Below are 144,179 nucleotides of genomic sequence, written 5' to 3' on the forward strand. Positions count from 1 at the left end.
CTTTCACAGCATATTCAGAGGTTTTATGGATATTAACGTTGCGGCAGCTGGTTATTATGAGCTGTAATACATACCATGAGCTTCTTGTTTTGATGTGAACTAAACTGTAAGAATACCTGAGAAATATCTCGTGGGGAAAGAACTCTTGATTTCTTCTAGGTTTCTATGGTGGAGAATGCAGTTTCACACTTTTGAAGCAAAAGCTGCTGTCGGCAGACTGTTGAAAATGCCTTCTCCACTTAGCCTTTACAACGTTTCTTCTGTTAAGAAAAGTGTTATTAATCGGCAATTGTATTCAAAAGCTATTGCAACTTAAGTAGTAGTTGAAGTGTCACCACAGAGCGTCTGCCAAAGGGACAGAAATCACTTTTTCTTCAGTAAACGGTTCATTGCACTCAAGAGGACTAGGTGAGGTACGATTTGAATCGTCTGCAGGCAGGAATAACAGCAAGTGAGATGGCTTTCACTTGTAACGTTACACAGCAACCAACCATCTACAATCCAGGGGTCTGATCAATTAAGGGCGTTTCAAAGCAAACTCAAAACCCCCGCGGCCGACGGCGCATGCTGAGGCGGCCGCGGGTGCCGCTCCGTCCCGGGGCCAGCGGCAGAGGCACGGAGCCCTCTGCTGCTCGGAGCCGGCGCGGCACGCCAAGCGGCCGCCTCAAGGGCCCCGGCGCCGCCCGGGCGGCTACGCGGGGGCAAACGCGCAGGGCCCGGGCCCGGGGTGGGCGGCCCGGCCCGGGCTAGCCCTGTCGGCAGGCGAGGGGGCAGCGGCCGGCGCCCCGCGCCCTGGCAGGGCGGGGAGGAAGGCGGGAGGGCGGAAGGCGGGCGGCCGCCGAGCTGCCTGAGGAGACACGCGACCGCCAACAGCCGCCGCGCGACCGGGCGCTTCGCGCCGCGCTCTCGGGCGCCGAGCGCCTCCGCCCCGCCTACCCCGGCCCTGGCGTTTGGCCCTCGCCGTACCCCGTAGTGACGCCGCCGCCGCGTCCCTCGCCGGGCGCCGTCGGGGCGGTATTTCCGGCGCGGCGCCGAGGCAAGATGGTGAGACAGCGGCTCGCTGCGCGGGCCTGGCCCGCGGCGCCGGCAGCGCGGCCGGGCGCGGGAGAGGGGCCTCTGCCGGGGCTTCTGCCGGTGGCAGGGCGCGGAGTGGGGCAGCCCTGGCCTTCTCAGGCAGTCCGCCGCATCCCGCCGCCATCGCCCGGTGTTCTGCGGAGTCACCGCCGGCACCGGGCCTCTAGGCCGCCTCCAGCGGGGCCAGTGCGGCTGGTTACGCTGAGGCCGGGCAGGGTCGGGAGCCGGGGCTGGCCCCCGCGGAGGCTGTCGCCTCATTGTTCGCTGCCGTAAGAGCGAAGTGGCTCTGTAGTCGTGGGTCCGCAGGGCATCGCCCCGCAGTGGACAGGCGCCCTGCGCGGAGCGGCAGCAGGTCTCTGCAGACAGCGGTGCTGCTTTGCTGTGCTTGCGGGAGGAGGGACAGGTGAACTAGCCGATAGGAGAGGGAAGGAGGATTTTTTTGATAGGCGTTGCGTAGTGGTGCTCGTTAATGTGTGCTAGCAAGGAATGAGCTAAACTACGATGCAGCAAGACAGTGCAACTCTGTGCGAGTTAAAAACACACCAATGAGCATGTTCTTCCCTCCCTCATAAGTCCACGCTTCTCTTTATTTGCTGACTTTTGACAATTAATGGGAGTATATTAGTACTTTGCCTAAATACAAAGAAGTGCCATAATTTCTCCTACGGAACTGTCCAAAGGTGTCAGGATTCACAGTAGTGTATTTATATTTGGCTGTCGTTTTGTTTTTTTCTTAGGGTCAAAGTCAGAGTGGTGGTCATGGTCCTGGTGGTGGCAAGAAGGATGACAAGGTAACTAGAAACAAATGCTTTTGCTTATAGGATGAACTACAGGTGTGCCACTACAGAAGCAGGCTGTAACAGGCTTTATTACAGGGTTTTTTTGTTCTTGTACTCAGAACTGCATAAAACTACGTTCTTGGTAGCTTTGATGAAATGTCTTTTCTGGATGCGCATTGGAGAAAACAGGTTACTGCTCAGAAATAGAAAAGGGGGCTTAACTGTAAAGGAAAACTGAAATTATTTTACAGTAGTAATTTATTTTTAAAAATAATAGAACTATAAATCTGGGTTAGGAAAGACTAGTTGCCTTCAAGCTGTCACTGAAGTAACTGGTTTGGGTTTGAAAATGACATCATACTGTCATCTGCATGAGGTCTGCACTTCATGTTGTGGACCGTTGGAGGACTTTACAGTTTCCTTTGGAGATGGAAGTGTAATGTACATGGCAAGATATGTCTAAGCTGGCAAACTAAATGTGCGTTACCTATTGATTAAAATACAACAGAAATGTTCAGATTCAATATTTTCCTCATCCTTTTATGTATGAGTTTTGTTTGTGATTTACTTCAGGCTTTAGCCTTCTGTATTCTATATTCACTGAAAGTTGGCAGAAATCGAAATTTAAAAGAGGGATGTAAAATATACAGAAGACATTTCTGAACTTTCTTAAAAAATAAAATAATATTTGTTCAGGGCTTCTTTCTGTGTATCATAAAGGAGACAATTTTGTTACGTAGCCATTCACCTTAAGCTGAGCACGCTCTCGGTCTGTGTGCCTAGCATCCATATGGATTTTTTCATTGTTAATATCCTGATTTTTTTTTTCATGGAATTCTTTTTTATGAATAAGGATAAGAAGAAAAAATATGAACCTCCAGTTCCAACCAGAGTGGGTAAAAAGAAGAAGAAAACAAAGGGACCAGATGCTGCCAGCAAACTCCCCCTGGGTAAGCATTCTGCCTGCCCCAGCAGGGCTGTGGACTGTCCACTCTTTGAGCAGTGCAGAGCTGTCCTCTCCCCTAGATCTGGCTGCATGTGGGTTGCAAGTGATTAAACAGAAGGCCAAATATAATTTTATTTCTAATTAATGTAAAAACACAAAATAAGATTATTGTTAGGCAAGATGCAGCCCATGAATTCCCAGGTAAGAGAGGAGAGAATTTGAAATGAGGGTAAATGTAGGGGAAATACTATTTTTAAAAATGTTTTTTACCTGGAATTACAGTGAGACAAGTAAAAAAGTGATTGCTGCTCATATCAAAGTTACTGACAGACAATAAAGCAGAATTTGTGGTAATAAATTAGTGAATAGCTACTACCATGTCAAACTTAGTCTAAAATACTGCGATTCTGCTTTGATTACAGTGACTCCTCACACACAGTGCAGACTCAAATTGTTGAAATTGGAGAGAATTAAAGATTACCTCTTAATGGAGGAAGAATTTATCAGAAATCAAGAACAGATGAAACCTTTGGAAGAAAAACAAGAGGTGAGGTTTGAGTGAAGTGTTACTTCTAATACTACAGTAAGTGCTCTAATCTAAACTACTTCATACAAAAGCAATGGAAATAAAGTGCCATGGATCTGTAAGTCAATACAAACATAATGTGCATATTACAATTCTTCATTAAATCTCAATTATTGACCAGAAGACAGGATTTTCTTCTGGTGGTTTAATGATTTTAGTCCAAGCATGGGTTACTACAGGTGAGGCCACAGTGTTTTTATGGTTCTTAGTGGTGTGTCAAAGTGCAACTCCCAGATATCCATCAGTAGAGAAAGAGAAAATATTCTAGCTATCCACATCCATGTAGTAGTGTCCATAGGATAGGACTAAAATAATAGTGGATTTTGTTACTGGCCTATGCTTTTATGCCTTTTGGGGCAATAAAACAACAGTAGCAAAGACTGGTTCTGGTATGTTTGGTGTGAACTGTTGAGCCAGTGTTGTATAAGAATGTTTTTGCCTGTGTTCTTGAGTTGTTTCTTGGATTCTTCTTGACAACAGGAAGAAAGATCAAAAGTGGATGATTTGAGAGGAACACCGATGTCTGTGGGTACCTTGGAGGAGATCATTGATGACAACCATGCTATTGTGTCCACATCAGTAGGATCGGAACACTATGTCAGTATTTTGTCTTTTGTGGACAAGGATCTGCTAGAGCCAGGCTGCTCTGTTTTGCTAAATCATAAGGTGAGTTGTTATCATAAAATGAAGCGCAAGTTCCTGTACTGGTTTTAACTGGCCTTTTTTTCTGAGAATCACAGGATTGTAGGGTCTGAGAGCTAATGCTGTTTATTTCATGCACCTAAATAGATGGGCATTGGGTTTAAGGCTTGAGCTTGTGTAATGCTGCTTGCTTTCTTCGACAACTCTTAATGTTTGAATTAGGTTCATGCTGTGATAGGAGTCCTGATGGATGACACAGACCCTTTAGTTACTGTGATGAAAGTGGAGAAAGCTCCTCAAGAAACATATGCTGACATTGGTGGCCTTGACAACCAGATTCAAGAAATCAAGGTATTCAGTTGTACTAATTGACACTGTTAAGTAAGCTAGCAACGTAGCTGTTGTGCTGGGAGCTCAAAAGTGCGACAGCAGGAGCAACTGCTGTCCATGTTGTGTTCTTTGGTATCTTGCTATAGTGCATTTCTTCACTTGATTTTGCTAAGCGGACTCACGGACTGGAATCTCTGAAGCAGGTAGCATACCCATTCACAAACTGTACGCACAGAAACCGTGCACGTTCACCGTGGAACCAGCAGCGCCCTGAGCGCATAAAATCTCTGCAATAACTTAATATTTTGCAACATGTAAAGTTACTGATTATTATGAGAGTTAAATTGTAAAAAGCGCAGAGGTTGTTTTGCGTGTCTGATGCCATGCAGTCTAAGGATTTAGTGGCTAGGGTTTTTTGGCTTGTTTTCTGTTTGCATTTGGTTGGTTGGTTTGGGATTTTTTTCCCCTACCAGCAGAGTTCTGTCTGAACCCTGGTAAAACTCAACCCTTTTGCTTTGGGTAGATGTCCAAAATCACAAATGCTCTTAAAATACTGATCTGTAGTATCTGGTAACTCGTGGTGGAAGGCATCCTTTCATACAGGGTCCCCCCACCCCGAGGTCCTCCATGAGTGAGTGGGAATCAGGAGCTTCCAGGGTTCTAAATTCAGGATGATGCATTTAGGTTCTATCCAGGGGGGGGACACTCACAGTTTCTCTTCCGCGTGTCAAGTAGAAATAACGGGAAGACCTGTTCAGAGAGTTAGTTGTCTGCCTTAGGCCTGGAGGCAACAGAAACATACTTTTCAAAGTCTGTCTTGAAATTGGTTAAGTTCTTTTTGCCTTTGTTATTTTTATTAATGTTGTTCTTGAGACCCCCACAAAAGTTCTGTGGGGAGTGCTCACCCTTTACAAAAACTCAGGTTTGTTTTTCTTGTGCTACAGGAGTCTGTGGAGCTTCCTCTCACCCATCCTGAATACTATGAAGAGATGGGTATAAAGCCACCCAAGGGAGTCATTCTGTATGGCCCCCCTGGCACAGGTATCTTACAGTACAGTAACAACTGTGCTGAGCTAACACAAGTCAAGTAAATCATGTTTGCTTAGTATTAAAGCATTGCCAAGTCTGTCACAGATTTTATATGACATATTTTTATATGACTGTTTTGTTAAAGCACTTTTCCTCCCCTCCACGCCCCTGCAAACTAATTTACAGTATTTCTTTCCAACTAAAAACAGGTAAAACTTTACTAGCCAAAGCAGTGGCAAACCAGACTTCAGCAACCTTCCTTCGAGTGGTTGGTTCAGAACTTATACAGAAATACTTGGGTGATGGTCCAAAGCTCGTGCGCGAACTGTTCCGTGTGGCTGAAGAGCATGCTCCGTCGATTGTCTTCATTGATGAAATCGATGCCATTGGCACAAAGAGGTACAGCATTCGAGCTCCCACCTTACACCCGAGTATTACCAGGGACAGTAAAAGATTTACTAGAAACACTTCTTTTGCAACCATATTGATACTAAGTTTCTTAGCTCTGCTACCATTCTCATAATAATACTCGCTTTGATGTAAGCATTTTTAACAAGTAAAACTTCAGATGACTTCTTTGAAACTAAAATATGTCACAACCTCTTCATACCAAATAGATGTGACCAGACTTAACCTCTGTTCTCTTGCTACATGGTAGCATCTCTGTGGTAGACTCTCTTAAACAGAAAGAGACTCTCTTTAAGTTCATATGGTATCCTCTAAGTGCAAATCCAAATATACAGTAATTGGCTTTAGTGATTCAACAGTAAAGCAGTGTACTTAATACAGAATACATCCATTTATCATTTGCCTCTCCAGATAGGTGGCTAAATACTTATTTGTGTTCTTAGAATATCATATGGTAGGTTACAGAGTGGCATGTCATGGAGAAGCATTGCTTGTGCCACACTAAGCGATTGTTCAGCCTGTGTCCAAGCTGTATTACTTTGAAAATTCCATAGGCTGGTTGGAACTGTCCAGTACAAATAGTCTTTCAAGTAGTCAAATGTTTTTTCAATAAATAAAAAGGTGCTCATACATATTACTAGACAGCTACTAGCTCCAGTATAAGGCAGCTTCTGCCCCATATATTCCAGCATATGTAGAAAGGATTGGGCTATGCTGAAGTGCCTAACGCACAGAATTCTTCATAAATATTACGTTGCTTCAAACCATTCCTAAATCTGGGTGAGCTGTTTTGGGTGCAGGTTATCTATTCTGATATTAGCAAAATGAAATAGCTGAGCTACAAAGTGGAGGAATACAGCCACTGGTATCTGTGTTTCAGGAAGAGCGGAGCTAAACCAGGATCCACATTAGTAAGACTAAAGGGCGAGCAGTTACAACTGCGTGCGCAAGGAAAAACACTGAAAGGGAAAAATGAGGGATAAGCTGTATTTTAAGAATTAGGGTTTTTTCCTTTGTTATGTTAATTTGGGGGGGGGGCATATTTCTAAATACATAACAAACATGGGAAAAAGACAGATTTCCTTCACATGGTTGCTGTTACTTTCCCCAGCTATGTGAATAGTTCAGTGTCTCTTTACTTACCTAGATGTCATAATATGATTCTGAAAACCTGCTCTGTGTTTTCTACGGGTGAACATTAAATTAAGCATCATAACAGGTTTGGTTTTTTTGAAAAAATGCCACTGCACGCTGTTTTGTTTATACATTTGTGGCAGTTATGTGAAGTATGTTCTTAAATTTGCATAGTGCCTTTTCTGACTATACTGTTTTCTTCAAGGTATGACTCAAATTCAGGTGGTGAGAGAGAGATCCAGCGTACAATGCTGGAGCTGCTGAACCAGCTGGATGGGTTTGACTCGAGGGGGGATGTTAAAGTTATCATGGCTACGAACAGAATAGAAACACTGGACCCAGCTTTAATTAGGCCAGGTAAGAGACTTCCTGCTGCATGTGCTTAAGTCACTTTTCTTGTAAAAGGACTTGTCAAACAGGGGCTGCTGAAAAGAATGCAAGTTACTGGTTTGTCTTTGTTCACCATCTCATCTACGTTTATGTATCTGTTAAAATCGGAACCGGTTCACAAGTTTCCAAATGGAAGAAGAACCTTTGGAAGAGAAATACATTAATTTCTCTTACATATACATAGACAACTTGAATATTCTTCCTTTGTATTAAGATGGAACAGCTATTTTAAGCTAAGACAAGCTGTAGTGCAGCAGCAGCATTTCATTAACATCTTCAGCAGCTGGGGAAGGCAGGGCAGTACCACTTGTGCTTCACAGATGAGACTTTAAGCCTTAACAAGGAGAGCCTGGGTTTGGGTGCAAGGAAGCCAGTCTTCTTCCTTACCAACCTGGCACACTGCTGTCGTCTGGGGGATGAGGGAGGGAGGGAGAAATAATATCTTCTGTTGAGGCAAGGCACAAGCAGTATTTTCACATTGCCACTAAAAAGGTACCGAGACATAATATGTGTCTGTGAGGTCTGTGAGAGTAGAAGGTAGAAAGCAACATAGAGATCAAAGGAATAAGCTGAGCCTCCTGTTAGTGTCCTCAAGTAAATCCTAAGTATTGAAGAGGTTGTAAAGATATTTCTTCTAAATAGGGGTAAGAGAGAGCGCAAAGATAATTTAAGATTAAATTGTCAGAGAACTACTCTGAACAGTCACTAGACTGCATGGACCCAAGGAGTTTAGGAAAAAACACTCCACACATGAAGTTGCTGAGGTGTGGGTTTTTTTCAGAAAAATCTGGTTTTGTCACCACCTTAGCCTCGCTCCCTCGAAATCCAAAACAGTGCTGTTAGAGCACAGTGGAGATAATACTATACCAGTAGTAAGACAATCTAAGATGACCTGAAACTGGTTGGAAGGAAAATTCCTACACCTATCGGGTGCCTGAGCAACCAGGGCAGTTCTAGCAGCTTGGCAGACTGATTCACCATTGTGTCTGGCAGTCTGGAATATCGTATGTGGTGCCATCAACCCTTTTTAGAAAAGATACTGTAAAACTGAAGAAAACCAGGAATGATCTGGAGATGGGAAATACCTTTAAAAAGACTGCTTACTGAAGTTGGAACAATGAGTACCAGAACATCCAAAGTCCCTACTGACATAAAGGAAACATCTGCTAGGGACTTGCAACAGAAGTACTTATGCAAAACCTTCCTTCTTCAGTTCAGTTGGGGGGTTTGGGTTTGTTGTTCAGGAGGTTGGTTATATAGGTAAGAAGAGTTCTTCAAGTTGTCACAGTGATTTATTTCATGTGTGTCTATGCAGCAGAAAATTAAATTTCAGAGCTAAATAATCTCAGAGTAGAATAAAATTTCTTACAAAAACATAAGTATTTGATTAATGCTTTTCTGTGCTATGACAGATTGGGGTTTTTTATATTTATATGTGACTCAAGGGAGGTTTTTCATGTTTCCCAGGTGAGGTGTCTCTTTACCTGCAGTGACACAGACTTTTTCAGCAGCATGGTATCTTTCAGCACCAGTAGCTTCTTGTTCATTGCAAAGTCTGATCCCACTTTCTACTCTGAGACATGACTGATTGTGGTGTGAAGAAACAGTTACTGAGCCTAACCTTGAAATGTTCTTCCTGCTGTTTCCAGTAGCTGCATGCAAAAAACCTAAGCCTGAACTTTTCTTTTACACAGGACGTATTGATAGGAAAATAGAATTCCCTCTACCTGATGAAAAGACCAAGAAACGAATCTTTCAGATTCACACAAGTAGGATGACGTTGGCAGATGATGTGACTTTGGATGAGCTGATTATGGCAAAAGACGATCTCAGTGGTGCAGATATTAAGGTCAGTGCATGTCACCGGTTTATACTTCAAAACACAAATCTCATTTGTACTGCATCCAAATATGTTGTCTGTTGCAACTGTTCTCTAATTACCTGTGGTTTCATCACTGAGGGACAGATGGATGGCTTTAAAATACCTTTTATGAGTGCCACATACACAGCTTCACAAACGGGAGATTTATCAAAATCCTAATTGTGAGGTAGCTTGTGGTGGTAACAGCATGTACCTGTGTTACCTGAACGTAACATTTTAAAAGCAGCAAAGTGGAAATTAGAAGGGGAATGCAGAAACTTGCACAAACATGCAAAACACCTTAAACATTACTTAAGACAGCGCAGGGTAAGAAGCATTTTTAGAGACTGTGTTGCAAGCAGATAAAAATGCAGCTGTAGATTAGGAAGCTTCAGACATATGCAGTTGGCTTTTCTAATGGCAATGGAGCCCTTGCTAGAGTTACCACACTAATGAGCTGAACCAAACACAACACTACTTTACCACCTCACTGCAGAAGGGTGACACAGTCAGTCTGCTGTTACAAGAGCTGGGCAATACTGTTGTTGTGAAGCTGCCTCTGTCACGGAAGTGTTACTCTGCAGGAGGACGTACTCATCTAGCTTTATCCAGATTGGTTTACATGCTTCAGTGCTACTGAACAGTATCAAACTTGAGAATGTAGATTTTGTTAACTACCTCTGCAGAAGAGTCAATTGGAACAGTACAAGGATGCTGCTGTCTTCTGAGGTGTGGCTTCAAGGGGTTGCACAGAGACAGCACCTTACTCTTGCTTTCTCCATTGCAGGCGATTTGTACAGAAGCTGGATTGATGGCTTTGAGGGAACGGCGAATGAAAGTAACTAATGAGGACTTCAAAAAGTCTAAAGAGAATGTTCTCTATAAAAAGCAGGAGGGAACCCCCGAGGGACTGTATCTTTAAGTCATCTGTCTCTTTGGGGACTATCTAGAACTCTTTCTGACAGTCCTGTGTAAAACCACAAGTGTAGCTGATTTTCGTTCTTGAAAGGGTTAAATCCTGGTGGGTTGTGGTTTTTCAGTCAGTGTAACACTTCATTTCCCAATAAAACATTTATTTGAATTGAACTGTTTCTGCTGCTTCCCTGGAGCTGTCTCTTGCTTTAGTCAGGCTTACTTTCAAGAAAGTGCCTGTGCCCTAGGAGTGCTGGTCGGGGTGAGCCAAAGCACCCCTGTGCCGGGAGCAGGGCGTGAGCACCCCGCCCCCCGCCCCATCCCTCCTAGGCTTGGCATTCTTACAACTACTGTGTGACTGCTGCTGTTTTAATTACTCTCCTGTAGCTTTTTAGGGGCTAAGTAACTAGGACAAGAGTCACTTTTGAGAACACTGAGGTTACTAAGTCATGTATACATAAAAATTAATGAAAAACACTTTAAAAGTACATATCTCTCTCTAGCACTTGTGCTTACAGGAAGGCAAGGTAGACACACATTGGTATTCTTAAAGATCTGAACACATTTGGGTAAGGTACTTGTAACATCGAAGAGTTTATAATTAGTTTTTCCCAAGAGGGTTAGAGCTCATTATAGAACCATCCTTTCTTCACTGTGACTTAGAGAATGTCTAGAGAAGCCCAGCAGGGTTCCAGAGCCCCACGCTGCCAGGGCAAGATGTACAGGGGTAGCGTTCAGGCACTGGCCAGCCCAGGTGCAGGAGCTGCATAGTTTGTTGGGCTGCAGATGGGCAGAGAGAACTTCAAACTGCAAGCCCGATGTTTGGTGTCCTGCAGCCTAATCTTAAATGGAATTCCTCCCCTCTAAACAGACCTATTGGCTGCAGCTCCATCCCTGTAGGAGTTAGATTTCTATTTTGCTAAGTTGTAGGGATGCACATACTGCTTATTCAGTATTCTGTGTCATGTTCTTTTGTGAAGTGCTTGCTAAGTAATTCATTTCCAAATGTTGTACATGTGATTTTTAAGGTTTTATATAAAAAGTTCCATATACAAACCACAGTTAAGCAACATGCAGTCTTTGTTCTGGAAACTTTCTGTGGGAGCAAATGCTGGCCCACAACAGACATTTGAGAGTAACACACAGAGCAATCCCTTTGACAACTGCCAGTGCTGTAACAACAATGGTAGCAGTAAGGCCAAGAGATTTTGTTTTTCTATGTAAAAATTATGTGGTTCATTGTTAAAAACAAATGCTACAGCTGAATGGAGTCTTTTATTTAATCTCGATGACAGGAACCCTAAAATAGAGTTGTTTTTCAGCTGGAGATAAAAAAAAAAACAGCGAAGTTTTATTACCCATTCTTATAAACCTTACAAGATCTGTCTCCTTAGAAAGGTCACAAAAAGCCAGCGATCTTTTAGCACTTTCTAATCATGGCAGTTGATCTCATCATCGCTTGAGGGACTGAACAGCTTTATGACATGGGTGGTGAGCAAGGCTCTTTTATTTGGGACATGGCTGTTAATGCTGGCTACAAGCAATAACCACAACAAGGTCGGTTCAACTGACTGAAGGAAAACTACAATGTATTAAGCTCAACCACGAACTGTGTTCTGGCCACAACAGTAACTGAAAAAGAAATATATTTGAAAATAAAATTCTTACCTTTTGCAGCAGAATTTAACTTCTGCTACTTTCTCCAACATTCCTGAACTTGATTCAAAGATCAAGACAAAAGTAATAAAGATCAGGAGAAAGTGAACAGTGAGTATATTCCCCATAAGAACAGAAAAAGCTACCGGAGTCTGAATTAAAAAGCAGGACTTGCTCCAGTAAGTGAGCAGCCTCTGACCACCCCAAGCGAAGGAAGCAGCACGAGTGCTGCACTGGGAGAAGCTGCGCAAAGGGAAGGGCCCAGGGGAGAGATGCATGGAAGAGAAAAGTGACTGAAAGAAGAGTCATTGCTGCTATCACTGGAGGTTTTCAAGATGCTAGATAATCTCACCTAGGCTCCCTGTCCCACGAAAGGTTGGACCAGATAATCTTTCAAGGTCCATCCCAACCCGGGCTGCTCTGTGATTCTATGACTGAAGAAAAACACAAGCAGGAACACAATCAAGCTTCCTCCCTCTCCATGTCCCTTTCAGGTCTTTAGAAGAAGCAACATTCTGCTTTGATGGGAGAGCAAACACACACACAATTTGTGGTGTTGCTGTTCTGACCTCCGATTCAGGAGCTCTGTCATTTCTGAAAGAAGCATGGATTTTAAAGATATGTATTTTTGTTACAAAGACTAATCAATTACTTTTATAGCAAACCAGCATCACTTGCAACCACAGCAATATTACACAGCTCTTAAGTAGTGCTGTAACACCATTTAAAATTCTGCATATTCACTGTTATATTTAAAATAATTTTAGAAACGAGTAAATGAAGCGCAGCCTAAACTAAAATGTATTCGATCTTGTATTATGGTGCTACAGGCAAAACCAAGCCATAGGTTGTATGGCTTCGTCCAGCCATCATTTTCCATGTAACCAGATCTCACCACCTGGATGATCCTGATTGCTTTAGTGCTGTTAGTGAGTTTTCTCCTGAAAAACCTCTGGAACAGTTTTGGGTATTCAGTGGCTGCAGGTACCCTCTTTTCAGATGAAGATCCAGTTTCTGAGTACTTGGGTCTCAAGAGTAGGGATGCTGAACAGTCTTTTACATATTTCAGCATATTGTGTCTTACAAAATAAATATATTCTTTAAATTGTTACCATATTTCATATTACTTCTCTAGGAGCTTGCCTAAAGACTCTTGGAATAGAAGCTACTAATTAAACAATCATGTTTTAACTATGCTGCCTTCTTTGGTAAGACTTAAATATAGACCAGGCCTCTACTTCTCTTACAGTGATTGCCTGTATTTGGGTCAAAAGCGAGTAATCAATTACAAAAACTTGTTTAAAAGCGAGCTGCTTAGAGATGCATTATGGATACATTTTCATTTTTAATACACTCACAGTTCTATTAAATTAAGAAATAAAAAAAATAAAGTTCCTTTTGAATTTTCAAATATTCATGTATATTTTTCATAAATATTTGTACTAAAATGGTCACCTGTCAAAACATACAAATACAAGTCCAAAATAGATGCCTGCTCAAGCAAAGATTCAGCCTTTTCTCACAGTGTATGTACAGATGTAAGGGCTGTTTGACTTGGTAGTTATATATACACACACATGCATACCAAGCTGAAGGAAATTACTGAAGTCTGCCAACTGGAGGACAGTGGAGCATCCATTTGGCAGATGTTTATTTCCTGTGCTGCTCACCAAACCGTAGTTGGCATGTGCTGAATCTCTAGTGAACTCTAGGGAATGTAATTTCAAACAATAGAATAAGAAATGTGGGCAACATTCAACAGGAGGCTATTTATAAGAGGGTATCCTGTGGGAGCCAGCAATACTTCAGAGAAATGGATGCATTTTTGTGGGCAAAATGCAGCACTTGATTCCAGAATACTTGCAGCTAGAACTCCATTTTGATAGCAACTTATATAAAAGCTTAAAAAAACAAAAAACCCCAACCCTTAAAAAAAAACCTACATAGTACCCAAGTCCCAACAGAGTTCCTGTTTGAAGAGACAGGTCTAACTGTTAGTTCTGGATCTAGCTTCTGTATTTGCTCCACCCGTCTGGAGTCTTTTAAACCTCCAATAGTAGATCCAGCTCTTCCATGGGTACCCGCACTCTCAATTCTTTTTCAGTTATTAGATCAAGCGTCTCTTGCAGATCATCAGGGAAGTACTCTACTGCATCCATATAGAGTACCTAGAAAGACAATGAGAACATTTTCTGTGCCATCCTTCTATTACAGCAAGAAACATAGTATAAAGAAGTACGTAGATATGTAAACAACTCTGTAGCAAGAACATAAGAAACATCATATATTTCTTTAAAATAATGGAAACAGAATTAGTACTTCTACAGTGACAGCAATGCAGATGTTTAACCAAGTCTTTTCCAACTCCTACTAAATTATTTGATTCAAAAAAGATAAAACACCGGTCAAGAGGCACTGGAGCATTTGCAGCGTATACAGACAGTACCTGAGGAGCTGCAGGTGCTCCTGAATAATTTTTTATACTATTAACTAAATACATTTTTATTTGCCTATATTTCTGCTACTACCATACTCATGATAAAACATGGTCTGAAAGACACGATCGCTTCTAGATCATAGAGAGGTATTGTCTCCTTGCCTCATGCAATGTAACACCTTTCTGTTCTGAAACACAAACAGCACCGACCACTATGTTTGTTTCCATTCCAGATGCATCTCTTATTTGCAGAAAATCTTACAGTACTTTCCTTCAGAAATCTCTTTCATTTGCATATAACTCATTACCACAACAACTAAAGTCTAACCTTTTTTTTTTAAATACAGAACTTCAAAAATTAGAGTACTATGACAAGTTTGTAATTTTTCTGTGCTTACCTTTGCCCAAGGACAATTTTGAAGGGCTTTATAAAACAATCCTTTACTTTTTTCTTTTTTTCCTAGTGAAGCCTGTGTGAGAAAAAAAATGTTCATACTTCAATGCAGTAATAGCTGAAACAGTAACACACCTCTGAGACAAAGAAATTACTGCTGAAAAGCTCAGTGGTGTTCTGCTGAGGAATCCTTATTACTATATATTGTGGTAGCTATGCAATTTGACAGGTTACACTGGTGACACTGGTTACACTCTTCAATGTAATCGAAGAGATGTCTTTAAGGAGTTTCAGAGTTTTATTTGTAAGACAAGTAATAGAAAAAAGACTAACAGAAAGAGCCTCTGCCAAGTATTTCAGTTAAAGTCAGTGCCTTTGCCTATATTTGACAATACTGCAATGGGCAAGAGCACAAATCATTAACGAGAACTTACCCTCAATATGCTACACATACACTACACAAGAGCATGTTTGGTACAGCAAAGATGATGATAACACATTGGGTTTGTGCACTGCAGAGATCATGCACATACACTTTCTTACTCAGCAGAAGCTTGTTACAGCTGAATCTCCTTACGTACAAAACTGGATATATCAAATTAGCATCTATCTAAGGAGGAGTTAAAACTTCTTCCTCAAAGTACCCGTTCAGCTGCATGATACAAGTAGAGAGCTCACAGCTACTGTGAAGTTTAAAAAGAGACAGGTAGCAGAGGTCAGAGTGCTGAACAGTCTCCGTAGCTTCAGTCATCCCAGTTACAGGTAGAAATAATTACGAATTCTTGTGAAGAAATCTTTTGAATTGGGGTACTTTAAAACACACTTAAACAGGGGATTTTATGGCAAATCCAAAAGAAAAAAGCAGTAATTCCAAAATACATTAAATGTTTTGAGATCTTTGGAGAAGAAATCTTCAATCATGAGTTTACGTTTTCCCTTGCTCTGACTACATCAGCACTGCTGCTGAAATCAGCAGGTTCCCTTATCAATTCTTAAATCTAGAAATTCTTTTGCATATTATTAATACATTGGTTGTAGAAACTTGTGCTGTTCTGATGTCATCATCTCTTTACTGAACAGCAATGCATTTCACCTACTGGAAACAAGTGCTGTCAGAGCTGTGCATTAAGATGCATAGGCATCTTTTGGAGCTCTGCAAAGAGTTGTCAGTAGCATTCTGCCTCCAAGTTTTTCACAGAATTACAGAGGTTGGAAGGGACCTCTGGAGACCATCTGCTCCAACCCTCTGGTCAAAGCAGGGTCAGCAAAAGCAGGCTGGTCAGAACCATGTCCAACTGGGTTTTGAATATCTGCACGGATGGAGACTCCATAACCCCTGGCCAACCTGTTCCAGTGTTTCACCACCCTCACAGTAAAAAAGCTTTTTCTTATGTTTAAACTGAATTTTATATATTTCAATTTGTGGTCACTGCCTCCTTTCCTGTCACTAGGCAGCACTGAGAAGACTGGCTCTGTCTTCACACCCTCACATGAGGTATTTATATACACTGACAGTATCTTCCAGGAGCCTTCACTTCTCCAGGCTGAACAATCACCAGTTTCCTAGCCTCCCCCCGTACACCACCTGCTCCAACCCCTTATTCATTTCCATGGCTCTTGGCTATTCAAAGGAACCTGGACAGGCCAACGGCTGAATATCGTGCATCAGCCACTCCTCTTGATTTTGTATCATCTGCAAGCTTGCGGACAGTACGCTCTCTCATCCTCCAGATCATTAATGAAGATGTTAAAGGACACTGGTCCCAGTATCAATCCCTGGGGTACAGCACCAGTGGCTGGCCTGCAGCAGAGTCAGCACTGCTGATCACCCCTGAGCCTGGCAGTTCAGGCAGATTGCAGTCCACCTCGCCGTCCACTTACCTAATCCATGCTTCATCAGCTTGTCTATGAAGATGTTACGGGAGGCAGTGGAGGAGGTTTGCTAAGGTTGGGATAAAACAACATCCACTGCTGTCCCCTCATCCACTGAGCTAGTCATCTCATCATGGAAGGCTATCAGATTGGTCAAACATGATTTCATAAAAAATAAATAGGAATTTAAGAGAAACAGTTCATTTCAAAATCTATATAAAAAAGTTTTGTGTTTTTAAACAGTGAGAAGCTTTTGCCCAAAATACCAGACACTGAATATCTAGACACACCCAAAGAGAAAACAGAGAGATCTACAGAACTTTGGGTAACACTGGGCAATCACAACTACTTCTTCTATGACTGTATCTGAAAATTTTAATGTTTCTAATTGATTTTGTTTCTCGGAACAGTTTTAACCAAAGCTATTACTGTAAAAGTATTATTTTCCTCCATCTTCTTAGCATCTAATATTCCTTCTTGTTCTTGTGAAAAATATTATCTCCCATGAACTAATCATTAGTGATAAAATACACACTGGGCGATTTTACTTTAGCTTACTGGAGTCTCATTAGTAGTTTGTAAAGAGTAACAGTGATTCAATTGTACCTTCCTATACACGAAGTTGTATAAAATATTTACAAGCATGTATTTGTGTAGAAATGGTCACAGTAACAGAAAGATCTTCTCAAACACAAAACAAGAGTCTCTCCTTCCCCTGCCTCCTCTGTATTTCACAGCCTGCTAACTGCTGTTCCCCTCTGACAACTTACTACACCAGAGGACATGAACAAGTAATACTGTGGGATGAAATTTCCCTTACATGAGTTCCAAGCATTTCTTTTGTGTTTTCATCTTCCATATTGTACTTTGGAGAAGCAAGAAAAGAACCAAGATAACAAAACTGCCTATGTGAAGTTGATTTTATTTACGTATTTCCATGGTGAACTATGGAAGAAACAAACATTGTTGCTTTTCGGTGTTATGCTGCAATGCCAGTTAACGTAACCTTTATATGCTGCTTTTAAGACTCAGAAAGATTCTGAAAATTCAATGCAAGTTATAAAAGCTATATCTATGTTTTCCCTACCATGCATTTATTTTTCATGTGGACTGCACCTTGCTTGTTCTAATGTTAATCAATCAAAATATCTTGGTCTGGGAAAGTTTTTATAGTATGGAGAAAATAGAGATAAAGTATTTGAGGGGCCCACATAAAACAGTCTTCTTGCCATCTTCTTTATTCCTGCATAAGTCAAAGCCATACAGATGTTCATGCATTATTTTTTCTAATTCAGATCTGGAAGTTGTTCCAGAGATGAAGTTAGAAAAGCTAAAGACCGATGGGAATTGAACCAGGTAGGGGATGTTGAAGAGAACAAAAAGGGCTTCTGTAAGTACATAGGTAACAAAATGAAGGGTAGGGAAAATGTGGGCCCACTGCTGAATGAGACAGGAGACCTGGTTACACAGGACATGGAAAAGGCTGATGTAGGGAAGGCCTTCTTTGCCTCAGTCTTTAGTAGCAAGCCTGGCCTTCAGGAATTCCGGGTCCCAGAGACCAGGGGGAAAGTGTGGAGCAAGGAAGATGTACCCTTAGTTGAAGAGGATCAGGTTAGGGAACACTTAAGCAAACTGGACATGCGTAAGTCCACGGGCCCTGATGGGGTGCACCCACAGGTGCTGAGGAAGCTGGGAAATGTCACTCTTGGCAATCTTTGATTGATCACAGCAACTGGGAGAAGTGCCCAAAGACTGAAGAAAGTCAAACGTCACTCCTATCTTCAAGAAGGAAGACCCAGGGAACTACAGGCCACTCAGCCTCACCTTGATCCCTAGGAAGGTGATGAAGCAGTTAATCCTGGAAACCATTTCCAGGCACATGAACAAAAAGAAAATAATCAGAAGTAGTCAGCATGAATTCACTGAAAGTCACATTTGACCAACTTGATAAACTGCTGTGATGAAATGACTGGCCTGATGGATGAGGGGAGAGCAGTGGACATTGTCTGGACTTCAGTAAGGCCTTTGACACTCTCCCCTAAGATCCTCCTAGACAAGCAGTTGATATAAGAACTGAATGTGCAGACAGTGAGGTGGATTGAAAACTGGTTCAACATCTGGGCCCAGAGGGTAGTGAGCAGTGGAACAAAGTCTAGTTGGAGGCCAGTAACTAGCAGTGTGTTCCTGGGGTCAATACTGGGTCCAATCCCATTTAACATCTTTGTTAATGATCTGGCTGATGGAGCAGAGTATATCCTCAACAAGCTTGCAGATGACACAAAACTGAGAGGAGTGGTTGATATACCTGAGGGTCATGCTGCCATCCAGAGGGACCACAACAGCCTGGAGAAAGCAGCTGACAGGAACCTCATCCAGTTCAACAAGGAGAAGTGCGAGGTCCTGCACCTGGGGAGGAACAACCCCATGCACCAATATATGCTGGGGGCCACCCAGCTGAAAAGCAGCTTGGGAGAAAAGGACCTGGGGGTCCTGGGGGACACCAAGTTGAACAGGAGCCAGCAATGTGCTCTTCCAGCAAAGAAGGGCTGACGGTATCCTGGGCTGCATTAGGCAAAATATTGCCAGCAGGTCCAGGGAAGTGATCCTTCCCCTCTGCCCAGCACTGGTGAGGCCACACATGTAGTGCTGTGCCCAGTTGTTGGGTTCCCAGTAAAAGACAGACATGCACGTACTGGAGAGAGTCTAATGAAGGGCCACTAAGATGACTAAGGGACTAGGGCATCTCTCCCATGAGGAGAGGCTGAGAGTGCAGGGACTGTTTAGCCTTGAGAAGGCAAGGCTCGGGGGGGATCTTATCGATGTGTATAAACACCTGAAGGGATGATGTAAAGAAGAGGGAATCAGGATCTTTCCAGTGGTGCCCAGTGACAGGACCAGAGGCAACGGACACAAACTGAAACACAGGAGGCTCCATCTGAACATCAGGAAATGCTTTTTTACTGTGAGGATGACTGAGCACTGGCACAGGTTGCCCAGAGAGGTTGTGGAGTCTTCATCCTTGGAGATACTCAAAAACTATCCAGACACTGTCATGAACAACTAGCTGTAGATGGCCCTGCTTGAACAGTGGAGTTGGACAAGATGATCTCCAGAGTCCAATCTCAACCATTCTGTGATTCTGTGAAGTTATACAAAATCAGGATCTAGATTTGACTGAAATATCAAAGTCCTTATAATTTCCTTACAGAAGCCTAAAGTAAGTCTAAAACATAAATACAAGTCATCTTTGCTGATGTTGCTTATATAAAAATAATAAAATACTAAGTCCCTAAAATTTCATTCCTCTTTTCTTAGATTTTGTTACCCTGCCCACTTCCCTTTATATTGTGAGTAAGACTGGGCGGAATCCATCTCCTGACGTCTTATGACACATTTTTTATCTGCAACAATAACTTGCCTGCATCTGTATTAAAACTACACTGCCAGAAGCTAATACTCCTTCTAATCCATGTGAACTACATTTCCCTTAATATTCCCAGCAATAAGGAACATTACAATTCAAATATATAACCTTACAATCATATAGGTATGGCAGCATTTACCGTTCCTTTTTTTATACAGTACTGTAGCTGTGCTCATGAGAAATTCCAAATATAGTAAAAAAAACCCCAACCAAACCAAAACAAACAACAACAACACAACACTGATACTCTTCTTTTACTTACCATAAAGTTCAAATACATTCTCCACAGCAGTGGACAATGGGTACCATTTTCACTCTGAACTGCATGTTCAAATAGAGCTACAATTCTATTTGTTAACCCACTTTCAGGAATAGTAGAGTGTATTTCACCAACATCTGCCCTGAAACACAGAGGAAAAAAGAAATCACAATCCCTTAAATCCAAGCTAAAGGACCACATCCAGGTAAGAGAGGGTAAAGATCAACATACTGCCTCTGTTCACATAACACTGTATATAGCTAGGTTTTTGCATTTCACGCTACAGACTCTGAATGTTATAAACCAGATTTTTAGCATTTGCTAATCTAATCAACACATTTCTAAATGGGAAAATCAGTTAAAAAAAAGATAAATGAGGTATTTTTCTGAAAATTCTTTTAGCATGTTGAAAAATTAACCATGTCCAACCAGAGGAGATAATTTCTCTTTGAGTACAATAATCCACTATCATATGATCTTAAAACACTTATCTTAGTCTTCATTCAAGATAATTTATCATTCCAAGCTTGGCATAGCAGCTCAAACCAAACTCAAGTCTCAGTTAGCAAGCCTTCTGTTTCAAATTTACCCCTGTCACCTTTGTAAGACCACACACTGGTCTTGGATCAAGGCCTAGATTACAGCTCTGGATCTCAACCATGATTACAATAATAATTTTCTTTTTCACCCAGAGATTTAAATGCCCTAAATTCCAGGCATAACACAAAAGCAGGTACATATTTTTTACTGAAGCACTGATTTCTATCTACAGCTGATACAGACTGGCTTATTTTTGATGCTTAATCTTGAAGAAACAGCCTGGAGCACTCATGGCAACATCACTTCTGTCTGTGTGCACTCTCTTAGCCTGCCACCCTTAACACTTGTTCCTAACTTGCCTCTTTTTTCAAGGCTCTTTGAGGTCATGTTTCCTCTCATCTTAACCTTTGCCATGAGGGAAAATGATGTAATCTACTCTGCGCCGAGTCAGACATCTAAGCATTGTACCTCACAGTGACTGATTTACTGTTCGTGTTCATTTCTTTTATTTAATTCCATGCACTTAAACAGCTGAAATACAAAACAGAATAGGAAATAGTCACATACAGTACAGATGTTTTCTTAGTTTGTCACAACATCATAAAACATTAGTTTTATGCATGACTGACAGGCCATTTATCTCTCTGTTACAGTAGTTCAGCTCTGCTCTTGCAACACCCAACTTGTCCCTATACAAATATAACCTATAGGAAAGGCTATGCTAGCAGAGTACAATCAGGAAAGGAATGAAGTGTCACAGAGAAAAATCATCATTCTGGAATTTTAACATCAGTTTCCAGTTAACAACAATGAAAACCTATCATAGTGTCTGTAATTAACAGTAAATCAAATTACAATCCTCCTTCATATTTGGTCACTGTAGAATTCTTATTACAATTTAGGATGACATACACTGACACTCAGGAACATCACTATCATGCATGCATGCTTGTTGCCAGACTGTGGCAATCAAAGCAGCGGGCGCGCCGTCATTTTAAAGTATACTGATAATTCTGTAATTTCATCAAGCATGAATGTTGTAAACTTACAGCTAAGTAAAGCTTCCAGATAACATTTTCCTAGAAATCTCTGTTACTATTTGCAGACACAAAGAACCAAGCTGCCAATGTTATTAGAGATACATAGGTAGCAGTGGATAGGTAGCTCCAAGCAACAGGTAGACAACAGGTTAGAGACTAAGCTTTAAAAATTAACACACACTTCTGTTCCCTACATCTCCTACCCTTTCCTCCTTCCCTGGGAGCAAAAAATATGAGCCCAGTCAACACTGCAAATTCAGGAAATTTTCAGCCTCTTCTACCTAGCAACAGCCTCATATGAAAACTAAACTAACTGTCAAGCACTCGCTATGGAAACGGATCTGGCACAACTGTATTCTGTGATCCAGGAGTAAAGTAGGGCAGCGAGCTCAGTCAGAAAGAAGCTGCAGTGTAGCTCTGTATTATGCTCCTTACTGTTGCAGCATTAAAATGGGGCAGTTTTCTGAGCTCACAGTGTCTACCTCAGCCATTTAAGCAGGCTCTGTTATTTAAAAATTACGTAAAGAAATGTGTACCATCTTAGTGTCAGTAGTGAGTAGTCAAACACAAAGCAACACACTATCTGATCCAGCAGAAAGGATGTGAGACTATCACCTAGGTCTTTAACTCTTTTCAGGATTCTGCCACTGACTCACTGCTCAGTCTTGAACAAATAACCTTCCCCAGCTACAGCTTCTTCATCTGCAAAATGAGAACTCTGATAGCATCTTCTCTCTTAAGTGATTATAGAGATCAAAAAAAGCATAACCACAAGGAACTGCAAGATATTACCTCCGGACATTTTCAGTGAGTTTTTTTCTCATCTGCTCTGCTTGGATTGCAAACAGCCATGGCTCTAAAGAGTTAGTAGACCTTGTGACACCATCAAAAAACCTTCGTGCTTTACTAGCACTGTGAGACTTCCTTTGGATGTGGATATATGACCTCCAAAGAGACTGGTTGCTAGGATACCGTTTCAGAGCCTCCATTAGTGCTTCTCGCAGAGGATTCAAAGGATAAACACTAATTTTCATGTGGAATTTGAGTAAATTTGTATGCAGCAGTGTGACAGCTTCAAGAGCAGTGGGAAAATTTTGAACGCCGAAATTCTCTCCAGTATTTTCACATTTCTGTGGACCAGAAGCTTCAAGTTTTTCTGAAGTCTGTGCATATATTAATACTGCAGCATCAATCCCAACAGTCAAATACTGGAACAGTGCGTAACAACCAACCAAGTTAACCAGCTGATTAGCATCACTGACCTGATCCTGATCAGAAACTGGAGTTTTACTTAAATAATCTTGCAGCGCATGCTCATATGTTTTACGAGCTTTCAAGACATTCACAGACAACACTTGTCCACTATAGGGCACATATGGTCCACTTTCAGCCAATCTGGTCAATATATGAGCAGGACGTGACATGACAGCTCCTTCTATACTTTCTAGTAGTTCCACTTCCAGCTGAGCATAAAGCAGACTGAGGCTGCAGAGCTGGGGACTTTTCAATCCTCCAGTCTCTACCGTGCAAAGAGCTGTGTCAAATACCTTCCTGGCATCATCAATGTTACCAAGCAGCCATTCTAGGTAGGCATACAGTTTCCAGAGAGAAAGGTCATTTCGATTCTCAGGTGCTTTAAGGAGATTCTTGGCCAACTTTTTACTCTTCCTCCCTTGTGCTTTCAGCTTCCTTTTGTTTTTTGCTTGGAGACACTGAACTACCTGCAGGGGATAATAAACAGAACAAATTTTGAGAGGGGTGGGAGAAGAAAGGAAAAAAAAAAACCAACCAACCAAGCTCACAGCATTTTTTACTTTCATTACTGTGTTTGTTTTCATATTGTTCCATATTTCACCACCAGCCAGATATGTTGCTACTGTGTACTGCAAGTTGTCACAACCTCCTGTTGTCAGCTCCCTCCAACATAGCCAAATTACATAGACTTATCATTCTTACTCCTGCCACTGCCATTAAGTAATATCAAATTTCACTCTTAAAAGGCCAACTGCTCAAATAAAGAGCTGGTAATCTGTAATGGTTGAGGAAAGGAAAATAAATGATCCTGTCTGGCCAGATGCAGCTTATGACTAGTACAATTAAACCTCCAGGGAGCTTTTCACAGTGGGGAATGTGCTGACAGACAAATCTGGAGATTGGATGAGAAGATTACGGGAGATGATCTGGTCAGGTAAAAGACAGGGAACTTCTCCATAAGGAACCACAATACTGAACTTTCTGAAGCATTAGGGAGACAACCTGGACTCTCATCCTTCTGTGGGCATCTATTAGAGCAGTTTTACTTAAATAAAGCCATATTCAAGTGATAAGGTGTCACCTCCTACACTAAAAATGTAACTTGTACAGGAAGTAGTAAGTTTCTTGATAACGTGCTCTTATCGCGGTATTGAGAATTATGCACTTAGAATAGTTTGGTAAAAGTACTGTCTGACTCACTTTGCCTTGTTAAAAATCACCTGCATCCATTCCTGTCTAGCATACAATGTATCATGTAACATTTATCCAAAACTGCAACAAATATTTTGTTACATGTGTCACTGTGTAACATGTACTGAAGAAAAGGGTTGGGTTTTTTGGGTTTTTTTACTCCCAGTGCAATCTTACCTGGCATCTTCTGATTTGACTACTTAGTCCTACAAGAGTTAATTTTCATTAATATTTATTTTAATTCAATATAAACATGAATACACAAGAAAGCCACAATCACAAATGTGATTATATGCAGACTCCTCATTACCTTAGATATTTCATACTGTAACCAACAAATGGACAGGTTAGATTTTTCCTTTCCTGAAAACAGTAGGAATAGAACATGAAACACATTCTGTATGAACTCTTCTCCTTCTTTATAGTGGCCTATGTGATGTCTCTCTCGTAGCATCGTGTCCATATGACCAATACTGTTGAATCCAGAAAGTGGAAAATCAACAGAAGTCAGTGGCTTTTCATCAGAAAGCACACTGTCAAAGATGTTATTTTCATCCATGGCAATATAGAGGTTGGAAGGAAAGAGTTTACTTGTGCATGGAATTCCCAGAAATTGCAAAAATGAGTACAGTAGTTGATGTTGAAGATCTGGATTAGAAAGCTGGATTAAAGATGGTGCAAGATCATCAAATAATACCTGAAAAAAATCCAAATTAAACCAAACTCCATTAATTTATGCAATCAAATAAAATTAGCAAACCTGTCATTTACATAATTAAAGAACCTTTTCAAGTCAATAAAAATTTATAATTACTATTAAATAGTAACAGAATGTCATTTAAATTAAAACCAGGCAAGTTAAGCAATGTGTTCCTCCAGTCAGACTGTAGATTTGCTATCAAAAGATTTCTTTGCCCTTGACTATCAAAGACCTCCACAGAAAACTTACACAATGAATGTCTGAAAGATATTATTGGTTGGGCCATTTAACACATTTTTATTTGAAAATCAATGTCTGAGTTAACCTATGTCCCAAGAAGAAAAAAAAATCCAACTATCTGACCTGAAGGCAACAAAACCTTTTGTTTATTTAATGTATGTATCTTCTTAAACACAGATTTCCGTGACATTTCCACATGCAGATGAGAGAAATCACAGAACAGCAAAGACAAACTATTTACCTACAGCCCTTTCCAAAGTTACCATGAGCTTCCCATGGATTTCAGAAGTCTCAGCACGAAACTTCAGGTAAATTTTGAATTCCAAACAAAGAAGAGAATTTTTTCCAAATGAAGAAAAGGATTACTCCTCTAAAATACCCATGAATTCAAATGAAAGGATAACTTGTCTTATCGTCTCCCCTCTTTTTATTATATCACAGTGACCTGTCTTTCTGGATCTTCACAATCTTCTTCAGTTTCCTTTTTGGTTTTGTCTGGCCTCCAAGGTAACCACTGCCTTGCTTCACGAGAATACTCAATATCCAACCAAATATGCCACTTGGGGAGAGTTTTATCCTTTATTTCTTGATCTTCATCTATCTCTTCTTCATCATCATCATCATCTAAAACCAAATCAAAACACACACACACACAATTATTAAAGAAAAATTAATCCACCAAATCCAAAGGCCAGACTTGACATACAATTTTACTACTGTAAAAATGTAAACAAATACTGTGTTAATAAAGCAGACACAGGAGCTGAAAACTTCCACATCGCATTTCTGGGTTTTGACACTACATACAATTACCATATTTTTTCCTGTGACAGCAATATATTAATTCTGTGCTGAAACTGATGAGCACCTGTAGGCTAAGAGAAAGCTCATAGAGATTTTTCAAATACTTCTTTCTTTCTTCTTGTTGAGGAAGAAAGAAGTCCTCAAAATTTATGGTTACCTGCACTATTTTTTTTTGGTACAAAAATCAGGCCACTTCTACACCACCTCCAAATTCTTAATCCTGATCTTTGTCATTAACTAGGTGTAATACTCCCACTCCCAGTTCTTAAATTTCACGTAAAACAGACAGGTGGTGGCAAGATTTTTACTTGCTGTATTTTTTTTGTGACCTATAGCCTCTCCTTTAGTCTGCAACCCTATGAAAAAATGACAGCATTTCCACGATCTAACCAAAGTTTGAAAAAACTTGACAGTGTTAGAGGTTACACTGAATTAGACTCAAATACACTCAAATAGACTGCACCTGAACTTTTGGGCTTTACACACATCAGGAAAAGCACTGATATATGCTGGACCTGCCCAAGAGTGGCAGTGGTCATCTTCTCTATACTGAGTCTTCTCAATTTGTTGGCAAAATGTCTACAGCCATCAGCAGTGGAACTGCTGACCCCAGTTAAGGGGCAAGGAAATTCCATCTTAATCCAGGAACAAAGGAAGCACACAACCATTTTTCAGTTCCTTTGTTTACTAAAAGCAGAGCCAAACTTGCTTCATTAGAGCGGCTACAGCAGCAGGAGCAGCAAAAGCAGAGACAGATCATCTTTGATCAGACACATTCCAGCCCCCTGCTTCCCTCCAAGGTGTATCTGTTTGAGAAATAGTCCTTGACTTTAAGGGAAGAGCTGTAGACCAGAAGACAAGGTGGGACTAAGCAGCACGGAGGTATTTTCTGCATCCCTGCTCACCCAGAAGCACTCCAGCCAAGTGAAGATACAATTCCTTTGTTTTCTGCATCACAAAGAGAAAGGAAAGGTTTTCCTCCTATTTCCTCCTATTTGCTATAAGAACCTGAAATCTGATTCCAGAAATAGAGTCATTAAGCTAAGAATCCTTGAGACAACTATCATCTAATACTATAATTCCACCTGGTCTACCCATATAATGGAAGTGTCTTAAGGCAAGTAGCTTCCTTCCACTTTAGGTGGGCATGGGTCTCAACCAAGTACTCACACCTTTTCAGCACAGAGTGGAGGATATGCCATCCTCTCCCTTAATTTTCATCCCTAGGAAGAACAACAATATTCCATAAACAATACCGTGTATAGAACATTCAACACATGCTTTTCCCTGTTAAGTGTGATATACTTTATCTTAATCCTGGTAAATACTTTTAAAAGTTTATACACAAAAACATGAGAAGAAACAGTTCATATCATTCTAATCAAAATGTTTAGAAGAACATGTGGACGTACAACTACATACTGACAACAGCATACCTGGCTTAAGAGCAATCCAGCCACCCTTTTCTTGTTGGTGCATCCATGCTTTCCAGCCTCTTGCTCCTTTTTCTCCAATTCGTGGTTCTCCACTATCCCAAAAGGGTTCAAAGAATTCCACCTGTTGTTTTAGGCAGGGGGAACCAAACAAAACATGAAGAAAAATAATTTTTGCTGTTGTACAGACACTACCTGGGTCAAATTAGGTTTTCCAGACCCTATAATCACTTATCTGGGTGCAACTTCTGTATCTGAAGGCTTTGTTAGATGCTGCTTAAGCACCAGCAGGAACAACCAAGTACATTAGGCCTGTGGCAGAGCAGGACTATCACCAGCTCTTCTCATTAAGATTGTTTTTAAAAGGTATTGGGCTTTGAAGAAAGCAAAAGACTTTTGTGCCAAATGTCCTATACAGATCCTTCAAAGATAAGGATCCAGAGTCCCCAAGATGTGGCTTTCAGAAACCAAATCTCCCCTCATTCCTATCTTCCATGGGACCATGAAGAATTTGACTAATGGAATGATAATTGTCAAATCAAAATGTTACAGTTGGACATAAATATGACTGGATGGAGGACAAGAGGAAAAGATTAGTAAGGCCTTTCATCTCTCAAGTTTCAGGGTGGTCAACAACTTCAGGGCACTTTCCAGTGAATCGGAAGTCCAGGGTTCTAGTCCTGACTTCGTCACTGCCTGTATGCAACCCGTTATCTTTAGATTCACCAATGCCTCCTCTGCTTTGTTTATACTTAGCTCTAATGGCCATCTCTCTCCTATTATATGCTTCTGCTGTGTACCAAACCTTGGCTTGGACATTGTGACTGTTAACACAAATATTAACAATAAAGTCTACCCTAAGAAAAATCAAGCATCAATCTATCAGAAAATGCAGAGCTTACAGCAACTGCAAAATCTAATTCTGCTCTCATAGATTTATTCTTTGCTCCAAGTGAGAAAGTTAACTGTGAAAACAGTACAGAAACAAGTAATTCAAGATTGAGTCATAACGCTTCTGCAAGAGGGCAGAATGTGCGATCAGCTGTAAATCTGGCATTTTCCTGTTTTCAAGAACTGTACTTTCCAACCTAATCACTGTCCTTTTAAAATGAGGTTCCTTTCCATCCTGCTTTCTTAAGAGTTTTTAAACACTACAGATAATCTTGCAGTTTTTCAAGTGATTGGAAGTATAACTCGAGCTTTATCTGTGTAACTATATCAAATAGTCATATCCCATCCTTCATGATAATTATAATTAACTCTAAATGTTTGACTCTTAAAGAGAACACCACTATTATTTAAAGTGTAAGACTGCTCCATTGGTGGGTAACGGCATTAATCTAGAGAGCAGAAAATGGAGTCTCAGTACTGGTTGTTGGGGAAGGAGGTGAGGTAATAGAAGGAAATTCAATGTCTGTCCTCTGTGGTAGCTCAGCTACCTAGCTGGTGGCCCTTCCCACCACTCGTTAAAAAGGAAGCAGCTCCCAACAATTCAGTGGGATGATGCTACACTGGCAACAGTACCCTCTAAATATTAACTTACTGATTATTATTGGGTGCATACCTGAACAAATCAAGAAAAAAAGTGATGTAGTACTTTAAAAGAATAAGCTGAATGGAATCTCATGGGTCAAATAAAAGATACTTTAAAGTATGAAGGTGTTCTTAATGTAGACATCAAAGAATTACTGAAAACAACAGATAATGAAGAACCTAAGAAATGTTTGCAAGAACTGTCTAGAAGAGAAAGAGTAACAAAACAACAGCAGTTTGGGGGAAAAGAAGCAAGGGAAGTGCTAATTAGACACAGACATTGGTCAGCTGGCTCATTTTCTCCATCTTTAATTAGTAAAAAGACATGAAATGACTGGTTATCACACTTCTATATATACAGTAGAAGCAAGCATTTGGCATGTTGTTCCAGAGGACCCACAAGGATTTTTCCAATGCAAGCATCACCTTGAAGAACCACAAAATTGTGATTCAAAATATTTCCCTATGTCCTTAAAAATTAATCAACGTTTTTCTGTTACAGCATTCTCTGTAATGCACAAGGACATACACCCATTTAAATGAAAATTGCTACCTGTCCCCTTGTTGGCAGATCTTTTACACTGTCAGGTTTAAAGAAGGTGAAGTCCATCAGAGCCTGAAACAAAGACACTGCTTTCTCAGAATGGCCAGCCTGTCTCAGAAAGTGACACTGCTGAATAAATATAGCTGTAAAGTAAAAAAGATAAAATTTTAATATTTCAAATAAATTTTGTTGTAAAGGACTTTATTACAGCCCACAAATATACAAAAGACATACATGAAGTGCTGTAAAGCATAACTGTTTTGGAACAGTATCAAAATCCAAGACACAGGGACTAACTATCATAAATGCATGTCAAAATTCTTGTAGTTTTACTTTAAGACCTCCCACTTTAAGTGCACCAAAGAGATGACTTTCTGTTCATGTCATACATGCACTATCCTTGTTGATGGATAAAAGGGATATGCAATGGTCCCAACTTCAGTTTATTCAACAGCTGTCAGAGTGGGTCATAGCCCTCTTTGAAGATGCTGGGCATTATTACAATTCATATAGTAAGTGATTACAACAAAAATCCTTTTTGCCTCATTATTGCATGAGATAGTTACATTGGTAATATGTTGGTAATATACATACCATTTTCATTCCAACTGTCATTCCCATTTTATCTTCCCCTACATAAGAACTCAGTTAAGAGAAATCCAGTCTTTTGGTCAAAGTATTACTGCTTGAAAGTAGAGTCGAGCCCTATCCCTTGCTCTTCAACAAACTTTCTGTAATCACTGCTATATCCGTACTACACACTGAGCCTCCAATCTCAGCTTAAAAGGGGAAGCAAAGCCCCACTTTTTCTAGTCATGTATTTGCAACAAGAATCTTAAATGAAAGAGCTGGAGAAATAACAGGTATTATAAACACCTCTTTTACTAAGCAGTTAAGGATATTTCAGAGATATTCCATTGCTCCAAATTACACTCAAATCTCAACAAAACACTGGCTGTTCAAAAAACAAATTGCTTTAAATCATAATCTTCACTGGCTTGCAAAAAAACCCAAGACCCATAAATCAAATCATTATTTAGTTTTGAAAACATTCATGACAGTTTTGAAAAAAGTTCTTCAAAAACTATTGTTTCTTTACTAAATCCATTGGCTTTGGAGGGTTTTAAACAATCAAATATTTAAGTGTCTAGATAAACACATGTAACATCATAGGTTAATGTCAGTTGCTTCTAATGATCATCTTATTTTTTAATAGTAAGAAGTGGCAAATTATTTACTCCTTTTACCTGTATTCAGATTTACATCAGATGTGTGTACATAAAAAATCTGAATTCAGCTAGAATACACAAACTAGGCATTTCATCTGATTTTTCTGCAAAGTCAATGATTGTTTCTGGTAACAAAGACTCAGAGATTTCTGAAGATATTTAAACCACAAAAAGTTAGTATATAATAGAATCTTCCAAAGTATTTTAGCCAATTTAGACACTGTGTCCAACTGACACTGAAAGAGTTGTCCTTTCCTAGTTTCTCAGCTTCAAACAGATGAACTTGGATTAAAATAGTCTGAATGTAGAGAATATCTCATCAGGATTTGCTGCCAAACTGGAGCCAAAAATAAATTATAGCATAAGATTTTCTGCATGATAAAAAAGAAAAATACATTTGAAGAAAGGCAAAGATCAGCATTTTCTTTGTGATAAAAGCTGAAAACAGCATGAATACATACTTAATTCAGCCCATGACGCTGACACTTCTGCAGCTGAACTGACCTAAAAGATAAGGATGTTTCTCCCCAACCAATAGGTATAATTTGAGAAATAGGACTCCCTTCCCACAGCAAAATTTGAGAATGTTTACATTTATCCACTTTACATTAACAGTTCCTAGTAAATTTAAAATCTTAAAAATTGTTATCTCAAAAGTAAAAACTGATCTATAATTTTAGATTAATTTTTACCTGCTTTCTTAAATTTCATGTTTTAAAAAAACCCCACCTGTTTCCAAGCAGATAGTACTGCGTACTGAATTGAACACTAGATGGCACAGTCCACCGCTATTTAAAATTAGATCTTAGACTTTGTCATTAGCAAAGGCCAAAGGTTGAAGATACAAGCCTACCATACATCTACACTGCTCACCTTGTAATTCATTTGTGAAACTCTTTGCATATTTATCTTAACGAACAATTTGGTAACCTTCCTAATAAGTACACTGACAGTTCAAATTCATCCCAAGAGTTAGACAGTTAAGTCACTAAAAAAAAAAAAAAAAAAATCTCAGATGAAGAAGCCTCCCCACTGGAAATTTCTCCATTCCTATCATTTGAATTCCAAAGGGGAAAAAAAAAATCCAAACCCCAAACCCTAAACAGCGTTCATAAACAAATCACTATAGCCTTAATACAGAACAAGAAGACATTAAGAGTGGAACAGAAACACAAATAAAGTTGAGTTCATTTTCATTTTAACCTATTTATAGACATTGCCAGCAAACAAGTATTTTGAAAAATGTCAATCAATCTAATAAAGTTAACTAGTTCAAGGAACTCCATTAAAAAAAAAATCAATCAATTTTCTCATAGTAGTTGACAAACAGTATTTAATGAGACAAATACGTTCTGAGCAGGGAAATAAAATGAAAGAAAAACCTTCCTGTTTGAAGAAATAGATGCTGAATAAAACATTTATCCTGAGAATCATTCATTGTGGTTAGTGTAAAAGTGACTGAAGTGTTGGAAATCAGAGACAGTAGAAGCAATTAGAAGCTAACAGGCAGTACAATATCCAGCTGCCAGCACAGGATTTTTATATTACAGCACTTTTTCCAGTGCTTGATCCAAGACGAATCAACTGAAGACCATAAGAGATCTGAACACCTGAAACTACTTTGTAACCCAGCATCTCAATCTGTAAATCCAGACTAGACACTGCGTAACAGCTCAAATAGCAGTTACAAGACTTGGATAAAAAGAATGGACTGCTTTGTAAGTCTCCTGTAGATTTAAAAATAAATTTTTAAAGGAAAAACATATTCATGGTGACACTAATATATTCCCCTCCTCAGTGTATTCATAGATTAATAATCACAATGACCCCCCGAGGCAGAGAAACAAAACTGAAATGGGATAGGTTAAGTCATTTAGCTCCAAATAAATTTAAAACCCATGCCAGAACTGAGCATGAACTCATTTCTTACCTAGATCTAGTCCAGCATCCTAACCATCTGACTAATTTTCCTTCCAGCAGTAATTACACGTGGTAAATACATGCATACAATAAATACAAAAGGCACGATCACACGGTATTACAGTTCAGCATTCTCCATCTATGAACTGGGATGCTCATGAAAATTTCACATCGGACTTCCCATGTCCCTGCTTTCTGAACTAAAGTAATTAACTACGAAACTTTTGAACAAGAGATAGTTGTTTCTTCCACAAACCAACCTTTTTTTTTTTTTTTAAATAAACATTTTTGAAAGATAAAAGCACATCTCTCGGTTGCTGGCTGCAATTCTCCATCCTTGACATTTGTACTGTAAACCACTCAGAGCATTAGTCTTTACTGGATGTTATATCGCAAACTCTCTTGGGGAAGAAAAACATCTGCTATATCCGTATTTGGTTGGAATATCTGCTTTCATTCTCAGCTAAGAAATCAGGATGCCAGGCATTTTGAAGAGAATAAAAACTTCCCATAATACACAGGAAAGTCTATTCTTATAGAGAATGTAGTCAACTCCTATGAAGGCCATTCGGCCCATAACAGGAAACAGAAAGAACCTTACCTAGCATAGCTTCTTCTGTGCCAGGCAGTAGAGGATGTGATACCATGCTGCCATCTTGTACAGCTGCCAATGTAGTCAAACATTTTCCATAGAGACTATTGATTTTTGAAACAGAAAAGGTAGTGAACTGACTTTGACAGAACAGGAGATACTTCTTCCACAGCTCTGGATTATTAGGATGTAAGAAAATTAGCTTCTGCCACTCTTTGATTAAAGCTGGTGGTTCCCAGAATTCTGTGCAAAGCTTCAGCCTGGCGAGTTTCAGATCAACATTACCTGGATTGCTTTCAATTGCCCTCTCTAAAATGGCCAGTTTCTTTTCTAAGATTAACTTCAGTGATTTTCTTCTTATTTCCTGCTCTCCCTTACTGGCATATGGGCTAGGTCCTCTCATTAGTTCATCCTTAAAACAAGAAGAAAAATCATTATAACATTAGGAATAATCATCACTGGAATCACAAGAAGAATGCTGACATTTGTGAAGATGAATTAACAGCTCACTTTTCACCAATAGCAGATCTACAGTCCTAAATAAATGAAAGTACAACATAATGTTCATGTATTTATTACTTATAATAACCAACCAGGTCTGCCAGAACACATACCTGAAAAGAAACAAATTCCATCCAAGCATTAATATCTCTTGGGTTTTCTCTGACTTTCTTGTTATGTTCTTCTACTTTTGCCATTAGAATGGAGTTAATCTTTATCCCAGGCTCTTGAATAGTTTGTTGTGTATTTACAGGCTCATGGTCTGCAATCCTGCCCTCTTTTCCTTGTAGCCACACTGTAGTTGATGTATCATAAATCCCAAGAGGATTTACCTCCATTGTGTCAGAAGGATCATCAGTTTCCATTTGGAAAACTGGTATAAAAGCAGCTGGGTGAGATGGACAACTTTTATTGCAAACAGGAATCCCATCTGTGTTCAGCATCTTCACATTGTTCTTTGTGAAGTAGCGCTCAGGTCGCCTCTGTAATTGCTTCCTTTTTGATGCAGAACTGTCCCAAGTTATACACTGTTTCTTTGCATCTATGCCAAGACAGGACTCTCCTCTCCTTTTATATCTTACAAGAAAAAATACAATTAAACATATTCTAAAATATACTTTAGAAAAGATACTGCCTTTCTGAGAGAAAGCACAGAAGAAGTACTTTAAGTGAAGTTGACCCAAATAATGTATGCACAGACCTTCAAAAGCATAAGGACTTGGTAACTTTCTCCTTATTCAAGACTTATAATTTATATATTTTTTCAGTGTCATCACAACTTTTATTATCATACTAAGCTTCTCGAGTTCAACAATATCTGTCGTACCCAGCAGAAGAAAATTTTTTTTTACTCCTATCATTTTAAGTCATGTAGACAAACCTGGAGAAAGAACAAACCATTACTTAAGGCTATTTAGTTTAGATTATTTTAAACTGAAAAATCAGACACCAGTACTCCAGTCTGGTAATATCTTTCTGTATTCCTAAACATTTTATATGCCAAGGAGTGGGCAGGGGGGTGGAGAGGAAAGAGAGACCATGTTCATAAAGGCCACAATAATCCTACAGATTAAGGAAAATACCATCTTAAAATATTATCAAGAATGTCATTTTAGTGGCAGACAGTGATGTCCAATGCTAAAGTAACATTTTTCATCTCAACAGCTGGCTGACAAGCCAAAGGTGGCAGAAAATTGGAATGGATTGCAACCAGGCAATTTTACTGCAAAGGTATATATACACTACAAAAATAAAACCCATAAATCCTCCCTCTTCCATAAATAATTACATTTTATATATAGTAAACAATTTTCTTCCTTGAGAACATCAAGAAATAAGTGTATGTACATAATGCATGAGCCCAGCGTAGCCTCTTTTAGATGGGCTTCTCTGTTAATGTGAGGAAATGTTCTGAAGGGTCGTCATAGTACCAGTAACCCACTAAGAATGTTCAATATGCAATTTCATCTACACTCATTTGAAATGTAGCAATGCATAAGATAGATACCCTTTGGTACAATGTTTGGGTGATCTAACACAGAATTTGTTTGCTAAGAAAGTACCTATACAGGTTTTTTTGCAAGGATATCAAAATACTCGAGTAAACCTCTTGACAGATCCAGTATGAAATAATCAGTACCTTCATTTCCCTTTCAGACACAGAAACAGAACAACAGAGATCAAAAGGAGCACTCGCCCAAAGATGATCTGTAACAGAACCTGGGATTTCTGACCTCAAAATCATGCTTTTGAATTTGCCCCATGCTGCCACCTCCAGATGGCAGTTCCACAAGTTCACATGCCTGCCATCCAACATGCAGAGAATGTTTTTAGAAAAAAAAAAAAAATCATGCGCTTTATTCCCATTATTTCATGGTATCCTTTGCCTTTTAAAATATTTATGCCCAATCCAAAGTCAAATTTTGAAAGAAACTATTCAGTTATCTTATTTTCTCATCTTGGCATAAAATTTCACAGCCAGACTTAAGTTAATGAACCTTGACATAGTGACTCTGTGATAGTTTGAATACCAGTAGAAACCAACATACTTTACCTTGCTATGTCCCCTCGATATAGAGATTTGTAGGCCCAGTTTGCAGGGTCTGGTTTCTTGTCTATTCTGAAGGTTTCTGCTGTGAAATCCTGGATATCATCAAGCCAAACAAAGCGATTGCTGGTAAGATTTGACGTTTTCTTATCTAGACTGCAGAAAAGTAGAAGTATATTCTAAGCATTAGTGCACATGCTCAGCATTTACAAAACCCAGGAAACACTGCATTTCTGTATATATAATTTAATTTGCTCAGTCATGGTACATGACTTTGTTGCATACATCCATTATTGCAAAGTCAATCACACGCTCAGAAAAAAACAGTAAGAAATACACTAATAGCACTATCAAAACAAAATACAAACACTCACTCCTTGCACTTCTGAAAATTGAATTTATGATTATGAAAGGTAATAACCAGATGTAACCAATCAGTTGCTCAGGAAACTATAATCTAAAAGCCATATATATTACTACTTTTAAAATTTACTTTTGTCTTAGTAAGATGCTACAATTAAGAAAAAGGATAATATGTATGAGGGTTATGTTGATTAGATGTAATTATACCCATGCATTTGATAAAACAGTGTGCAAAGTGGTTTATGGATTACAGTTGTACAAATGAACTTCAGTGGAAATTCCCACCTGCCTCTGAATGTAGATAACTGAACTTTCAATCTGAATTCATGTTACAAATATGAAACTTTGTAGATGAGTTTTATAGTTTTGAGAAGCTTTCTAAAATTTCTCAAGACCTACTACATTTAGAGCAATTTTGCAGTTCAGGTTTCAAAAATAGTCTCCTTAAAACTCAGTATTCTCTCAGTATCAACAATTTATGGAAAGAAGTAAGAATAGACACCCTGAACGTACTTCATTTTGCCCTTTCATTTGGGCAAAGCACTGGCTGGTTGGCCCAGTCTAGCAAACAGCTGATGAACCAGGTGCAGCACGTAAGTCCATTCCATCCAGACCAGACACCTTTCCAGCAAAGACAAGAGTGACTGGGCAGAGCAGAATGGTCTTAAGCATCCCAGTGATTTTTAGTGTTTCCTCACAGTCAAGTACACCTTAGCCACCACAAGCCAACAGCAGAGTCTTCATAAGGGAGGAGGTGAGTGTGGCTAGAGGCATCAGACAATACCTCCAGTACCACTGCCATTCCTCCACATGGAAACAACGGTAAGATCCCGTGACATAGACACATGCCCACCAGTCCGTGCTCTCAGCTCCTGGTTAATCTGCCCTGGGAAAGTAGTAAATTGGGGGAAAGTCAAGGACTGCCTGGACTACACCCAGCCATAACAGCAACTCTTCAGTGTCACCAAATCCTCACTCTGTCCTCAGGAGCAGCTGCAGTGCTGTGAATTAGAGCCAGAGCTGCTGATGCTAAAGAAAAAACAGAAACTAGGGAATCTGAGAGAAGCAAAATGGCTGTTCAAAGCAGCAAACATGAAGAGAAATAGGGAAAGGTGACCTACACAACTAGTTAGACTGGGCCACTTTGAATGAAATGATCAAAACCCAACAGAGTGAGAAAAGCACAGCCAGGTATGTCAAACCTGAATACTCAGTGCATTCACAGAACCTCTTTTACTGCTCAAAGATCATGCTAGTCACTACACATCTATTTTCTTGTTCCACAGAAAATGACACCACCACTAGTTACACAGCACTTCAGAGCTCCTGGAATTAACAAAAAATATCTAGCAAAACAATTTCAATTGTTTAAATACCCATCTACATGCACCATGAGCAAGAAGTATGAAGCATACAGCATGGAGCAATAAATGGCTGGGCACAAAAGAAATGTTAAATCGTACAACAAACTTTGTCTTAATATGAAAAAAATGAAATGTTAACTCTGCGATGAGGAAGTTATATTACAAAGCAAACACAACCGTATATTAAGACTTTTGCACTAATTAAGAACGATGTTTAATGCAATCCTTCTCCAAACTCTCCCAAAAGAAGACCAAAGGAAACAAGATGCTTACAAAAAGTCAACATAAGCCTCTACATTTCTTTAAAAATAAATTTAATTACACCATACCATGCTTTGTTCTACACTACAGTATTTCACAGAATATTTTAGTCACAGTTTTTCAAATATGATTAAGCAAGTGGTTCTAATTCCATTTTCATTGCTTTGAGTGCAGGTTTAGTCATATACAGCTTAGAAAAAAATGACCCACCAGTGGTAACAATTTAATTCATAAAGTTGAAGGGACAAGTACAAGAACACAATGAATTTACACCTTGCACTGTATTAATAAATACATACTTTGCTCCTGCTTCCTTTTCATGATTTCTGACACTTCCTTTGGCCTTGTCATTGATGTCCTTAGTGTCCAGGTCCGATTCGCTGCTACTGGAATCACCTTTGGTTTTTTTTTTTGTCTTCTTATAGTGGTGATGCTTTTTCTTTTTCTTTTTCCTTTTCTTACTTGACTGTTTCAGACTCTCATCTGTATCACTTTCCTCTGACAACTCTGATCTTGAAGTAGTCCTGCTTGGAAAGAAGTATATAAATCTATATATAACTATATATCCAAGTAGCAAAACTGTAAAGAAATACCACCATAAGAAAGTTCAGAATTGTTTTACCCTTTACTTTTATTCTCCCTGCATGTTTTGGAGAACAGAATTAGCAGAAACACATTCAATGGAAGTGATACAAATCTGCATTAAATAACAACTATGCTTATTTCTTCAGCTGCTGGGATTACTGACAACCAGTCCTAAAGATTTAATTGTCAAAGGCATTTTGATGTGTGATCTGTATAAATATCCACCTATTATCATTGCCAAATTAAAGAAGATGACTGAGCTGATGAAATTTCCTAACTTTGCTAAGACAACTTAGGTCAAGCTAAAAGGATGAGAAATCTTTCAGGGTGACCTGCAAAAGAAAAAAGTCTGCACTTTTTTCCCTTGTTTCTTTATGATTTACATATGAAATATCAAAAAGATACTTCTAAAATCACTTCCAGATTAGAAAGTCAAATATCACCAATCAAGGAACAACTTTTGATGACTACTGAATTAATGTTATAATATAATGTAGTAACAAACACTGTCGTACTGACAGATCACACAAAGGACAGATAATTTTGGCAAAACACATGTATGTCATTGTACATACTACATACACTCCCATACTTAATAATCAACTGAAATAATGGAGGTCTTCTTTAACCCTTAATTAAAGCACGAGCTCTTTTTAAACATTTTTTTCTAGAATCTTTCAATAAAAGAAAGGAGTGACAAGTCTCAGTATTTCTAATATGCCAATAAAAGAAAATGCAGTGTTTCAGAAGCAAGGCACCTCAAAAAAAAAACCAAAACCTTACACAATTTATTTAAGGGCACTAAGAAAAAAGAAGCCAAGGGTGAACCATTAACAGGCCTTTTAAAGCAAATACACACACTCCCCAAAACCAAAAAAACAAACCAAAACCCCCACAAAACCACCAACTATGTTGGAATAATTAGTTTTTATTGAACTGAGAGCATACCCTAGTAACAGGCAAAAAGATCAAACATTTCTCTGTACTCTATTTTTTGACAAATTCTTTCTCAAAGATAAATTAAATATGGTGGGTACTGTGTCATTCTATCTGAATGGTAATTTGTAAATTCTTTAGTTTTATGACATTAAAGTCCTGAAAATATTTGAAGAAATATAAGCAGAATATATGACTGATAAACAGAACGATGATTGCATTTCAATCACACAATACATGTAAATGCAAGAATAAGTATACAAAAAGAAGTATTCAGCTGTGATTGTTACTACAAAGTCATTCTCTACCATGACCACCAACAGTCATTGTAAACACAGGCACTTGTATAAAATGATTTTTGAACTTGGCAACTGCAACTCAATTCCATTAATAATTAAGTGCTAGTTATATAGTGCAGATATGCCAAGTATAGCAGCTATTCTGGTGAAGGTATTAAAACTAGTTCTTCAGCAAATGTAGCTGCTTAAAGCTCATTTCTGTAAAAGAATATCATCACCCGCTTCAGTGATCAGCATGTTCTACACAGCCATGCAACCTGATACATGCAATATTTCATTAAATCACACCTTCAACTAGATTTTGAAAAGTAAAAAACTCAACTGTGAAATGGCTGATTGAACCGGTTTTCACAGAGAAATCACAAAGATGATGCTTAATCTTTACACTATTTCAAGGGTCACTTAGGACATTCAAAAGCTAATGAAGAATCATGATCACTCAAGTTTCCTTTTCATTCCAAAATAACAATGATTTAAATGCAGCTGTGAGAAAAAGAAAATGGGAATGTAATTGCGTAAGTATAATTTCTCATTATTTTAAGTTAAAGGACACAGAAGCATTATTCCCACTTTTATATATGACTCAGTTCAGGCCTTTTTAAATACTGAACAGTGGAATGAAAAGCAGCCCTAAAAGCTCCTGATTCTGGTCTCACATAACAAAATATAAGCAGGACAAAAGAAAGAGGCTATTTTAAAAGATATTGAAGTATATCCTACCTTATTAGCGGTGATTTTTCAGGGACAAGATTTGCAACTTCTGTAGTGTGCTGATGCAGCAACAGTGCATCTTCTGTAGAGAAGCTCGGGTTACTAAGCCAGTCCAATTCTGCAGGTAAAGAAAAGTGTGAGATCAATACAAATTAGCTTGCTGGGCTTTTTAAAGTTGGGGGTTAATCTAGTCAGCAGACAGCTAAATTCGCAGCAAATGTCACTAAATCATGTGTAATAATTGAGCATATCAGAAAGCAGTTCATGAAATTTCCATTTAGCAGAACACTAGGTTCTAATGAGGTAAAATATTTGGGAGCTGTAATTTGCCACTGACATCAATCTAAGCTTTAAAAAACCCACTGTATAATAATACTTAAAAGTTTATACTGAAAGCAGATAATGTTTCATATATTGCTATATACTTTAAAAAAACCAAATCTGTCCAATATTAATTTTCACCATGTAAAAATTCTAACTTTATATATTTATACATTGTATAAATGCTATATATGCATAATTGTGTAAGATCTTCTAATGTATCATCATGTGGTTTATATTATATATTAATTATAATTATTATATACAATCTAGAATATAGGTATTTACATATTTAAAGAGTAAAATTTAAAAAATTACAGAAGGCCATAATTAAATGAAAGGTATAGTTAATGAATGCAATACAACTTATGCAAACTCACAAAAATGTACTATACTCACTGTATAGAAAATATTTTTAACACTGTTTTATTGATAGGGACACCCATTACTGACAAGAATACGCAAGTGTTTTATACAAGGTCAAAACATGTCACTGGATTCTCAGTTCTCTAACCACCAAAATCCCATTAGACTTTTAAATAGTGTGAAAAAAGGCTAATTGATGCTAATTTTGATGTATTAGTCAGCATTAAGCATTCTGTATCTAGACCTCAGCCAGTCATCAGATAATATCAGATACTGACAGGATGCGAGGAGGAATTTTCTGCAATAGTTTTACTGATATTAAAACTTCTGTCACAATTTTCATAGGGAGTCATTTCTAGAATTCTTTTAAGTATGTGAAAGTTTCTAACATATTAAACAACAAATATTATTTCACATAAGCACAGAACTTAACAGCAGCCTCTCTGGTGCCAGACCACAGGAAACAACAACAAAAAGGAACAAATTTGGTCTCCCTGCCTGTTCTCCATGCTCTTTACAACCATTTCTGCCTCGATGTTCTTCCTGTCACACTTTTGTCTTTGTGCTTTTGACTACACTGACCTCTAATCCTTAAATAGCATGAACTCATTGTCTGACAAGCCATACATCTCTCCTCCTTCTAAAGTATTTCTTTCATAGCTCTTCACACCGAAATACTTTCTTCTGTCTCATGTCCCCGAACTGTTGTCCACAAAAGGATTTAAAACGGAGCAGGCTGCAAAACAGTTTGTTAAGTTAAATTCATCAAGGAGTACATACAATCAAGCAAAGCTCCAGTTTGCGTTTCCCAAGAGACTGCCCCTGCTACCAAAGGCCCCATGAGGAGGGCCACCCTCCCTGCCCGCTTGTCTTGAGCCTCCACCTCTGGGCAGAGAAGAATCCACAATTCATGGCACTGTCAGGACCAAAACACACTTCCCACCAGCGCCCCAACCAACACTCTGCAAAACACTGCACACACCACTTCCCAGCTCACTAAAATGTAGGATGGAGACTGAAACATAAAAATTCAGCTCTGTAACATACATGCATATTACCGCCTGACAATCAGAATCACCAAACCTAAGGCAAATACACTACCCTATTTTGTTACAAATCAAAAGGAAATTTTTCTTTCTCCCTTCCAGGAAAATACTTAAGATATATTAATGTAAAATTACAATAAAAATTGAAACCTTAAGACCATGATCTTTACTTTCCTATTTAAAATATGATAAAAATCTACTGTTTAATTTAAATTAATCCACCCTGGCACCAACGCCTTCGTTTTAAGTATGTGTCTATGATTCTAAAACTGTAAATCTACCACAAAGCATTCTTCCAAAACCTTTGGTGAGCTTAGAGGAGAAAGATTTATGCTGGATAATATCCAAGCAACATTTCACTTGCCTATCAAAATAATTATTCAGCCTGCTGGGAAATAAAGTGTTATGCAACAATAAATTAATTTCTTATTTCGATCCTGTAAGAGATGTGTTAAGAACCAACCTTAAATCATAATTACTTCTTAGAAGAATTGTATTTAGTATTTTCCATTAAATACCAAAATGTTCCTCACACATAATTCTGTAACCATTACATACTTAAAACACACAGGAGTTAAATAAATTCATACACCTAACTACTACATAATCAAATTGGAGTTAATAATTCAATATATGTCATGCACTATACCAAGGGCTGCTTTTTACCTGAGATTTGAGGTTTTATTAAATGTGATATTGATTTAAAAAAGTATCTTCCTTATATTCAATTATTTCAGTTCATTTTGGTAATGAAGACAGGGTGTAAAGGAACGCAGGACCAAACTCCAACCCTACAATGAGTTTCCACTGGTCACACTCTGGTATTGCTTAAACAGAGACAAATTCAGAGAAAGTACAATGGTCCAGAGCGCTCCAGAATTCAGTAAATGCAACTAAACTGTGCAAAAAGCCTTTTATTTATTTACAGAAATAAAGAAGATATTTAATTCCCTTTAAAAAAAAAATCCATCTTTGTTTTGATTTGCGTTGTATTGCCCAGATCCACCTAACAAAACAGAAAAATTTACTGGTTGGGAGAGTCTCTGGTGTAAAGATGTATCACATAACAGGACAAAACTATTAGCCAGACAGATCTCCTTAAAATTATTATATCTGTTTGGAAGATATATAAAACTTATCTAATTTGTCTTTGGCCAGATCTCCAATAACATATTTCAGCACTAAGATATTCTCTGTAGCCTTTGAGCTTCTCTTCTTTTTAATAAAATCTTGTTTCCCTTTGTAATGTGCAATAAATCATTTACAAGTATTATTTTTTGGTAAAAATAAATTTATAGTAAGGTAGTTCTGTATTGATTTGAATTAAGAATTATGGTTCAAAAATCACCTGAAATATATTAATACTAAAACTCATGACACTTAATAAAACACTGGGTTATGGGGGTTTTTTTTAAATAAGCTCAAAGTCAGAATGAAGTTAAATAATTTGCCTTCAGTCACACAGAGTTGTTGATGACAAAATTCAAAATTCAAGCCTTACATTAGGAAAAAAGTCTAAGATACTTAACTTTTCAGATCTTGATCTAAGGTCTTTTAAAATGCTGTACGCATCAAAACAGGCTTTTCATTGATTTCAAGAGCGTACTATCAGGTCCTCCACAGATTAATGCAGACAGTGCATTTTTTAATACTCTTCATCAGTGTAAACACTTTAGATACAGACCAGCCCAAGCTAGGAAAAAAAACGTTTGCATACAAGTATGATAAATTTTATAACCTCAAGCATTACGGCACTACAGTGCCAAGTAACTTCTAAATGGAGATACAGATCCTTAGCAGCACTAAGAGCTTCAGCCTTAAAAACTGGGAAAAAAAAAAAAAAAAATCTTTTAAAAATGGCATTATTGATCACATTGACAAAAAAAAAAAAAAAAGGAACACAGAAGAAAATAAACAAAGAAAGTAGTAAAGCTCCAGCTGTTTTAGAAGACAAAATAAAGCATGGGGCTGACCAACCATATAAATTTCCCCGAGGCACAAAACACACTTTAAAGAGGCTACACCTGAACTGGCAGAAGAGTGGAAAGCAGTTATCTTTATATTTCTCTGTTTAAAAGGCTGTTCCAAGACCAGTACCACATTCTTAAATAAAGAGTTGGAAAAATTTTCATTCCCCTCCTCTTCCCAGCAAATTAATCCTGCAGCTCACAAAAGGGTGAATGAAGCCTGGATTTCTGAGTTCTGTCCTCTACCCTTTACACTCCCCCCACTGCTGCCACAGCTTCAGGAATTATCTGGGTTCTCTAGACCCTTCCACGGAACTTTGCCACATCCCTTAATTATTGGCTGGGCAAGAGGTAGCCTGTGCTGTGTCAGATTGTGATCTCTGAAGATGTTTATTAGTTGGCTAATGTACAGACGTTCATTGCCAAGCCCATCCATCCTGGTAACAGTTCAATTCGTGTTACAGCCTCTCTTGAAGCAGTGGCACTTTATCTAGATTCACCTTTCCTAAACAAATGTAGATTTTCACAGACCTCCTTTACTTTTACCATTTCTCTCTCCCACCACAACAAATTTGACTGAAAGGGTTAAAACTCCTGAGGAAGAAGAGAGAGATATTGGGGAACTAGCCAGCACACAGATGTACAGCAAGCATGCATGAAATCCATTTCCATAGAAAATTTGCCTTAAGTATAGCAAAATAATGTCTATTATCACCATTAACTATTACAAATTAACTTCCAAGATGTCATTTTGACTTAACTTTACCTGAAAGTATTTTTTATTCCCTTACAGATGTGAAGTCACTCGCTAACTTGGTACAATATGATTACAACAGTGAGCACGACCAGAATAAGGTTTATTTTTCATATTTTAAATTACTGGTTTAGGGCCTCTAAGGAAAATGCACCTTGAGAAATGGAGTCATAAACATTAATCCCCTGACTGTACCTTGAGTTTGGTTCTACCTGAGCAGATGAGATCAAATTGCATTTTTAAAACATTGAAGAATCTCACTGCAAGAACCAACCCCTGTAGCACAGTCAGTGTGCCTCTGTGGATACACCAGGGAAATGTTTAGAATTCTCCAACTACAGTATATTCTCAACAATTTAATCAAACCGACCTAATACTCTGTAAAGAACTGAACAATTTTTTCCATTACACAACAGGCAAGTCCAAACCTCCTTGTAAATAATATCCAGAGAATCAGTTAGCTGGATACAAGTATTTCAAACATCAAAATGCATTCCAAAATTTAAAATTCTACCTTTACAATTGTTTGCTATTTTTTCTTGTCAGATGTCTGAAAAGTTTATCATTTTCACAGACCAGATTTACCTTCTTAAAGAACATAAAGAAGATATAAAAGACTTCTTTTGTGATAATATGCACGTACTTGTTAATGTTCTACTCTACCATCCACATTTATGAGCACAACAGTAGAAACAATCCAATGGCATTCTTTTTATACCTTCCCAAGCAAAAAAAAAAAATTAAAAATATACAGTGCATGTCTACAGAGACTTTAAGAGTTATGCAAAGCCTTTTGTTGCCTCTCAGAATCCTGAAAATCCGCTTTCAGCAAAAATCACTGCATCGGCTTACCTATAGAATAGTTCAGACTGCAAATAATGCTGTGCATAATGCTTACTACCTGTCAGTAGGGTTCATTATTACCACTGCTCTGTTCATGGCTACTGATAAATTTGTAATTTATCTTCTACCAAAACTAATTAAGCTTGACAACATAATCGTAAGAAACCATACACAAAATTACTTCGCACTCTAGAGGTTGCTGCAACTCAGCAATCTAGCAGGATAGGAAGAGTGTACAGCAATACTTCCGTTTCAGGCAGTACTTACATTTATAAATGATGGTTTGTAAGAGTATGAAACAAGAGGTGGTCAGATGAATGAAACATGTCTGGCATATTTACATTATTACCTCAAATTTTACAATAACACTATGAAGCAGTCCTAAATGACTGCAAAAGACACCTCAGTTTTGGGCATCATGTTAAATACAACATACACTGTGATCTCTGTATTATGACAGACTTTGGCTTCCTATCAGTCCTGAGGAGAGTCATCTATCAGAGAGATACCGAAGTTGCCTGTCAAGTTCTCAAGTTCTCACAAGCTGAACGTGTGAAATTTGATATAGGCCACCATAAACATGGTTGTGAGTTAATACTTAATTTTTATAACTTACACTGAAATGTGGTCATTAAAAACAAAAGTACAATATTGGCTAAAACATAAATCAAATTATGTTCCTTAAAATGTAGTCAATAATTCTCATACAAAAAACTTCCAGTAGACCAAAATGGAACTCATAAACAGTGCTAATAACTGAAATCTAGATCCAGAAGTCAGTCTTAAAATCTCTTCCTGTGTAGTTTGATCTTCTAGACAGGTGGTATGCAGTGACACAGACTGGGCAAACCTAAAAGCTAAATTCCCAGTTTTAAAATATAAGCAAGGTCTTACTACTAGAGAATTTTACTGTACCTCTACCTGTCAGAGCAGCTCCTCTCTTCCTAGAAGCTGTAATTTTGGGTCTTATTATGTCCACTACTCCCTGCACCAAGCGTCATTACCAGAAAGGCTCCTAAACGTAGCTAGAACATCTCTATACTGGCAGACTGAGTATCAACAGCTGCAATGCCAAGTAAAGCAGAACTGGTTAGAAGAAGCTAACCCCAGCCTATATTGCTAAAAGCTTCAAAATCTCACCATACTGACTGGACCAAACAGACAAGAAATTTAGCCCAGTTTCCCCTTGCTGTGGTGTCTAGAGGATGGGCAGACTCAAGGGTGGTGGAAGCTGGCAAGCAAAAAGCATAGTTCAAAACATTTCTCAGCAGAATTAATAAATGTTGTGCATACTTCAGAGTTTGGCAATACACCAGACAGGGTTCTTCACTTGTTTATTAAAAGTATAACTTACTGGACAGCAACTGTGGCAGTCAAAATGATAAAACTGAATCATAACCTTGCAAAAAATATCCTTTACAACTAAAATTTGGCTTAATAAGCAAGGAAATGAGAAAACACTTTTTAAGTTATCCAAGGCTAGTGGTAAAAAACCACCTCATTTTCTGCATAAAACTAACCTCCACCACACACACAGTTACCATACACATATTTTTCAAAGATGAGTATTTCTGCAGCCATGCCTCCAGCACCTACTAGCAGATAGCTGGAAGCAAACTGAACACACCTGACAACCCACCAATGAGAAGCCAGCACCATTTTTATGGGAATGTCCCTATTTCGGGTTATCTCCAAAGTTACCTCACGGAAAATAACTTTATTCGTAGTACGGTAACTTCATTCCAACCGGCAGCACAGCGCTGCGCAGAGGGCGCCGGGCCGCCCTACACGGACGCTCGTACCCTGCCCGGGAGGGAGGAGCGCGGGCTGAGGGGCGCACCCCTCCGCGCTCAGCGGCGGGCCGGCCCGGGCCGATGGGCCCCTCTGCCGCGCTCCCAGGCCTCCAGAGGCGCTGGACACCGGCCGCCGCCGGGGTCCCGGGCCCCTGCGGCAGCACCGCCCCCGCTGCAGCTCCATGGCGGGGGCGGAGCGAGCCCCGTCCGCAGCGCGGGCACGCACGGGCGGGCCGGGCTAGTCCGTCGGAGGGCGGGCTGCCCGGCGGCCGGAGCAGGCCCGAGGGGGTACGCGCAAGGGCCGGCACGGTGCACAAGGCTCCGTGTGGAGGCGTGTGGAAGCGGAAGGGCTCCCCAAGGGCCGGGGCGCAGAGAGCTGTTGGGGGAAAGAGAGTTCTCCCGGGACTTTACCTTTTCTGGAGCCCTCGCTGCTGCCGGCTGGGGGCTCCCCGGGCTGGGCGGCACCGGCAAAGGCCGGGAACAGGGCCATGTCTCAGCTTACCGCCACTACTATCAGCCCGAACTGCCCCGCGGAGCGGCGGGGCAAGATGGCGCCGCTGCGCCGAGCATACTGGGATATGTAGTTCGTCCGCCCGACCCCCCAAAATGGCGGCGACGCCCGGTAGCTATTGAGGGAAGAAAGGCTCTGTGCTGGGGCTGCCGCGGGCGTCCTGCTTTCTCCAGGTATCCGCATATCTTGCATCGTCTTCCGCCGTTACAGAGGGGACTGGAGGAGGGAGTTGCTGGGAAAGAAGAGAGGATGGCGTTTCCAGCGCCAGCCTTTCCTTCCCCACCACCCTGTCTTCCCTCATGGGGTTCACTGGGAGTAAACACTCAGGCAGCGTCTCCTCGAGACTGGAATGCTTAGCTCTGTAAACGAGAATGTTGTAAGAAGCTATGCTTCCTTTCTGTTAGTACCCACTGTATGTTTGAAGGCCCATCTAGCCAGACAGCCTGTCTCAAATATGGGTAGTGAGGGCTTAGGGAAGAAATAACCTACAATCAGTTAGTCCCTTATAAGCCTCCTGACCAGGGCGTCACCCATTATGGTTAATAGCATCCATGAGTCTGCCCTCCATAAAGGAACTGGAAAAATAATTTTTTATGCTTTTGCACTTTGCACCTTCTTGGGCAGGATGTTCTACTTTTTAATTATGTATTGTCTGAAACAGTATTTCCTTTTTGTCTCAACCCCAGTGCCTGATTCTTGCATTGTGAGGAAGAAGCATCCTTGTTCACTTTCTCTGCAAAATTTTATATGCTGTTAAAATACTTAAGTATTCTCCTTTCTGGACTGAAAAGTCTGCCTTTTTTCTTCATATATTAAAGCCACTCCATAATGTTCTCCTTGTTGAATGTCTTTAGTTTTTCTAACTCCCACACTAATACTACTGTACAACCAGAATTTCATGTAGGCATTAAGCTATAGGTGTACATTGGGTTTAGGGACTGTATGGAATTAAAATGACTGGGTTTTTTTCTGCTCCTTTGCCAATACCTTCTGATCATTCTGTTTGGCTTTTGGCCTCTCCTGAGCTACAATGTCTCTTAAGAGCCCGTTCCTGAGTGGCAATAACAATAGGTAACTATTGTGTATAAATGTTAGGATTAGCTTCCCTATACACACCACTTTGTGCTTACCGAGCTGATTTTTTAGGTCATTTTATAATTTATTTCTGAAATACTTCAACGACCTTTCGCAGTCAGCTTTCCAGTTGATTATCTTGAATGCTTTTGCACCATCTGCAGTCTTTGTCAGTTCTAGTTCACTGACATTTGCAGCCTTTTTGTAGATGTTGAACAGTCAGATCGCAAGGAATCCCGCTGGTGACTTCTTCCTTTAGAAGACTATAAAACTATTTCTTAATCCTTGTTTCCCACCTTTAATTTATTATTAATCTATAAAATGCTAATCATTTTTATCAACAGGGAAAAAGAATATAAGTACAGAGAGAAGAGGATTCAGAACAAAATAGTGGTCGTGGACACCGATAGTCTGGAAGTCATCAAATGAGTGGGGCCTGATTGCCAGCTTGGAAAGAATGGGCTTTAAAATGTATGCTCACATACTGATGTGGAGCAATGTCCAAGTCTGTTAACATCTATCAAGTTTTGTAGTAAAACATTAGAATGTGGAAAATGCAGTACGTGATATATAGAAATATATATCTGCCCAGAACTGATACAGAAGACAGGGAAAAAAAATCTAAAAGAAACACATTACCAATTTGTGACCAAATTCTGAAGACACAGTTTAAAAATAATTACCTTGTCACACACTTTTTAGCCTTTTTCCTGAGAAGAGAAAACCTATGTAATTATGCTACCTGAACAAGCATTTGTCTTTCTATCTGCCTGGCATAATTTCTCCAGGTAGTTTCAGAACTCGTGACCAATTTCAACCAAATTTAACAGGAGGTTACAGGTTATTACATCACTGCAAATTACATGGAAACAGGTGGCAATGCAGAGCAGGATTTTCAGTGGGAGGAAAACTCCAGTGTGCATGCAGTTCATATTGGGAGTCTAACCTACTGGGAAAGTTGAGTCAGAACTCTCCTGCTCATGGAAATATTTGTTGTAATCTTATTTGGATAGTTACTGAAATCTGTAAATGTGTTTATTCTGCGTACCTCAGCACTGGGAAAACTACCACATATCTGCAGAAAATTAATTATTTCCCTATTCTTTTACAAACCAGACTCAAAGCCCTTTCAGGACGCTCTAGATGCAGAATAAACTAAACAGATTTCATAACAAAGGCATTCAGTTTATTTGCTGAATGTCATTATTCACATTGTCTCTCAGCTGCTCATAGTGATGGTAGCTAACAACTTCTCAGCAAAGAGAATACAGAAAATGTGCTTTTTGCGAGTAAAGCAAATGACAAAAGAGAGAGTTTATAAGAATCTTAAATACAGATTTATGCCCTGTGTCCCTGGATTAGCCCCAATTACAAAGAGAGGGATAAATTAACAAAGGGTATTAGTATTGTTGCCATACAGATATTACTGTGACGTAAAAAAACCCCGTACCATATTTAACACTACCGCATAAATGCAGGCAATATTTCCTGTTACCACAAGTGGAAGTTAGACTTGTGTGAACGTTGCTTTTAGATTATTGCATTTATTTGTACAAGTAGTTTCTATTTATCATTAGTAGAAATTGGTTATGTAGTAAAGTTCTACGTTGACATTTCCTTGACTGAGTGAGCAGTGCCCACTCTGATGAAACGTAGTTTCTGCAACGTATTTAGCCCCATGTCTAACAAGTTTTATTTTGCAGCTTTTGTCTTAAAATTCTGCAAAATGTATTTTAATAATGTTATATGAATACCCTACTAAGCCTTTACAGGCAAAAAATACTTCCATAATTGTTTGCCTCAACTCAGTTGAGCCAAGCCTTTTCTTAGGATTTAGTGAAGAACCTGACCAAAACACCTTGATGTCTGAAGTTACCTGAAACACTCAGCATTGTTTCTTCAGTTCTATCTAATAACAGCAAACCATCAAGCCTTTTACAATACGAGCAAAAACACAGCAGCTATATACAACAAGAGTTCCTTGTTAATAAGAAGGAACTAACTAACTAGAGGAACTAACAAGTTCCTTACTTAAGAACACTCTGGTCTGCTTTTTACATAGTATGTACCTATTTAACATACTAAAGTCTGGTACAGTTAATATTTTTTATTTGTAATCCATTTTAAGGATTTTTATTCTTTGATAAGGATTTTTCTTCTTTGGAAACCTTACGGTGAGTAATGTACTGAACTGCCTAAGCAGATGTGAGAGTGATAGTTTTCAGTAATTTGAGACTTGAGTTCTTTTGATATTTTGACAAAAATTATAGCATTATATTTATGGACAAAAAAACCCCTCTCATCAGGTCCATAACATTTTCCTTATTACAATAAAATTGTAGTAGGTATTTGTGAATCTGACTTTTGGGTGCCATATGAAGCAGTAATTCGGGGCCCCTCTCCAGGGCCTGAAAGGCCACAGCAGGCCAGTTTGGTTCTTGGCCTCACTCAATTCGCATTTTGCTTTGTCATGCCCTCCACACCCTAACTTCACAGGCTGCAATATCATGCCTCTCATCTTTCGTATTTTCTGCTGCTTCTCCACACTTTCTACTTCCTCTATAGTAAATCCTATAGTTAGTTGTTCCTTCCACTCTGATGATTGAGGAGCTCCTGCTAGGAGTAGGTTCATTTCTCTCAAGATATCAAGAAGCCATCCTCTTTACAAAGGAGAGTTTGTTCTCATATGCAAAAACTTGCAGAACAAGCCTTATAGTACAGCACTATAAACGGTGTAATTTAAAGCATACACAGTGGGTACTTTGAATAAAAGCATCAGAAATAAAGGCTACCATTTTGAGTAAGGGCTACATTGTACTCATTTAAAGAAATAAGCATCCCTAAAATACTGTAAAATTTTGTAAGACTGTAAGAGCAGAGGTTGCATTAGGGAGGACACGAAACGAATTCTGACCACAGAGCTAGAGGGACAATTGGATGTATTTACGTGCGCCTTCTTCGGCTCCCGCAGGCTTCCACCTCTGTGCTCCACCAGCCTTTTCAAACCTCATTGATGTACCGAGTGCCGCCACCATCATGTGATGATGCCCTTGTATCATGATAAGAACACTTATGCGCCTTATTCTAATAAGCAAATATGTGGTTTTAATGTGACATATTTAGCATGTTCCAACAGTGAGAGGAATGGGGCAAATGTTAAAAGGAGAGTGCTACAGCTGTATCTCCCTGCAGCAAGACCTACGGAGCACAGCGGGGTTTCCAATAACACAGGTTCCTGTTCTGATGGTGTGCCAGGTTTTTAACCTTCCTCTACATTTTCCCAGCCCTGTCTCAGGTTTCTTTCACTAAGAAATCCTTTTGTCTATGCCAGTGCTGCCCAGATGTACTGAGATCTACTGAGTAATTTTACCAAGGGCTAATTTTTTAGAGACCTGCTCGGCAGGTGGAAACGCAAGAGCTCCAGTTTCAGCTCTGCCAGGTGCGATGCACTGCCGCCAGGCTGTAACCTCAGCATCGTCCCACGGCCGGGCTCACCAGAAGAACAATGCAGAAGAGATGATCTCCTGCAGGACCATTGCATGTTTGGGACTTTAATGATGCTTGATAAGGTCCCGGTAACTACTGTATTTCCTCTTTCTACCCTGCTGTCAGGGTGCTGCGTGGGCTGGCAGCTCCTGGGGGGGCCAGGAGCTGCAGGGGCCAGGGCAGCAGCTCCCCAGCCAGGAGCAGGGCACTGAGGGCACCCCAAGCCCTGGAATGACGCACCACCCTGGGGACAAGGATGGGCTGAGGCTGGGCTGGGACATGGGCCCACAGGTAGGCCCAGCTTGGCAGGGCCCATAGGCAGGGCAGGGCTGTGGGGAGATGGAGACCCACCCTGCTGCAGGGGCTGACGTCCCCAGGGAGCTGACATGGGGTCCCGGGCTGTGGGCAGGGTGGGGGAGGCCCTGGGGAAAGCCGGGCAGGGGCAGTCAGGCCTGTCAGTGTCCTTAGGGCCATGACACCTTCACCCCGCTCCATTCCCCTTCGAAGCTGCTGTTACACTTCTCACCCCGTCACCCTTCCGACCCCTGCTGTTCACTTGAAGAGGGAAAGGACTAGCGTCTCCTGAATCTGGATGTGGCCTGGCAGCCACCGCTGCCATGCTGCTGGCTCTCCTCCCTGCCTGCTTTCTTTCCCAGGTACCCAGACTCACACCATGAGCATCAGGCATGACATGGCTGGGACATTTCACAGAGGAAATGATGTAGAGCTTTCCATCATCTCACGCTTTGCTGTTGTTTGAGAGAGGCAGTTCAAGAAGACACCTTCTAAGAAAAAATTATTCTTAAATGTCAAGATATTATTCCTCCAATCCTCAAAACTGACAGATCAAAACTGAACATAGTTTGATACAAAGGTATAATAATTTTCCATCTGTCTTTCAAAAGCACTTCTATTGTATTTTTAAAGGGAAATCAGCTAGACTCATATTTAACAACAAATTCCAATTACTTTCTCTTCAGTTTTTAACTATATATTGTATTACACATACAGTAAGTATTCTAGGTGAGGATATTGTATAATACTGCTATTAAATTTGATGTAGCATATTTTACCCTCAAAGTACCTGTTTCACAGGTCAGTATATATATACTTCCTAGAGTCTTTTATACATAGATTTTGAAAATTACGTTATTGCTCATTGAAAATATGCGATTCTACTGCCTTCTTCCTCTTACAATGTACTAAATAATACCCAAATAAAATCTTAGCAGTTTAAATTATTAACAAAACAGGGATATAAAATTACATGGAAGTGGTGCAAACATTTTTCCTTCAACAGGTAAAATTAAATAGAAAATAAACATATATAAGTTGATATTATTCAGAGATGCATTATTGCTAATATTTCTACAAAGGCTGTCAGGCCATCCTTCTAATCCTTTAATAAATCTGGTGATTTATTTACTGATCCAAGTTCTATCTGTAAAATCTTCAGTTATGATAAGCTTCCTGGGTTATCAAATGCTTCCTGGGTAGATCAGCTATTCCAGGTATGTTTGTGATGGACATACATAATAAAGATAACTAACTGGTTCAGTTCAGATATACATTCTGATTCTACACTTCAAAAACCTAAAGGAGATTTTTGCACTTGATTGTTCAAGCTGCAAGGCAGTTCTGGCCTTGAACTTTGAACTAAAGCCATGGTCAGACTGACCCTGTATGCATATAAGAAATACGTATACACTGTTCCATAACACAAAACAGAAAGAGCAACCAAATTAATACGAAAAACCGTTGTTTCGAAGCCATACTCTAGATAGGCCTATTAGGTTTTTAGACATAAACCTCAGGCTTGTAAAGTATTTTAACTTATGCTGTACATGCATGTATGCATATGTGAATATAAATCTGTATTTCTATATAGATTACAAAAAATGCAGGTCTCAATATTGTTCCCAGTACATTTACTGAGAATTCTGCTGTGAACAAGACTACACCCAGAAGAGGAAGGAGGTATTTTGCAGATGTAAGCAGAGCATTCTGTTTGCTAGCAGTGCCCACGAGCATTTTTTACAAGCTTTCTCAGGATGAAGACTAGAGAATTTAAAGAAACTCTGAATGATCAGAACTTCCTATATATCCAAAACCATGCAGTTTTGTCCAGTTTCTTTTTGTAGAGAAACAGAGGCAAGGAGTTTGATTCCCAAAAAAACCACCGAACCAACCCAACCAAAAAAAAACCCACCCCACCCTTATTTTTGGCCTATTTTTATATCTTGTGCCCTGGAGTGCCACCATCCTTCTTTTTAAAACAACACAGGAATAGATCTTCCTTTAAGAGAGATGCATTTGACATACTTCTTTTATTTTCAAATCAAAACAAGTAAGTGTTACATGCCATTCCAACAAAAAACATTCAACCTACTGCAGCGTTTGGAGGTGGCTTTGTGGCTTCATCATGAAGCCAGAGATGAAGCTTCCAGTTACTGTAATGGGGTGATTTTTTGGTGTCTTGGGATCATAGGTTCAGACATTTTAATTTAGGAAAGGGGTAATATCCCTGATGAACTTTTCAAAATGCAGCCTATGAAACACAGTTAGCATGCTTAAACAGTTACTATTTACAAAAAAAAATAGGCTACACCATCTAACAGAGAGGATTTTCCATTTTAGCAATTCTGCATTTTCCCTGGGTGTCATGATTTCTTATGTAAAATACATGCTAATTTCTCATTAGACTTTTCCCCCAAATAAAGCATATCTAGCCATTTATCCCTAGTCTCTAACCTTTTGTGAACATAAGTCTGGAAGGGATGGTCTGAGTCACTGAGTTCAGCCTTCTCTGCAGAAAACCTTACCACATAAATCTGTCATATATTCTGTTTTGAAATTTGTTGGGCTTTTCTACCCACAACTCCTCTTGCAAGACAGGTCCAGAACCTCAATTTTCTGATGCTTAGAAACATCCTGATTTCCTCAATTTCATTCATGATCTGTTTATATCCGTTTCTGGAACCACATTTTCCTATGGTTTAAAATAGCTCTTTGCTTCACCAGGGTGCTAACCTGGATGTAATCTATGCACAGACAGTAATCATATGCCATTCAGCCCTTCTTCCATTAAGCAAATGTAAAATTTTTTAAGATCTGTTGCTCAGTCCACGGAATTTTTGCCCTTTTCTCAGTTCATATTCTGAACTAGAATTGCACACGGTATTCCAGATGCAGTCATACTCTACAGAATGGCCTACTTCTCATTCTCTACTGAAAATATTCTGCAGGCCTGTATTTATCGTTTAGTTGACTGAATAGTACTAGTGGCTCATAATGACCATGATCAGTAATTACACTTGGGCATTTCCAATCTATCGCTTCCCCTGGATGAATCCCCCTATTATACCAGAAAATCTTGTTATTAATCCCTAAGGACATGGCCTTGTATTTTGTATTAAATTTAACTTTTCTTCTATTACCCCAGGCTGCTAGGTCACCTGTTTTCTAGGAATGAAATTCTTGATATGGCTCGTTGTGAGCAAGGCCTCTCAGTTTTTGCCATCAGCAAGTTTAATTAGCATGCTCTTATTTTTGTGGCATTGCCTTTATTAATTAAGATTGGGCCAAATTCTGGTATAAGGACCCCCACTTGAAATTCCTCTCTGGTCTCATGGTGCCCCTTCCAGCACTGACCTATTGTCATCCCTCTTTTAGCCACTTCTTCATCTAGCTTACATTTCTTGTGCTAATTCCCCATTTCAACTAATAATCTCACAAGTACTACACTGTCAAGTGCTTATCAAGAGACAAAAATCAATTGGATCTACTAGGTTTCCATCCATAAAAATTCTGCTGCCATTAAAGTACACTCATGATCTACCTTTAGTAAACCTGGACTGCATTTTATCCCATCTTCCATCTATATCCATAGTGTTAATTATTTTCAAAATTTGTTTTGAAGCTTTGTGTGTACAAAAGAATATTTGCAAATATATTAAATGTTTATAAAAAGAAAAGTGAATCTTGTTATATAGCACCACCACAATACAACAGATGGATTAAAATCTCTACCACAAGCCATAAAACTTCATGCTCTAGTTCTTTCATTAGTCAGTAATGCTTCCCCATTTGGGCAAGTTGAGCTCTCCTAGTTCAGCTTCCATGTCATGGTTCTTTTCACTTTGTGTATATTCTCTTCTAACAGCAAACTTAGCTTTGACTTTCTACATCTTTGTTCTGAAAGCTGCAGAAGTTACTTATTAGGCTGGGGAATGTAGCTAGATTATATATAACCTCAGTGCTTTGGGGCTCCCCCTTTTTGTGCTAGTTAAAAAGTCTTTTGCTTTTTGTTTTACTCTTTTGCAAGATCTAGCTCTGGGTTAGTTTTGGCAAATCTTCCTTGAGTCCTGTACCTCCAGGTCTCCATGTCATAGCTTTCTTCATTCATTCATTTCCCTTCTCCATTCCATACAGACCTTTTCCTTGTTTCTACTCATCCCACTTCCATACTTGGAATGTAAATTCCAGATGGTTTTTGCATCTCTGAGTTAGATGAATTCCAGATCTCTGTCATGTTTAAGCCTCTGATTTATTCAGTCCATTCAAATACTTCAATTACTATGTCTAATCTACCGACATTTATTCTTACAGTATTAAAAAAGCCCTTTGAAACTTTAATTGTTGAGACAGCTTTGTTTATTCTTCCATTTAATTTGGATTTTTCAACCAAGTGGGGATGGAGAGGGGACTGCTCCCCACAACTTTAAACACAACACAATTTACTACCTACCTAAAATTAGTCTAAAATAGTATCAGTGTGTGCCCAGTAAAAAAAAAAAAAAAGATTTGGTTGTCAGTTGCACAAATATCTGGGCTGTACTGGTATTAGTAGCTCATGTTTCCCACTGCACATCTGCATTTTTTAATCTCTCTTCAACCTTGTCAGAAATCTTCCTCATCCTCATGTTTCACCAATAACTGAGCTGTGATGCTCGCAAGAGATTTTACTTTCTCCAATCTCCACTTGGGCTGCAAACTTCTATTAATTCAGCTGCCATCAAGATCACAAACTTTCCTCCAGTTTTCTAGAAAATTTAAATTTGTAAATAATATCACATAGGTCTCCATTATTGGTATTGAAAAGTTTTATTACCAGACAATTTGTATAATGCTTGAGTTGTATGCAGTGTCACCTCTCTGACAGAATGCTGATTGCTGTCAATAGAGAACTGATATGACAGGCATTGAAACTAGTTGATAGTGTAAAGTAAAAAAAAAAAATCTACAATATAATGGACTGGAATCCTGTTATCCTTTCAGCATACTGAGGATTATTACACATATAAAAACACCAACCTAACATACCTAAATTATGGATGGCATCACTAAGTCACAATAATGTATTGTGACTTATTGGGACTAATCAACTATATATTTATTAAAATGAAATCCTCTATCATATTAACAGTGAAAGTCCTTTTATACAAACTGCAATTATTCTACTGAAGTGCTCTTACTTTCGACCTGAAGAGCAGCAATATGCTGCACAACCTTGAGAAGAGGAGAATGCATAGGCAAGTACACTTGGTAACCATATAATAGCATTAGGAAATTTAATTTTCATGTAGAGAAGAAAGGACATTAATTTTATTTTTATGGTCCTTCCTCAAAGGTATGACCGTGCTTCTTCCATGCACTTCTTTTTCACCTTACCTGTCCCTCAGTGTTTTCCTACACCCATTAAATTTCATAAAAGCAGTTCTTCTCACTCAGAAGGCTGGAAAAAAACAGCTGTAGATGCATTAAATGTATTAGGAGGAAAAGTAACGGTGATGGTAATTCAAACCTAGTTCTTAGTGCAATAAAATAGCCTAAGCCAGAATAATTTGAATGTCCATGTATGTTCATCAGGGTATGAGTGAATAAATATATATATGTCTATACAATTTTATATTTCATACCTTATTTTAAACACACATACAGGAGTGGAGCAGTTTGAAATTTAAAAATTTCAAAGAAAATTATTTCAAAACTCTGCTACTCTGTACCACAAACACAAATATGCACAACTTCATCAAAATTTTTGCAACAATCTTCTTTCCCATGTGAGCAGGAGGCTGGACTAGAAGACCTTCTGAAGGCTCTTTCAAGCTGACCCATGCTATGATCCTGTATGAATTCTCCCTCTCTCTAGAATTCTCTCTCTCACAACCACTATTCCACATCCAGACATGCACAAAACCAGATTATAACCCTTTCTCAAATAGCTCGCAGCATAAATCTGTCTCCCATATATACATATTTCCTATTTGGCACCCAAACTCAGGATGATCATCAGCACACGTGACCATTTGCTCACAAATGGCCAGTCATATATTGTTCCTTTTCTTTTTTCAATCACTCAGCATTGTACAATAATCATTTATCTCACTGCCCATCCCAAATACTCCTTCCTCCCTTAATAAATGTTATTTGCTTTTTTTAATTCCCCTCAGATTCTTTATCACTTTCTCTCAGACCACCAAATTTGTTCAAAGTCGTTAGGCTTTCATGAACCCTGAGCTCATTTTCACAACTGCAGCCATTATCTGAAATACTTTCTACCCATCTGGCTATAAGTAAGTCCTTTTTGGTCAGAGAACTTACCTATTTTCATGAACATCACTTTTGGCAGCACATGAAATTCACCCTCAGAACATATCACTGGGATGTAACCAAGGAACTAAGACTAAGGAACAACAACCACCACATCAGTCCAGGCTAGACCTCAATAGCTTGCAAAAGAAGTGTTATGTGTGGTTCAGATGGGTGAGGGAATGTGATAAATATACGAAGTGTGAAAGATTATCTTCTCCTTTTTCACTCATATCTATCAGTCTCTCTGTGATTATACTCTGTTTCCCAAATACTGCGCCCATCTCTGCAAAACAGCAAGGTGGGCGGTAGCCATAGTGGCCTTGATGGATAAAAATCTCTCTAATTATCTAATCATTCTTGAGAGGTCAAGCAGTGGAAACCAAAGCCCATAGCCAACAAAAATAAAGTGTTCCAGAACTTGTAATGAGTGATTCCATGAATGAAGAAGCCAGAAGATTGATTTCTATAACCAGTGTTTTTTGCTTAAAAAGTGTTTTACGTTATTATTGAAATAATCTGGAATACTCTTCCCCAAATTCTTCTAAATCAATGTGTCAATACATTGTCAATACATAAATCAACACATCAAGCATTCTGATGACCCCTCTCTAATAGCACAGCCTCAGTTACCTTTTTGAGGTAACTGGAGTGGTTCTAGCATTTATTTTCCCACAGTAGATTAAAACACTATAGATCTTTCCACTTCAATTTATTGTGCTGCACTCATTTGTTAACAAATTTAGGACACAAAGTGGTATAGCCAACCTAAAGCATTTCTTACTCACTTGGGTAGAAAAGGAGTGCACACAAAAAGCCCCATTTCTCATTTACAGATCATATTAATAAACAAAATATAGAAGCAATCTTTCTTCTGTAAGATGTAATCCCACATATAGTGTGATCTGCTTCAGTTTTTCCTCAGAACATTGCTCACAGGCAGCACATTCCCTGCAAGACTCTCTGATATTGCTGAAGGCCTTAGACAACTACTGCTGTAACTATGGTCCAGGTTGATACAGAACATAACAATTGTTTCCCCTAGAATATTAATTGCTCATGGAAAACAATACTTAGATAACAAAGCTTAGGTATACAGTCCGAATTACATCCATCCATCTTGCATTGTTGATTTTCCCATTTCCCAAAGAAGCATTTCCAACTTTCAACCACTGCCAGATTGGGGACTGGATTATTTTCCACTGTCCATTCTTAGAGGAATTAGAAATTTGCAGAGGAAAAAAAATAACCTTATCTACCGGTCCAAACCACATGATCAATTAGCCAGAAGCTGGAGAGTTTCTGAGCGATTAAGTATCATTAAGGTATTAAGTAAACCAATATGTCTAGCCCAAAGCAAAAATTAGGCATGTCTGATCCACAGCACAAGTCCAGAGACAGATCTGTATAGGATCTCTCTCAACATGTTTTGTTGCTGAACTTCTGAACAGAGAGTCCTTCCATTAGACTGAAAGGAGAACAATGGCATTTACTACTCATCTAAACCTATTTTAAGATCTGCTTAGACATCCGATAGATTATTTGTGAGGTAAAGGTTCTGATTGTACTTCTAACACATGATGCCACAGTTCCCTTTCCATTGAAATGAATGTGAGCTTCTGCACCTCTGTTCAGACAGATTAATTCCTCACAAGCACCTCATGGATGCTGTTTTCATAGGTTATCTTGCTTCTGACTATAGATTTGAATAGTCCATTTTGCTACTTGAGATCTTGTGAGGGAGCAGGTTAAAAAACAAAAGGAAGGAAACGTTAATCTTTGTCCTACTAAAGCTGAAACATCTCTGGAAACCTATGAGGCTTGATTCCAGAACTTCACAGAACCAAGGTTGCTCATGATTTAAAATACTAGCCAGGAAAAATAATTAGAAGTTCCATTTAGTATTGTCTTCTTTCCTCTTCAAACAAGTGAAAAGCTTGCTTTATTGAGGAAAAAGCATTGGGAACATTACCCAATAATCTCAGTACCCCAAGTGTGTTATTCCTCTTAATTAAAAGCCACCAGAGAAAGAATTGTGAGGAGCATGTAGAAACAGGAATAGATCAATGAGAGATTATGTGAAAAATAACTACAAGATAGAAAAGGGTAAAAGAGTCAGAAAAATGTGAAACTCTACTGAATTTGTATAATATTATTTGTCCAAAACTTATTGAACAAGTGGAAAAGTATAATTTAAATATGGAAAACCTCTAAAATACTTCAGTGACAGTTTATTATTCCATACACTTTGATAAACAGCCTTAGTCCATTAATTTGTCTACTCTTTTCATTATTATCCACATTAGATATGAGCTGTTCTCTGTATAATTTAGCCTAACAATTACATTAGGTTATTATTCCAAACTAGAAATCATATATTTAAAAAATACACAAAATCCATATAGAAGTAAATAGAAATACAGTTGACATAGAAATATGTACCTGACCATATTTATGCAATTTATTAATGACTAAGGCATTATTATTAGAGTTCATCAGTATATCAAGAACAACTTCATTAATCTTTAAAGTATAGCCAACCATGGTAGACAATCTTGTACCGGAAATGATAAAACACTGCAGCTGTATTTCCCAGTAATCATAACCATTGATTCCTGATATTTAGGATTGTTCAAAGTCCTAAAATCCAAATAACACTGAAATTGTATTCTACCACTTTTGTTATCAAAAGGGTGCCAGTGAGTTTTAGAATGAAGTTAGAATGAGCTAAGCATATTGCTGTTTTAATGAAGAAAGCACGCCATATGCTTAAATCAAAAACTTCTGGCACCCACACACTGAAAGAGGAAGCTGCACTCCACCCCAAACTATGTTACGGCCTTTGGCAGAAGCACACAGTAGCCTCGTATGAACTGTGGAATCTCTAAACACTGTCAAAGCAGCCTTCATTTAGGAAGAGCTGCATAAAGCAGGCTCTCCTAGATTCATCGAAGTTCATTTATAGAACACTGTATCTTGGGTTTGTGAGTTGGTATCCCAAATTTGTTAGCAAACATATCAGTAACAATATACTGGAAAGGAAAAAAACTCAGATGTTGACATTATAGAAGTGCTTGAACAGCCATAATCATTAATGGAGGCCCTGTACTAGAGTATCACTACTGAAATATGAACCCTGAAGACTTTAAGACCTAGTCTAGAAAGCATCCTATTTTAAAATGCTAAGATCAGGGTTTTTCTTTGGCTGCTAGAAGTAATTACTTTTTATTGCTACTCAGTAAATAACTATTTGAGAAAGGTAAATTAATAGGACTAGCAGTTGCAGACAAGCCAGGAGATAAGCACATTCAGATAATTAGCACAATATGTTCAGTGAGTTGTCAGGAACATAGATAAGTTGGGGAGGGGTGCAAGGAGAGGCTAAAGAGGAAAGGGAGGAAAGCAGTAAGAAAGCCTAGAGTTAGAAAATGAGAGCTGCTGAATGCCAATAATGTAAATTAATAGCTGTAGCCAAACAGAGAGTTTCCTGGTAACAGAATTTATTCTTCTCAAGTCAAGAGAAATACAGTATTTTCAGGTGATCTCTGTTGTTCAGAGATCTCCTTCCCTGGGGTTGCCAGCTGTGTTTTGATAGCCAGATTGGGTAGGAGATTTCTGCAGTGGCAGATTCTGACATCTTTCTTCCCTGTCAAAACAGCTCAACAGCCATCAGTTCCTTTGCTTGTCAAGGGGATTTTTTTGCTCCTTGGCAAAGTGCCTGCTCTGTATTTATTCCCTTTGTTAGGATTTCTTTTCTTTTCAGTGATGTTTTCTGCACACAAGGATTCTCACCCTCTCAAGGAAAACCATAGTTAGAGCTATCATGCCACTCCTAGAAGTGAATTCTAAAGCCTGATGATCATCTGTCTCCCTGCACCCCATACATTTTCCTTCCCCACAAGTGGGGTGGAGCAAGAGAAGGCAGCAGCAAGGACAAGCCGCGATTTATTTCTCTGCAATTTCTGGCCCTGTGTCACCATGGCTGTGGGGCAGAGAGCCCCCTGCGGCCACCTTTTTTGTAGCCTTTTCTTCACTCAAGTAAGTCGCTAACAAAGATGACTGGGAAACCCAAGGCTCTATTTTAATTCTCAACAAGCCATGAAGTGCACAGGGCACAGTGGTACACTGCTCAGTGAAGCCACCTAGTTTTTCACAGAGTACTGTGTGTGGTTTGTAATTTTGTAACGCTGCAGTTTTCTAAGTGGTGTTTCAGTACTGAAACAAAGAGAATACTGTTTTCATGTGCTAAAATGAAGTAATTCTATTTATTAATGACATTCCTAAATTATTTTATTTGCAGGGGAGAAGAAGTCTTCCCTCAAATCTCCAGCTGCCTACCACCATTTTTCAATTTTTAATATTTCACCTTCTCAGAGCAAACATGTTTGGTGATCTTGGAAGCATTGTTTTATTTGAGGTTACTCTCAATTTACAATGGTACACCTACTAAAATTAGTGGAATTACAGGAGTATAGCTTCCCTATCACTACTGGTTCATGATAAAAAATGGCAATAGTAGCTGAAAGCATTAATACCCCCTCTGCCCTCAGCTGTGCCAACACAACTGCTTGTAGGGCTTCTTAAATAAGGCTCATTTAAAAAATGTCAGCACTAAGTCAGGGAACTGATTGGATTTAAAAAAAAATTATTGGTCTTGAAAATTGTGCTAGCACAAGTGAATGGGTGGCATGCCATGGGCAGAAGAGGGAACAAAAAAAAAAGGGAAGCAGGATTACTTCAAGCTGATACTGCTGCTTGGACCACAGTAAAACGCAGGCTTGGAACACCCATTGAGCCAGTTCTCAATTATCTATGATTAGATTATCTACATTGCAGATTATCTGTGTCACAAATGTAAAACCAACCACCCTGCATCCAGCATAGGTATTAGCTGAGGCTCACCACTGTACAAATGTCTCTTGCAAGACTGTGTCTGGCCTGGAAACAATACATACACCTTCACACAGAGCCAGAGATCATAAATTCTGTGGAGCCAAAGTTGCCTCTAAGAAGAAACAGCTGAGGCTCCTCCTCACCGTGTTCCCAGAAGCAGGATGACAGACAGCGTACTGCAGTCACACCTCACCACTTCCCCTCAGAAAAAACTCAAACCCAGCTGGGCTTCAGGCCAACTGCAGTTGACTTCATGTGGAGAGAGCTAAAATGATCCCCAGCATGTGGATTATGGGAGGCCTTTTAGGTCAGGTGAATACGATACACATGCATGGATCCAGTTTGGATATCTGACCCAAGAAACTCTCCAACAGGGAACTAAGGAGATAGCATTGAAACAGCAGGAAGAAGCCTGGCCAGTTTCTGTAGGAAAGTATGGGAGCAGAATGAAAAGGCCAAAATGTCATAGGTGACACCATCAGTGAGGCATTTACACTATAAAGTATTACTTGCAAAAGAAAACAGGAAACATTACCATTAGAAGTAGGATGTTGAGAAGCATTCTGTCTTTGGCTCACCTCCAGCCTGACTGAGCTGGATGACACAGAGGATCCAGCTGAAGTTACAAGGTGACTATTTCTTGGTTGATTGTTACAGTGTTAACACAAAGCTTACAAGCACACTAGTTTCCTACAAACTATGATAAAACAATCACCTCTCAGTGTAGGAGTACATTTTAGCACTAGATAGTAGCTTTGCAGCTGATTATTCTGTATTATTATTATTGCACCATAAATGTGTTTAGCATTTTGGATTATTTTACAAGAATATAGCTTGCCATAGAAAAGCAAGCCAACTTCTAAGTGAACACAAGTATGTAATAGCTATCACTTTGCCTTTAACAGATCATTAGAAATTCAAAACTAATTATTTTAATTCCTTGCAAACATTCAGATAAGTTGCACAACTTCATTAAATCAGTTATCTTCAGGACTTTCATTTCTGTGTGTTTTGTCTGCCCCATATAAGCAATACCAACAAAGCCAAACAAGCTGTTGGCCTGTTCCTATGTTGCAATCTTGTGTGATATTATATTCTCTAGTAATGCCAATTCTTTTTGGCCCAAAGAGTCAGCCAGCTTTCCACATCTTTAAAGCTGTTTCCATTAGGAAAAGAAACTGATGACATTTGATATGATCCCCTTTATTTATGAAAAATGGTCATAACATCCTGACTCATGGAGTACAATGAAATTCAGATGAGCAGGAGCAATTTATTTACCTGTAGTTCCCAGACTCTCTGTAGGCACCTGTATTCTAAAAATCTTCCTTCCAGCATTTCTGATGCCACCCAGACAGAATTACTGCAGCTTGCAGATCATCTCCTCAGTTCTAAAATTATTTCTAAATCCTCAGAAAACCAGCTGGACTATTTGACCCTCCTATTGTCTGCACCTGCATGTGACCAAGTGTGAGTACATTTTCTACCCGTTACCTAAATGAAAGTAAATTTTAATTGGTTTTTGTGTGCTCTGAATGTAAAGTGGCTCTCATGGCCACCACTCTGAAGAAAATGGTTGAACTGTCTAATGCCCAACAGAGTAGCATGCTCTTCAGACTTCATTTTTTCATATTGTCAAACAAATCCCTTTGGAATTGCACAGAATCCCTTAGCTTAGCCAGATATCATAGGCAATCCCATGTGGCCATCCACTGAAGCCAAGAGAATTACTGCAGGGATGGATTTGGCAGTACAGCATTTTGAACTGAGTTCCCTTAAGCAAGAAATCAGCACAAATGTACAAATCTGGCTGTGTTTGAAGGTTCTGTTTTGCAGCCATCTGTGCTGGCTTTTATTGTTAAACAGGAGTAAAACAAATTCTGGACTAAATGATACTGATTTATATATGCGTTTAGGTCAAAAAATACACATAATTAGGAAAGCTGAAAATAACTAGGAAAAGCTGTTTTGAATTATTAGAAAACCCAGAAAACATGTTTGAGTAAAACACTAAGCACCCAGCTTAAGATATGTTGACACTGCAAATTAACATCAGAATCCCAATATGATTTCTTAAGCTAAAAGATACAGTCAGCTGAAGGCAGTTTACTGTGTGTTGATTTCTCAGACAAAACATCAGAGCTGAAATGTTGCCTCCTTTGTAAAATCCTCTATCATTTTTGTAGAAGAAGTAATGTCCTTGATTACTGTTTGCCAAATCAATGAGTAATTACATGGTGAAACATATTGCTACAGAAACCCACTGAGGTCAAGAACTGAGTAAGTTCTAAAAATGTACATGAATAACAAACTACCCGGAGCTGTGGTTGTTCACAATAATTCTGGAAGCCTTATTACATGTCATGCTTCAAATTTAAGAAAATCTGTTACTGTTACAGTTTAGAATACAATCTTTTAAAATGGGGACAGGCTGTCTCCTGTTACCAGCAGCCAGTACTTCATTCAAGGACCTACCTGATCTTGCCGTAGCTGTAGAAAGATACTGACCCAGTCTGATCTCAAGTCTGATCCAGAATAGTATTTTCTACATATCAACCTCTGAGCTTCCTGTGACATTCCTGCGGTTTGGGAGCGGAAGAAAGCAGGGCGCATGCCAATTTCAGTTACGTTTTTGCCATTTTGCTTTATTAGTAACAACCATTAATAATGCAACAGCACATAAATAATGACACAAGTTTATAGATCTTTTTCTCAACACACCAACTCAACTATGTTTTAATTTGTGCAATCAGAGGTTTTTTTTTAATGCAGCTTTGCTCAAGAACTTGATCCACATTCTGCTTTCACTTCTATTTGGGACCAGCTTCTGATCTAGGCAGGGAAACACAGTGAGGGTTTAAGCACTGAAGTGCTCTCAGATTCAGGCAAGATCAATAATCCTGTTAATTAGCAGTATTATTTCTGCTTTTTTAACATTCTTTAAATTGCGAGGAATGACACCAGTGACAGCTACATACTCACCAGGGCTGTGGAGCAATCACCACTGCAAAAGTAGTTCCAAGCAGTCACTAACCATTCTCACTGCTAAGTCTGTGTCTCCAGTATGCTCTGGCATAGAGCAGTTACTCTGAAATAGCATGTGTAACCCAGGAGTAAGCTCTTGTTACACCTGCAGTTGTGGATGATGAGCAGCTAACACCAGCTGGCTGATGGGCAGTGACTTGCTGTTGTCCAGGCCAGCAGCTCCTGCCTCTCCACTGTCATTGCCCCCACCGTAGAAGCCTAGCCAGAGCCACCTTTTCCAAGACTCTGGGAGCAAGACAAGGCAGAAAATATGATATGGATGGAGTGGAGGTGGATAAGGGAACAAAGATGGATTCTTTTTGTAGAGATGAGGGAGGCAAGTTAAAATTTGGGACTTCAGTATGTGATGTATGGACACAGGTACAGAAGTGGCATAAGATGGCAGGTGTGGAAGCAGAGGTCTTCCTGCACATCCATACAGACCAGTCTGGGGACAGAAGTTTGATGCTATTAGTTGCACCAAAGGCTTGCCCCTATCCCATGGATTAAGACTGGGAACTCCTGCTCTGTATCAGTCTGTTTTGTTGTCATGGAATCTATGCTAGGATGGGTAACAAGCAAGTTAAAGTTTACACCCAGGAAGTTAATCACATGCTGTGACAACACACCGCTACAATGGAAGAAGGCTCAGAGCCGTAAACTCCTGCCATAAAACCTGTGACAGAATTAGTCAATTAGAGCAACAGGGTACTATAGAAAAACTCACTCACCATATAACAGCCCAGTAAGGCCTTTTAAGAAACCAGTCAGGATATGGCACATGACTATTGACTGTAGGTCTTTCAATAAACAGTCTCTGTTCCCAGCATAACAGATAGGAACATGCTCTTCTGTGGGTAGGCGTGTTAGCTGCAAAAGGTATGGTCGTTATGATCCTGATACAAGAGCAAGTCAAACCACAGTTGGCATTTACTTGGGGTGGAAGACGATACGTCTTTTATCGCCTACCCCAAGGTTTTAACAACGGCCACACCTTTGCCCATGCCATGTTAGCTAAACAGCTAGAATCAATCATCCTCCCACCTGAAGTAATAGTTTTGCAATATATAGATGATACTCTAATTGGAGGACATGATGAGGAAATGGTTTGCTAAAGTATGAATGCTATAGTCCACCATTTACAAGAATTAAATATTAGTGTTCCTGATTTGAAATAGCAAGGACCAAGTCAAGAAGTTACATTTTTTGGTACATGATGGATAGGACAGAAAACTGTTCCAGAATCTGTATTAGCAGAGATACAAAGCATTCAAGCACCTTCTGAGAAAAAGGAATTACAACCTTTATTAGGAACTTTTGGGCTTTGGAAGTCACGTATTCCTGGATTCAGTATTTTAGGGGGATCTCTACAATTTGCTGAAGAAAAATGCAATATGGAATTGGGAACAAAATCATCATCAAATATTAAATGTTTTAAATGAAGACATTTTACTAACCAATCCATGGGACTCCTTAACCCTGCACACCAAAGTGCACCTCATATAGGCATAGGTTATGAGGGATATCAATGGGGATTATGGCAACAAGATGTGCAAGGTAAAAAAGCTTATCTATTATGTTTTGCTCTAAATCATGGCAAGGCTCCCAACTGACCTCCATTTGAGAAAGTTCTGTTAGCTGCATATGAGGGTCTGCTAACTACTGAGACATTAATTCAAGAAAGGGAAATCAAGTTACATACACCCATTCCTATTTTAAAACCAATTTTAACTGGTAAACCGTTACCCTTAATGGTAGCCCAGGAAACTGCTGTACAGCAATGCAATTTGTATATACTGCACTAGGTGACAAGTGATGGGATGAACAAAGAAAATAAATGATCAGAGAGTGTACAGCGAATAGGGATGCCTATTGAATACTCCTATCTGTCCTCCTCTCCAATAACTGATGTGCCTCCCTGGGAAAGTAAGACAGAAAAGTTTGGTTCACACCAGATAGAAAACTGGGTGAAAAACAATCAGCAAGTAAATGGTAGAGACATATCAGGAAAACACACTGTACACAGACCAATCTAAGTGCATATCCATAGGACTTGTATCTGCCCACCAAAAACTAAAAACCCTGAGGCAAAGTGGAATCAAATGGCTGATCATTTAGCTAAAATAAATGTATTGCAAAACTCGAGGCAGAAAGGCTAGTAAGTGGGTACAGGAATGGCTAGGACACACTGGGAATTATGATTTATTTCAATGGGCTGCAAGGAGAGGATGGCCTGTGACAAAAGCTCTGGCAATACATACTGTAGACACATGCCATTTTTTTCAAACAATGGTACAGTACCTGTCAAAATGACAACAGTTTTCCAGTCTCAGGGAAGGTAAACTACTCTGAGAAACTCATCAAGTAGATTATATTGGTCCTTTGAAGTGAACACCTGAAGGCTGGAAATACATCCTCACAGGAGTAGAAACAGTGGTGTAGGGAATGTGCACCACACCCAAGCTGCAGCTGGTCCAGCAGTCATTGCTGGTTTAAACCCATGGTTTGATACTTTTCCCTTGCCCAGAGAAATACAATCTGATAATGTATCACATTTTAAAAACGTTTTACATTTTAAAAAAGTTTTACAAAGGAAAAGGAGTACGGGATTCTGTAGACACTACAGGGAGTAAGTTAACAATAACTGTGGCTTGGATTATGTCCGAGACCTAGATGTCTTTCACAGGAAAACCCAACTTTGAAACTAGTTACAAGAATACTGTCTGCATTAGCACAAGGTCAAGGACTGATAGTACACCATAATGTTACAGTAATCCTAAAATCTAAAATTAACCTGACTTTATGTAATACTGGATGGCAAATTGCAAATTATTTTAACAATAAAATGAAGTGGGTACTACAGACATATAAGGCAACTAATTATACTTCAATGGCTCATAAGGATTATGCTTGAATTGTCAACAGCGAGAACAACATAGTAACATACAGCATTTTTTCCACGAACACTGCTAATAATCAATAGGAAGTTGATGTAAATGTACAAAATTAAGATACCACTTGTTCCTGATTGCATACCTTACAAAGCAATCAAAACAACCTCTTAACAAAGGTACTCCTTTACTTAATGCAGCTGCATGATGGATGAGATCCCACGATTATGGCTCCAAAATTAATGACAATGAGCATACATCTGAACTTAACCAACGTAAGCACTAGTACATGGAACAAGACTTGTGCTGAATATAGTGTCCCTCTCTGTGATTCGTGGCTACAAAATCGTTCACCAACAGGACACAGAACTAAAAGAGGTATCATGCAAACTTTGCTGGGTGGAATGGGTACAGGATCAGGAATATTGAATTCATTTGATACTGACACTCTAGCAAATAAATTATCAATATTGGAAGAAATGAAAGCTGGTGTAACCAAATGACTGCAAGCTGGTTACCAACAGCTTTATAAACTTACATACGAGACTGGCAAGGTCCTTGGCACATTTAGTGACACACTAATCTATCACTGTGGTCCCCATTACTAACCAGCAAAACCATACCACAAGAAGCCAGCTCTGTTTTATCTTGTATTTGATTTCAATTAGCTGGTATATATTAGGTTAATCAGATTTGGGTAGCCATTGAAAGTAATCAAAGACAAACCTTAGACCAATGTTCCCTGACTGTGAAAGACAAATTCAAAGGACGATGGCTTAAAACTACTGAGGGCCCTTATTATAATGCAGCTACAGAGGAGTTAACATTCCAGTTGCTAGGAATTGGACAGATGAGTGCCACTCATACAAAAATCATAGCCTTATGCCAATTTGCTGTCACTCCTTAAGTCTGGAAAATGTGGATACCTATAGTATCAGGAGATTGTTTGCATTGTAATACATATGAAATTTATGAAATTAGTAAACACTACAACAGCTGGCTATCAGGCTGAGGATGGACCTGCCCTACCATGCCCAGAGCTCCAGAATTATGCAGGATGAAACACTCCTCTGGTATCTGCATCTGGCAGCATGTCTACAGTAATGAGATATGAGTATATGGCAATGTTTTCAGATGTGTGTCTGTATCCACCTTCAATACCATCCACTTTGAAGATGATGTAAATTTTGGACCTGGCAACATTTGCTGCTGTAATACGACATATATTTTTGATGAAATAACCAATCAGATTTACAGGTTAACTTCTTGTTGACTAAACAAATGTCTTATTTCACACCATTTAAGATACACTAACACAAAGTGACCTTCAATCCACAAGACGACTTTCTCAAACAAAATGTCAAGGGTACCCAACATCTGTCTGAAATTGGAAAATATTTAGATGAAAGACAAGTAAAAATGGTATATGATAATAATGAACTGATTCAATTAGTGAAAGTGGAAACCAGCCTTACTAAACATCATTGGTATGACATCTTTAAAGGTTTGTCCCCAAAACTATGAATGTATTGAAACGAATGTTAAATCTTATGCTTGTACTGTTAATAATCATCGTATTGTTATTTGTTGTAACCTTCATATTGACCTGTTACCTTAAAGTCAAATAGTACCTGTTATTAACTCAAGTTAAATCACATACTAAACCTGTAAATAACTGGTTTCCCATACGCTCTCACGCTCATCATGCACAGGCAAGAGGACTGGTAATTCATATGAGGAATGTATTAAGCTCACTGTGCAACACCAATAATTGCTGAATGCTGGGCTGAGCCAAGGGGCAGAATGGAACCAACCTACACCCCCTACAATGAATCCAGGCTCAGAGAAGATGAGCAAAAAAATAAGTATGTCAAGGAAGACTGTAAAGAATTACTACCAACTATCCTAAAGCTGAACTTACCTCAACACCAAGGGGACTGGAGGGTAACCTTTGTTTTAGATACACGGCTGTACCAGTGGGTGATCACACTGTGTAAACAACCTTCCCCGAGATAACTACTAGAGAATAATGTCTTCCTGAGCTAGCCAGACCAACATGGTAGGGGAGAAGTGTATACGTGGCTCAGTCAAAACCAGTATAGAAACTGAACAACCAACAACATGCATTTTGGAGAGAACAACAGGCTTGAGTGGACTTCAACCCACGTACTCCTTCCTGGCGACTATGGATGCCCAGCATCATGACAGAGCATACAGACTCATAACAAGAATTAAGTTTTTATTGTGATTCACCTGTATATTGCAATTCCTATTCTATCCTTGCATTGTGATTTCAGTGCATTGCTGTATCACTCTTCTAAATCAAAAGCCCATGTAACACTGAATATATCAAGTAAATAAATTTGATATTAAACATAAAACTCCCATGCAAAGTATCTAAAAGAACCTGGTCAGAGAGTTTCTGAGGTCAGAGGATTCTGACACATATGAAAACATGATACTACAATCAAGCAAGGTCAAATGGGGGAATAAAACCCTTCTTGTAACTGGGAAATAACTGAAAGGGTGATGACTCCATTTGTTCTTGCACTAAACCAATTATGATAAGACTTTTATTGTGGTGGTAAGTAGTATTTCACATCATCAAATTCAGTTGACAGTAATCTAAATGGCAGTTTGTGCTCAGTGTCTTTTCCCAGCAAGAGTATCAAGGTAGATTTGCAAATGACAGAAAATATAATGTAGAGTATTTTCTAGTTACAGGTACAGCTCAGTGAAATCAGACATCCTCCTAAGTGTTTAGATTCCAGGTGCTACCAGATTTTCCAGCAACTGGTAAAACTCTGCAAAACTTCATGGAATGCTGGACAATTTGCTCATCTTAAGTGCTCCACTGCAATACCTGACAGTATCACAACCACTTAGATTAACCACTTTCCTAACTCACCTCAAACTGTTCAAAAGCAAAGCAATAAGGTCTTCCTGAGGAATCCTTTTCACCTAAAAATAAATTTGCACCAGTTAAAGAGAAAATAATGTATAATACTACTTGATGTACTAATTATAACACTCTTGTGTTGTGCTTTTTTTCTTGGCTGACCCAAAAGTCACTTACTGAGTTTATCCGACATCAGCTTTTATAAAAATAGAAAGTAAAAACAAACAAACAAACAAAAGAGCATCATTTTAGCAACTTTAATAGCTTTGCCAAACTTTAATCACTTGGGCTGAAAATTTCCATGATGATTGTCTGTCCTGGCCTGTACAAACTTCATTCAAAATTGTTCATAATAATACTCTAATAATAACAGCTACAGAAAAGCCCATATAGAAATGAATCATTTTGTCTTTAGAACAGGGCTTGACTAGCTTGCAGTGAATACAGCATAGTCACACTCCAAACAAAGAGGCTAAAGCAAAATTCCAAACAGCTATTCACTAAATAGCACCATCTAACCTGAATGCTGAATAAGTGGTCCTGAAGAAAAAAATAGCACATCATGATGTTGTTCAAGGCTGTCATATAATGTAAACAACCAACTTAATGCTTCCCAGCTTTTCCATGCTTGAACTTGCAACTGTAAAGACTTTGACTGTGTTTACGTGTGTACTCTTGCATGCATACATAAACGCAATAAATATACGTGTCAAATAGAAGCAATGAGCCAAAATGGTGTAAGTTTTAGAAGAAATAACGCATTACCTGAAATGGAAAAATTTGAACTATTCTCCTAATATAAACATGTAGTTCCATATTCTGTTATTTGGCAGTACCATTCAGGCTCCATAAGATGGCAGACCTGCACATATTTAACAGATGCTGGTGTAATGACATTGCTGTAAATATATTGCTTTTAAAATGGTTGCTTTAAATGGATGGTTCATGTTTTTAGTCAGAATGTTTTGAATGTGATGTATTTAGAACTGTAACAAACTCTGCTTACTACTCCGTATTACCTTTCCCATACTCACTGTTGGCTTTGGACATGGCCTACATAGAGCACTCATAAAAAAATAAAATGTAGCATTATGACTCAGACCTGATTGATTTAGAATTACCTGAACTTGACCAGTGTAACTCTTTCTAATAAACCAATGTAATTGGTATTTATTCCCATTGATTCATTCTAGCAACTTGTGCTCAAAGTAAGCTAATTCTTAAAATACAATTGCTGTCCTGAACACACTAGAGTTCTTGAATATATCTTTTAAACAGCCTGCTTTACAGAAGACTATTTGTGGCAACAATAATTTATTTGCTAACCCTGAAATTGGTATATTTATTTCCCACTGAACAATAATGTCACTTCTAAAAGCTTTTTTCAGGTTCTCTGGCATTAATGTAGTTCTATTATTTGTACAGTCATTATAGTAAATTAATACAACAAACTGGCTTTATGACTAATATACCATGTTTAAGGTTGTTCTAGAGAATACTGTGTGATGCCTTTACCAGTGCTTTATACCCATTTCCTTTCCATTTGTTAAGACCTCAAGCTGTTTTAGACCTAAGATTTTCAAATGTGAATTTTTCAAAAATGCTATCATACTTTAAATGATCAAGTAAGAAATGGAACGAGCTTGCAATCTTGCTTTTATGGTTTTTAGCAAACCCTCACTCATAAACGTTATAATTATAATTACACGGGCATATAATTTTCTCATAAAGGTTTCATTGCACTTGTTCCACTTGGCTAGGTCTACAAGGAAAAGTGGCTAGATTGTTTTTAATATTTTGAAAGAATTATTTGGAAAAAAGACAGTAAGAAGTGTTCATGCCAGCAGGCAAGCAGTTTGTACTCAGTAAGGCTGTGAAAATGAAATCATGGTAATTTTAAAATAAAAAGTGTTCTACTTCCTAGTAAGCAAATGGAATAAAGGAAACAAATTACCATGGAATTTAACTCAAAATGCTTCCAATAGCAGATCAGAAATGTTATCCTGAAAACTGTAGTTAGGAAGAAAACTTTCACTAGAGTCAAGAAATTGGGCCGTTATGTTCATATGCAAATTTGCAATTTTTTCATATGTAAACATGCTCTTTAATAATTGCTTAGCAGTGAAACCTTATTTAAAATACTGCTCACTGACACATTCGCAGACTTCTTGCTGAATCACTCTTCAAGAATGGGATTTTGAAAAAGAGCAACGAAAACACTCCAATAACAGAAATACTGAAGAATTTAGATAATATTATGAGTGTCTGTAACCTAGTTCTACATTTAGACAGGTTATTGTATTTAGCTTTGCAGATGTGCCAGGAAGTTTTTGCTGGTTTGAAACTCCCATCATTTTTAAAGTGGTCCTGTAAGCCTCTTACTGGTGCAAAGAAGGCTTTGTTATTTGTTTGCTTCTAGTTTATCTATGCTTATTTCAATTAGAAACATAAAAAAAAAAATCCCACACAAGTGGTTACGGCATGTCTGCGGCTCCTTATGCAACAGGGCTGCAGTGGGTTTTGGCCAGGCCCAAGGGGCCGGAGATACCCAACAATGTCCCGAAGTCCCTGATGGAAGCGGGCCAACCTCGCATGCCTCTGTACAGCTTTGCAGTTCGGGTCTAATTTTGCAGAAGCATCTCTTTGTGTTGAAAGATTCTGCAGCATTTCAGCAAGATATTTAAGAGATCACTCATCACTTTATCGTGCATATCCTCCTCCAACTGTCACTCAAACTGTCACTTCGAGCAGCAGTCCAAGAAATGCTTCTCACACCACATTGGAAGGGCAGAATAAGCAAATTTGTATTGCCACATTTGTACCTCTGTCACCCTGTGTTATGGAGAAGGAATGAGAAAAGTGGTTTTGTCTTTCTGCTGCTTTCTGATACAGAAACCCAGCTCTAAAGAGGTAACTGACCGCCAAAAACCTTCTTCCTGCCAGTTCTGGCTCATGAGCCAAACAATTGCTATTGCTGCAAGCTGCAGCACCATGAAGAGGCGGGAAATCTAGCGCTAGGGCTGCTGATACAGCCAGGAAGGGCCGAGAGCCCCATGGACCTCGCCAGCCTCTGCAGGCGCGCCCAGGGCGAGGCGGCGGGCGGCGGCCCCTGCCGCCATAGCGGCGGCCGACCACGGCGTCCCCGTCCCCACAGAAGCCCTCCAGTACACGCACTCCAGCATCTTCACTTGACGCATTGCAGGTACAACGCAACCAATCAGAGGGCTTGACTCTTACCAGCTAACCATTGCAGAGTCCCTTTAGCCAATCAGGCGTTCCTTGACAAAGTGCTGCCTCAGATGCCTCAGCACCGCTTCCGTCGGGACCGCCGTGTCAGCGCACGGTAACCTTCCGCGAGAGTATATAGGCCCTGCCGCTAGCGAAGGCGCGGGCGAGGAGTTCGCTGTCGGCGGCTGTCCGCCGAGGGAGGATGCCCTAGCGTTACTGCCGCCGTTTCTGCCGCTACCTCTCCCCCGCTGGCGCTGTGGGACCCGGCGGGGCGCGGGGTGCTGCTGCCGGGCCAGCTGAGCGGCGGCCGCCTTCCCCCGAGCGGCTAACGGCCACCGCCCCGGCCGAGCCCAGCCTAGAGCCCTTCCCCAGAGGTCTCCCGCCCTGGCCCGCTACGGCCCCGCTGTCTGCGGGAAGGGGGGCGAGGGGGGGGAAATGAAGTTTCTCTCGGGAGGCTACAGGAGGCTCTGTGCCGCCCGGGCCCCTGCGGTTGGTTATAATGTTAATCGTCATCAGCAGTCCCTGCATGGAGACCGGGAGCCTGGAGAGTCACCAGAGCCGAGCCGAGTTAAAGCCTCTATTCAGGCAGATTTTAAAGTGACTCCAGAGGAGCTGCAGAGCTGTCTGTGCCAAGCCGGAGAATGGCATTTGCTAGAGACACGGCTGAGAGCCTTGCAATGGCTTTCAGTTAATTGTGAATGCCAGCCATGGCACTTCTGAGAGCGACAAGCAGTACCTGTACTGCTGACTGCTGAGTGCACAGCACCCGGGAGAAATACAGGCCCTGTAACGAGGAGTAGGTGATTAGGGAAGCTTGGTGTCTTACCAAATTACTTAGATATCCTGTAGCAAACTGAAGTCCTCAGCATATCGACAATTATTCCTCCATATTGTTCCTTTGGGATGCCTGGTTAAAAATCCACCCCCTTCCCCATACCCACAGACAAATAATATATACACCTTACTTTGAAGTAGCTGTGTCTTTGTGCCAACGCAACGCTGCGGTTGCTGGCCTGGGACAGCAGCGCAAGATCACTTACCTTATCAAACATCCAGCTGGAACAACCTGCACGAGGGCCTGGCAAGGGTATCTAAAGAGGTTCACTCTCTAAAGGACGCTCCCTGGCCCCACTGGAGGCTGCGGAATTAATGCAAGGATCTCAGGACAGTCAAAATTCTAATGATAACATTTTTTTTGCAAGAATTAAGCTAGATGGCTACTTGGCACCCGTGGACCCATCAGAGAAGAGAGTTAATTTTTTTTTGCAGAAGCTTGTGGGCCAGCAGTATGTCCCTGAGGAGGCAACAAGATGAGACAAACTAAAGAAAGAAGTGGGAGGAAGAGTAGGAAGATATCCATGTTTAAGAGATTTAACCCCATAATAATAATAATAACAAAAAAGTCTATTTTGAGTCTTTTGCTTTTTGCTTATTTGATGCTGAATATCTTGTTTCAGTTATATTTTAGTTAAGGAGATTGGTGCTCTGTAAGCACCTAAAATAGAATATGGAGATAGAGACAGCAGAAGCAGAATGGATGCCAAAGTGAAATGATCTGGAGTGCTGAGCACTGCATCAGCCCACACACAGGCCCACCCCAAGGATAGTGATGCAGAGAAGTCTTAGATGGTGCTCCCTGCTTGGAAAAATGATGTCAGTATTGGCAGACCCGAAACGAAAGTGAAGGCTAACCAAAATAAACTCATTAAATGTACTTCCCTTCCGTATAGCATAAAAATCCCATTCTCAGTGCAGTGCACCTTTGTGTTAGGCTTGTGCTCTTTAACAGCGCTGCTGACAGCTTCACAGCCAGCACCACATAACAGTGCACTTACTAAATACAAGTACTTCATTAGCATCTAGCATACTTCTGCTACCACAAAAATAATAACAAATAGCCATACTGTGGGGAAGGTCGATGCTGCTTGCCAGGAAAGGTGTGCACAAAGTGCTGGATGTCTGGGACAGACCAGATTTTAGGCATATTCTTATTTCACAGAAGCTGACAGCCTCAGAATAAGGCAGGCAGAACAGAGATTTAATTAGGTAGCTGATGTGAACTGTACCCTCACAAAAATGTTGGGAAGACAGGCCCCATGGGACAGATCTATTTTCCAGGTTTACAAAGACGGGTTTTCTTGCTACCATTTCTGGAATTTCAATGATGTGTGGTGCTTTAGGATGGAGGCACAATGTCTGAGGGTCAGACATTTTAAGAGGCTGGACTTCACATGTGCTAGTGCCCCCAAAGGTAAAAACCTGAAGTTCTAGATAAAGAACTGGATCAAAGAGAAACCTTAATGGGGATATCAGAACCTATATTCTGGAGGCATCAGATGTTCCTGTTGTTTTAAAAATTCTTTTCACTAAAAGACTTTAAAAAAGACGAGCCCTCAGGAGGCGATTTCCTAGGTACTGCCATGCCAGATTCCTAGGGGAGAGGCAGTCTGTTGGCTCTCTGGCAATAGACTGCGGAGACTGGAATTTATTTTTACAGTTTCTGGGAACTGATACTAGAAATGCATCTTCCAGGTTGTTGAAAAACTTAGGGTTTTTTCGCCCCCCCAAAATGGTGATCAGGCAGTTGGAGAAGTTATTTCATTATCAGGTGGGTTTATTGCTGATGCAGGCACAAACAACATAAAATAGCTGTCTGAAGAAGTGTAATGATTCTCTAGCTTTCTTCTTGTACTTAAGACAACTGAAGAAGAGTACCACCTGGCAATGATTCTGGCTTCCAGCATCTGTAATTTGGGATGTATGTATAATACTTCTCACCTCAGGCCAGCTCCATAGTATGGTGGATTAGAATACTGGATGTCTCTTGGACCACAGTATTTGACATCCAATTAACTCAGGTAGTTTTGATCTTGTAGCTTCTTATCCCAAGGAATCTGACAAACTGATAGAAACTCCATGTCTTGGGTGTGTGAGAGAAAGGAAGGGAAGAATAAATTCCTAACTGATGCAAATTAACATGGATTTATTGACTTCAGGGCATGTTTACAGTTGCTGAAAATCTGTACCAGAAACTATGATTCTGATTTAAAATTATGATCACCCTTGAACTGCGTATGTGGAGTTGTTGAATTTTTTACCTCTAGCTGTAGCATGAAGACTTATGACAGCTGTACCTGACCCAATGAAAATTTTTTTAACATAGACCTACTACACAATTACAATTTAGGGTTAACTAAGGGAGACTTGGCCATTAGAGGATGTATCTCGATTTTACATAACTGTCTACCTATGTCATATATATTCTCATATATATATTTGTTAAATTTAGCTAGGACTTTTATTGCAAAATTAATGTCCCAATTTGCCCCACAGGAATATTCAGAAGAAAATGAATTACTCATGGACAAAGGAGAGGTTTAAAAAACAGTGCAAATGGCTCATTTAATTATTTCCATTATGTAAAAAAGCAATCCTATCTTTGAAGATTTTTTTTTTCTATGTTAATTAGGACAAACTGAAATGAGAAACAACCAGTACTGTAATTGAACGAACTGATTTCCAACCTTTCTTCAGGACTGAAATTCTGAAGCATATTTGTTTACCTTTGTTTATTATGCCATTATAAGCTATATATTGGTTCAAAATCTGTAGCTAACAGCAACATCTGTTCAGCTTTCATCTATTAGTTCTAAGACAGAAATTTGAACCTATAAAGTAAGCCAGGTTTTGGCCCACTCAGCTTTCCAGCATATTCTTAAGAAATGAAATGCAAACTCAAGCCATTCCTAATAAGGTGAATCCGACTAAGAATTGTTTTATTTGTTACATTGTATCATTTAAAAATTTGAGGAATTCGTCTACTGAAATTAGAAACAGAACTTTTCCTATCATTAGAATGACTATTCCCATACATAATTTGTGGTAAAAAAAAAAAATTCTTTGACAGATGTTTTAACTGGAATCATTGTCAGGGAATATAGTTCATATACATGTATCCAACAGTGAAGAAGCGTGACCTAGGTACGCTTGACAATGTTATGTAAAAACATGAAATACTTAGCAATCACTTAAACGTTCTGTCCTCTTCTGCATTTGATTCTTGAAAAATAGTGGATACAATTTGGCTTTTATCTGTAAAAACACTGACGATAACAAAACATAAACAATAGAAAAATGGAACAAGTAACTTCTGTTTATATCATGAATCATCCAATGTTTACCTTCCTATGAAACTGGCAATTACAAAAACTGAGAAGGAAAATCCTGTTTTCACATACTCCAGTGTTTCTAGAGAACTATGAAGGAACTATAGGATTATGGAGAAATGTTTTTTTAAGACTGTGTGAAAAAGTTTTGTTCTTTTTTCATTTATTTTACATTTCAAGTGTAAAAAAAGGGAAAAGCACTTTGGTTTAAAAGATTTATTTTATAATGTTTAATCTGCAAGATGTATGACTGAGTTTATGTATGGGGGCAGGTCTGTAACCCCGCTCTGTGCACATCTTTTTAAGACAGGATCTTTAAGGTTCCCAACTCAAACTGCCCTAAGTTTAACACACAAAACTTTTCAAATCATCGGGCCTCAAGGATGCCAATTTACATAGCTACATAGAAAAGGATTCACTAATTTAATTGCAATGTGTAAATAATTTAGTTCTAACCAATGGCTAAATCAGTTTTATATCACAAGAAAATGGACACTCAATGTAGGTAGCAACTACTGTTACTCAATTACATAGACGGCCTTCTAACACTTAATGCTCAGTGAAAATCCATAATTATATGTGATTTTGGTACACACCAGTGGGAATGAAGCAAATATAAAGAAACCACAAGTGTATAAAAGATTGGGGATTTTGGTTTTATTTTTTCTTCTCAAAAATGAAACAGGAACATGTATGTTCACATTTATAAGAGCTACCAGGTCTGGAAATTTAAATGTTAAGATTAAAGCAATTTTTATTTTCACATCTTGTATAAATGTGGTCAAATTCAATTCTGTTCTAGCTTTTTATTTCAATGGAGTTCCACCCACTTATTTGCAGTCTTAGTGAAGCTCATAGAGTATTTTTATAAGGATACTGGCTTAGATTTTCACAGCTGCCAATGGCATTTAGAAACATTAATTTTGTGGAAAATGGTCTCCCCAAAAAACATTGCCTATATGAGCAGAATATATAGAGAGGGTAAAAAACTATTTTCTGAGATACCAACAGAATTCCAATTGACTTCAAAAGCAGTACAACAAATTCAAACCCAGTTTGGGTAGCTCACACATATAACTGGCAATATTATAGCCACGAAAACTAATTATGAATTTGTTCCAGTTGCACAGATGTTGAATGCACGTATATACTTGATTTTGGCTTCTTATACTTCTAACTTATTATACACTAGTTATCTATGCTTATCACCATAATATCAGTCTCCCAGCTGTGCATTAAATGATATGACAAACTTGTGTCCATCTGTTCTCACATCCATTCTCCCAGGGCAGATATCTGAAAATGGTTTCATTTTGATTTCTTTTTTAAACTTATGTATATATAATATGAGAAAACTATTGTTATGTGTGAGGCCCTGTTCTTCAGTGCTTATGTTAACAAAGCCAAGGTTGAAAAACACACCTTGCATGTAAGTAGTAAGGTTTATTATTTTTCCAAGTTCTTAACAGAATTCCTTCTTCTGTCTTAGGCTGCTCCCAAAGAATGGACATGTTAAATCTCTACAGAAACAAGAGACCAACACTGTAACCTTACTATCATATTATGACAAAATTTAGAAATGGTAATACTAGGTAGAATGGTTGGAAGTCTTTCACTGCAACTAATAAATTTGTAAAATCATCTTTTGTTAATATTACAGCTTAAATGCAAGTCAACAAATGCATGCTTAGTGATAGAGAGTAAAATAATTTAGAACAGTAAATTTATCCAGTCAGAAATTCATCTTCATAGCTATTGCATAGCCCTCTGTTCATAAAAAAGCTCTCTAGCAATGGGATAGCCAAGTTCTGTGGTTTTAGGCACAAATACTGAGTAATTCCATGGCCCGGTCCAGCTCCCACTGAGATCCAGGAGATTTTGAATGAGACTGTAGAAGATCCTGGCAAATCATTTGACATTGTATGTCATTGGAATGACAGGGGCATTACTTGCCTGCCCACAACTGAATGTAAATTTTAAGAGAACAAAGAATACTGATCACAATCTAGCTGTACAACTGAGTGAAAGCAAATTTTCAAGGAGCAGGCAGATGCCAGTTTAGGTGAGGGTTTTTTTCTACATTAAATAAGCAGCAAAACATTAGTATTCTTTTTTGTTTACATTTATCACTGCCATATGTCAAATTAGGACAAAAAATTCCCCTTAGTCAGAATGTTATTTTGGACCATTAGCTGTGAAATATTTTCAAATACGGAATGATGCAATTTAACAGAAACTACTGCAGAACCTAATTGTGGTACCTTAATTGATCAGCCTGAAATTTTTCTTAAATAAAGCAAGATAACTATATTCCAAACTACTTTAGAAGTAACTTTATTTTAAAATTCCATTTTTAGTATAAACTAATTATTAGCGTGAACCATCAAGAGTTAGCAAAAGTAGACACAAAAAGTTAAAAACAACAACAAAAAAGGAATAAATGCACAGCAATCCTTCTACTCAAAGGCCCTGTTAATCTTTGGCAACATTCATTGAATGTGACTTGCATTTCCAAGTTTCTTCACGTATGTCCAAATGCTGTAATGCTGATAAGTTTGTAAGAGAATCTACATAAATTTTAATTGCTTGTCTCATAGTCTCTCCTCAACAGATAAATCTAATCCCTTCACTTTTTAGTAAGTGAAGGCTTGGATCAATGGAAGAACATATTACATGCACCTAAAATGAACTTTAAAGAGACTGAAATAAGGCACCCACATTCTAAATCGTCACATTTAAATGTTGGTAAGATTATTCTCCTGATAATATCTTCAGCCTTCCATGTTAGTGGAATAATAATGGATAATAATTAGTGGAATAACAGTGGATAATACCTTCAGTCTTCCAAGATTTTGGCTAAAGACCATGAGACTGCATTAGCGATTTATCTTTGTGAGATAACTGTAAAATCTGTTAGCCCAATATTTATACAGAATTCAGTGTTTCAATAATGAGACCTTCACCTGTATAAGACCAGCACAATGAGGTGAATGATTTGTACAGGAACATTGTTCTTCACACATCACTGTGAGACTCAGGGAGTTCCAAGATTCACTTATCCAAGCAAAAGCTCTTGTAGCCCACATCAATCAAATATTGTGCCATATTTTCCATAAAGAAATTAAGCTGGGAAAATATGAGCTTAAAATTGTTTGGTTTGAAAACAAAAACTCAATTTGTGTGTTCTTCCATAGCAAAAAAAAAAAAAAAAATCCCAACGTCACTGCTTAGTAGTTTTTTCAAAAATATACTAAAAATAGGAGGCTGGGCATTCTATATCCAAAATGGAAGCTGTCTATAAACCTATAATTTGCAGACTAGCCAGCTGCAAATTGGTTTTCTGACACCATTTCATATACTAGTTCCTATATAAATGTTAGGATAGTTTGGGGACCAAACTATGACACATTAAATATTCTACTTTGTTTGCTATGAGAAATCTTTCTAGACTGTAAACAGGTAACTGTTGTGTTTGCCAACCTATCACTGTGTTCCAGAAAGGCAAGCAAATAAATTGTAACTTCAGTGGTAGAGCTATTGAGATTGTTAAACAGAACCCAACTGACTTCACCTTTATTTCAAAGGCTGAAAGTATGCACGATTTTTCAAAACCAGAAAAATTGAAAAACGTGTTTTAAAAGATTTAGTGCTATACTGCAATCAGATCACCGGAACTGTGACCACACTGGAAATACTGCTGGCCTCCCAGTCCAGAGAGAGGCCCAAACTAAAACCTTAACTAAAAATATCTTGAACTACAAGGAAGCTCAAAATCTTAAGGGTTACCTGTCATGAACGAAACCAAAATCATTGATTCCAGTGTGGCTCCATGTTTGTTTGTGCTTCTACACCTACTGAAGAGGTACAGTGTGAATGCTATGATGTTTACCTGGGTTATTACCAGCTCGTGGACAAAATCCTCAAATCCAGAGGAGACATGAAGAAAACATTTGACATCAGAACGTGCTTTTGCTGCCTCTCACTTGTAGCGCACAGCCGTTCTGCTGAGAAGAGGCTGAAGTGACACGTCAGTTGTAAAGCATCTGACACTAGGTTGAATTTAACCATCATCTAGATTTTGGTACTTGACAAAAGCCCTACGATTAAAAAAAGGCAGCTGTGCTCGCTTCAACATACCAGCTTTACAGTCTCTGTCGTACCCCCTTGTCGTTCAGATTTCCCCGAAGAATGTGCTTTATTAAACGCACCCCCCTCCCCGTGCCATCATCCTCTCCCAGGTGCCGCCCGGGCTCCCCGGGGGAGCGCCGGCCACCGCACCGCCGGCGGGGATGCTGTCTAGAAAGAAAAAAAAAAAAAAAGGCACCAACTCGGCCGAGAGTCCCCTCGCCCCGGGGGGTCCCGGCCTAGAGAGGGTCGGGGAGATGGGGAGAGGCCTCGACGCGGGGCCGGCGGGGAGGAAGCGGGGTCCCCGCGGTGACGCAGCCCCGCGGCGGGCGACTCTCTCCCCGCCGGCCCGGCCGCCGCCCGCGGTCTCCGCCGGCACCAGCTCTCGGCGGAAAACGGCCACTGCCGGGGCCAGGCTGCCCTCGCCCCTCGGCTGGGACGGGGGGGCTGCGGGTCGGTCGGCCGTGCAGCCCGCGGCAGGCCACAACCGCATCGCCCCGGGAGCGGGGCCTCTCCTCGGGCGGGGGAGGGGCTCACCCGCCTGTCCCTGCGTGGCGCTTACCTCAGGGGGCGAGGAGACGGGGGAAGGGGAGAGAAGCACGGCGGGAGTAGGGCAGGGGGGAACCGCTGGGCCGGAGCCCGCCGCGGCCCCGACTCCCGCGGCGGACGGGCGGCCGCCGGCTGCGCCTCTGGGGGCGAGCGGCCGCCGGGGGGGGGGGGGGGGGGGGGGGGGCGGGGGGGGAGCGGGCCCGCCGGGGGAGGGGCCGGGCCGCGGAGGGGGCAGGGCTGCTCGCCGCAGTCACCCTCACACATACCGCGCCGGGGAGGAGAGAAAAAGGCCCCGCTCCGGCGGAGGGATACAGCCCTACATATATAGCGGGGCGGCGCAGGCTCACACCCCCAGCACTTCTCCGAGCCGCGCCGGGGAGGAGGCAGCAGCCGCCGCCGCTCGTGGTCGCGCAGTTCGTGCAGCCGCCGCCGGGCCCGCCGCCGCGCCATGGTAGGTAGCTCGACCGACCGCGGGGCGCCCGGGCTGCCGCGGGGGCTGGCTCGCTGCGGAGCCGCGGATGGTCGGGTTGAGTCGGTGAAGCCGGGCTCTCCCCGGAGGGGGGTGGGGGGGAGGCCGCAGCCCTTCCCGCCCGGGTCCTCGCGGGGTGAGCGGGCTGGTGGCTGCGGATGACCCCCCCGCTCCGCCCCACCCCCCCGTGGCGCTGCGCGGGATCGCCGCGGAGCTGCGGCCCTTCCTCTTCCGCTGCTTCCTTCCCCTTTCCCCGGGGCCTGCCGTGTGGGCGCCCCGGCCCCGTGCCCTCCCGCCGCGGCCCCGCCTCGCCTTCCCCCGCATGCGGCGCGGGCTCCCCTCCGGAAAGGGCCGGGCGCGTCTCCCCGGGGCCGCGGCCCCTCCGCCGGGCAGGGCGCGTTGCGGGGCGGGGGCCGTGCCGGGCGGGGCGCGGGTCTGCGGGCGAGGATCCCGCTCGGCTCCGGCACCAGCTGCACTGCGCAGGGAGCGGGGGGGCGGCCCGGGGGAGGGCACCGCGCAGTGCAGCTACTGCGCCCTCGTCCCCCCCTCCCTCCTCCCCATCCCCCAGAAAAACGCAGCGACGGCGGCGGCGAAGCCCATCGCTGTCTGCATTACATCATGTCTCCTCCTCTTCCTCCCCGGCCCCCGCGCACCCTCCGGCTGGGGGGGACCGGGGCGCAGTGCGCGTTGCTGGGTTGGAAACGGCCCAACGCCCTCACGGGGGGCTCGGTGGGGGCGGGGGGAGAGCGGCTGCCCCCGCCGCTGGGGAGGGGGGGACGGGGAAGGCTGGCTGCGGAGCCCGGGCGCCCTCCCGGCTGGAGGATGAGGACGTGGTGTGGCCGGCGGCTGGAGAGGGAGGGGAGACGGGGACGCACTGCAGCAGGGGGCGGCCGCCGGCCGGGCGAGGCGCCTGTTGCGCCCGGCGGTCTGCGGGCCGCCCGCTCCCCCGCCGGGCCGTGCCAGCCTCCGCCTCGCCTTCCGCCTCGGCTGGCTGGTGGGCTCCGGGAGCAGCTCGCATCACCCCCGGCCGTCGGGCGCTGCGGCGCCAGCCCGGACTCCTCGCACAAGAGGGCGAGAGGAAGGGCTGGGATTTTCCCGGCGGTTTTTCGCTTCCTACGAGAGCGGCGAAACAGTTGCAGGCTGACCTCTAATCGCGTTTTGGCAATCTGGGTGTTCCTCGGCTCTGTCTCTCCATCTCCCCTTCCCGTCGGGGAAGGCTGACATCACCAGGACAGGATTTGATGACTTGGCTGGGTGGGGTGATGGCTCCAGCCCTGGGTACCTTTGTCCTGTAGCTCAGGCGTGCGGGCAGTGGCTGTGCCTGTTGCTCGGAAAGGTGAACCCCATGGCGGTGTGGGGTTGGATTGCACGCTTCTGGCATCGCAGTGTGTGGCGAAGTTGGGTTTTGTGGGTTTTCTTGTTTTTTTTTTAATCCGAAATCCGATTTTTAGAAACAGCCAGTGAGTTCTGACTAATGGGGCAGCAAGCCGGTGCTGTGGGTTGGAGATTTTTGCCGAGGCGTGGCTCTGTTTCCTGTTCTGCAGGGCATTGAGTCTGTTATGTAAATTCCTTAGATAATCTTTAAGTAAAACCTTGCATTTTCTGGAAAACCACAGAATGCCGAAAGTCGAACTGGATTTTGAACACAAGTTTTCTGCTGTTATTAAAGAAGATTTATTAAATTTGAACTCTTTTACCTGTTAGCATTTCTCTCCCTTTTGTCCCCCTCACCCACTTGTACATATGGGGAATTGTTGAATCATTAAATACAGATGTTAAAACATCATAAAAAGAAACCCCAACACCTCTTTACAGGTGAAATCTGTGTATGTCACTTAACATACAGCAGGCTTTCAACCCTACCCTATTCCCCCGTGCAAGAGCTTAACAGATTATTGTATAGCCTGTTATTTCTCCATTGTATTTGTTGCTCTTTGCTGTAGTTAAGTGGCTTTTATACTTGAATAATGGTATTTTAGAACAAAAGGGTTGCAGGATGTCTGCTTTCTCTGACCTACAAAATCCTCTGTTCTATTAGTAAAAGCTGTCCAATAAAATGAGTTTAAAAGGAGTTAGTACCTTGTATTCTCCAGTATCTTTGATTAGACATGTAAAACCCAGGTGTTTTTCTTTTTTAATTACTAGGAAGATGCGTATTTTTCTGTAAAGAACTGGCTAGCTCCTTTGAGTCCAAACAGGGGAGCTTTTTGTGATGCTTTAACCATGCAGAAGGGAGAGGCTTCTGGAAGGATGTGGTTAGCACAGTTAAGCTCTGGGAAGGCCCCTTTAATTGCCCATTGAGCTGTATACCTTTGGATGCAGCAGTGGTCTCTTGATGTACAGAAGGTCATAAGCAGGCATTTTAAATCTTGCCACTTAAAATGATGTATAAAAATCCCTGCGTATCAGCATGAGGCACCTTAAGCTGCTTGGCTGAATGGAAAAATAATGTGATGCTCGAGAACTGGCTTTTTCTTTGTCGGAAATAGCAAAAATCTCCATAATACCGAGGAGTAATTCCTCCTAATATCACAGCATAGTCCTTTCTGTTAAGCTTACAGTAGGCTAATGCTTGATGCAGTGTGGTGGGGGAGGGTGGACTTCAGTAGTGTTAGATCACTAGGTGGCACGCTTGTCATTAGTCTGCTAATGTGCAAATACCCCCATGCAGTATTAGGGTCGCTATACTGCTGGAAATGACATCTGATGTGATGTGAAACCCCAAACACTTGTTGTTAAGGATTTCATGCCTCTCTGACCAATTGCAAGGAGCCTGCCCTGTGTCCTTCACTTGACCAAATCGGATTCTCCAAGTGGAAGGATGTTATGTCTTGTTCTTCATGTGCAGTTTCAAAACAAGTCAGCTTATGTGCTTTTGGAAATGTCTGTGTGGTGTAGGTGAGTGGAATCTCCTTGCAGAGGCAGAATTCCAGGCGTTGAAAGTGGCTTTGTGAAAGTAATAATAAATCACTACTGAAATCTAGAGGAAGTGTCTTGTGGCTTGGCATAGCTAGAGGTAAACAATATTCTAAAATGTTCTATTCTTTGTGTAGGCTGATCAGCTGACTGAAGAACAGATTGCTGGTAAGTGTCTTGATGAGAAATGATTACTTTTTTGCTAACTCCTTGTGTGACTAGAAGAAAATACATGATCTCAAACATAACAGAAAAAAACTTTTTAACAATTTCAACTCTACTAACACTTTTTTAAAAACACTCGTTTTCTTAAAAAAAAACCCACAATGTTCCGGAAGATTACTGGTTCATTGCCTCTTAATTTAGACTGCTTGTTCCTTGGACTACAGATAATGATTTTTTTTAGACTTTCAGACTTGAGCCAAGTCCTTCTAGATTTCTTGCAAACAGAAATAATTGCTAGACTCAAGTGAACTTCTTGGATTCAAAGCAGACCTAGGTACTATTTTCTTTTTAATAAAGTGAAGATAAACTTGAAATGGCAACAAATAAATCTAAAATGGACTTACTACACATTAATATAAGCCAATGTCTCTTAAATAACTTCTATCAGAGTGTCTGTATTTCAGACTGGTTAGGAGAAGGAGCATTATTTGACCTTCTGGAGACCAGTCACCCACTTGTGGCTGACATAAATTCTTATTGTCTGCTGCCTTAAGTGGTAAATGACAACACTTATTGTACCTGTAAGTCTGTTAATGATGAAGGGAACCCGGTGGGTCCCTTCATTTATCCCAAGTGGCTGCTGTTTATGGTGCAGCTGTGCCTCAAGCAAGATGATGTTGAAATGCATTATAGAGTTGTAATGCAGATAATAGCCACATGAAATAAGTTTGAATATACTATGCAAATTACATGTTGGTACTGTAAGTAATTTTTTATTTATATTTGAGTGTTAATTCTCTCAATACATGAACAGTTGGATAAAATGTTTCTTAAAATTGTACCAGGTATTGTGCATTTTTAGTATGCAGTTTTTGCATGCTGGTGATGTTACTAAACTCTGGGACTGTTTCTGCCTCTAGAATTCAAGGAAGCCTTTTCCCTATTTGACAAAGATGGTGATGGTACTATCACAACAAAAGAACTGGGAACTGTCATGAGGTCATTGGGTCAAAATCCAACAGAAGCAGAATTGCAGGATATGATCAACGAGGTAGATGCTGATGGTAAGTGTTGGAAAGGTAGTTACTAGTGCTTAAGTATGTATGACCTCCACACCTGGGCTTGGACTGCATAAAGAAGATTCTGTGACATTGATCTCTTGAAGCAGTTTCAAAATACTTGATCTAAGTTCAGAGGGGTGTCAATTTTTTGATTGCTCTCTGCACAGCAGTCAAAGATGCTAGCAGTATTAGTGAGAATCTAAAAAAGGGGAGGGGCAGAGACAAAATTAGACTGTTTGTCTTTAATATTTTATGGGTCACTGGCTTTCTGTTGCTATCTGACCTGCCCTGACCTGCTGTTAACCTGTGTTTTCACCCAGCTTTTCTATATGTGTTTCATCAGCCCATGTTGGTCTTAGTATCTGTACTAATGTCTGTTGTTTTGTCTAAGGCCAGAAATGTCTTAGGAGTGGAATAGTGCTAAACTTCCAAGAACTGAAAACACAATAAGGAGAGACTGTATAGTCTAATATAGTGCATTATATCAATAAGAGAGAGGGACTGGAGGCAAAAGCAGAAAAACCTTCCTGTATCAAGTCTATCAGAATTATTTTAAATGGATGCCAGAATGGGTAACTGCACATCTTGTTTCTCAGACTTCAGGAAGGCTACAGTTATAAAAAGGAAAAATGGTTTCCCCTGGTCATTGATGTCAAGGCTTTGATCTTGTATGTTGGTTACGACAGTGATTTCTCTCTAAGAGATCTGTAAAAGAAGAGTGGAAGTATATTGGCAAAAGTATAGATTATCTGATTATTGGACTACATTAATTACAACTACTTTCCTAGAAGTGTAAGTTGACCTTATTTGCTAACCCTTGGATGCAGATACTGAAAACTTTAGGGTTTGCAGTGCTGTGTAGAGTTTGTGTAAGTATGCCTGCCTATCTGTTTAAACTTGTTTCATGGCAGAATGCTTTGCTGTTCTACATGTTCATTGAGGACTTTTCAGAGCTCAGTATGAGACCTGTATTCAGGTTTAGCTGGTAGATAAATCTGGCCATGATGATAAATAGTTGTGTATGTCTCAGTCTGGGATCCCTAAGATGCAAAGATTTTTCTTAAATTGCATTTATTTAGCTTCTTTGCTGTACTTATCCAATGAGTTTGTATGTTTCCCTCAAGCAATGGGTAGATCTTAATTGCACAGCAAACTATTTAATGTGGGGGTTTTGGCATATAGGTCTGAATCCTGACTATACAAATCTAGTTTCTGCTGTTTTAAAGAACTTGTTTCTTTACCATACCACTTTTCTCATAGCTTTGAGCAGCCTGAAGTTTGAATCCTTACTTTGAAGGAAGAAATTAAAGCTTAGGGATGAGGCCTGAATGTTACCAGGGGTTTTCAGTTTTGCAGTGAAATACCTATAAGAACCTACTGCTAAGCTCATCAAAAATACCAAGTAATGGCAGCTTTTCTCATGTCATTGGAGTTTGCGGATCCTTGTTGCCCCTTAAAATGGTGCATTGCTTTTGTGGTGTGCAACATGTTGAAAAGAAGGTTGATTTTTAACAAGCAACATGAGCATCTTAGTAAAATGTAATTTTCTCAAATTTTAGATATCCTGGATTTGTAGTGCCAGCTTTATAACGCATTCCTTTCAGGAGTCTCCCACAGCAATTGGGAGATTTTAAAGAAACTAAACAGTTATGGGGAGTGATTTGAAGTAAAGATAAGTCTTAGTATGGGCTAACCTTGGAGCATCAGACTGACATTTTCTGTGCAACTTGAGTGGCAAATGGTATGGTTTGACCTGGAGAGAAGGCAACAGTTCATTTTGTTGTGTTGCTGCAGTGACATTGTAATAGCAAAAAGGCAGTGGTAGCCATTTAGGGAGAAGATCCAGTTCTTCTTATAGAAGGATTTACAGAGGACCTGTCTTGTCCTTATGACTGAATTAAATGCCTTTTTTGGGGGTTTTTATATAAAGCATGGAAGTTTAATTTTTGGAAGTTTCTTTTCATTAAGGCAATGGCACTATTGACTTCCCTGAATTTTTAACCATGATGGCCAGAAAAATGAAGGACACAGACAGCGAAGAAGAAATTCGTGAGGCATTCCGAGTCTTTGACAAGGTATTAATAAAAGTACAAATATTCTTTAGAAGCAGTAATGATGTCCATCTTTTCCTCAATGTTTTGTCTTTTCTTGTCCAGAAGGAAAAAGTCCTCTAAGTAAAAGCAGAGGAACTGGAAACAGAGCAGGGACTATTCTGGAAACAACCAGGACTGTTGCAGGCTGGTGCTACCTGCTTTACACAGCAGATCTAAGCTGTAGGCTCATCCATAAGGAACACTTTCTGGCCTTTCCTTAGGAGCAGAGATGAGCAGAACTTGATGCTTTGTGGGGTGTTGGGTTTTTTTGGGGGAAAAGGGGGTGGTGGAGGGGTAGGATTTTTCTGTACCTTCTGACTTTGGGAGAGTGGGGAAATGTTTGCATGGATGCACAAGGCATTATACTTTATGGAAGCTTTTGAACCTATGATGAGGTCATTGGTATTCAGAGTGACATGAAGTATTGCATGTTCCATTTCAAAGATGTGGATTTTGAGGTCGTTTTCAGGAAAACTTAAGAGCTCAACTCCCATCTTCTTTAAAGATACCTGGGCATACATGGTGAAGGCCAGTTATTTCTAGAATAGGTTTCTGTCTTTGGATTGCTTGGTTATGACAGATGTTACAAGAGAATTGTGTTGAGTAATGGCTGGTGCAGCTGCTAATCTGATGCACATGCATGTGTGGGAGAAGGCCTTACTACTTTTCCTTTTTATGGGTCTCTAGTAATTCACCTGAAAATGTGCTGGAGGAAATATTAGATTATTTGGTTAGTACTTCATCTACCCTGTGGGATTATTTCTGCAAACTAGATTTGTGTTTAAAGGCACTGAGGTAGCTTATCTACTGGTGATGGACATAATGAACCGCTGCTACTGTATTCTTCCTGTATATGGAAGTGGACAATTTCTGAAATGGCTAGGTATGACCTTTAGGTTTGGATATTACTAATGGGAGCACTGACTTAGAAGTGTCATTTACTCTTTTTTTTTTTGGCCATGAAACTTTTTACAGCTCCTTATGAATTTAAATACTTCCTTCAAAGGTTTGTTCTATATTGTCTTATCCAAGAAGCCTAACCTGCCCACCTGCAGTCTGGTTGTAGAGGTAGTATTACACAGAAGAGAAAGCTGACTATTCTTGCTGGTGGGGAAATTGGTCTTTTTTGGGGGTGGGGCTTGCTTAGGCAGCAGAGACGAAACAAAACCCATTTTGTTTCTGTGTTTATTTTTGAAAGCTCTTTAAAAGCATTAAAAATACCTTATCACAGCTACAGATCAGGCATGCAGTTATTCTTATGGTACAATAATTGTGTAGAAAGATATGGTGGGATGCATGCTTCATAAGGTAATGGGACTAGTACCTAGTGTAGGGTTGGTTATACAGTGTACCAAGTGCTGTAAGATTAGTTCAAAAGCAGTTACTGGAAACCTGGATGTAGCTTCAGAGTTAATCAGTGTCAGTCAGGATTGTTCATCGTGACCTTATGCAACTCTTTCCTCACAGGATGGCAATGGCTATATCAGTGCAGCAGAACTACGTCATGTTATGACAAACTTAGGAGAAAAGCTAACAGATGAAGAAGTAGATGAAATGATCAGAGAAGCAGACATTGATGGGGATGGGCAAGTCAACTATGAAGGTAAAAAAGATGATTGTCTTGACTCGGAGCCATTACTCAGATTGAGTAAAAGCCTTTTGCATAGGGCATTAAGTTCTAGTACTTGAGACACCAGTTTTATTTGGTTGTCTGCTTCTGTGGACAAACTCAGATGCAGTGAAAGGGGCTTTATTTATGCCAGGTGTGTTTAAGAGACCAGTTGAAGTACTTTGGAAACAATAAATCACAGTGACTTTTTATCTTTTCAGAATTCGTACAGATGATGACTGCAAAGTGAAGAGACCTCCTTTACACCTTTTTTCCTCTAGAAGAATCAAATTGAATCTTTTACTTACCTCTTGCAAAAAAAATGTTCATTTATTCATTCTGTTTCTGTATAGCAAAACTGAATGTCAAAATACCTTCTGTCCACAAACTGCATGTAATGGTTGGTGGTCCTGTCCCCAAAAGATAAAGTTAAACATCAGTTTTACAGTATAAATAATTGTACTACCTTGAAAATAAAAAAAAAGGAAGCACTTAGTGAACTCAAAAGTTCCATTTGCTAATGACTATTACACTGTTTGGGCTGGCCAGTTTTTCATGCATGCAGCTTGACAATTGAGCACAGTCAGACATTTGTATTAAAAGGAAAAAACAACCTAAAGGATCCACTCTTTTGTTCAACAGTGGATTCTAGTTCAATTTGTAGTATAAATTGTCATAGCTGGTTTACTTCAAAATTGGTTTATACCTCAGGATGGTATGCAGCAAAATGGTTGAAGGATGCAAAACTTAGAGAAAATGCCCTAAAGGATGAATGGTTCTCCTGTACGTAGCAGTGTGCTCCAAAAATACGATGATCTTAACTATGGATGGCATGTCTGTGTTAAAATACTGGTTTAACATTGTCTGCATTGCACTATAGTGAAACGGGTGTCGGGCTGTTACCGTTCACAAAATTTTTAAAAGAAACCTTCACCAAGGGAGCATCTTTGGACTCTCATATTTTTAAAACCTTGTGTACCATGACTTGGAGCTGGCGGAGTAGCCTGTGGACTTCAGCACAACTATCAACATTGCTGTTCAAGATATTACAATTTATGTCCATTCCAAGTTGTAAATGCTAGTCTTTTTTTCCAATAAAAGACCATTAACTTAAAGGTGGTGTTAAATGCTTTGTAAAGCTAAAATATATATATAATTGAGATAATAAACCAAAAAAGCAGTAGGAGGGAAGTGTTTCTATGAATGACTTGCTGCTAAATTATAATGCACATGTATGCAATAAGTTATCCCCTATCTTTTCAAGATGGCAAGAACTGACCTCCTGTAACCCAAGACCTTTGCTATAAATAAATGAACTTGTGCTTGCCTTTCATATTACGACAATGTTAATTTAGTTGGTCTCAAAGTCGTGTAATGCTGACTCGTCAACTATCAGCACAGAAGTAACACCTCATTTCACTAAAGTGGAGAGCCCTGAGCATGCATGTCAATACTGGGGAAACATGTATAGGTTGCTTATGTTTTTTTGACAGGTTATAGAAGCTAGTTGGAGAATTTAAACAGCATGGACTTCATAGATACCTATGATTCTTAAACATGCCAAAAATGCATTTCTCTACCCACAGAAAGAAAACAAAAGGATACTTCTTTTACAATATGTAAAAAAAAAACCAAACCAAAACCACAAACCAACAACTACTAAGCCTTTTTAGAAACTGGGGCTGTTATGTCTTGACTTACTTTCTCAAACACTTGCATGAATTTTGTGGGGTGGAGAAGAGGACTAGGGTTAATTTAAAAACCATCTTGTTACTTCTGCTTTGCATGCACTAGCAGTGCTTAGTCATTCCAGGTCTCTCAGTAAGTGTTCTCTGATCCTTCAGCTCCCCTACGAATGAGTGGCAAAGCAGCAGTGTCCACTCTTTCTTTTGTTTGAAAGAGGAATGCTTTTTTTTTTAATAGCAGAGCCTCCATCTGGAAGGCTTTTATGGTTGGGAGGGAGGGACTACAGCTTAATTACTTGACTGTAAGTTTGTTTCCAAACGTAACTGGAGTTGCAAACCGGAATTGCTTAATTGCCTTTGGTTTTGGAGAGTATTGATACTATCTCTTGAAAGAAATGCAAGTCTCCATTCATCCTGTCTAACTGAGGTGCCTGTGTTAAGAACTTGGTTGCTTGAAATGCAGCTTTGCTCAGTGGGGGTCAAGAGACAACTCCAGAAGGCAATTGAGACTATCTGCCTTCAGTGATATTTTTTTTTTAAATTTTATTTTTTCCTTGGGGGTGGGAGGATTTCTGGGTGACTAGGGACCCAGACACCTTAACCAAGTGCCTAAAAGTTAGATGGGCTGAATGTAGGCAATTGTTTAGATCTCTAGTTGTTGCAAAGGCTTTTTGCTATGGCTGTGTATACTGTCCTAGCAAACTGGCCACGCTGATGGGAATGTCTGACTACCATTTGAAAGTAGTGTCTTGCATGGCAGCTGCAAACTGCTACTTTGGTAGTGCTTGAGAATGGCTGCACTGATTCTGTAGACCAGCTTTTAAAGAGAACGTACTCAAGAGACAGGCAAGGTTGGAGCAATGGTTGCTGCTCTGAATTAATTACTTCTGCCTGAGTGTGCAGAGAGATCTTGTCTAGTAGGTAAATGCTTCTTACCATCTATCTGTCATTCACTCACGGTTGGTAGGGTAGTTCATTTAAGAACAGCTGCTTTTAGCTTATTCAGTGTGCTCTGTGCTTGCTAGCAAAGAGACCTCATTCCTGCGAGAGGTTCTTGGCTTGATTAGAAATTGTCTGGCAGTGTGCAGTGTTGGTATGCCCTGTAACTGAATCTGCCTGGAGGTATCTAATTATTAACTGACTTCAGTACCACATCAACCTCGAGTAAATGTATCCTCTGTACAGGACTTTAGCTCTGTTCCCTTCTGCATAGTGAATACCTAGAGAAATGAAACGGTGTCATCAAGGACTTTTTTTTTTTTTTAAATTTTTTTTTCCTGTGAGAGTGTGTGTGTGTGGCTTTGGCTTTTTCCTAATGTGAAAGTGTGGGCTGGATACACTTGGTGCATGGCTTAGAAACATGGGACTGGAAAGAACTTCCTGGGTCATCAGATCCAGTCCCCTGCTATTGCAGGCAACCGTGTCATATAATCCTTTTAATAAACTGATCAAGCTTAACCACCTGCTTGTAAGTGGCTTGTTTTCATGGAAGTTCTGTAACTCATGTTGCTCTCAACTGATGCAAGTAATATATGAAATATGAAGTTAATCAAAAGGTCCTCCAGCTTAGCTTTAGGTTTATCATTACACTTATTTAACTGACTTTCTCAAACCTGTTATTTGCACAACACTCAGGAAAGTGTTGAATCGTTACACCCCCTTGCTATGAATAAGAGTTGGTGTGCTTGCTTATTTTTTTTAATGGAAAAGATGGATGTCTGGCTTGTTGAAATTTGTTAGATATGTTAATTGTCAAGGCAAGAAACAATTGAGTTACTTGTATTTGATACATAAATTTAAGGCTAGAGTATACATAACCATTTTTAAAATACATCAACTTGCAGTGTAGTTTTATATTTAATACTGAAATTGTACTGCTAAAGTTTAAACTGCTGTTAATCATATTCCTCTTCTGATCATAATGAAAAAATAAAGGGTAAGAAAATGCTTAACATAGATTATTCATTATCATGCTTATTTTATTCATAATTCAGGCACTGAAATGTTTCCAGGTATGGGGCATTTGTTTTGTTTGCTGGGGTGGGGTGGGGAAAAGGTGGGGGGTTTACTAATGTGGTAGAAGACTCTTATCCCTCAACCATTTGTCACACTTGTGTGGCTTCAGAAACACTGATGCTATCAAAAACTGATCAAGAAATTGTCCTACACCCTATTGATGCATTAAATGCACATGTGGGTCTGATCTGTGGGCAGTGTACAGGGCTGCAGCTGCCAGCCTCTGCCCAGGTGAGTGGGGAGGGGGAAGAAGCTGCATTTTGGTGTTGCAGTACGTGTGTGATGTGAATGCAGATCCTTGTTCCCAGGTGACCCTATCCTAAACTAAAAGCACAGTCTTGGGGTTTAGAAATAGCAGAGTTAATAAAGCTTTCTTTTCCCCTGTCATGAAACTAACTGGAACACTTGTCTTACTGCAATCCAATTAGAGTTTGGGGTTTGTTTGTTTGGTGGTGTTCTTTGATTTGTTTTTAAAATTTAATGACTAAGTGAAATCTGACAGAAAGGACTGTGGCAGGACCATGGCATGTCATTCTGACCACAGACATCTAGCTGTCAAGTGAAGATAGGCAATGAAGGCTGATGCCTTGTTTCTCCTGACTGACATTTAGGAAAGCAAATTGTATACTTGCAAATAGAGCAGGTGGACCTTTCAAATCAGTAAGACAAACACATATAAAGCTCTGTGTGGATTTTTACATAGCAGCATTGCAATTCCAAAATATTAAAGGTTTTTTTTTAAATCCAGATACAAGATTTTGAAGTATTGAATTAGATGATGAATTGTGTATGGATCTGGCATTCTAAAGATTCCTGATGATATTTGCTACAGAAAATTTGTATGAAGGCCCATGTACTTAAAGGATTTTATATTTTCTAAGAACCCCTATCAGTGAGTATCCTAGGGAAGCATTTGCAATAGTTGATAATTTTTTTAAGTTTGATATTAATAAATCTGGTTTTGAGCTAAAGTGGCCAAATATCCCAATAAATGGCAAAGCTGCTGGTTAGGCAGATGTTAAGAAAATCTCTTGTAGTCCCATGGATGATTAAGCACAGCTGATACATAGCAATATTTGAGTGCTTGTGTTGCTCTCTGTCCTTCTGGTGATGGTAACCAGGAGCAGAGTAGATCAGACGAGCCTGTCATGTTCTCTTCCCTGTAGCGCTGACAAGGACCCTCTTCTTTGTGCAGTGCCCCTCTGCAGAGGCAAGAGCACACTTCAGAGCCCAGCACAGCCTTTTCAGCCATCAAACTACTAAACTCCGTGCGAAAAAGAAAATTGATACCAAAAAAAGAGTGTATTGCAGCAGGGGGTTAAATTTCTTCCAGATCCCTGTGGAGTCTGAGATGCTTAGTGACACCAGCACCATATAGCCATCTTACAGAAAGGAAGTTGAGACACAGGTCTCCCAGCATTGCCAACAAAACCCTAATAAAGAGGTTGCAAGTTGTGCTTTCCAGCATCCCTATAGGTGTTGGACACAGTTAGTTCTAGCTGGCAATGAGTACCGCAGCCTTGTATGTGGTGACTTCTTGGTCTGATCTTTCATACTAGCTCCATTGACTGGAAAATCTTGTACAGATCTCCTCTGAAGAGCCACTTTCATTTCAGTTGCCTCAGAAGTCAGCATGTGCAGAAATACTGAAAGTATTATTCATAGTGCAGCCTTTTCCTGGCAAAATCATCTCCTAAGATAATTAGTGGTTAAAATACAATATGAAAACTGGGCTAATCATCTAAAAATGATTCAAAATGTTTTCTGAAATTTTTGTTTGTTTGTTTCTAGATCTCTAAATGTGATGTACTTGAAAAACAGATTCTTGAACAGAAGTCCTACTTGCCCTACCTGTTGCATCATTTAAAATGAACACAATATTTGAATATGAACCAACTGGATCAACTGAGAAATCCATAAAAATGCATTAAATAGCATTCCCCATTTTACTAGTTTGCAGTGGGGTTGGCAGTAACGACGCTGACAGCGTAGTAAGTATTCTGAAAAAGGATATGGTGAAAGAAATGAGATAGGGTGACAGCAAAAAGAATACCTGAGCATGGGACTGCTTTGTAGTCTTGTCTCACAGAGTATTTGTTGCCCATAAAGCTATAAATATTTGATTGCGAGCTCCCTGGGCATTAAGTTTTTCTAGCAGTGGTGCAGTCAGTCAGTTTGTCTGCTTTTCCTAACCCGCCCCCAAAGCCCCCCCCATGCTAACTATACCTATACCTGAAAATATACAATCTGGAAAAGTTAGTAGTAAGCCTGCTGTGGTTCAGAACTTGCCGAACGTGCTCTGCTTATTCTGAGCTTTCTTTACAAATATATTAAAAAGAATAATTTCCTCCAGACATTCTGATAGGAGGCAAAACACAATCACAATTTTAGATAGGTTTTTACTGAATTTCTTTTGTTAAGTAAAATATTTTAACCCAGAGTATTTGGCGCCCTAGGAATCTGTGTGCAACATCATCAAAACTAGTTTCTCAAGGATTTTGACATAAAATTTCATGGATATTTTCTAATAACTTATTTGTTTCTTTAGATATTAAGAAACTAACAATTCCTATACACATACACCAGATGCCCTGACAATTAGTCAGTATGCATGATGCTGTCCACTCTATGTAGCTGCATTAAAGTAGATTCAATCAGTAAATCAAGTCAATAAGTAAAACATCTTTTCACTACCAAAGAAGATAACTTGGCTCTACAGCACAGTTACAAAAGTACAGTTAAAGTGTGAAAATTGCCTTGCTGATTTATTTTCCATCAAATTAATTTGTAGAGGAAGGTAAGTAATTTTCCCACTAGCTCAGGTTATTATTCTTTTCTATATTAAAAACTTGCACACATGGAAAATATTCTAGCAAAAGAATGGTCTTAGGGCTACAAAACTAAGCACTCAAATTTAAAAAACAGTTGAGGTTATCCATGAAACTTCAGTTTGGCCTATTGCAAATGTGATTGCAAAACATTATGACACTGCCTTGTCTCATACTACACTGCCCACAGCATCTTTGCATCACTGTATTAAATATTTAATTGCAACTTTCTTTTTGAATGCATTATTTCATACCCTAGTCACTATCCACTACCCAGCTCTTGTTCCAAAGACAGAAGTACTAGTTTCTTCACTTTTTCCTATGGCACTTAAGTATCTGAGTACTTCACAAATACTGCTTTCTTCTTAGGACACAGTGAAGTAAGGACATGCTTTATCCTCATTGAACAGAAGGAGCTGAGGTGCAGTCACTGACGTCCAAAGCAGTATTTCTGAGAGCTCAGTCTGAGACATTTGTCAGAATCATAATCATGCCTTATGTGTGGTACAAAGAGACCTCATTGGTAACAGTGTCCTTCGTGTTCAAAAATCAATCTAAGCCTCTGGGTCAGGCAGTTGTTGAGCGACGTGCTTAGAGGAAGCAACTGCCTGTAGACAGCTGAGTCTGAGCAGTTGACCCACCCCATGCAAGGACCCCACGTAAGGACTCTAGGCAGAGACCACAAGCATTTCTTTTCCAGGGCAGCAGTACCTGCATCATTCAGCAGGTCAGCTTTTCTTCCAGCCCCTATATCACTCAATACTCATTGCCTAATTTCTGCAACAGAAGAAAAGGGATCAACTATGCAGCATTTCTTTCATTGCACCATGCTGATTCATGCCCAGAACAGCTCCCCTTGTGCCAGGGAAGAGAAGGAGCTGAAATAAACAGGGTGGTTCACACTAGGAACAGAAAATAGGGGGGGTGGAAGGGAAGCAGGGGAATAAAAGTGGCAAAGAAACTAAATTCTGACACTTCCCAACTTTGAGGCATAACTTTGTGTTTTCACTGCTGTTTCAATCCTGTACTTTACCACTGCAAGAGCAAAAGCAGAACTACACTCCTACCCACCACAGGGAACTCCATTGTGTCACATCACTGTGACACCCCTGAGTCATCATCTGAGCCGCTTCCTTTGGGTTTGGCAGAGCCCGTGACCTCTCGAGGTAACAGAAGGATGGCAAGCAAAGCTCTTCCACTTCCTCAGCCAACCCAAAATGGGGAGGGAGCGCTTTGCCCCTGGGTTTGCAGAGGAAAGGTGGATTTGGGGACTGTGGGAGCCACTCAGGGCTCTGCAGGAGGCTGTGCTACGTTCTAGGCTCTTGCACCCATCCACTAACCATGACCCCATACCTCCTGTCCTCTACTTGTCCTGCTCCCTCCCTTCCTCTCTGTTCTATTCTCTACCCTTACCAGGCCCAGCTTGTGCCTCTCAGACTTTTCTAGGTTTCCTTGTCCCATGGTCCTTGTCCCTTTTTCATCTTCTCTGCTGTCATGGGTTAACCCCAGTGGGAAGCTCAGCCTCACCAGCTGCTCGCTCACTCTCCTCTCCGGTGGGATGGGGGAGAGAATCGGAAGGGTAAAAGTGCAAAAACTTGTGGGCTGAGATACAGACAGTTTAATCAGGAAAGTAAAAGCCACGGGTGCAAGCAAAGCAAAAGAAGGAATTCATTCACCACTCCCCATTGGCAGGTGTTCAGCCATCTCCAGGACAGGAGGGCTCCATCACACATAACGGTTATTTGGGAAGACAAACACTGCAACTCCGAAAGTCCCCCCTTCTTTCTTCTTCCCCCAGCTTGTATTGCTGAGCACGACATCATATGGTCTGGGATATCCATTTGGTCAGTTGGGGTCAGCTGTCCCAGCTGTGTCCCCTTGTCTGGTTTAAACACCCCTCCTAACTTCTTGTGAATCCCCAGCCTACTTGCTGGTGGGGCAGTGTGAGGAGCAGAAAAGGCCTTGACACTGTGTCAGCACTGCTCAGCAATAGCTAAAACACCCCTGTGTTATCAACACTGTTTGGGTCACAAATCGAAACCCCAGCACCATACAAGCTACTAAGAAGAAAATGAAATCTATTCCAACCCAAACATCAGCCCATCTATTTCTCTCTCTGATCAGGGCTGTCAATGACACATCTTCTTCTAGATCTCCATTCCCACAAGCACCCACCAACTTTTTGTCCTAACCTGCTGATTTCTCACCAATCAACTTTCTCCTCTGTGTTGCCTAAGACAGGGAGAGGCTCAAGTCAGAGCACAGAAGAAAGTCTTCCTGTGCTCTGCTCACACCTCAGGTTGTAGACATGGATCTTAGACTTGCTTGGTTTGCAGCAGCAGAAAGCTGTGGTTGCAAAAAATAGATACAGAGCAGGTTGCCCTGAGCTTCAAGCTGGGGGTACCTGGTCTTGGGGGGAGGTAAGCTGTTGGAAGTCTACCTTGGACATGAGTGTGGATCTGATGGCGCACTGCACTGCCTCACCACTTTCCTGAAATGGTGCTTTCATCTCAGAAGAGTTACTACTTTTGAAAATGTGAAGTGTACTGCTCTCTCCCATATACGTGCACAAATATCTTCTTGCATTCAAGAAGAGCTTTGCTGTCTCCTTCTCCTGAGCAGAATCATATTAGATGTAAGTTTAAGCAGTCATTTCACCCTCCACTGACATCCAGCCATGTTGAGCCTAAAATATGGCAGATATTTAAGGGATCATCTTTCCACATGGGTTGTTCCCAGCAGAGATCAATGCATCAGGTTTTGAATGTGGTGCAGGATGAGTGTAAGTCCAAGATAGTGAGAAAAGTGACACCAGGGACAGACTCTCCCAAGACACTGGGATCCCTCCCAGCCCTCTCCTCCCAATTCTCCTCTCCCTTTCTCTTCCCTTCTAATCTAACTCCATCTCTTCTTAGGCTTTATGAGCCAAAGTTTACCTATTCTACAAAGAGTACCTCACTGAACTTAATTCTGTTAATAGGCAGCTTTAGATTAGCAGATCAGTTACTATTTGCTAAACTACTGCAGGAGTACCCCCACACAAAAAATACAAGTAGGAAGCTCTCACTTGCAGAAGTATGCCTGCAGAAAAAGTCACATAAAGTTTGATTGCACTGATATTAAATTATTATGGTAGTTTGAAGTTTTATGAAGCAATAGTTATAATAATGCCATTGTAGTACTCTGTACTTAGACACATTAGACCCGCTTCCATACAGTAGGTAGTTACTATCTGGGGAAAAATAACCTTCCTTCTCTGATGTGGCAAAAAAGTTTCTTCATATCAAAGCTATTGCCATTAGTGAATATGTATAAATGAAAAAGTAAAATCTAATAAAATATATATAGATAGGTACTTTTTTTTTGGACTTTTGCAGTACATTGCTTACTATGAAATAACAGAATGTAATTTAGTGCTTCTCGTTTTAACAGGAGAGGGAAAAATTCAGATTCTTATTAATGATCAATGTCCATCACACGCAAGTGACTTCACACTGCCAGTCAAATGATGATATTACTTCAAGGATGAAGTATGAAAGTAATCTGCTTGTGGATTGTTAATTACTAAAGCAATACTGAATCTCACATGCAGCTTTAGTTCCTAAGCTAATACCCAGAGGTTATAGATCTACTTATATGCCAGCATAGGTATTTTTAGTGATTTACAATTTGTAAGACATTGTGTTGACCAAATTCCAGATTAAATTAATTTGAGCAGTTAATACAATAACAATTGGAGTAGGCATTAAGGTCATGTGGCTGAATTGGTGAGAAAACCGAACCTTTTTTTAGGGCTATTGCTGGATGCACATTGTTGACTGCTAGTTTTGGAATTTATTTCATCTCCAGTCTTATTCTATTGGAATGGCAAAGTCTTTTTACATGCATATTTTCTAATGAGTATATTTCCTTCTGAGTGAATAGGTTGCTGTTAAATATTACAGTCTGGGATTTGACCCATTTTGTAAATTTATCACCTTACAGCAAATTTTATCCCAACTTTCCAAATATGAAAACTCCATCACTCTTTTCAACAAAAAACAGTGAAAGCATCACTCTACGACCATCGTGTTCTGTTTCTGCACTACCAGCTCAGTGCCCATGAACTCTGGCAATTAGGCAGGATTAGCTGAACAAGGCAGATTCATCATTAGCTCAGAATTTCTTTGATTTTGGAGATGTAGGTCAGACCAAGTTTTACAAAATGAGCTTTTGTGGTTTCATTTAATTTTTTATTATACCCTCTATAAAAAAGAAAAAAGGTTTAAAAGGAAAAAGGTGTTACTGGTATAAATAAAGGCAGGAAAGCTGGACTGATGGACTTAGGGAGGAATAAAAGATGAGTGTGTCTGGTAAAGCACTCGCACAGAAGAGCTCTGCTAGGGATGATGAGAGATTTCTGTAGAGCCATCTCTGGGAGAATCCCTGCAGAGAAGAGAGGCGAGTGGGGGCAGAAGTGTTTGAGGGAAGATCTAAAATAGATGAAAAAAGGTGAAACATGCAAATGGCCTTGGGAATGCAACCTGCTACAGATTATAGAAGTCCTGCTGCAGAAGTAAAGCTGCCACAGCCTGCATTAAGCTCCCAGACTCCCTGCACAGGTTAGAGAGGAAAAACAAATGCACAGGAGAGGATTCAGGGAGTGCTCAGCAGGGACCTGTTTAATGTGGACATGGGCGAAAAGTATAAAGAGGTGACAACCAGACTTGCTGCTGGGAAAGCTCTTCCCCTGTACAAGCTTTGTCTGGTGCCATGCCTGTTCCCACTTGTCTGGAAGGCAAGCAGCTGAGGACCATGCGGTCTCTGTCACCAGACATCGCTGTGGTCAGCCCTGGAATCATGCCAGTCTCCAGACTTTAACTACTACATTCTGGGATGCTGAAAGGCATCTCCATTGCGAGGGAAGTCAGTGCTCTAAGCCTGCCTGCAGCAAGGGCTGGGGTGTCAGGGCCATCCATGATGGTCAAGCTGTCCTTTGTGATACAGGGGACAGGGGACAGCTTCTCTCTATCCCCCCACAACTTCCCACCTTGCACAGAATGAGTGACCACCACTTGGTGCAGAGGAAACCAACATGCATGAACAAGCACGTCTCTCATCTCTTACTCTCCCTGGAAAGGGGAAAGCTCCATTCCAAATCTTTGCACCAGTGATGCTGGGTTCAAGATAATGAAGTTGTCAGGGGACCTAAGGCTGGTTCCCAAGCCTGTCAGGAAACAGACTTGGGACACTACTGCACAGATCCCAAGGGGGAAGAGGCTATATTGGATGTAGATGTTGAAACCAAGGGGCTTACAGGCATGTCCAAGAACCCAGAAAACAATTTTCAACATTGCTGCCTTTAGGTAGCAGCTGAGCAGGCGTTTAGGGCACTGTGACTTGGGAGGAGTGGGACACAATATTTTTGTGTTTCTAGTTCCAGCAATGACTCTAGTGATGGCTTGGCTTTCTGCCTAATCTTAAAAGCTGAGCTTGTCTCCTGTGCTGCAGTCCATGTTACCAAGTTGGGTACTGTTTTCTTAGGGTGTTTATCCAGTTATTGCCCACGTGCAGTTCTCAACTTTTAAAATATTAGCAGACCACAGTTTACTAAACTTGAATATGAACTATTTGATTGAAAACTGTCAGATGAGAGCTTTAACGTCTACCTGGCACAGTTGTGAACAGTTTAAAATACAGTATGATATTTTCTAGCTCCTTTCTTTAGCTTCTAGCCCTAATTTTTTATTTAATCACACCAGTTTTAAAACTAGTAAAATAGAGATGAAAGAGAAGGTGTAACAGGTCCCAAATTAACACTTAGTGGCAAAATCAAATGCTAACACTTTCCTCATTTTGAACAGTTTAACAAATGGTCTAGAAAAAGGAATACAGTGCAGAGCCATCCAGCCCAAGTTCATCAGTTCAGATGCAACCTACAAGAAGTTAACAGAAGTTACTGCCAGCTAATGCCTGCTGGGCAGTCTGCAGAGGAGTGCTGCTTATAACTTTACCCTATGTAGGTACTTGTGCGTGCTGATTTCCCCTTCACAGGTGCTGCTGTGGCAGGGGACAATACTCAGCCTTCCAGTCCAGTGGTACTCCAGCTGCTAATTGACATCCTTGTTTTCAGCTGGCTGAGCACACACTGATCTGAAGTTTAAATACGTGCCTCTGCAGACCACCCTGCAAGCAGAGGACAAGGCTCAGTGTGTCGAAGAGATGACTGGGGGCTGTTCGACCAGCAAGGGCTGTTGGCTGCCAGGTGTTCTCATTGTCACCCTTTGCAGGGGTCTGGGGCTCGCTGCCGCAGCAGGCACATGTGCTGGCCCGGCTGAGGCTCAGCACTTCCCAGGCAGGTTTTGCAGCCTGTAGCAAGTGATCTGCTGCTCCCACCAGCGCAGGCTGTTGGTGAACCCAGCTTAAACCAGCTGGGAGAGCCCCACACAATGCTTCGTCTGCCGGGGATTACATCCTCAGTCTACTCTGGTTTCTCCACAGGGCTGGTCTGGAAAAAGGGATTTGTTGTTATTGTTGATATCATTATGGAAGCCAATAGGCTGGTGTGAGCTCCCTGCTCACTGCTTTTTACTGCCCTTCACGAGGAAGTCAGCCATGGAGCCAGTTCCTTCCTGCCCAGCTGAAACCTCCCTGTGCCCGCAGGAGCGGAGCAGCTGCCAGGCCGGATCCTGCGTGGCCAGCCAGGAGACAACCCGAGCCCGGCACTTGTGGCTCACTGGCAACACCACCCCGACTGCCCGACCCAGGGAAATGTGGTGGGACATTTACATGTTGGCAGGCTGGAGGGACTGGAGGAAACTGGTCTTGACTCATCAGCTCCCATTGCTGCCAACCAGGATATAAACACAGGGAAGGAAACATCTTATGAATGTATATGGGCTGTACAGTCATCTGCATTAAACCCTGGCAGACAAACTTCCCAAAACTTTTGTCAAATTCAGAATTAAACTTTGTCAGTGGCCTCTATCTTGTTAATTGAATGAAACACCCCCATTCCCCTCTCACCCCCAAACGCAGTATGTTTGAAGTTCAGATGCAGAGAGAAATCTCACACCTTTAAAACTCTCCCTGCACCACCCCCCCCGCCTTGTTTATAGCATGCCAGTCATGCCATTCCTTTTTTTTTCTTTTCTGTATCAATACGAACATCTTTAATACTTTTATGATTGCTGTCTATAAATATTATCAGGAAAACAAATACCAGAAAAGAAGAGTCACTTAAGTCAAGGGACAATGCTAGAAGGACAAATGGGTAGGAAGAGGCCCTGGGTAAACCTACATTGGAAAGTAAAGGTTTCCTGGCATCAGAAGAACATAGCTCTGGAGGCACTGTTCTGTAAGCAGCCATGGGAGAAAAAGAATTGGCTAATTTTTGCTCAGGCCTTACCAAAGGCAGCAGATTATGTCATTGCCTGAATCTCCCAAAAGCCAACCCCAAGCTTATCTCCTATCTTTATAACAGCACTTGCAGTGGTGCTATACAGCCAGGACTCTTTATTATAGTGTATTTCAGGAAGAGTTTTATGTCAAAGTTGGTGTTTTCCCACTGTCCAGTCAGTTTCCCTGTTCCTAACTGAAAAGTTCCCTCATTTTTTTAGTTTGCCTTTTGCTGTAGTCTTTTAATATTGTTTAGCAATTACAGATCCTTCTCATTATGCCCACAGCAAATTAAGCAGAAGAGGAGCTTTCAATCAAATCCATTGAATTCTGGGTATCTTGGCTTTTTTCCAGTTAAAAACCTCTGAGTGTTTTGCAGCGATGCTATTAGTGAACTGCCTGCCTGCGTATAAACAACATTACCACATTATTTCCATATGTCCAAATGATTAACTCAGCTTCTGCCTGTCTTAATTTTATCTTCTTTTAGCTAACTAACAAAGTTTCTTAAGTGTGTACTCAGGTCAATGACCTCAAGAGCTAATGTTCAAAGAGGAAGATTTATTGGGAAATAATAATAAGAGCTCAATAAGGATTTATGAGCCTCTTTCTGGTGAGGCTGAAGCCTGGTCTCAGGCAATAGTGACAGGTACGTCATTAACATCCGCCAAATACTTAACTTTTTGCTGGAACAAATTTGATAGTGACAGTTGACTTCCCCCTGGGCAAGTGGCCTCTTATGAACATTATCTTCACTGTCAGCCTTGTTGGATGTCTTGAAGGACAAGCTGAGAACTAATTGGGAGCTGGATAGTGAAGGGCTCATGCATAAGGATGAGCCCTGGGCCATGGACAGGTGGGGTAAGGAAACCTGGTGTTACCACTTCCAAGCTGTATCTGTTACTGGGTAATTAGAAGATTTCAATCTTCAGGGGTGCACAAACTCTGTTATCCACCCAGTTATTCTCTGAATTATTCACAACTCATTTAAAAAGATAAGGGAATGAAATATAAGATGTGTGGACATAAATCATAGTGAGATCTTGCCAGTACCTGCTATGGTCAAGAATGAAATTCAGCTTCCATTACAACCTCTTTCTCACACATTCCTAACTTAGAAAATAAAATTAAAATAGAAACAGCAACTTTAAAGTAAATATATTTGGTTTGGTCACTCTCCGAGATTAATATTTAGGGGCAAGTTTGACTATCACTTTTTTGCCTTCACCCAAAAAGTTTTTTTCCCATTAAAAAGAAAACAAACAAAGAAATTAAATGCAAAGCGTTCAAGTCAACAGATACCAGGATATGCAAAAGGAAAGTTTCTAATCACATCGTTGTCTGACACTGCATTTTGTATTTCTCTTCATTAGGCTTAATATAAAGTTAAATAAAATAATATCTGTAGTTTAACTTATACCTTGCAGACTATCCAGGGGACCAGGTTTTCATAGTCAGCAATAGCTCGGTTGAAAAGAGAACAGAAACTGCAGAATGGTGAATATTTTTGAAAAAAATCTGGCCTCTTTCTTAGGTAATCAAGGCTTCCCCTTATGAATAGAGGAGGTATCACTCTCCCACCAGTTTGCCCCTCTCAGTAAAGTTGCTGAGATGACATTGGTTGTGCAGCTTGAATTTTAAAAATTTTCTACCGTGAACTATTTTGAAGTTGTGTAGGTTTTCTCAATGTGATTAGGTAATATACAGTGCTATGCTGGAAAAAAGGGAATTGTGCACTCACAGAGAATAAAATGACCCATTAGAAGAGTATGTGTATTAATGCAAAATTTCGATAAACATTTAATATTACAAGAATGTCTCTTTGAGTTACAGTTGACTTATACATGCAAGCCCATTGACTTTAATTGAGGGAAAAATGTGCTACTTCTCTTTTCTTTCACAAATTGTTCATTAAATGGTTGTGAGTTCTCTGCTGAACCATGCAGCACTTCAAAAAGACCAGTATCTTCATTGCTCATTTATGATTTCTGCTGAAAGTCTCCATTAGAGTTGAAATTTTGCTTTACTTTATCAAATGTACTAACATTACCCTCTTTTGGGACACTTTTTAATTTGCAAAAACTGTTTCCATGTTTTGTTTTAATTTTATTTCTGCTTCTTCAGGCCAGTTTTCTAATGAGTTTCTCTGTGTGAGGTGTGAGGGTTTAGGTGTCCAGTTGCTGCAGGCAATACAGTACTATGCTGTAAATCCAGTGCCTACTTAGATGGTGTTAGAGTACACAAGGTCATAGACCAAATGAATTTAACAAAGTTACTGTGTAATCATCTCCTCACAGTGAAACGCATACAGCGTTTTGTTGCTATTAAGAAATTGGTTAATTAAAATGAGAAAAACAATTGGAGCTGGGTGCTGTAAAAGTGGTCATAACATCAAAGAAGTATCAGGATCTGGGATTTGTCCCAGGTCCTAAAGATGGTTCACAAAGCTCTGTGGATAGTTTTGTAAATTCCTATGCATCAGCAGTATTTGTAGGCAACAAGATTGGTGGCTTTAATGTCTGTACATATTTTATGGTATGAAAATATTGCAAAATCATTTTACACGGTTTGATCCTCATGGCACTGATGATGATACTTTCATTGATGGCTTGAGCAGGTGCGCCTTTTTTAACCCAGTAAAATAGTGAAGGTGTTCACCAACATTTGGACCAGCTCTTACAAATACTGTATCCCCTTTATGTTAACGGGTGATGTGGACACTGAGTACTTGGAAGTGCACTGATGGGGTCAATATTACCAGATGCTCAGCGAGATCAGCATGAGATGCTGAGAGATTTCTAGTGAACTCAGTGAGAGGCAGAGTGTCAGCTCCTGGCTGGCTTGAGACTTTGCAGAACACAAATTAGGTCCTATCTGCTTCTCTGCACCTTTGCTGAAAATGCTGGATCTTTCATGCTGGCTAGTTATTGCTCTGCTTTATTATTGCTTATGACAAAGTAACAGAGTAATCAAAGTCAGTCTTTTTAGAATCATATCGGAGTAGGGATTTAGTGGGACATCATATTTTTCTGGGGGGATTTTACAAAGCTTGTTTTAGTTATCTGGAAAGGAAACACACAAAGCAGCGCAGTCTCAGTACCCAGTTAAAGATCATTGGAACAAATACACAACATCATATATAATAGAGTTAGACAGTTTGTTTATTTGGAATATACTGAAGAATTGCTCCAATTAGGGTGACGTTTGTCCAGACCATCTCTGTTGAACTTGAAAAGAAAATACTATTCTCTTCTTGCTGCTTTTTTCTGGGGTTTTCTTCTCTCCTCACACTTCCTTAATCTCCTGGTTTGCTTGCTTTCATGGCTACTGCAAGTCATGCAATTTAAGAAAAGACGTGCAAATTAGGCTGTTGTGTTTGTCACTATACATCTGTATTCAAACAAAATAAAAGGCAGTGTTTGAAGATAGACAGAGCCTGCTGACATCACCATGGAGGTCTTTCCAAGGATGTGGAAACCCATCTAGTATAGGGGTGGGGAACAGGAGAACGCATGCCTTTTTTCTCTATTCACACAGAAAACATGAGGGTTTGAGCTCTGTCTGTGTCTGGCAATCTCCTTCTGAACATGAACATTGTGTGCAAGACCACAACAGGAAAAGATGGAAACTGAAGATAGGTCTTTAAGAAGATAACAGTCCATGGAGATGCTGCCCTACTGGCAGCCAGTCTAGTCCTTAACATGCAGAACTGATTCTTGGTGCCTCTTCCAGATTGCTCCTTCCTGCAGCGCTCACTTCTGCTGCCAGTTTCCTGGCATGTGGCTGTATCAGCTGCAGCTGCAGTGGAGGTCCTCACTGCTTCTCAGTGTGGATTGCACATTTCAGCCCTGCAGCAAGAGCAATCCCAGAAGTTTCTTGGGACGTACACAAACTCAGGTGCTGGTAGCATTTGTCAGGAGAGGGCATGGGCCCAGGAGGTGGCTTACAGGTGCTTCATCCCTCAGGACCTGCCCATTCCCATGTAAATCATGTCAGAGTTCAGATTTAATTTTGTTTTCTTTGCATAAATCTTACTTAATTTTAAAGCTTATAGCTAACTTTACCTCTTTCTGCTATGCAGAATACAGGATGAAGATAATGTTCCTTAAAACATCGGATGATGTTCTGCAGGGCTGCAAAAACCCATGAGCTGTGCAAATAATAACTGTAAACCTTTTGAGACTCTTGGTAATATTTTAACCAGTCATCCTTCTTCAGGCTAGAGAAAAAACCTGTCTCACCCTGCGTCTGCACACATAGCACTAGTATGATTCATCATGCTTCCCTTCTTTCTCAGAAGATTCCTTCACAGCCATTTGGTCCTCATATGTTCTTTCACAAACTGAATTGGGCATCTTTTCAGAATTACAGAGCAAAATGTTCACACCATAATCACAAGATGGAAGAAGTTCGGTTTTTTCAGGCACTTGGGCATATGCATTTGTTTCCTGCAATATATTTCCAGCTTCAGTGATGGATATGGTGCTCACAAAAGGGTTAATAGCTTCTCTACAGTTGCTAGGTAATGCTGTCTTGTCATTGGGACCACTTACTAGTTAGTGACAGCCTTTTTGATGATGTAATGCTTAAATAGTAATTGTGGAGTGCATTAAATTACATTTTATTTTTCTTGTTTCCTTTAGAAAGCTAGGAAATGAAACATAAGAGCCTGCAGCATTGTGATATTATGGCTGCATGGATAAATCGACCGAAAGCCAGAAAATACAGAAGTTGAACATTAGTCTAAGGAGACATCTTCAGCTCTGATAGAGTGAGCTCTCTTGCTAATGTATTGTAATATGGCTTTTGGTAGAAAGTACTGTTGCTTCATAGTTCTTGGACAAATGCAGATTGAAATGATAGGGCCAAGTGATGGATCACTACAATAATAAATACAGAAATGTCAAACTGGCTATATTGCAGTTAAAAAATCCTTTGCTTGCTTTAATTTTTTTTTTTCTTATTTCTGTTTAATTCAGCAATCAGAGCCACTCTTAAAAAACAACAAGCACTGTTTGGATTCAAATTACTTTTGGACACAGACCAAACTGCTTGAACCCACATGCAGACCGAGGTGCAGCCAGAACCCATGCAGTCAGGTCAATTCCAGAGATGCATTCTTTGGATATCAGATCGAAAGTAATTGCTAATTGTTCCTAGGTAACAGAAGAACACATTAAAGTGAATACAACTATTGAATAAACATTTCTTCTCACTTCTGTTCATTTCATTCAGCCAAGTGGTCCAACCCCAGATCCTTCCTTTACTAGTCTGGGAAATACTGGAGGAGGGAGCTGAGACTCAGTGGGGTTTTACACCCTTAAAATCCTCAGAGATTGCGAGAGCCCTTGACCCTGGCTGTGGCATACCCCACCTGTGCTTGCTCTCTCAGCCTCCTGGGACCCTCTCCTCCAAACTGTGTGCCCATCCAGAGCTTTGTGTGGACAAGGGCTGCTCTGCTGAAGCCTGCCCTAAGGTTGCACAACCCCAAACAAGGCTGCTTTACAGTGAGCACAGCACAGGCTCAGCAAGAGGTCCCAGATCATCATGCCAATGCCTTCTTTCACGTGGCCTTTTTCTTTTTCTCCATGAACATCTCAGACCGTGAAATAGCATTGGGAGTTTGGGTACTTGGGGTGATTACAAAGTGTCTGACTATATTTTCATGCAAGCAGGGCAAATCCACTTGTGGATGCCATCCCTGAGGCAGGATGTTACCCTTGATTAGAAAGCAATCACATCATGGAGAAGTGGGTAGTTATATAGCTGGCACCATAGAAATGGAGAGAGAAAGGTATGGGTAAACACCAGGTTCTTTTTTTAATCACTTTGCGTCATCATTTACGAACTCTTTGGTGACTAGGAGAAACTGCACACTCACTCAAACCTATATAATTGTGTTGATCTCAGCTGATGTGCTTGGATGTTGCTGAGAGTAGCTGTCTTAACCAGCAACAGCAGCAACCCAGCATCTTTGTACTTCCATTTGTCAAATTAAAAGGTCCTATTTCAGGCTTTCCCTTATGTATACTCCTACAGTGCCATGTTCGGTGGACACATGAAAAGAGACCAATTGCTCTCTGAGATGTGTGTGGGATTCAGTGCCAGAAGAGAACAAGAAGTCTGCAGGCTTCAGCACCCAGATGTTTTATGCCACCAGCAAAACTAGCAAGAATAAAATATGCAGGCTGAATAGAAAAGGAAAATAATTGTATCTTTACGTGAGCCCTTCTCTGTGCTCTGGGACACGCAGTCATAATAATGGTTGGACACTGCATAGAAAACAATACACAGGATGAGATCAGTCTTGTAGTCAGGTTCAGTACAGGTATTATTTACCAGAACTGCAGCGTACAGAGACTGTTTACCTGGCAAGTCTCTCCTATGACAGATCATTCAAATGCCTATGGCAAGTACAGTGACTGCTGATATGAAAAAGTGGTAGTAGAAAATTAACTGACTACAGACTGTGAACCACCTTAGATAGATAGATTTTATTATACTAAGTTGAGTTTATGTATGTAGATATACTATAATAAGGACGGTGAAGTATCACCATAGCTGTGAATGGCATTACCAGTCACATTTGATTCCATAGGAGATTTCATCCTACTCACTCATTTGTCTCATCTTGAAAAGTATAATCCCTTTATACAAATACTAGATATATAGTGCATCATTCCAGCCAAGGGAGCATGCACTGTTTTGAAGTCATCCCATTTTGCACTCATGTCTCTCCCCACACAGAGCAGGCGGCAGGTAGATGCCTGTTGCAATGCGGAATGGCATCCACAGGTACTGCATCCATCGTGGAGGGCTGACAGACATGTGAGTGTGAAGTGAAGTCTGGTTTACTGATTTGCCCATTTTTCCCTTTCTGAACCCCTCTTTAACAGTGGTGCCAGGTCTAATGCATGGGAAGCATTTGAGACAGTTACAGAAACACTGAACGCATTAAGGGAAGAAGGTTTAGCTCCACAAATCAAGGCTTTCGGAGATAATCCCAAGATCTATCATTGTCTTCCACTTAAGTAACAAATTCACAACAAGGACTGATATAGGATGGTAAGAGATTGCACTACATTACCACTGAAACTGAACTATCACTTTAGTACTCTTTTAAAACACTTTTCCCTCTAAGGATCAGTGCTCTCCGCAAACATCAGATACATCAGCATACAGTTATAACTGTGCTGACTGAGCTTCCTTCCTGCAATGCCGGCAGCCGCTACTATCCCTGCCTTCCAGAGAAAGGACATAGCATGTCAGCAGTCCACCTGTCCTTTTCCAAGTATAAATCTTGACACAAAATGTGGCCCAAAATTATTTACCTGGTCAGTGATGCATCTAATGGCAGGTAACTAGGCACCTGAGTACCACCTGAAAGCAGTGCTGCTCATGGGGACTTGTGCACAGCTCCTGCATTTGGGTCTCCATGGGTGAGCAGCATTTCCTCTTCAGTTTCCTTTGGCTTGGGAGAGGGAGAACATTGTCCTCATTCACTGGCTTTGCTGGAGCAGACTCAGTCTTTGCTTTAGCTAGTACAAGAAATACATAGATCAAAAGCAAATAGTGGAAGAAACATGTATTTTTCAGTCTCCATTTCTAAGTGTATCTGAGCTTAGGTCAGTGTCTATCCAACACCTTTCCCCACACTTTGTGGCTTCTGCATGGATCCACAAATCTTCCCCCTTCTTGTGATCATGACCATGGCTTATTCAACAAGTGACAAGGTCTTAGCTAGTATAAAAGCCTTCTCCAAAGCTTTCTTTTTCTCCTTACATGCACCCTGCCAGGTTAATGAGGTCTAGCACCAACATCTGGCTTCTGTGTTCAGCTACCAGCATTTTCTGACCTTTGCTGTGGTCAAAATACCCGTCCGGTTTTATGTCCCAGACAGCCCTTGGAGAACCTCCTGCTCAGCAGGGTGGGTGTGCGGGGGAGCCGTGCGGGGAGCTGGGGTACTTGTGCCCCTACACACACATGCGAGTCAGCGACACCAATGGTTCTGGGCAGAAATGGTAGACTGGAGAGCTCTGCTCTGCCTTCCTTCACCCAGCACTGTCCAGGCCTAATTCTAGTCTGGGGACGCATGTTTTGTCCTCCTCCAGGTTCACCAAAACTTTTATGGTAGCTTTGGCTGCAGGATTGGACTCCTGACAAGTTATTTCTATTCCATACATGCGCTGGGTCATTCTCATCAAATGGCTGCAGAGTTTTGTTTCTGCCTCTCTCCTCCTCAATAAATCTGCAATTTGGGAAGCAGATTTCATTTTGCTGATTCTGTCCGACTGTTTATTATGCTGGATTTCTAAGGCACTTATGCTTGGCTCGGTGATTCCTCAGAAAGGGAATGGTGCCTATTGTAGTTAACCCTGTAAAATATCTAATGAATAATTAAATAGCATGTTGTCTGTAATTCAGCTTTGTCAGTTTGGTCAGTCAATTGCTGGTTGCTGCTCCTATCAGACAAAAACCTTGCTGTGAAGCTTGTTTAAAATTCAGCATTTGCTAATTAGCATTGTTCTGAATGTAATTCTAAGTGCCACTTCTTCAGGCAATTCAAGAGAGCAATGCAGAACTTCAGTGTCTCTATGGAGACCATCTATAATTTAAAAGACAGAAACAACAGTTTAATGCCTTATAATACTTAAAAAAATCACCAGTAGCTCTTTCCAAAATACCCCCAAAATACAAATAGAAAAAGGATTGTGCCCTACTAGTATGTGAAGCCAATTTGTTGAAGATCGCTGAATTGTGATAGAGATGATTCAGTGAAACTAGTTGAGGCCTAAGTTAAAGCACCAGGATTAGTCTCAGGGGTTTAAATTAAATACTGAATAAATATTTAAAATGCAAAAGATCAAATTGTTAGGCACATGTGCCAGCTGTAGGAAGGTAAAAGCATTTTGTTGGATTTATGCACAGAAAGATCAAGAAATGAATTCAACAGCCCTGCTAACCATCTGGCTCGCAGGACCGCAAGCCACGACTGATCTTGATTTCCAGGGCAGAAGCGAAGCAAGTTTGATCACCCACACCGGGCATCTTGCCTCCAGCAATGACTTATATCCAATGCTTCAGAGAAAAACAATGTTAGGCATGACAGAAAGACAGGGTCTCCTGTAAATACCCAGCAACCACACAGGCAACCTCTGATGAATGAGTGATGTGAGATATATGGACCAAGCCATAGCTCCTCCTGTACAGAAGTATTATAGCTGATCAAAACCCAGTGCTGAAGCTGGTGGTGCTGCAGCACATTGAGGAGAGAACTGACTGCCTGCAGCAGGGCACCGGGATAAACACAGCTCCTGGGGCTCTTCAGGCTTGCAGACAGCTCACCAACACCTTGGACACTCGAAAATCATGGACAGAGAACAGTGCTGGGTATGATGTGGGAAAAATATACAGAGAGCAAAAGCGACGTTCTCTACAACTGAGGAGCAGAGTAAAGGTGAAAACTGATGGTGCAGAAGAGAAGGTCCCAGCAGTCGTAAAGAGCCCCGTTCTGGTCCAGACCTACAATTTGCACCTGACAGCTTTGGGGAGCTTCCCCATCTGGTGGCATGTCATGAAACCAGCAGGGAGGGTGGGAAAGGGTAATCAGGAAAGGAGGAAGAGGCAGGCCAGGTGGGGAGGGTGGAGAGTACAGCCCTTCTCAAAGTTGGGTTGGAGACACCAGATATGAGGAGAGATAAGCCCCATCCCAGGATGGATGGGGAAAACACAGTACCTTGCAAGGCTCAGCACTGTACCAGACAGGCTTTGGGCAAAAATGCTGTATGCCTTGAATTTTGCAGGTAAGGGGGAACACAACGAGTACAAATCTCACCATGCAACCTGCAGGAGGGGGTAGGATGAAAGCTAGGCTACTCTGCCTGAAAAGAGTAAGCAGAAGCTAAAGAAAACTTCTAAAACTGAGGTCTTTACTGCTCAAATTTCTCTATACCTTTTTCAAGGTTGCTTTGCAGTTGAGAGCTTCTGCTCTTCTAGTGTGAAATACCCTAAAATAAATAACGCTATCTTCTCCAATGGTGCATTATAATCAGAGTAGGAGTTTTTAAAAAGCCAAGCGGAAATGTGTGGCCTAATTTCTAGCTGAGTTGATCAGGGATCAGTTTTCTTACATCCTTAAAGGTATCTTTAAATAGTAGGATTTCTTATTATACCTTGTTAAATCACAGGAAATATTTACTCCTCAAAATTGTTAAGGAATACATTTTACCTTATTCATTGTCTTATTTCCTTTGCCCCTTCAGCAATAATGTTCATTAGTGTCTGTAAAAATAGACATTTAATGAGATGTTTACTTCATTTAATTAAAGTCTAATATTTTCTGCCTGGAGTACAATATCTACTTAGTGCTTTTTTTCTACATTAGATACACATTAACTACATAACTGGATATTAAGAGTGAATGGGGTTTTTGTTCTTTAATACCAATAATTCTATTTTTTTCCTTAATATTCACTCACTGTTCCAGCTGATGTCAGTGGAAGGACACGTACAGGAAAAGTGTGATCAGACAACTCAATGCACTTCATATTTCATGTACAGCAGTATTTTTCTTGAAGAAACAAATGCTTTTTGCACACCAGCTTTAGTTTCTAGGTGGCTTATGTGATTTCTGGTCTTGCAACATGTTCAGTTGGAGCACTAGGGTATATGCAGCCATGGGATGAAAGAAATGTTTTGGTCATGGCAGTTTTCAGAAGTCCTACTTGGCATATGATTAGGGATGGCTCACTCTGCTGCTGCCCTTGCCAGCTTGATGCTCAGCTCACTCGTTTTTGTCTCCTATTCCCCCTTTATTTTCTTGCTGCTCCAACATGCACTTTTGCTATATGTGACTAGTTATCAGAGCCTTCAGCAGTCATCTTGAAACACTGTCTTCACGGAAGCTGTCAGCGTGCCCTGAAATCCTGCTCCTTCCAGGTGGTAAGGTGCTGGTCCCACCAGTGAGGTGTATACGATACACCTGTGAAGTGTCTGCAAGAGCATACATAGGGTGCAGTTCTGCAATCAAATGTCCTTCTGCTCCAGCAAAGGTTAAACCAATGGTACATGGCTGCAAAACCCTAGGTTTGAGACTTGTTTGTGGGTTAAAGAGGGTGAATAGCTGGAAGCTCCATACCTCTTTCTCCGTACAAAACAAACATGTGTATCAGGGCACAGCCAGTCACACCAAGCCAAACAGCAATGGAGTTGGATCAAGCCAGATGGATTTTGTCAAGAGCCTCACCCAGAAATATCAAGCTTTCTTAATTAGCCAACATTTAGCCTGAAATTATGTCTCATTAACACAGCCATATTCCTGTTGAACTTTTTTCTTTTCTGGTGGATCAGCATTACTCGACTTCAAAAAAAAAAAAAAGGCAAATAAATACTTCATCAAAAATGACACCTCTTCCACCCCAGCTCCAGCGAGGGAGTGTTTCATGGATCAATCCAGTTGGAATCAGCTGGTGCTTGTAGAACAAAGGCATCCTGCCTGGGGTCAAAGAGGCCCCACCTCTCTAATCAGACATATGTCCATGTTGAAAAGAAAAAATTAGGTTTCCCCCTTCATTCCATTTACTTTCCTTTCTGTCTGCTGGTGTAAATAGATCCAGGACATATCTTAAGAATCTGTGTGATGCCTTCTGATCCACTGGATTGCACTTCAGATATCTAGTTCAGACCTCTCTTTCAGTATCATGTCTCTTCCACTTCAGACTATGTCAGCTATTATTGTGCTAAGAATATTAGAAGTGTTTTTAAAAATGTAGTAAATTAAAACCTACCATTTTTTTATGTGTCTCTTCTTCCTTTCCAACGACATTGTTTGGGCAATACATCATAAAAAACGCCTCTCTACAGTGATGTATGACACTAATCTATCATGCAAGCACTATCTTTTCGGTGATATATTAGAACAATGCATCATTAAAACATCATTGATGTAGATATATATTACTCAGCTACCGACTGGCTAGCAACAATATATATATGGGGAATTAGATGTGTTTAATGTATTAAATCAAAAGTGCATGGATTTGAATCTAAAATAATAATAGCCAAATGCTGTTAAGAATGGTGTGAAGTCGTATATTAATAGGTATAATGAGAGCCTCCGCAAGACATTTCAATTAAAAAAAACAACACTGTTTTAATGAAGTGGTGGAAGCTGCCCTTCTGCCACCCACATTGTTTTCCTGTTCCAGAATGGGCCAGAAAGGAATGAAAAAGGCAGAATGAAAAGATATAGGGCAATAGTCCAAAGGCATCACTGCCTCCCACGGCTTTGATGGGAAATAAGAAAAATAATAAAAGCAAGTGAAAATTTGAATGGAGAAAAGCGGCACCATTCTTTAGGATTTGCTGACAGCTTTGGGTTTTTTTAACATCCCTGACTTTGAAGTTAAAACAGGGTCTCTGGTCCTTAATAAACTGAAGTGAGGTGGACCATGGGTGTGGGCATTAATAAAAAGAATGAAAGGGAAGCATGACTGTATACGATTCATTAGTTTCTAGCAAATTATGTGGCTTTGTCCTGGAGCATTTGTTGAATTCCCTGTCTTTTTCTAGAATGATTTCCTTTGCCCAAATGAAAATATGGGGTCACATGTGTTGAGGAAAAACCATGTTGACAGACCCCTTCTCAGACTATTTCCACTTCTGCCAGAACATAAAATGCACCTGCCATTTCTGGATGTCGTCGGCTCTTCTTGACCCCCCATCTTTTGGGAATATTCAGGAAATAGGGGGTCAGGGAGAGGCTGTTGCATTCTTCTAAATGGGTCCTTTTTGCCTCCAAGTGCAGGCTAAAGGCAGAAGCTGTGTTACAAACCTCTGCCTGCTCTGGTTCCTTTGGGGGCATGTTTTTGGTTTTGTAGAGATTGTCAATGACCCGAAAGCTATCTCTTTTTTTTTAATCATCTACTCTTCATTTTACATGGTAAAGAACACTTTACATGGTTAATAATTTCATCTCATAAACCACCTTTGAACCATAGAAAAATTAACTCATTTTTCAGAAGCTTATTTCAGCAAAGTATAACAACTCTTTTATCCAAGCTCAGGGAGCATACTGGTGTCAGAGCTGGGATTGCAGTCAGTAGGCTCCTTCCACATTTTCCTAGACTTTAAACCATATCTACCTTCCAGAACTTCCAGTGGTCCTTCACATTTATTAACCATTTTTTATCAGTCTGATTTCTTATATTGCCACATTACTAGCTTAACCAAACTTTCAGACCCATTATCATAGCGTACAGCTCAGTACAGCTCAGCAATATACAATATAAATCATTTATTCCCAATCTATCTTTATTCCTAAAGAGCAAAGTGGATGATTATCCCACAAAGAAGCATTCTGTGGACAGGGTTTGGAAAGGATAATCCAAACTCCAGAGTAATCTCTAAGGTGCAGATGTACTCTGGTCTGCAGAATGAGAAAGCTACCAATATTAGGCTGAAATCAGGATATGCCGTGGTTCAGTGATGAAACTGCAAATTGTTCAGCTATATTAAGAGAAGGAGAGAGACATGGGAGCGGGGAGCAGCAGGTTCAGCAGCACAGGGAAACCACTCGGTAGCATTTGTAACGATGGAGGAGGGAGGGAGTGTGTTTCTGATGCCTGAGGAATCATTTTTCCAACCTTTCCCTGTGTACAGCCTTGAGTACATCCTGCACTCCACCAAGGCATTCAGCACTGCCAGACATTGGGTTATCACATGCCCTATAACTTCCAATAATTAATTTCCCTTTCCACTGAAAGAATATGTTACATCAATGAATATCATTGACACAGTGAGGTGGCAATGAATGTCCCGGTTCTGCTGTTAGTGATGCAATGTAGGACACAGACAGAAAATAAACTGCCTAGTAGTTTAAAGATATTGTCTGGAAACATGATGTGGATGTAAAAATTCAGCAGTACAGGGCACCGCAAACTCATCTGTTCTTTCTCCAATTTGGGCCATATTTTTTCTTGTGGCTTTCAGCAAGTCCCTCAGGTTTTCTGAGCCCAGTCCGTAAAATCAGCCTTGCAGTCTTTTGTCATGTCCTGCGTAAGGGAGCATTAAAGATTGATTCATTCTCGTTTGAAAATTGCTGTGAAGATGAAAACAGCAGTATAAATTCTGCCTGTTGTTCCAGTGGCCTCCTGATTTCAAAGGCTGCCAGGGTTAAAATGGTAGGAGACTGATTTAAGTGGAAATCAAGACACAGTGTGGCTGATGCAGGAGTCAGACAGAACATGTTCACCAGCAGCAGCCTGAGCGGGAACGATGCATGGAGAGATGATACATAAACCTCTTCAATACCATAAAGGTGAACATAAAAAAATCTCATTACTGCCTTTTGCACTCTCTAGCCACTGTTCCTACAGCTCTATTGGGCTCTGGCAATAGTGAGAAACATGTTAATGAAACAGAACAGTATCTGGACCATCTGGGAAGGATATTGTGTCAGGTTGTATGATGAGATACACAGACATCCTTTGGAGTTTGCCAAGAGTGAGACAATGATATGCACGCTTAGAATAAAACCCCTGCCTTTGCAAGCAGATAGCAAAACATCAGAGGGGCAAAGAGGTGGGAAGAGAAGCTCACACTGTGACACACAGCAACTCTGCTGGAGCACATGAAAGGAGCTGGCAAATGCTCCATCAATGCCTTTCATAAAACCTGTCAAGGTAAGAAAAGAGGCGAATACCAAAGCAAAGGGTACCAGCATGCCTGCCTCAGTTAGAGCCAGAGTAAAAACCCATGAATCCTCCCCACAAGGATGGCACAGCTGCTTGTTGCTGCAGAGAGGAAAGCTGGTACAGGAAAGAGTCCAGAAACTTTCACTCAGATTTTCTCTTTAAGAAATGGAACAGCAAAATTAACAGGGTTAATTAACAACCTTGAAAATTCATCATTGATTAAAAACCAGCACAGACTCATTGAAGTCCAGGGATATTGGGCACTCAGCATGGATGAAGATGCTTGAGACAGAGTCCTAATCTCACCTAATTGAACTGGGCAGCCTCCATGGCAGCACTGAAACAGGCCTGGGAACAGGAAGGGCTCCAAGCAGTGTGCTCGCCACCATTGCCTGTAAGAGAGCTGAAAGCCACTGGGAGAGCTGGGGCAGCTTGAAAGCAGGAGATGCATTTGGGAGCTGACCTGAAACCCAGTGAAATCTGTGGAAAGAGCCCCATATGTAAAGCAAAAGATGTTCTAACTCATGTGTTACAGTGTTAGCACCATCACTTCTCTGCATCATGGCTGTGTCTGTTGAGGTAACCGGTGACAGGACTCATTGCTCTAGGTGCCACACATACCTGTGATGCCAGCCTGGCCTCACAACTCAGGGCTGAACTCAGCCCTGTACAGCAGCCTAGGTCTCTGTCAGCCCTGAGGCTCAGAATAAGATGAAAACAACATACAAGCATGTGGAAAAATGCCATTCAAAAGGTGAGAAGCTGCAAATGATTCAGTATGTTATTTTACTCTGAGGTTTCCTGGTGAGTCCAGGCTGCCATGGAATGACACGGTGTATGGGAGAAAAGCGGCACAGTACGGTCTTATAACCTACCAAGGTGCCGCTGGACTCCCTGCACCAGCCCTTTCCCTCCACGCATTTAGAGGACCAATAATAATTAATTAAAACATTGCCCTTCTACACTGGCTTTCAGTCATGGCATTTTATAAGCATTACCAAACAAAGCTTTCCAACCCCGCTGGGAGATAAGAATGGTTGCTATCCATGTTTTATGGCTGGATAAGCAAAGGCCTGAGGAGATGAAAGGCTGATTGCTCCCAGCCTTGCCCGAATGGGCAAGGGGAGAGGCAGGGGCCAGGAAACCTCCCCTTTTCTCTTGCATGGCCTTTCCCAGCCCAGCTGTCCCCCACAGAAAAGACCCTGGCAGCTCTGGGGTATCTGCCTGTTACTGTGACACGATGGCTTCCCCGGCGGGATGGGACAGTGTGTGTCCCACCACATGCATACCAGCAGCAAAGGGACCTCTCACCAGGACAGAGAAAATGGCACATGTCAACTGCCAGACAATTTGCTCAACACCAGCAGGGAATTTTTTGTGGCTGAGGACTGGTACCCAGGATTCTCAGCACTGACTTCTCCACTGCCAGCGAGATTGCACGACTTGGGGGGAGCTGAAATGAACAGTCTGTAAATGAGCGGGCCAAGCTTTTTATCAGCTAAAAGAGGGAGATGATCAGGGTCAAGACATTGGAGTGACTGCTCATAACCTAGCTGTCTTACTAGATTGCTAGCTCCAATTTTTGTCCCAGATCTTGTAGCATATAAAAACTGACATAAATTTATCATACCAAAACTGCCTTTGGGCACTCCAGTGTCCATCATCAGCAGTGCACACTGTCATTTAATGTTTCCTCTGGGCTTCCAGGGTAAACACTGCTTTTATGTAACATACCTACGCACATGCACATATGTGCAGGAGGATTTGGGAACAGTTTCACTGAATTCTGTGTTGAGAAATTAGTCTACCTGAATGCCATGATGAATTTCATTGCGCTCATATCACCTCACATCTGGCACAGCTGTGGCCCTCTCCGGAAGACTGACAGCCTGTGCCTCCTGCAGCAGCTACGTGGAAAAGGCCTTCTGTTTGGAATGCTGCCTTCTGCTGCCCTCTCCCTCCCCTATGAGACTTTAGATGATATGATACATACCACTGTTTCATTTGCTCCTGCTTTTTCATCCAGCAAGATAAATGATCATGAAGACTCTGCCCTCCTCTGAGCACAGCTTCCTCCACGTGTAGCAAAGATAAATATTCAGGCAAGCCACTCATCTCAAAAAACATCTAGGCAAGCATTCACACTATTTTAAAAACTCCCTGCCTGATGCTGTAGTAGAAATTGCCACAGAAAGGCCTATAAACAAAATAAACAAATATAATACCATTGAGAATCAGGAGAAGAAAGCAATAGTAATGCTTGCTATTCTGCAACCACTTAAAAATCCAAACCAAACCAAAGTTGTTTTCCTAGTTATCTTTTCATCCTTTTCCCTAGGCCTTTTCTATAAGGTACTTAGTGAAAATGAAAGCAATAGTTTTATATAGATAAATCCATAGCATTGAAAAGAGACTGATCTCTTTTCTCTAGGTGCTCAAACGCTGCACCAGTCTATATGGCGTTTGAAAACCATGCGGGAAGGAGATCATTCTCTCTTAAATTCAATAGGCTTTGAGAATCACATTTATTCACTTCTATAGAGTTTTTCCATATGGGATTTCAGACCCTTTTATACAAGAAGGTGCCCCCTTTTCTCCTCTCCTCTCCTCTCCCTCCTTTGTGCATGTCCTTTCACCAGCACAAAGCTGAAGTGAACAATAGTATACACTCGGCTTTACATCCTGCAATATCCATGACTCTGAAGAACAAAGAATAAATACATGGTTGAGGGACTAAAGATAGCAAGTTCAGTGTGATGGGTAACTCCGGCTCTGGCAGAAAGTTCTGGTGCTGGTGAAAGAAGGTTCATTTTAGGAGCCAAAGAAAACGTGTACTGAAAGCTGGTTCTGATGTGGGCTGGCTATAAAATCCTGACTGAGTCACTCTGCCTCTCCGAGCTGCGTTTTCTACAGTTGTAAAACGGGGTTTTGGCCCAGAAGCCTAGGTAATGGTTTTAAAGGACGGAGAGGAAGATAAACAAATAACTCTGCTTTTTTCATGTGGGAGGGCAGGAGCAAAGACAGAAGGGAAAAAAGCAAATACACTGAGTGGGAGTGTGGGGACAGGAGTAGGGACAATTTATTAATTTGGTTTCCATCTCATTCTGGTAAACAACTTACAGCTGGGTGAATCTGCTTGTGGATCACTCTGCCTGATGAGCATTTCCTCACACTGGGGCCTTGGCCCTTGCTGTGTGTCGGAGGCTGCTCTCGCTGCCCTGCCAGCATCACCTCCCTGGCAGTGCTTGTTCTGCTTGCTCCCACCTCAAGGAGCTGAGCCTGGCTGGCTGCCCCCCACTTTGTTCCATGAGGGCAGTTGGGGTGACCATGACTTTGTAACCTGCTGTTGCTGCATCACCCTGCCTTCCCTCAGTCTGAAAGCTGGACTGGGGAAACATGTCTCCTTCCCCAGCTGGTTTGTAACAGAAGGGGAAGGGAAAGTGTTCCCCCCCGCCCCCAATTCAGATGTCCCTCCGGAGACCTTGGTGCAAGGCAGAGGTCACCCGTGGGACCTGGGAGAACAGGGAGGGGTAGCAGGGCAGATCAGAGCCCAGGGCAAAGCTGTGTGGGGGAGACAAGGTCTTGCTTTTGGCCCCTTCTCACTGAATCTCTGGGAAATCATGTCCTTGCCTGCTGCTATAATCACTGATTACATGCCATTTGCCTGTTGTATTAAAGCTGCTTGCTTAATTAATATCATTTTAAAGGGCGGTCTTGGCATGAGGGACACAAGCTGTTTTGAACTCCAGTAAACACATTTAGTATGTGATCATCATAAGCAGCTCCTGCAGCCTTTCTATGGCAAGCAGACAGAAAGCACCACGAGTTAATGAACCGTGTTTTAACCACCTGATGCTGGTCAAAGCTTTGATCTATCAGGTTTAAGGCTGGGTGGAGGAGGGGAGGCAGAGTGCTTCGCCAGGCTCTCCAGTACCGCTGAAACTGTTAATCAGCCTGCTCTGCAGTCTACTGCGGAATTTGCTTTATTAAAGCTCCCTGCTGCCTGTACACGTTCACTGGCACAGACGTCGAGAGACAAGCAAACACTTACCCAAGTGCAGAGTACTCACTGCTGCATTGCAGAGTTTACTGGCATAAAATGATGGGGGTAGGTAATTGCAGGTGGAGGCTTGGGTCCTCCCTCAGCCCGCCCGCATCTGCAATTGCATGCATTTCTGTAATACGGGATACGAGGAGGGCCGGGGGCAAACTACGCACCTTTAGGGCTCTCTTCTCAGCTCCTAAATGTCTGGTTAGCCAACATTGCTTGTACTAGTCTCGAGTGTGGTCTATGCTGCTTAATGTGGTTTTTATTCACAGTTATTCTATGAAACTAAAAATTAATTTCCTTTGAGATACTCAGTGGGGTAAGCATGATTTTATTTATTATTGTTATAAACTAACCTTGCCTCTGCCCAGAGGCCCTCTGTAAGGTTAAGGATGCCATTGTGCTGTTGAAATATTCAAAGTAAATTCAGCCCCCTTTCAAGGAGCCTGCAGCCTGAGTATTAAAGGCTTTCTGGTTTTCCTGTAGGTTGTCTCATATAGAAGCCTGAGCAGACTGAAGTCACTTTTGTAGGAAATTGTAGGTGATGAATTCAGTTTGGTTTTTTCCCCCTAATAATCCCATCTGCAGGGTTATGTGTATTTTGGGGTTTTTTTGTTTTTTTTTTTTTTTTCTCTTGTGCCAGCACAGAAATATTTGATTATTCAAATAACTTATTGAGGTTTAATACCAAATAGCTGATCTGTTTTGTAATGTCTGTAACCATATTGGATTTGTTGTTTTCAACAGACAGTTTTTTTCTGGAAGAAAGCTGGTATTTGCTTAAGAATTGTTAAGTGTTTCTAATCTACTGCTGTAAATATGCATGTGGAAATTTAATGATAATAATTTTTTTCTTTGTGAGCAGCTGATTCAGGATTTCTTACATACTTGAGGAATACAAGGGGAAACATCTCAGCTCTTTTTTTTTTTTTTTTAATGAAATGAGGATGGATCAGATTTGTTCTCCTTACGTGTTTCCTAGTGATACAATACTGCAGTCTCTGCCTTACTCAGCTTATGTCTAATTACAGAGTATTTAGTGTTTTAGATTTGAAGTTAAGTATCCATTATACTTAACTTTGTTAACAGATGTCAGCTGAACAGCAGATACAGTCTAATAGGGAGAAATTAATCTTGAGGCCTATGTGAAGGTGGGCTCACATCAGTCTGATTCAAGAATTTATAGCTTGGGAGAGTTTAGGGAAAAGAAAATATTCTAGGCTGCTTTTCATCGAAAAACCAGGATGTTTCAGTGCAAGTGTGACATCTGTGGCAGCACTGGTTACTGACAGTCTTCCGGGACAAGCTGGCCAACGGGACTGGGTATTGTGGGAATTAAAGCTCCATGTTTGTATGACAGTTTAACTGCTGAGTGCACACATTCTGAGGGAAAAACATGATTTACCTAAAAAGTACTACTGGGGCTTGATTTCTGGAGCTGTTGAAGATCCCTCGACTCCCATAGAAATTAGTGGGAGTCCTGGGTATCAGGTGCTTCCAAAACCAAAGTCTCATCATCTAGATGAAGATTGCAAAAGAGAAGCCAAATATGATTTCATTATTATCTTAACCTTCCACATCCCAGTGGGTTTCATACCAATAAAATGAGCATGACATTTTACTACCTTTAAGGTGTTTTAAGCGTTAATGAAAGGTAATCTTAGGAGTCCTGCAAGAGAGGCATTGGGAAGTGACATAGTTGTTATACTGTTAAATTGCTCAAAAAAAAAAGGCTACTTCCTTATCATTAGAATCCTACTTTAATTCACTTCCTTCAGTGACCCTTTCAGTGTTAATCCACCACAAAGAAGTGTTGCAGTTTTAATTAAAAAGGAAATCTCTATCTCACTAAGCTTAGTCTGCCATCTGATCATGCAGTATGGTTTATGGACAGTATTATCTGTCTAATTTACATCATAAAACCATGACTTAAGCAAGGCAGAACACATTGGCAGCCTTCAGTAAATAATGCTGCTCTAACCAAAATCAGCAATGTTTTAAGCTATAAAACTATACTGTAAGAATGGAGATGTGAGCACATCACACATGGTGCTGCACACAAGGAGGGGTACAGGGACACAGAGATCTCAGTGGGATACCTCATTATAATGAAATCTCTAAATTGAGTTTGGAGCAGCTTCTGAAAATATATGCTTCAGCTCAACCACAAGATATGAATTTGAGGTAGGATTTACTGGATTAAATTATTTGGCTTCTGGTATAATGAAGGCTAGTGGTCCCTGCTGACCTTTAAAATCTATGATCTTAAATATTGGCAGTGGTTATGTCCCAGGTCACTTGGAACTCCATAAATCAAATAGCGCGGTGAGCTGCAAAGCTATGAACTGTCCTGAGGGCCTGCACGGGGCAAATATTCACACTGGGCTGACCAATATCCCCAAATCCCATCCCAGTAGGTGATGGGATCAGCACAAGTCCAGGACTCTGGCTAAAATCTCCTCTTAGTTGTTCTTATGTTTGTGTTGAGGTAAAGCAGCTGTCCCAGAGCAGTACAAGGGTGAAGAAAAGCAGTGAAAACAGTCTTGCTGCTCAGTTCTCAACCGCACTGGCACATCAAGGTAGCAAACGTGATCCAGGAGTCACTGAGCAAAAACAGAGCCCTACAAGTATTTTTCACATTACTGTCAGATTTTTAAAACAGTGTGGGAGGAAAGCAGTGGGGGAAGGAAGAGGAGAGAGAAACTAGATCTTTTATTTCTTATTAACAGAGGAAGGAGGAAAGCACAAGATCTGAGTCGCACTGTAATCTCTTTACCTCAGAGGAAGGTGAACAACACCTGGCAGAAATTAAATGTTAATGTATCAAATCATGTCCAAAAGCACATAAAGCTCAAGGGACAGCTTATGATACCCTTTGAGATCAAGATCTAATTTAATTCATTTGCATATCCTAATACCCAATCCTGGAAATTAGCATCAGTGGGTTAATGCACTGCTACCATTAAGGTCCCTTGAGGTTACTGGAAAACTGTATTCAACAAACTACAGGCACTGAATTGAAGTGTCTGGTCAGGGAAAACCAGATCAAACTACGTTGTCTTAATTGTGACCCAGTTTGCGATGCAGTAGAGTGGCAGCCACCCTTGGTAGAAAGAAACAGTAAATTGATTTTGCTGAGAACTTCATCAATCACTGATCACAGTGACCCATGGATCATTAATCTCATTAAAAAGTTCAGCCTTGTGGCAGAAATAATAGCAGGCACACCGAAAGTGTGTAAATTAGATATGCTTTCACAAATTTGAATGGGTCTGGCTGGCAACCCTGAGGAGAACTCCATTTCTAAATTGGGCAAGTTCTTCACTGACTCTAGTTGAACTTCAGCCATTTACTGTTTCAGATACCTTCTGGACAGTTTCCACAGGCCTTAAAGATGGTATCTGGCCTGTTATTGAGCCATGTTTTTAATACTCAAGTCAGGGAAGGAAGATCTGAATCAATGGACATGATACATCACCTCTTAATGCTGTGATCTTTTTTGATGACAGACCTCTCTGCTCTCCGAGCTCTAGGTGAGGTGACTGGTAAATAGGCTGGGAAACACACCCGAGAGTACACAGACAACCCTGATTTTCTGTGTTTCTTTGAATCCAAGGAGTTTGTATTGTTTTGGAGGATGGTATATGACAAGGAGTAAAGAAAGTCTGTTCGCATTGGTCCTTTTAACTGTGGCACAGTCTATCGAATCACTGAGCTGAAGGTTTTGTAGTCTTCACTATGGGCTTTTGTATAAAAAGGATGAGTTGTGAGGGGTCCTTTTTGTTAGATGCTAGACTTTTGGAGGGGAAATTGCTTAATATCCCCTAGACTATTTCTTGTCAGTACATCTGCTCAGTGTGTGGCCAAAACAGAGAGATGCAATCCTGTAAGATGAGATGATTTAATGGCCATCCACCACTGGGCAGGGAGGTCCTGCTGTCCCCTGACTTCTTGCATTTCCAGCTGTGCATACCTGATGTTTACATTGTGTCAACTCTGGCGCTTGTCAGACCCACCTGTGATCAACATCCATTTGCTAATCCAGAGGAAACCTAACCCAGCAAAAAAAAAAAAAAAAAAAAAAAAGGTAGTTTTCTTCTGGTTTAAGGAGCTGCACAAGCTCATATATGGCACCAATGAGTGTCCAAACTCGCACATTAGGTGGAGGGGTAAGTGAATGGTCAGGAAAGGGGAAGAAACGTGAGATGACTGGGTTGCAAGACCACTGCTGGGCAACAGTTCATAGCTAAGGCATCTCACCTGCCCATGGAACCAGAGCCTATGAGGAATTGGGTTGAGATGCCATCAGTATATGGATGATATACAGATCGATACCTCACTTACACTGCTTCCAGTCAGTACAGTTTCCCAGTTTTCCAGTAACAAGATATGCAAACCAGTGGAGTTTAAAGCCAGACAGTGTCATTAGTAAATCAAAGAAACTGGTTGTCATATGCCTTATTGGTTCCTCTCTTCTTCCATGAGGTAGAGAAGTGAATCTGGGGTATTTCCGAGTACCTATTTGTAGAGTTGTAAGAGCATGCATGCAGTTGCCAAAACTTCTACTGTGCAGAGTACAGCTGGAAAAATTGTACTTGTTCCTCTCCAACTTTGTGAACACAATCCATGACTCTGGGTGCATCCACACAGTCCATTTGTAGTCAGATTTGCTACTTAGCCCTGGTATCCCAGTCATCTACATGCAATCGTATCAGCCCAGCTTCTATCTGAAGCGAGCTAAATAGCTACGTCTGTGAAGAAACTTGCATGCATTTGAGAGGGTTGTTCTCAAGGATCTGCACACCACAGGCAATACCTACACAGACCTGGGCACATTCACTGCCTCCTCCCAAGACTGTTCTCCAATGGCCATAGGCTTATATTCATGCACACAAATGTCACTCAGCTGTGCTCAAAGACTCCTCGTTGGCATGAAAAGTACAAATCTGGGGAGCTCTAAATCAATCCTCTCATTATTTGAATACTCAGGCTTTTTTACTGAACCCTGTGAATAAAAACCTCAGAAGTCTGTCAGGTGCAAAAAGAAATTCAGGACTTCAATAGTCAGGATTTTCAGGATGTCCACAGAGCATAAACTGGCTGAGGCCAGTTCATGCTGTGGGTTTGGCCTGCAGCAGTAAGTAATTTGACTTCAGATTCATCAAAACAAAGGCTGCACATATAAAGAGCTGTGATACCAACCATCACGCTGGTGCAGCTTGACATATATGCTTCTATCATGAGCTACACCAGTTTGGGACTGTTGTGCTGTAACAGTATGCTCTGTTCTGCACTGTCACCTGGGACTTGAGCATCATGCCGAGTCTGAGAGGTCTAGGACCTTGACAAGCCTTGAGACAGTTGAGACTCTCTGGGGCCATTCATTCACCCCTTCCAGCTTTATTGCCATGCTCAGGACAAGTGGAGGGGCCCCAGGCATGAGGCATTGCCTCTGGCATTGCTTCTAGGTTTGGTAGGTGTCTTGCCTAAGTTATATTTACGCAAGAGATGAGAGTAAAAAGTTATGTTTAGGTACAAATATGTTTAGGAAAGGTATGCTGTGTGATTTGGGCATTCTTCAGCAGACATGGGCAGCTCAGGAGTCAGGACAAAAGAAACTCATCTCACCTCATGCCTTGGGTACCATTCATACACACACACAGAAACACACACACACAAGCAGCCTTTTCCACCAGCAGCCTCCCATCCTTGTTTGCCAAGAACAACATCCAGGCCTCAAGAGCACTGCCATGTAACAACTTGCTATGTCACAGCTTGGCTGGCAGCGAAGAGCCAGGCATATAATTGGGGCAACAGTAGTTCACAAACACCATCTGGCCAAAATCAGCTCTGACAGGCATCTGTATGTAGCCATCCATAGCCCCAGTTTGAGCTGGACTTGCCTGCACCGCAATGTGTGAGGTCTTCTGTGGTGGGACTCTGACGCTGTACTGAGGAAGCAATGGCAGCAGACGCAGTCATAGCAGAAGCAGGCAGTGGGTTTTTGTAACAGCCTCTGTGCTCATTTATTGGACTTGGTCACCTTATGAGGATGTTGCTGGTGTGGTCCTCTGCCATGCATGGGGCAAGTGCATTCTGACCCCGATGCTGGGGAGGCATGGGGATGCTCACCCCCAATTGCAGACAGCAGTGGAGACTGGTAGGATGCCAGGTTTGTTCCCAGAACACAGCAGTGTGGCCACGGTTCACATGTTCCTGAGGGACACAGGTCAAATCATAGAGGGCAGCCAGGGGACCAGGGCTTGCTCCAGGTATGAGCTGCAAAGACAGTGTAAACAGGCTTTTTGTCTCCTCCATAACAGGGTCCCAGGACATAATGATGTGTTTGAACACAGCACACAAACCCAAGGCTTAATGATGGGTGCAGGGAAGCATACCATATCACTGCTTCCGAGACTGTTGAGTTAAATGTGCAATGCCTAATGTTAATATTAACCTATATACTGAATGGTTGGGAAAGTACCTGTTTGTACTGAGCTCTCCCAGCTGAAACACTTCAGCTGCAGAGTTCTCGGTGCAGAACTCATTATTCTGAAACTTGCTTTCCCAATTAGCTGGAAAGAGACTGATTGTTTTCATCCTTTGGATCACATTTTAACTCCTGTAATAGCTTTACCTGAGATAGATTGATGAGCAGAGATTTCTTTAACAATGCTATGATTATGGGCTGATTACACTTTCTGCGTGAATGAAACTTTTCATGTAATTGGCCATGAATTTAGGGAGAGCCTTTTTAAACTCTATTAGCAATTCTGCTGGGTTGTCTCTTCTGACTGGTACAACTTGTATCTGTCACACGAGGGTATTTCATTGAGCAGTGCACTTCATTAAATGTAAATATGTAAATGTAAACTTAGACCAAACTGAAAGTCCTGAGTCTGCTTACACCCCAGCATGAACCCAGGGTCTGTCGACTGCTTCAGCTGCACACAACTATCCCCTGGCAACCCTATACATTATCAGACATGTCTGCCTCATTCCTTCCTGATTAAAGAGTAGATTATGTGATCCCAAGCTATTGCCAGCAACCTGGACAGAAACTGCATAGCTCACAGGTACAGCATGAGTCACCATGTGGTCAGACTGGTGCTTGCACCTCAATATGGTCGTTTTTGTCTATAGCTTGCAGAATCTCTGCCCTGCCTTCACAGGCAATACACCATGGAGTTAAAGAGGTTCAGAAAAATATCTTTATGAGGAAAGACTGAGAGAGATTAGGTTGTTTCGTTTAGAGCAAAGTTGACTGAGGAAGAAAAGATAACTGTTTTCAAATATGTAAAAGGTCACTGCAGAGAGGAAAGGATAACCTGTTCATTATATGTGCTATGGACAAGACAAGAAGTAAGGTGCTTGGATTGCAGTAGGGTAGATCAGGGGAAAAACTTCCTATCAGTAAGGAGGTGAAGGATGGAAATCAGTTATCAGGAGGGCATGACATTTCCACCATTTCACCAAATGCCTGATGGGCATGTCATAGGCAGGGGCAGGGTGTTGGAGTAGCATAAGCAGGCAGAGACATGCTGGGTCTGAAGGGAGAAGAGCTTCAGCACCCCTGAGCAGACCCCAGGTCACCACGAGCAACAGCGGAAAGGTTCATGTCCCTTTGCCCCCTCCATTAATGGGGTTGCATAAATATCTGCCACAGGTACAACTCATTCAGACTTATTTTTCAAGCACGATCATTAAAATGCAGAGGTGGGAGAAGAATGCAGGCAGTCTAAATCTTAGTTATCTGTTCTACCCACTAGACCACAAATACCGCCATTCTCCTGAAACATGAAATTAAGCCAGGCTAATAATGACTTTTCACCACAGTACCATTTAATACAGAGGTGTTAGCAGCAGCAGCCCAAAGTCTTAGGGGACCATGGGACTCCTTAATTAGAAGGTGTGGATTTCTCTGGGGGGACGTATTTGGTGGGCTAGAAAGGTATTCTTAGTGTTCTCCCATGGATGCGACCATGAGCAATAAACGATCTTTGTGCCATTGTTTTTGTAGTAGGTCATATTTTCGTGATGTCAAGCATGCTGCTGTCTTTTCTGCAATAAAGCTCACCTAATCAAAACAAGTCAGAGCTTATCTAAGCCCCTAGCCAGAGATATCTCTGTGGTGGCTACAGAGCCGGGTTTCCTAGCAACCTAAAAGGCATTAGACAAGGCTTTGTCGACATTTATCTATTACACACAAAACCCCCTGTTTGAATAATGTTATGGGTGTGACATCAACTGACAAAAGCCAGGAAATTCAGAGCTGGGGCTGATTTTCTATCCTTGCTGTTCATCACACTGAAAAACAAAAGGCACAGTCATGTGAGTGATGAGCAGAGCAAACCAACGTTTATATTTTCTGGCTTTTGTCCCAAACGAGATGCCATTTACATGAGGTGCTTGGTATTAATTTCCTCTGTTTAAGACAGGTTTGATGCTCACAGTAGGTAGCATGTTGGCAGTGCTGTCAGCCTCCCCACATCTCCCTTCTTCCTCGGAGGTGCCGGCTTGCATGAAGAAAGAGATATCCCAGCCCCTCTGTGGTCTCTGGTTTCTTCATGGTGAAGCCAGTTTTCAGATCCATGCCTTCAAAGGCGAAGGCTGTGAGCCTGCTCTACGCAGGACCACCACTGTGTCTTTGGGCAGTAAAGATACTACATCACTATTAGCCCAGGGTGGAGCCGGTGAGGACACACAGGTTAAAACCACTAGTGCTCAACTTTATAAATAGGAGATGCCTTTTATAGTTTTCAAGGAATTCTTGGTATGGATCTTGGAATGGATCTTGTTATCAAGCATTATAAAAAAAAAAGTTCAGGAGAAAAAAGAATGAATGTAGGTGGTTTTTTTTTCCCAGACCAAAAATACACTGAGGACTGATGAATGGTCTGAAAAGTGATACTTCAGCAATGTCTTTTATTTCTCCACTTGTAGCAATAGGAGTGTTTAAAATCTCACAGCTTGCAGTTTGTGGAGGAGACTGATGGAGGAAGGGATGGAAGAACTACCATTGCTGCTGATTGCTGCTTCAAATCCTTGGGGGAAAAGTCCTCTGGAAGTGAATGGGAACTGATCACCTCTCTACAGACTTCTTGAGTCATCCCACAGAATTTAACAGAAAATAATTCGTTTCCTTCAAATTGGTATAATGTGACTTAAAAGTGCCAGAAAAACAGATGCGTTAGTTTTCACAATCTAAATTATCAGCTGGGGTAAATTAACTTAATCTGACTTCTGTGTAACTCTTTGAATGTGTACCAGCTAAGTCTCTAACTACATAGCTTTTCGTATGTGTATCTGCAGTGCTTTAGTGTGTTTCATCTCTGTGTCTTGCACACAAAAATAACAGCCCTTTTTTACATTTGTTTGAGGCCTGACATGAAGGGTTTAACACCATGTAAATTTTTCCAGCCCAGTTGTGAAACCTCTGAAATGGTTTGTAAAGAAAGTTCTGATGAAACTTAGCTATAGTTGAGTACTCCGGTGTTGTAAGGGAAATCCCCTGAATTGCTGTCAGTGGGTGAGCAGCCGGGCTTTCATCCCCTCCATTCTTCACTGTAATCTTCATTAACATAAGAGTTGGTGTTTTGCTCCCCACTCATGGATGCCATACTGTTTGAACTCCAAGGGACTGGTGGAATAAAGGCACTTATGCAGGCATCTCTGCTGGCCACAGCCAGCATTTCTTTAGCAAGCATATCATGAATATATACTCTATGTATACGACAATGGAGAGGAATTACTATGCACAAGCCTTTGAAAGAAGCAGAAGCAGAAGGAGGTTCTTCCACTTTCTGCCGACATCATCTTTACTGTCCATCCATTTGTTCCCCATTTAGCTTCCACACTGGCAAAGCCTCTATTATGTGTGCAGAGATGAGACAATGGGAGCCCACTACTCGGGCAGCAAATGCATGCATTGTTCCGTGGGTTCCCTATAGAAATCCCTGCGTTTCCATTGCCCGTTTTCCAAAGTTTGGGTTTTTTTTTTTTTCTGAAGTAGGAGGGTAAGAGGAAAAGGGACACTGTCTCACAGCTCTACACAGATTAGTGGTACGTTCATGCCCATACATTGAGGTGGATAAAATGGCCATATTTTTCCCCAAAGTGCTTATTTGTGATGCATGCATGAGCTCACTTAACAAGCTTAAAATATTTAGTGAACGTTGAGATGAATGGAGAGTATGGGAGAGTTGGACAAAACTAGCAGAGATAATTGAATACACTTAGCAGTCATAGCAGCTTTACATAGCTGCATCATATTCTGTATGGATAACAGAGCTGGGACAATATGGTTAGAGTTTTAAAATATCTAAGAATTTCTGTCTTAAGATAGTTATCAATAATTGCAAACTTTAACATTAAACATTTTTAACTCAGTTAAAATATATACCTCTTTAATGCATGATAAAATATTGTAAAATAGAGAACATTTTCCCTTTGTCATTTTTTCAGGACTTGGGTAAGCAGGAAGAGTCTCTGAGAAGGTCTCTTCTGGAACTGAAGTCTGCCTTGAGGAAGCCACAGGCTGCCAAAGGCAGGCAGATAAAAGTACAGAAGACAGAAGTCCCTCAGATTTGATAGTGTTTGAAATGCCAAATGAGATCAAGGAGACAGGTTGCTATAACACAGGTTCATATGACCTGTAAAACTGGTAAAGTCCTTCAGCACCAGAGAAAATCTTGCTAGATCAAATTGTAAGTTTCTAGCTTCATTCCAACTAAACCTAAATCTATACTTTCGCCCTTGTTCTGACCAGGACCAGGACCTCAAACCCACACTCTGCAGCAGCACATCCATCTCAGCTCACACCTAATTAACTGCCTAATTAGAGCAGCACTGGGGAAACTCTGCTTTTTAGTTTCCCTTTCTTTCTGGTGCCTGATGCCACTCATGGCAGGACCACAATTCAGTACGAAGCACTCAGAGTGGGTGAGCCTTGCTGGTGATACATGGCAGGTTCAAGGTGAAGGTCTCCTCTGCTGGGGTTTTTCCTCTCTCTTCTGAGATAATTGACCTTGATGCCACCACAAAGCTCTGCCCCAGGTTGCACCACTTGCACCGCAGCCAATTACCTTAGCTGAAGCTGGGGATTAATGCTTGGCTGTTTAATTTGAAATAGCAGTATGAAGGTCACTGAGGAAGGTAATGCAGTCCTGTTGATTGAACATGTGGATAAGGGCACCACAAAAGCATAATCTACTTTATTGGGGATGCGATAAACCAGGTTTATGTATGCAGTTGGCAAGCAGTACTTCTGAGTGTTACTCCATCAGATAATCCAGACAGCAGAGCAATTATATATCCCTCTGGTCCCCTAATATGGCTTTAATCTAAGGATTAGGTAATTTTCATATTTGTAGGGTTTTCTAAAAGTGTTAATAGTAACTCTTATTTATTTCCTATTTGTTTCCTGATTTTTATTCACGAAATACTTATTTCTATAACCAGGCAAAGGTAGTTTAATGGGAAGATTTCTGATATTCCAAAGGGCAAAACCTCAGTGGGACAAGCCCTCTTTTTCCATCTAGATTAAGATGTCCAGAAACCCCAGAAGGCTAACTGGTATTTGAAGACAGACACAGACCAGATCCACTGCGTGTGCACAGATGATTGAGGTGTCCTTCATGTGAGACCCGCCACACACATGAAGACCAGGTGGTCTGTGGATGGGCAGTAAACTTGCTATATAGGTCTACACAGCCCAGTGATCACAGCGCATACCAGGGAGTTCAGGTCTCTTTTTGACAGTCCTGCCCAGCACTTTTACACCCCTTTCTGACAGGAACCCCTGGCTCACTGTCCTGCACCAGGCAGGGCTGTGAGAGGGAAGGAAGTAAGTGGTTGTGGTGTTAAGGTATGATTAATGTGATCCAGGGGAAGCTTCTGCAGATGGAGGCTACAGATTCATTGTGCTGCCAGCCTGTGGCCTCAAGCAGGCCTTATCTTCTAGCTCCCGGGATGAAGGTCCTGTGTCAAAGCTGCAGCAGAGTTTATATCATTCAGCTGCTAGGCAGAGGGATGCCTTTCTGACCAGGGAACATCCTGTCTACACGTATTTGTTATCAGGTGCTAAGTGATTCAGTGTTGAATTCAGTGTTGAATTGTTGAGTTACTCTGGCAATTTTGCATTCTTCCTGAAAACAAAGGATCCAGGGAGACCTGTCACTCATGCTGCGCCACTGTGGGCTTGAGAGAGGGTGGTGATGGACCAGACACCAAGGACCAGGTAGCCTGTCAGAGTCCAAAGTGCAAAATCCTTTAAAGAGTGGTTGGACTTTTCTTTCTTTCTTTCTTTCTTTCTTTCTTTCTTTCTTTCTTTCTTTCTTTCTTTCTTTCTTTCTTTCTTTCTTTCTTTCTTTCTTTCTTTCTTTCTTTCTTTCTTTCTTTCTTTCTTTCTTTCTTTCTTTCTTTCTTTCTTTCTTTCTTTCCTTCTTTCCTTCTTTCTTTCTTTCTTTCTTTCTTTCTTTCTTTCTTTCTTTCTTTCTTTCTTTCTTTCTTTCTTTCTTTCTTTCTTTCTTTCTTTCTTTCTTTCTTTCTTTCTTTCTCTCTTTCTCTCTTTCTCTCTTTCTCTCTTTCTCTCTTTCTCTCTTTCTTTCTCTCTTTCTCTCTTTCTCTCTTTCTCTCTTTCTCTCTTTCTCTCTTTCTCTCTTTCTTTCTTTCTTTCTTTCTTTCTCTCTTTCTTTCTCTCTTTCTCTCTTTCTCTCTTTCTCTCTTTCTCTCTCTCTTTCTCTCTCTCTTTCTCTCTTTCTCTCTTTCTCTCTTTCTTTCTCTCTCTCTCTTTCTCTCTCTCTTTTTCTTTTCTTTTCTTTTCTTTTCTTTTCTTTTCTTTTCTTTTCTTTTCTTTTCTTTTCTTTTCTTTTCTTTTCTTTTCTTTTCTTTTCTTTTCTTTTCTTTTCTTTTCTTTTCTTTTCTTTTCTTTTCTTTTCTTTTCTTTTCTTTTCTTTTCTTTTCTTTTCTTTTCTTTTCTTTTCTTTCTTCTCTGGAGAGAGTTTTTTCCTCTATTTCCTCCTATTACTCTTTTTAGATCTGTTTCATTTGTTTACCTCTTGCATTTTACAAAGTATCATCTGAAGGGACATGTAGGCTCTATGTCAACAACATGCTTAAACATACACCTGACTAGCATACGTAGTTAGATGGTTCTTGTGCTTAACAACAGAAGCACCTGTCTGATGTGAGGAAACCACTAGCACTGCCATTGTCTGGTTTGACAGCATCACCTTCTCTTACCTCCCTGGCACTGGGATGCTCACACCACTATCCGGGGAAAGGTTTTTAATTACATAGGAACTTCTCTGGGGAAGGCAAAGGTGCTAAGAGCACATTAGGGCAGGGTTCAGCACATGAAGCCCCAGGACTGACAGAGGCCTCTAGACTCTGCTTTCATTCTGGATAAGAGTTGTGTCCTCTTTCTCTGCCCACCTCACTGGGTCTTTCAGACCTTTTCATTCTCTTTCTCAATGGAAAAAACCTTGCAGTGTCAGGACATGTCAGGTAAGGTTTTTCTAACTCAGAAAGAGAAGTATGAATGCCATTAAGAGGGCACTGATGAGGTCTCCTTCAGAATAGCGTGTCCAGGTCTGGTCATCCCCTACTCCAGAGAGCAGAAACAAATGCAGAGGATAACTGGAAGATGGACAACCTATCTGACAAGAAGAAATTAGAAGTGTGACTTATTACTTGTTGATATGAAAGGGTAAGAGTGAATTCTTGCTCTCTTTGGATGTTGTCCTGGTTTAAGCTCTAGCCGGGTTATTCATATACCATGCTGACATCACGTCCGGGAGCCAGAGCGCGGGAAGAATCGGTGATCGCGTGGTTGGTGCAGCCGGTCCTCTCACTGCTGTATCGGTATATATATCTTGCTCTGTTCATTGTTATCACTGTTATTGTTGTTGTTTGTTGTGTTGCTGTTGCACTGTTGTATTAAACCTCTCCTTATCTCAGCCCCAGGGTTTGTATTTCAGTCCCTTTGTGGGGGAGGGGCAGCGGCCGCGTGGTCTCAGACCCCAGCAGGGACTAAACCACCACAGATGTGGATTCACAATTGATTTAAACTGATGGATGTCCAGTTTTTTGACCTCTCTCTGCCTGTGCTGCATAGTCCTGACACCTCCCTTGGCCCAGTGTTTATACTTGGATATCTGTGGGATCAGGGATCTTTTCTGAGTTAATTTTCAGCTAGATGAGTTTTCCAAGACTGGTCATTAATAGTGTGAGCACTAGTGCAGTATGGAGGAAGAAGTGTGACCCATTGTCAAGAGCGGAGATGCAGGATATGCCCGTGCCACCGGCTGGAGGGAGGTGAGGGAAATACCTGTTTGGCAGCAGGTCATACACAGGGTCAGCTTAAGTTAAGCATGAAACCAGAACAGAGGTTAAAATCATCCAGGGAGAACTATTTAAGCTACGGTACAAAGCTGGCACAAGAACAGGTGGACATATGGCTGTGAATAAAATTATGCTGGAAATTAAAAGGTTTCTAGCCACGAGAGGAGTGGGGTTCCAAAATAGTTTTCCCAATGGGAGTAGGGGGATTCAGAAGAGGTCAAACAAGTGTGAGATTGAGTTTAAGGAGATTTACATGACACAGTTGCTGCGATAGTGAGGAACCTGGGCCAAAGACCCAGGAGGTATATTTCCACCCTATCTCCCCCACTTGCTTTCATTTTGATTTCCCTTGTTACTCTACTTTCTCTTTTTTCCTATTCCTTCTTCTACTTGGATGACAGGCCAGAATATCCTTTCCGTGAATTTTCTCTGTCGCTGTTACATCCATTTGGCAGAACAAGGCAAAGGCAAATCCTGTTCTGGTACATCTCAATGGGCCTATTGAAGTCCACAGGCAGAGCCAGCATGGGGCTGACCCTCAGGGCACAGGCGCAGGGGCTGTGGGAGGCCATGGTGCCTGATGACGAATCAGAGTCCTTGCCCTCTCAGTGCATGACTGGTTCCTCTTGCTGCTGTGCCACAGACACACTCATGCCTTAGCAGGCCACTCAGCTGCAAAACACTTGATTTCTGCTTGGGGAAGCCAATGACACAGTATCTACCCAAGAAGGTTGTTGAGGGGTTAGATTCATTTAGAGGATGAGGCGCCCTGAGATGTCCAAATGCCTGCATAAACTACTATGTTTCTGTGCAGCAGAAAGGTCCAAAATACATGTACAGCTGTAATGAACATCACTGTAAACATGATGTTCTGTTTAATTGCAAATGGAGAGGCTGACCGGGTAGCACTTGTTGGGGGAAGCAGGAGATGCCCTCAGAGCCCAGCGCCAGGAGCCGTGGGTCAGCTGTGCCTTGCCCTGCCATTGACACTGACTGCGAGTACCCATCACTTTTGGAGTCCGGTCCTCCCACGCTTGGCAGGGCTGGTCTGAGTCAAAGCAGCACAGTGTCAGGCTTCCTCCACCATATCAGTGGCACCATCAGAGTATGTGATTCGATCTTGCACCTCTAGGCTCTGAAACTGAGCTTGCAGAGAGCACCTTGTTTTAACATATAATAAATACAAAGAGGGGGTCTTTGGCAGGGGGTATAATGCTTCTTGGCACTCGTTGCTTTATTTGCACTGGTGCCCACTTGCAGTGACTGTATTTTACAGCTTGCAAAAGAATTGCTTGGTTTTCACAATATGCTGTTCTGTAAAAAATAAACATGTCTTGCAAGAAGTTGATCAGTTAATAGAAAAGCAAGTAATTTAGATGTTAGATAGATATACCAAGTCACTTTTTTCTTCTATTGCACTATTGTAGCAAATGTCTAGGTCATGGGCAGTCACCTGAAAAGTTGCCACAGCTCTATTAGTTGGCATTAGTGTCTTCATTTCACAGAAGGAAAGGTACTGCTTTTTCACAGTTCTGGCTGTAAATCCACAAGAACCTCAGCTTGTTGCCATGGTCATGCTCTTCCTCCCATGGCCAGCCATGGGACCCTGCCTCTTCCCTCAAACATCTCCAGTACTAACCAGCCCCGGTGTCCAGTTATTTCAGCATGCTAAACTGGCAGAAAGCTATTCACCTTTTTTTACCAGGCCAAAGGGGGCATGTCCAAAGACATGGTAGCTGGCCAGAGAGCAGCCAAGCCTGAGGAACCTGCAGTTAGATAAGTTCAGGCTGATGAGGAGCAACAGCATCCATGTGTTTGTGGGGAACAGATTTAAGGAGTCATGTGGCTTAATTCATCTTGGGTGTGATCCTGCTGGAGCTTTCCTTAATTGCCACAGCAATGAATTCAACTCCTTTTGGTGAAACCTGGCCATTAGAGATGATATGCTCCTATGTACATACCCATCTAAATACAGTATTAACAACTGAGTGAAGGGGAATATGAGAACTTCTGCAGTTTCCCTCTATTGATCAGTGTTCTCTGGGTTTTCCCTTCTTGGAAAAATAAGTTAGTACTCATTAAGATGAAAACAGAATACAAAATGGAAAATTCCAAAGTGTCTTTCACCTGCATTCATACAAATGAAAATGTTTCATCTACAAGAAAACCTGGGCCATTCTTTTTTCTTGCAGATTTTAGATTCCACAGTCAGCCTGTGGCACAAGATGCGCGCTGTTGTCCTGCCCACTCTAATGTAGCCCACGCTCCATCAGTCCCACAGAACCTAACAACAGGTCAGTATCCTACACTGGTACCTTTTTCATCACCAGGTGCCAGGGGAAAGGGCTGCCAGCTGGAAGTGCCTCTAACACAGGCAGGAAGATGTGACTAGGTGTCCATTGGGCAACATGGTCCCTCTGAGTGGCTAGTGAATATTCAGAGCCTTTACAGTTTTTTGTTGTTTTGGTTTTTTTTTCCCTTTGGAAGTTTCTGATGAGGTTTAATCTTAAACAAAAACATTTTATTTACAGCTAATGGACACAGAATCTTTGTCTGATTGCAATAGAAATTAAAAACATCCAGGCCATTTTCACGCCCCAAATCTGTCTGTATTCTGCGCCCACATAGCTTCTTGCTGATTTCTCAAGGCTATTCTTCCAACATCCCCCATTGCTGTTTGGGCAGGTTTTGCTGTTTTTTTCCCTCACAGACGCACACACACATTGAACTTGCATTGGTTTTGGCCAGAGAATCCCTCTGCTCATTGGGCCCAGATGTTGGCCTATTGCATTAGATGGCTATTACTTTTATCAGGAATTTCACTCTACAAAGATCTTAACTGAGCCTGAAGGAAAAATGTTCTTAGTGCTTTAATCAGATCTATGATTTTGGGTAAGAAAGACATATTAATGCCTTCCGGTATTATTAGTTCTCTTGCAGCAATGGGCAAAGTATCAGATCTTAGAGAAGCACTTATCAACTGTGATGTACTTCTCATAAAAATCTGAGTCTATAAATAACAAAGTTCTTCCCTTTCTGGAACATCCTTGATTATCATAATCCAGAGGTATCGTTACAACCTGCACATAACAAAATTTTGCATGGTGCCAAAATATCCTCTATAGTTGGAGAGATCAGGTAATAAAAAAGGAAGAAATTGTCCAGCATCGTGGAAATCATCTGTTTAAAATGAATCACGATTGAATGAGCTGCCTGAGGAATGGAAGGAGCTCAAAAAGTCAGCAGAGCCCATGTTCTGGGTGCAAAGCAATATTGTCTACTGATCTGTGCAGAAATGTGCACGTTTATATATTACTTATATGTGGAAAGGCATGTCAGGTAAAGAGAAAAAATAGCTCGTACTCTATCAGGTTAGACCTGTCCAAAAGCTAACCTAGTATCTGTGTGCTAGACACCCTGATGTGATGCCCAGGCCACTGAACAGTCTGTGATAATTTGACTTTTTCGTGAAGGGCTATATTTACTGAGGCAGATTAAATAATATGAGACAGAAGAATGTGGGGAAGAATTCAGCAAATGTTTGTGGTAGTTCAGTGAAGCTATAGATATGTTTGTCTGCAGACCTCATTGTTGCTCCATCATACCATCACGTTCATGACTGTTCTGCCTCTGTAGGCTTCCCCTCACCTTCTGGGGTCTTCTCCAGACATGGTCAAAGCTGCCCCAAAACCTGACTGCCCAGCTGCTCAGTTGGCCATCGTTCACATGGCATCAGCGTGTAGCATCTTTGCAACCACCAGCTTCTGGAATTCTTGTATGAGGTTCCTGTTTCAGTTTGAATAATGTGGGAACAGAATGAGCCATGGATCTATAGATGGTTTCCTGTGCTCTCCTGCCTGTTCCTTATTGGATTGTAGTTTCACAAGTACAGTATCATTAGGAAGGCCTGCAGCAGAGATTGCCTTCCCACTCTTTCCTGTTTACATCATACTACTTATGCATGTCGGGTAGAATAGTCTTTTTCTTCTCTGCATTCCAGTATCAGACCTTTATAGATGCATAGAGGCCACTTTGTTCTAATTTTACAGTGTCTCTGTAGAAGGGAAGGTAGGGTTAAAGCAGATCATTGGGATTCAAGAGCACTGGGATCAACTTCTCACTTGATATA

The 144,179-nt window shown here is 40.8% G+C and overlaps 3 protein-coding genes and 2 long non-coding RNA genes across 10 annotated transcripts; 3 read left to right on the plus strand and 2 right to left on the minus strand.

Annotated features, from left to right (window-relative positions):
* The first annotated feature begins 838 nt into the window (after positions 1-838).
* On the plus strand, positions 839-10,265 carry PSMC1 (proteasome 26S subunit, ATPase 1). The gene is made up of 11 exons (XM_074868587.1): positions 839-1,044; positions 1,812-1,865; positions 2,707-2,803; positions 3,222-3,346; positions 3,866-4,051; positions 4,250-4,378; positions 5,302-5,398; positions 5,596-5,785; positions 7,134-7,285; positions 9,013-9,167; positions 9,967-10,265. Exons 1-11 carry the CDS (start codon positions 1,042-1,044, stop codon positions 10,099-10,101), a joined length of 1,323 nt encoding a protein of 440 aa, XP_074724688.1. The 5' UTR covers positions 839-1,041; the 3' UTR covers positions 10,102-10,265.
* Positions 10,266-11,347: 1,082 nt separating this feature from the next.
* NRDE2 (NRDE-2, necessary for RNA interference, domain containing) lies at positions 11,348-47,942 on the minus strand. 5 transcript variants are annotated; one of them, XM_074868582.1, is made up of 14 exons: positions 47,722-47,942; positions 40,230-40,338; positions 37,989-38,213; positions 35,708-35,857; positions 33,768-34,230; positions 33,163-33,565; positions 29,422-29,555; positions 27,339-27,459; positions 25,544-25,722; positions 24,469-24,855; positions 22,506-23,434; positions 20,137-20,275; positions 14,583-14,654; positions 11,348-13,915 (listed from the first exon to the last, which is right to left on the minus strand). In XM_074868582.1, exons 1-14 carry the CDS (start codon positions 47,798-47,800, stop codon positions 13,790-13,792), a joined length of 3,516 nt encoding a protein of 1,171 aa, XP_074724683.1. In that variant the 5' UTR covers positions 47,801-47,942; the 3' UTR covers positions 11,348-13,789. The 5 variants fall into 5 exon arrangements, with proteins under 5 accessions (XP_074724683.1, XP_074724682.1, XP_074724685.1 ...); XM_074868581.1 differs by having other exon boundaries at positions 37,989-38,216; XM_074868584.1 differs by lacking the exon at positions 47,722-47,942 and adding an exon at positions 41,490-41,633 and having other exon boundaries at positions 37,989-38,216.
* On the plus strand, positions 47,877-48,654 carry LOC141943396 (uncharacterized). The gene is made up of 2 exons (XR_012628941.1): positions 47,877-47,994; positions 48,508-48,654. It is a non-coding gene; the product is annotated as an uncharacterized LOC141943396 (long non-coding RNA).
* Positions 48,655-80,276: 31,622 nt separating this feature from the next.
* Positions 80,277-84,754, minus strand: LOC141943395 (uncharacterized). The gene is made up of 2 exons (XR_012628940.1): positions 83,860-84,754; positions 80,277-81,593 (listed from the first exon to the last, which is right to left on the minus strand). It is a non-coding gene; the product is annotated as an uncharacterized LOC141943395 (long non-coding RNA).
* A 311-nt stretch (positions 84,755-85,065) lies between these two features.
* CALM1 (calmodulin 1) lies at positions 85,066-96,703 on the plus strand. Of its 2 annotated transcripts, XM_074868589.1 has the most exons (7): positions 85,102-85,198; positions 88,270-88,300; positions 88,539-88,631; positions 89,218-89,361; positions 91,327-91,433; positions 92,919-93,054; positions 93,282-96,703. In XM_074868589.1, exons 4-7 carry the CDS (start codon positions 89,292-89,294, stop codon positions 93,308-93,310), a joined length of 342 nt encoding a protein of 113 aa, XP_074724690.1. In that variant the 5' UTR covers positions 85,102-85,198; positions 88,270-88,300; positions 88,539-88,631; positions 89,218-89,291; the 3' UTR covers positions 93,311-96,703. The 2 variants fall into 2 exon arrangements, with proteins under 2 accessions (XP_074724689.1, XP_074724690.1); XM_074868588.1 differs by lacking the exon at positions 88,539-88,631 and having other exon boundaries at positions 85,066-85,198.
* Positions 96,704-144,179: the final 47,476 nt, after the last annotated feature.

This window comes from Strix uralensis, chromosome 4, assembly GCF_047716275.1.
Source record: "Strix uralensis isolate ZFMK-TIS-50842 chromosome 4, bStrUra1, whole genome shotgun sequence".
NCBI classification, from domain to species: domain Eukaryota; kingdom Metazoa; phylum Chordata; class Aves; order Strigiformes; family Strigidae; genus Strix; species Strix uralensis.

Coding starts and splice junctions, on each gene's coding strand:
- PSMC1 (XM_074868587.1), top strand. Junction 1,866..2,706: donor GTGGCAAGAAGGATGACAAG/GTAACTAGAAAC, acceptor TTTATGAATAAG/GATAAGAAGAAAAAATATGA. Junction 4,379..5,301: donor ACCAGATTCAAGAAATCAAG/GTATTCAGTTGT, acceptor CTTGTGCTACAG/GAGTCTGTGGAGCTTCCTCT.
- CALM1 (XM_074868588.1), top strand. Junction 88,301..89,217: donor GACTGAAGAACAGATTGCTG/GTAAGTGTCTTG, acceptor TTCTGCCTCTAG/AATTCAAGGAAGCCTTTTCC. Junction 93,055..93,281: donor TGGGCAAGTCAACTATGAAG/GTAAAAAAGATG, acceptor TTATCTTTTCAG/AATTCGTACAGATGATGACT.
- NRDE2 (XM_074868581.1), bottom strand. CDS start 47,800: ATGGCCCTGTTCCCGGCCTTTGCCGGTGCCGCCCAGCCCGGGGAGCCC. Junction 27,460..29,421: donor ATCTGCCAACAAGGGGACAG/GTAGCAATTTTC, acceptor CTAAAACAACAG/GTGGAATTCTTTGAACCCTT. Junction 13,916..14,582: donor AAAATTGTCCTTGGGCAAAG/GTAAGCACAGAA, acceptor TTGTCTTTCTAG/GTACTCTATATGGATGCAGT.